This window comes from Bos mutus, chromosome 5, assembly GCF_027580195.1.
Source record: "Bos mutus isolate GX-2022 chromosome 5, NWIPB_WYAK_1.1, whole genome shotgun sequence".
NCBI classification, from domain to species: Eukaryota; Metazoa; Chordata; class Mammalia; order Artiodactyla; family Bovidae; genus Bos; species Bos mutus.
Window position 1 is genome coordinate 46,330,218 of NC_091621.1, and position 137,830 is coordinate 46,468,047.

Sequence of the window (137,830 nt, forward strand, 5' to 3'; positions counted from 1 at the left end):
TCCGCCCACCTCTGGAAGTCTCCCTTTCCAGGTAAGGAAGGGTCCCGACCGCGGCCGCCGCCAGGGACCCCTCCCAGCCCCGTCTGCCCCGGGGCTCCGCGCCCCAGCCACCCCCGCCGTCTGGCCCTGGCGCGCCGGCTTTGCTGGGCTGCAGATGGAGCCGGCCGGGCGAGCTGCGCTGAGGAATGCGCCGGGGAAGAAATCTGCTCCGACACGTTCCCCGGAGCTGCCCGGCCGAGAGTGAAGCAATCACAGGCGCCCAAGCGCCGGGCCGCCGTCTCCGCTCCAGTCGGGAGCTCGCCTCCTCCCCCTCCGCCGGGCTCCAGTCTCACGGGCGGCTCTTGGCCCCCTAAACGCGCTTCCGGCCTGAAATGGGGGGTGGGGTGGGCCTTGGGTGCCTTGGAATCTAAAACCATTAGAACAAAAACACTCAAGCCACCGAGTCAATTGGAGGAGAAAATAAGAACCCCAAGCATTTTCTTGGCCTGAATTTCCAAGAACATTTAGACACTAGACAGGTGTTTTGTCGCTGTTGCTGTTTTTAAAATACGGGTCTAATTTGCCAGGGTCTACAGAAATGTAGATTTTTAATTTTTAAAAGTTTTCTCTTTTTTTCTTGATTTAAGAATTTCACCACGAATTTCCTGATTGTTGAAGGAGCAAGGGAACTGAAATCTCTGGAGAGCGTGTGGGGAAAAAGGGTGTTCGCATCCCTCTCCTGGGATATAAAATTCTTTGCCTGTCTGTGGGGCTCATATCCTGTGTGTGTATGCGCACTACCAATTCCGCCAAACGTCGGGGAGAGAGTTACCCATGCCTTATACACAGAAAGAGGGGAGTGAGAATGAGGTTTCGGGGGAAGGCTTGTTTTGGAGGAATCTGAGGTCCAGGCCCAGGCTGGGAACCCCTCCGCATTGTCTGGCTATGTATTCGGTGGGGGATTGGAATTCACTGGTGTTCTGTTCCCTCTCCAATTGAGACTATCTCTGAACAAGAGAGAATCCCGCAACACCCACCCCCCACTCCCCAGAGGAAAATACCAGTTCCAGGGTTCTCAAAATCACATCAGGAGCTTTGGATTCAGCGCAATGCTGAGAAATCAGGATTCAGCGAATCCAGATCTTGAGTCTGCTCTAATTATATATAAGCAGAGCTCAGTGGGAGAGGGTTGACTGGCTCCGTTCTGATGCTCGCAGGGGTCCTGGGGGCCCAGAACAGCCATATATGTTTCCTCCTACTACCCAGAGGGCCCGTCATGGCTCTCTGTGGGGACCCAAGGACATTTTCATTGGGAAGACCTGAAGACCTCCTGAGGGTGGGCCTGAAATTCCTCTGCATCCGGGATTGGGGAAAGAGCAGACAGTTAAAAAAAAATACTGGATGATGTTACAAAGTATAGCAAATAATATTCTTGTAAATATTCTGAGATGACTTAGTATAATACAACTGACCAAGGTGGGACCCACACTAGACACTCAGTTTCTGACTGCCAGAAGATTTAAGGATGATGGAATTTTAATGTACAGTATCATGCATTACCTACTCTGCATTAACTATATTTTTATATATGATTTATGTTATTAACTACATAATATGAAACACATAATAACACTTTCTAGAAGATAAGCACCTCACATGTAGGTGTGCAATAATGTGTTGTGGAGATATGACCCTTTAATTTCCCATCTCACCCAGATGGGAAGATCCTTGGGAGGTGGGGATTTAGCAGGAATTCCTGGAGCATGGGTAGCTGGTAGCCAGCAGACCATGCTAAGGGGCTGAAGGGCAGAGGGGCCGATGCCCACCAGCCCCACTGTGGGCAGAGCAATGGGCGGCTGGTTTAGTGTGAAGAGGGGATGAGAAGGAGCTGCTCTGGCATTGCTGTGTCTGTATGCGGAGTGAGTGAGAGACTGGAGGAGGAGCTCAGAAATAAATCTGAGCAAAATAAAACACCTTAAAGATTCCCAGAAAAGAAAAGAAAAAAAAAAAACCTGCTAAAAGTAAGCACTTTTTGATCACAGCCTCCTAGGGAAAAATATCTTTAACATAAAAAAATCATACAACCCAACTGAGGTTTAACACACTTGAAAATTATGGCATGAAAATGGATATAAAACCAAATATGTCTCAACAGCTATGTGCTCACACACTCCCAGTGTGGAAATAGAAACCAGCTGGTGTATCTCAGTACAGAGGTACACACAAAAGGTAGATGAATAAGAAATTATCTTCAGACACCCTCCATCTTTCTACCCACACAGAGCCCTTTTAGAAGTAGTGAGATTGCCAGATAACTCTGTCTATGCAATTGTGGTTTGTTCGGCAGCATCTCAGCATAAACAGTACTGTCTCTCTTCAGTGCCTCTGGCTCTGAGAAACCTCATCTGTGGCAGTCTAGGCTGGTGTGGAAGACGAAGGCAATTGTTCAGAAAGATCCAGATAATTAGGGCCAAGATGAGTTGCGGCTTCTTCCTTCACCTAATTATATAGACCCTTGCTTTATCGCTCTTTTTTTCCTTCCTATAGTGAGGGTAGACAATTTTTAATTTTGACAGAGATTCCGAGAGAGGAGGTGGGTGTGGTGGGGAGACAGGGAGACAGAGACAAATAGGATGAGGGGAAGAGAATAATAGAAATAATGGGCTCTTTGGGTCATACTGAAAATCTCTGTTGATAAGCCATTGGATTTTGGTTGAGAAGAGTGGCTAGGATTTCTAGCAGAACTAGGTCCTCTTTGGAGCCCAGAGCCCTGTTGTGGGAGAGAGTGGGCAAGATCTAGTGGGTGGTAGAAACGTGTACACAGGACCCCAAGAGAGAGCTATGGCTAAGCATCGATCTGATTTTTTATTTGCTCCTCAAAAGTGTCCGTTGGGTTCCCAGGTATGAAGTAGGGTGTGTGTACGTGTGTGTGTGCCTGCATGCCTGCGCATGCTCTGAAGGGAGACTACTATGGAAAGGTTGATTGTAAAATTAATCACCAAGTCCTCTACTTACTTTAGGTAGCATAGACACAACTCAGGGCCGAAATTTCCAGATGTCTCCATATCTGTAGATCCCACTTCCTTTCCGAACAAGACAGAAGACAATGAAAGGGGGCTTCTTTGAGAAGGCAAGGCTGAAGGTATTTCCCCAGCTGCCCAAAATAACTGGCAGTTTGGTCTGATCCAGGGAAAGCTTGGCCAGATCAACCCTTGGCATACTGTAGAAAAAAATAGCCAATTTAGACCAGTTATATGCTTTTCAAAAACTGATTCTTTTAGGGTTTGTTGATTAAACCTCATGGGAAATTTATAGTTGGGGTTTAGGAGAGCCCAAATCAGGTAGATAACTGTGAGTTTTCTCAGAAAATGATGTTTGACAAATCAGGGACAATTATCTGGTTAAGTCAGGAACACAAACCCACTTCTATCCCATTTGTTCTCCAGGGAAAAGGAGGTATTTTAAAGCTAAATTGTACCAGGTGGTCTGTTTCCATTTTAGAACTTACTGTGTCATTATGTTGAGCCCAAAAATCTGGTTTTAAAACCCGGCTCTGCCACTTGAGTTTTTTTAACCTGTTCTGAGGCTCAGATTCCTTATCTTGTAAAATGGGTTTAATAAAATAAGCCTTAAAAAGATGTTCCAAGGATTAAAAAATAATCTCATATTATCACTACTTACCTTCTGTGTTTTACTCTTGTTCCAGATTCATCGATTTCTCAAATCATAGTTACATTTGTAAGAGCAAAACATATTTGAGAACGGAGAGTTTTTTTTTAATTATCTTGTGCAAAAAAAAAAATCCTTTTTAACATAAAGGATCTGCTTTGCTAAAGTGAAGTTGTTTTGTTTTTCAGATTTTTAAAAAAATTTAGCCTGTTCCTACATAGGCAGAGGAAAATGACAAGTCCAGCAATTTCCCATAGAAATTGTCATCCTGGAGACAGCCAGACCAGGCCATTGGAATCCCCTCTCTCCCATATTCTTTCCATGTACTTTATTTCCCCCTGCCTGTGACGGTGACCTCTTCTTTCCTGTCCTGTGTAGACAAAGATCTCTGAAAGAGAGCAGACCCAATGAGAAAGGGGATAAGGAAAGTGATTCATGAAGGGGAGGTGAGAACAGGCATTTCAGAAAGAGCTTTGTGCCCTTATTCTGGACTGTGTCTACACTTCCAAGGGGCAGTAAGAATGAAGAGGAAACCTTATTCAGACCTACTCATTAGATCCTGCAGGAAGAAGTCAGCCAATTACAGTTTTTAAAGTTGAGGGGTGAGTTATTCAGATCATCTCCCTAGTTCCTTACTTTCCTTGAAAGTGTTGCAAGGACCTTTCTGTTGACAGGGGTGAGGTTGGAGTGGAAGAGGGGCTGTAAGTGACTCACATTAGCCTTTAGTTCCTGTGACATTCTCATAGAGCAGAAAGAAATTGAACTAGCAGTGGTATGGCAAGGTATTTAGAGTTTAGGATTAGGGTTCCTGCACGGGTTGGAGAGTTTCCTTCAGCCTTGGTGGAAAGATGAGGATGGGGAACCAGATCAGAATTGCTCTGTCCTGGTGAATGGACATTTGAGGGAAGTCAGGGGAAGGGCACTGATTTCTTTTTGTAGAAAATTAATGTGAACCGCTGGTCTTAACCCAAGAGGGGCTCTCTTGGTGTGTCTCCTCTGGCCGGCACACCCTGGGGTGTGGACTCTCTACTTCTCGGGACCTGATTTCTTACATTCTCACCTGGGATGTTACTAAGTGGCTTACAGTATTGGATTCCTTAAGAGATTGACTCCCAGGCAGTCTGGCTTCACCTGGACACTTTTCTCTCTAGCTATTGGTGCTGGCCTCAGATTCCCAGCACAGAGCCAGTGACCAAAGGCAAGAGGCCCCACCTGATGGTCTGTGCCGACTGAGACAGTCTCCCTCAAGCGTACAAAAGGACACCTTCCTCTAATAATTGGGCAGAGTATAACTGACCGATTCCCAAGTGATCTAACTGCTAGGAAAGAGGAATTTTCCTGAATACTTGCAATCCTGCAGGCTAGCAGACCAGGATGGAATTTGGAGGGACTCCTCTACGGGGACAAGGATTCTAATAAGGAATGCTGTGCAGAACCAGATTGGAGGCTGAAGCAAAAAGAAAAATCAGTAGTACTGGTCCTGCATTCATTTAAAATTTCGATTTTTTGTTTATCATGAAATTTTTGATAATCATATAGGTATAATATATAAAACGTTATTTATCTTGATTTCTGAGCTTTTGGCACCCCCTCCTTTAAAGTTCGAGCCAGAGGCATTACCCCAGTGTCATCATTTCAGCCGTGGCCTTGGTAATAGCAGAGGTGCAAAGGATTTGGGGACAATCTGCCCGCCCCCTGTGAGTCCCTGTGCCTTGCACCTCTACAGCCATTTGCCAGGTCCAGCCGCGTGACTCACTTCCTGCTGCCTGCCTTCTTTCTCCCCCCAGACGTGGTCCCCCTACAGCCCGAGGTCAACAGCTACAGGCGCGGGCGCAAGAAACGAGTGCCCTACACCAAGGTGCAGCTGAAGGAGCTAGAGAAGGAGTATGCAGCCAGCAAGTTCATCACCAAAGAGAAGCGCCGGCGCATCTCAGCTACCACAAACCTCTCGGAGCGCCAGGTCACCATCTGGTTCCAGAACCGTCGGGTCAAAGAGAAGAAGGTGGTCAGCAAATCGAAAACGCCTCACCTTCACTCTACCTGACTGCCCACCGGCCCCTGCCCCGTCTATTTATGTCGCCAATTTGTACCATATCCGAACTCACCAGAAGGACCCTTCTCCCGGGTGCAGACCAATATTTAACGTTAACCAGAAAGAGGAATGCAGGGAGGCAGAAAATATTAGATGGTTGGCTTTGCTGCCCTCTACTCCCCACCCCATTCTCAACCCCCACCCCTATGCAGATGGGACCTACCTGGCCTCAACAGCTTTGGAGGTGGGTCTGAGTGGACTGTGGGAGAAGGGCAGCTGGCCTGCACTCCCTCTGGCCTTCACCCCTCTCCCCTTGCCAGAAAGCAGAGTGGCAGCGAAGATCACTCCAGCCAAAGCAAAGTTGGAGAACCCTGAATGATCCCGTTCTTGCCTCATCCTTTGCCCCGGCAGGTAGACAGGCATCCCCACTGAGGGTGCCACCGGGGTGCAGGACCTGCTGAGCTCCTACTTTCAGTCCCTCTTCCTGCTCCCAACCACTTGGCACTCCTTAATTAGGCAAGATGTCCCCGTTAAGATTTTCTGTGCATATTTTAAAAGTCTCATTAATATTAATGATAAGTATTAGGGATCTGGCATCGTGATTGGAGTACAGACAGCACTTAGGTTTTCTTTTTTCTTATCTGTTTCAACAAAAGCTGGAATTGGCCGAGGACCACCTATCCCCTCTCCTACTTCCGGCAAGGAAGTGAGTTTCTCTGGAGCCACCAGTGCCCCCACAGCCTCCTCTGTTCTGCTCCTGAGTCCCATCTGAAAATCCAGGGAAGACAGAAACTCCCACCACGCTGCTAAATATGTCTTCTCTATCTCTCTGTCTCTCTATGGTGAGGCTGAGATTAGGGCAGGCACGGGGGCAGAACTTTTCTCGTAAGGAAAGGACAGACTTCTCTTCCAAGAGGGTGCCAAGTGGGTGCCCCAGCAGATTCCCTCTCCAGTCACTTCTCCATCAAGGCAATAGCTGAGAAGGCCTCACACTTTCACTTTTACTCATTGTCCAGAGGAGAGCCGTTTTCTTCCAGGAGGCCAAAATAATCGCAAGTAGCCAGCTAATTAGACCCGACTGACATTTCCCTCCTCAAAAGCCAGCTCAGTGCTGGGGAGGTGTTGGGGCTCGCCTTCTCCTTTCCCACTGGCACATTACAAAACAGTGTTCTTTTGAAATGTTCATCAGAAATAGGTTGTTTTTTTTTTTAAGTTGTGTATCTGTATATAGTATTGTGGTGTCTAAATGACAATGTACTGAATGCAAAAAGAAAAAAGAACCCACAAACCTGTTTTTAAAATAAAATCTTTTTTTTTTTGCCTTAATTTTATTGCTTGGATTATTTCTGAAACTCCTATCCACTGGCTCTATGGGGGAGGCTCTGTTGCCCTGACACAGCCAGGGTTGGCCAGGGCAAGAGTACTGACATCACACTGGGCTAGGTACATCCCAAACTCATATTTCGCTTTACTTGAGTTTTTTAAGTTAGTCATTCAAATTGTTGATAGTGTCTAGACAGGAGAAAACTCTTTACCATCCTGATGCCCCCAAACAAGTGAGAAGGTTTCAGAGAGAAGGATGTGATCAGTGACTAAAAAGGCCTGGCAGCAAGTAAGTGAGTTCACTTCAGTTAGTAGGGCTCAGATCTGGATCCTGGGGCTGAGAAAATGGCCATCCCATCTGGGAGCTGGATGCTCCGGTGGTGGTGGCAGCAATTGGGCTCTAATCTTAGGTTCTGGAGGCCATTGTGCCCCAGAGGGTCCCAAATCCTTGCCAACAGTTCAGAGCTGGAAATAGGAAGTGGTCCCCTTAGCCAATCCTGGTGGGGGGCGGCATGCAAGCTCAGCATTCCCAAGCTGCTGTCTTTTCTTCCCCACCGACCTGTGCAAGAGGTCAGGACCCAAGGATGCTGTGGTCCCCAAGTTTCTATTCTCTATTCTGCTTCTATTCTCCAGCTTAGCTTTCTTGGGAACCTCAGTCTTCAAGGCAATCAGTAGCTGTGTAGACTCTGCCACTAATTTGTTTTCACTGTCGTGTCCATCTGCGCCCATCTTCCTATCCGGCTGAGTTAATGAGAGCATTAAGTTGTCAGATTAAGAGATTTTTAAAAAGCAATATAGCCTAAAACAATGTTATCTCTGATTAAATCTTTACTGCAACAACTTTTATTTATATATGATATTATTCCTCTCCTGAGATACAGAAAGACTGGAGGCATTGGATTGGAATTCAGAGTGCTCCAATTTCTCTTTGCCTGATGGCTGAAGGTCTTCAAGTTTATTTAAATAAATGTTTGGTGGGGGGTGTGATACACACACATGCACACACAGCACACACACTGAATCTGAGAGACTAAGACAGACTGAAGAATTCACCCTCTGTGGAGCCTCTGCTACTGATGTGGCTGCCGATCCTGTTCTCTCCATCTCAACCCTGGATTAACTAACCAAAGAATCCCAGGCTGAGCAGTACAGATTTAGGAGTTGCAAATCGATGAATCTCCCAGGAATAACGTTCATTCTTAATTCCATCTCCCCTTTCTCTCCCCACTCACCACTCTTAACCTCTCTCCAAAACCCCTCAGACTTCCCTGAGATGTAAAGAATTGAACACTAAATGTGTGTGTTTCATCAGAAAAAGGAAGTGAGTAGACAAGAGACCTCAGGGCTTCCTTAATGGACCCACACCCCTCTTGACCTCTTTAAGGTACACTGGGTAGTCCCATGACACAGCTGTAGACACAGTGGAAACTTGGAGGCTCAGTAGGGAAAGAGAATTCTAAAGTTCTCCGAGGCTTCCTTCCACTTCTGCACACAAACCCACGTGAAGTCACATGAGCGAGCCTTCCCACACGGAGGGACCCGCTGTAAGGCCCCAGAAGGGGGCGATGGAAAAGACAGGGAAAGCTGGTGTAGGCTGGGACACCAGTGACCTGGGCAGGCACTGTGCTACTTCTGAGTCCCAGTGAGCCCCAGTGTGCCAGGGTGTTTAAGATGCCACCCATTCACTGGATTAACTATGCCTGGAGCAGTTTTGGGGATGCCTGTCCCATAAAAGTAAGCAGGTCTGAGAATGGAAACTCCTGTGTGAGACAGGTATTGTGTGAGTGTGTATTCTGGGGAGACACACATTCCCCAGAGTTGGAAAAAAAGTATGATTCATTCCCTGATTGTGTTGGTTCCTTATCTGTCCTTCCTCCAAGAGTTGGCATTCTCACTGCGGAACTCTGTGAGACATTCCTATGAAAGGGTGTGTGTGTGTGTGTGTGTGTGTGTGTGTGCACATGCCTGTGTGTGTGCCTATGTGCATCTTTGTGTGTGTGTGTGTATGGAGCCTCTGATTAGTGCAGAATTTCCCCAGCTTTTACTGCCTCTGTGTGTACATGTGTAACAATGCTGTCGGCCAGCACTCATCTCAAGGTGTAGAGTGTGTGTTTTCTTCATTCAAATTTATATAAGCTTTTCTTTCCAAGGCCAGTCTCCTAGAGTCTGTGTGAGAGTGAGGATGCAATAAATATGAAGGTGTAAGGGGATAGAAAAGGTCCGAAGGACTGTGAGCATTGCAGTGTCCTCTTCTCTGGGACTGAGGTTCCTGCTATCTTTCTTATAACCCAGTGGCATCGCCTGCTCCCTATGACTCTGTGGCCAGGGCTGGGGGACCTGGGAGAGCCAGAGCTTCACAGGACTCTCGTTCTGGACATCACTCTACCAGGCTGCCAGGGAGGACTCATTTAGAGCTTTTCCTGATTTGGGGGAGAAAACCCCTTCTCCACCCATCTCTTAGTCTTCAGATCTAGGGCCAGCACAAGTGGCCTTTTGGCCAGTAGTCAGTCTCACAGCCAGGAACCCACCTGAGGATGCAAGGCCAGCAGTTCTTGGGAGACTCCTCCATGGCTGTCTCCAGACCAGACGCTTTTCCACAGGCGGCTTGTCGGCAGGGCTGTGTGGGTGTAGGTGGGGGCAGCCCCTGGGACACTCTCCATCTCTCCAAGGATTGAAGCTGGGGACCCTGTAGCAGCCCCCTCTGTTCTGTTCTGAAGAGACCCCACACACCAAGATTTACTTGAGTCTGACTTGGATGGTGTCGGAAGCCCGGTCCTCAAAAAACTCCCAAGCCCTGGATCAGGCAGATGTGTATCCAGACCTGCGCTGGTGGAAGATGGAGGGGCCCCGGGGAGCCAGGAGCTTCTGGGAGGAGGAGGAGGGGGCCATAGCCTTTTCGCAACCAACCAGGCTCTTCCTCTTTTAGCCTTGACCGTGACTAGGTCTTTCTGACCTTGACATCGCAGGAAGCACTGGGAAGGGGGGGAGGGTGGAAAAGGCCTTGATCTTCCCGTGGCCAGAGAAGGAGAGGGCCACTCGTCCCCTCGACGCGCCATCCCCCTTCCCGCCAGAGGCCGCCGCCTCTGTTTACACACAGAGGTGTCGTCTGCAGTCTAGACAGGGGCGCTAATAACGCCCATAAAAGGCGGCCTCTCCAGAGATGCTCTGCAACTCGGCTCCCGCGCGCCTACCGCTGGCCGAAGCCTCCGCCTCCTCCGCCCCGCCCTCCTCAGATACCTCGGCGGGGCTTGCGGGCCGCCTTGGGGAGGGGGGGCGGGGATCCAGAGGGTTCCTGGAGGCTGAGATCCCCTGCCCCGCACCCTTCTGAACCTCTTCAGTCTCCAAAGGTAAGTGGGCCCCCGTTCCCGTTCTTCCAGCCCAGCCAGCCTTGGGGTTAGCAGCGCATCCTCCTACCCCCTCTGGCCTATCAGGCCGGTTGCCCGCACGCAATCCGCCTGTGCCCAAGACCATCTCCTCCCCCGCCCGGAACTGGAGGCTTGGTTTGGGAAGCAGTTGGGTAGCTGGGCAGAGCAGAGCCCAAGCAGATCTCAGCCCTTCCCCTGAGCAGGACTGGCCAGAGGCCATGGTCAGAGGGAGCGGCTGGTTGTGTGACAGAGGGCACTCTAGGTAGTCCTCACCCCATGCTGAACTTCGAGGTCCACGGAGACCCTGGCCCTGGGCTCCGCTTACGTTGCCGGCGGCTTGTAGGTGTGGTGTTGAGGAGAGGGTGCTTTTTTTTTTTTTTTTAAACTTGGTCCCCACACCTTTCCTGACACTCAGTAATTCACTAGGTGGAGGAGATCCTCTGCTGGCGGAGGGAGAAAATGTCAGAGCCGCGAAACTAGTTAACTATTCGCGCGCTGAAAAGACAGTGAAAATGAGGGAAGAAGGTTCAGGTGAGGAGTGGAGAGATGGTCTCCCAGATGTTCCCGCCTGGGACCCCTCCCCATCCCTTCCCCATTTCCTGAGTGGCAATCGGGCTGGGATCTTGTGGTGGGAGGGGGCTCAAGGGAGCTACAGAAGACTTGGAGGAGGTAAGGGCGCTGCTGACCCCGGACCGTTTGTGTGAGCCTGAAAACCTGACTGGGCCCCCTCATCCAAGTTTCCTCTCACATCCTGCTCCTCCAGACTGCAGAGCCCTGGAAGACAGCACAGGGGGAGGGACCTTCCAATCTTCTTGAGTCGCATAAGGGGGCCTGGGAGACAGGGGGCTCTGACCCCTGGCTAAGCTGGCGAAGCAGAAGAAAGAGGAGTCTGAGCCCACTACCACCACCCATCAATCTTGTCTGAACCCGACAATATCTTGTCCCAAGCCCAAGATGCCCCAAAAGGACGACCTAGAGAGAGCTAAGAGGTCGGGCTGGGGTGCAGACCTTCCCCACCCGCCGCTTCTCATTTCCCCTCTCTGGGCCAGCCCAGCTCCTGCTCACCTCCCTTCGGGACCCAAGGCCCTGCCTTATTTGCATACGCAGCAGAACCGCTTTGTGCAAACTAGGCAGTGACCTTGAACTGGGCCGCCTTGGCCTCTCGACTGGGGAGAAGGCAGCACCGCACGGAATAATTCCGACCTCGGGTTGGCAGGGGAGCCGGACCATGGCAGGCAGCTCACAGTCACTCCGCGGTGGCCTAAGCCACTCGCAGCCGCTCTGCCTCTGTCACCAGATCTGGCAGAGATTTTGTAATAACTCCTTTCGCCCTGCTCGGCGGTGGCGGGGACTCGAGGAACCGCGCAGAATCGGCGAAGATGCCGAGGCTTAGATAGAGCCAGGTGGGGAGAGGCCGCGGGGCATCCCGCTGGTGAATACGAAGAAGCACAAGGGCTGCCGGGGGTCTTCAAGGAAGTGCTTGGACCACATTCTGGTCTTCAGTTTTAATTAACCCCTGAGTTAATGAAAGGGGGGGGGGATGGTTGAGCCAGGCTAGCTGCAGCAGGAACCTGTGGTCCAGCGGCCAACAGGCAGCCCACCTCTTCTTGTGATTTTATGAATGTGTGTTAGAGTGGGCGCACAGATCGCTCCGCGCGTCCGGAGCCTGGCTCTTGCCATTATAGCTTTTCTTGTAGGCTGGCAAGTGCCGGCGGATTAAACCCGGCTGGAAGCGGCTGTCCAGCGCCTCGGGCTGTCCTACGAATTATTCTCACCAAGTCCGGGTCGGCTCCTGGCGAGCAGCTTTCCCCGAGGCTGGATTTAGCTTCGACCCGAACCTCCCGCCGGCCCCGGGGACCCAGGCTGGAAGCTGTCTCTGCAGCTTTTTAATTCGAGCGGGGTTAAGGAATGGGCGTCTGAGCTGCGTGTGCGGCGGGGAGCCGTAAAGGCGTACAGATCCGAGGCTTCCACGAGGAGGCTGGGCGCCTAGATTGCCTGGGTCTTTGCCGGGGTCCTAACAACCCTGTAATAACCCTAGTAATCCTCGAGGAGTAGGGTACAGGGGATGTGAATTTTGCTGATGGTCCTAGGCAGCTCTTGCCTAGAGGAAACAGAGTCGGCTGCACGCAAGGAAGGGGGTTTGTGTGTGTGCAAGTCCAGGGTCCGAAACCTGGGGGAAATAGTGGCTTTTTTTTTTTTTTTTTGGATGGGACCAAATCGGACTGGGAGAAACTGCATGTCTGGAAGAAGGAAGTCCTCACTCCATCCTCATTTCCGCGGCGTTTCATCTGCCGCCCTGTGGCCGCTGCTCTGCGTGCTCAGCTGCCTGGCCCGGAGGACAGCGAGCAGAGTTCCGGGCTTGAGATTTTCGAGCTAGGGAGGGGTGGGGAGAGCCTAAGACCTTTCTCCTTGCACCCCCCCCCCTTCTAGGAGACTGGAGTCATCTGGGAAGGGAAAAGAGAATGGGGAGAAGCCTCCACCCCATCAAGGACTAGTGATTATCCCGCAAAGCTCAGATCGGCGTCCCCCACACCAACAATAGCGGCTGAGCGCGAGGCCTGGAGGCCTGGATACCTCGCCGCCGGCGCTATGTTCTGATTGAAAACAGCAACAATATTAAAGTCACACCCTGTTTATCTTTATGACTCAAAATAACCCGCAAATAAATTTAATTAAATATTCAGTAACGCTTATTAATGCATCTTGAAAAAGAGGGCATAAATAAGATATTGGAGATGCTGTGATGTGGAATTCGCAGCTGAGGGATGCTCCTCTGTGCAGTCGCACAGCCCCTTAATCAACTAGGCACAAAAAGGCCAGTTCAATTCTGCTCGCTCCTTGCTTCCCCCACTGTCGCGGTTCTGACTGGAGGTGACTGCGCGGGGCTGACATCCCACCGCTTGACCTCGGTTCCGGCAAGTGGGCCCAGCGTGGGGTGGGCTCCTGGGGGCAGAAGGGACCTGGCCAGGCCGCCCAGCTGGCCAGGGCGGGGAAAAGGAAGCGGGGTGAGAGCGGAGGGTACCGAGCTAAGAGCTGCGAGCTGTGCCCGGCAGGGAGACGCCCGCGCGGACACATTTCTGTCGGAGTGAGCAGCTATGGTTTGGGATATGAAATTGCTCGAGAAGCTCTGAAATTCAAAGAATCTGCATTCTCTCTGCCGTGTCCTGCAGAAGAGAGAAAAAGAGGGAGATGAGAATCTTCTGCTTAGGTCTGCTTTTGTGGCTTCTGCTCATTTTCAGATATTTAATTTTCACCCACGTGGGTTTCTTTCTCCCATATTCTGTCGTCTCTCTAGTTTTCTCTAAATCTGGTGTATTCTCATATTTAGACTTTTGCCGGACTATTGATCCCACCTGGTATTACTTAAAGTGGTGCTTTGAGCTTTGGCTCAAAAGAACCCAAAATAATAGCATAGAAATCCGAGTATTCTGTCTACTAGACCCCAATAGAATACACCTTGTTTCGAAGGGAAGGTTTGTTTCCCTTTTCATTTTAATCTGCTTGACTGTGTGTTTTTGGACTTGGTTGAAGTTAGATCGTAGCTTCCAGATGTCCATTAATTTTGCCAATGGTCTGCATTAGGTTCTCAGCCTTCTGCAAAAAGAGCTGTTGGGGTTAGCACCATACATATAATTTTAAATCCCAAGAAGATAATTCTCTGGTGTTCCTTCCCTCACTCCCAGCACACCTACTGGACTGGGCATTGTTATCTGTGGTCCCAGCAGTAGGCTGGGCTCGTTCTGGGGTGTGAATGTTTCCTCCACAGTGGGAATCAGGGGCCTCTCCGGCCAACCAAGCCCTGCTGGGAGCCCAGAGTCTCTTGCTGCAAAGACTCCAAGAGGACAGCACCCCCCCCCCGAAGCCCCTCTGACCCACAGAAGTCATGGGGCAGAGTAGTTCAGCCCCCCGGGTTTTCAAGAGCAGATGGGGAAGTCCTCATTGAGCTGGGAGCGCCCTTATTCCACTTCCTCCATCTCTCTTCTGTTATTCTTCCTCTAACAGTGAATGAAGATGTGAGGCTGGGTGGCTCCCAGGTGGAGAGTGGGGAAGACCTGGCATTAGTAATCCTCCCTGAGCGCCTCCTGGGGGAGAGGACCCCACGTGTCTCCCCAAATTCCTGAGGAGAAAGAGCCGGGGAAAAGAAGCTGGCAGCGACAGGGCTGGAAGAGACAGCTGCAGGGAAACCTGTCTTTACCCCCACTTCGCCTCTACTGTAAATAAACCCCGAGCCAAAGGGCTCATCCGTCTCCTTAAACAGCCAGTAAACTTTATATGACACAATATCTAATAGTAATTTATTGGGGATATATTGTAAATTCCAACGGTTTTAGTTAATAAAGGAGCTAATTAAAGAGGGACGGGCTGTGCTCTGGCCAGCTGCTGGCCAGAAGATAATACATGGAGGGGGGAGGTGTCTTGTTCAGGGTGCAGAAGCGTGTATGTGAGGGTATTTTTGGTGTGGCTCTTTTCCTCTTGCCCCGTGTCGGGCGATTACCTCGATCTCTGCGTTAGGTTTTATATGATTTTTTTAAAAACCAGAAACCAGCGAATAAATCTGACCCCGCGATTCGTTCACTCTCACCCCCCTCTACTGGGGAAGGGGGAAGTTGGAGTTGGTGCAGGGTGGGGGGATTCTCTGTCCCCACCCATCCCCCTGGCGGCGGCGCCCACGTGAGCCGGACGGCCAATGGGTGGCCGGTGCAGGTTTAACTATGTTTAATGTCAGATAGCAATAAAGTAGAAGCTGCCTGTCGGGCCCCGCGGAAATGGGCGAGCATAATCTCCTGAATCCCGGGTTTGTGGGGCCGCTGGTGAACATCCACACGGGAGACACCTTCTACTTTCCCAACTTTCGCGCGTCCGGGGCGCAGCTGCCCGGGCTGCCTTCGCTGTCCTACCCGCGCCGCGACAACGTGTGCTCGCTGCCCTGGCCGTCGGCGGAGCCGTGCAATGGCTACCCGCAGCCCTACCTCGGCAGCCCGGTGTCTCTCAACCCTCCTTTTGGCCGCACGTGCGAGCTGGCGCGCGTGGAGGACAGCAAGGGTTACTACCGCGAGCCGTGCGCCGAGGGCGGCGGGGGCCTGAAGCGTGAGGAGCGCGGGCGCGATCCCGGCCCAGGAGTCGGGCCCGGGGCAGCGCTGCTGCCGCTGGAGCCGTCGGGGCCGCCAGCGCTCGGTTTCAAGTACGACTACGCGGCAGGCGGCGGCGGTGGCGACGGCGGCGCGGGACCCCCGCACGACCCGCCCTCGTGCCAGTCGCTGGAATCCGACTCCAGTTCGTCCCTGCTCAATGAGGGCAACAAGGGCGCCGGCGCGGGCGACCCCGGAAGCTTGGTATCGCCTTTAAACCCCGGCGGCGGGCTCGCGGCCAGCGGTAAGGACCTCGGCCCACTCCGGACGGGACGTCTCACTCGGGCGGGCAGTGTAGGACTGAGCTAGGGCCGCCTAGGGTGACAGACTGTGTGGTGAGAAAGCGCTTCTTTAAAAAAAAAAAGAGTTGAGGGGGAGGCCTATAAACATGTAAATATCCCCATAAAAGAACTAGAGAGATTCCCTTTTTGCTTGGCTTGCAGCCGAGGGGGCAGGGAGCTCCGGAGACCGGGGATTCTGACAGACTTTTCCAGGCCTGGGGGCTGGGGACCCAGAGCATGATCCCTGCCTGCCCAGGGTCTCTCTTTCCACCTTCCCACAGGGCCCCATTCCCTCCTTTTTTTTTTTTTTTTTAAGAAAGGCCAGTGGATATGGTTTACTCTTGTCACTAGCTCATGTCTGTTCTAACTGATCAGGGACTCCATTCTGGAGGATGTGAGAGGAAGGGGCCAAGATATCCTGGAGAAAAAGAGGTTTGAGGAGAAGTGAGAGGATAAGAATCTAGAAGGTTCTGGGATGCGGCACTGAGAAGTAGGGTTGGGGAGGCCAGGAGAAAAGAGTGAAAGGGGAAGAAGAGATTGATGAAGGCTGAGGACTTGATGGGGATGGGAATCTTTGCAAAACAGGAGAGGAAGAGCCTGGCGTGGGTTGTTAGGCCAAGGTGAAAGGGGCTTGGGAAGGACCGAGGGTACGGGGCTTGTCATCTCTTGGTCCTCTGGTCAACCCTGCTGGTTCGTCTCCACCCAGGAGCGCCCTGGTACCCGATCCACAGCCGCTCACGGAAGAAGCGCAAGCCCTATTCAAAGTTGCAGCTGGCGGAGCTGGAGGGCGAGTTTCTGGTGAACGAGTTCATCACACGGCAGCGCCGGAGGGAACTCTCAGACCGCTTGAATCTTAGTGACCAGCAGGTCAAGATCTGGTTTCAGAACCGCAGAATGAAAAAGAAAAGACTTCTGTTGAGGGAGCAAGCTCTCTCCTTCTTTTAGGGGGCCAAGACACGGGTGCCAGCCCCAGACTGAGCCTGTCTCTGGCGGACAGCAACAGGGGGTGCTGCCTGGGACACAGTCCCCGCTTAGAACGCCAGGCGTCTCTTGCAGGTCCTCCCCGGACATCCTCTTATCTCTTTTGTTCGCGGTTCCCTCCCACACACCCCCAGCAGACCCTGCCAAGTCCCAGAGACAAGGGAAGAACCCAGCCAGGGAGAGAAGAAGCCCACAGCTGCAGGTAGGGGGTAGGGGAAGGGAAGGCTGAGGCCCTGGGGAGGGGCTAGTTTGACCCCGGGGACTGGGGCTTTGGGCCTCCGGCTGAGGATCTGGAGGCAAGGTGACTAAGACACCCCCTCCCATCATTTTCCTTCCATGGTCTTTGGTCAGTTTGCCTGCAGGAATAGGCCAGGGTGGGGACAGTGGGACCAGTGCTCTCAGAGCTTGCAGTTGTTGGGTTAGGACTGGCCAAGAGGAGGGAGCGAGAGTGGAGTATCAGCAGAGATTGGGGATAGGGTCAGGGTGGCTCTGGGAGGGCAGGAGGAAGTGGGGAAACATAGGAGGAAGTGTGGTTTGAGAGAACAGAATGGTCAGCAGTGCCCAAGTCTGCTGGGGCCTGGGTCCTCCAGGCCTGGACGCCAAGCAGGCAAAGGCACGAGAAGGCATGAGCATTTTGTTGAGCCGGCTGTTGGATGGGGCGATCATCAGCCTTAGGTCCCCTTTAGAGCAGGCTACCCGAACGCACCAACCGTGCTCCTGGTCCTCAGCCCCCTGCACCGAGGCCCCTGCGCCCATTCGCTGACAGGTGTACTGCCATCCACTCTCCCTGCCGTCCAGGCGGCTGCGGACCGGAAGCTGCAAGAGGGGAACTGAGAGCTGAGCAGACGCAGTCTCAGGTTCAGTAGCCACCCCAGGGACCCCCACCTGGCTCTTTGGGAAACCCGGGAGGCTGTAAAAGAAGGAGCTGCGAAGCGCAGCACTGATTGGCCCAGAGAGTTTCTGGCAGCCGCAGCAGATCCTCTCTTCCTGCTGGCGTTCACGGTCACGGCCAGCCGGAGGCTGGACCAGGATAATTTACGAGGCGGGAGGAGAATCCGCCCCTAAAAGGGGCTACTGGCCGCAGAGGGCCCCCGCTCAGCCCGGGTTTCCCAGGCTGGTGACAATGAAGGAGGTGGGCGCTGCAGCCCCCCACCCAACTCCTTTCTCTCTTGCCCACCCCTCACTCCACCGGCTCCCCAATGTTCGCCTTTTGTCTGAAGATCCGGTGCCTCCGCCCCCAGGCCGAGAAGCCTGGATTAGGAGGACCAGAGGAGAGGGAAGGGCACATCCCCCAAACCCACTGTAGGCCAGAGAGTGGCTTCACCCGCCCAGAGCCTTTTCATAGCCCCCTTCCGCCGCGGCGCACCCCCATCTGGGTAGATGCCAGGCTGGCTTCGGAAAGAGAAGCAGTGAGGGAGTTGGCCTGCCTTCTTGCACTCATTTTTATTCCTCTTGGTGAGAGTCCCTCATCTTCCCATCTGCTGACCCAGCCTTGCCAGGAGGCAGAGAATGAGAAGCGGGGTGGGGTGGGGGGAAATGATGGGAGTTAAACCCAGCCTGGATGGTGTGAAACTGGGCTGCTTGCTTGGAGTTCTTCCCACCTGGGGAGAGTCTCTCCTTCCACATCCTGGAAAGCCAATCCACAGGGCCCCGCACTCTCCCACCAGCTTCAAGGCCCTGCACAAGATTGTACAGAGGCATGAACAAACAGGCACAGCTGCCCAGTACACCATTGGGCCTCCACCATTCTCCTGACTGTATTTGCAAGCGGGCAGACTCAAAACCCCAAATTCAGCCCTGCAGAGTAGCCTGTACAATCACATACCCCCATCCCCCACTGGGCACCTGACACATTTCCCCACCAACAGTAACCTATGTACAAATTCGCAAAAAATCACTAGGCTTCCAGCTGTCTTCGCACTCCTCTGTGGGCTGGACCTGGGTGTGAGGCACTCCCCTCTTTGCCAGGTCACCTATCTACCCCTTCATTGAGCCCCTCCTGTGACCTCTTGGCCTCTGGGGTGCTGGGTTTGAGCTCCACCACTCCAGCCTGACTCTTACAGCTTAATAGAGAAGAGATACCAGAATGCTCCAACAGAGGTGGGGGAACAAAGATATGCAATATTCTCTTCCTGTCGCTTTAAACTTGACTTTTGTGAGCGTCTGTTACTCTGTGTCCTCGTCTGTGTCTGTTGCTGGTACCTAGAGTGACCCTTGTGGGTATATGCCCTTTCTCCCTCTTTCCCCAGCTCTCTGTAGTGTGCCCTCCTATGCGGATGTCTGTCTCTAGCACGTTTTCCCTTTATATTGTCCTTGTACAGAGTTGCTTCATCATATTAATAATAATTAAAACATGATGGTATGATGATGTGATTTTTTGAGAGAAAAAAATTTAAACTGGCTCCCTACACATGGTCTCCACTGCCCAGAAAGAATGAGATCCCCAACCTCCTAGCTGTTCACCCACTTTATTTTCTCCAGCTCAGATGAATAATAAAAATAATAAACCTACAATAATGAAGAGCCGGTTGCATGGGCAACAAAAATATACAATCAACCAAGATCTGTTGATGAGCTGCCATCTCCAGTCCCAAGCAATTACTAGCAGAAAGAAAATTGAGGGATGGTAGATGAGTGGGGAGGAGAGGGATATCTGAGGAGTCACAGGGTTGTACAAATCATGTGGACAGCCTGGGAGAGGCTGACACTACCTGTGGGACCACAGAAACAAAGTCTGAGCTGCAGGAACTCCAAGAAGTGAAGCCAGGGTAGGAGATGGGATGGTGAGAGTGCCATGGGGTATAGGGCAGAGGCTGGTGGGTCCACACGTCTAGCTCTGTGGATTCACTGTGAGAGCACATCTGGTGCACTGTCAGATGACTGGACAGGGTACTAAAGACTGCTTGAAGCCGGTGATATAGGCTCCATCCCTGTCAGCCGTGGTCCCCTTCAGGTCATGCTAGAGAGGGGCTCGGGTCTGGGCCAGAGTCTAGTCCCAGCTGGGCCCATGATCCTCTGCACCTCCACCTCATTCCTTCCTTATGGATGATGGGACACCCTCCCTCTGCCTCCAGCACCCATGAGCCTCTGGTCCCCGTTTCCCTTTCTTACAGCCAGGCTCCAGTCACGAGTCTTCTCCACATTACCCCTCCACCCTCCTGGGCCTGCTCCAGAATGGCAGGAGCCCCATAGAGTTCAGCCTCCTGAGCCAGGCCTCCTGCCCTGAAATCTTTCTTTCTCTTTCTCTCCTCCTTTTTTTACTCCTGCAACTAGAAAAAGTACCAAATTCAGACCAAATCCCATCCTCCCTTTGCCCCAATCCCCTGCTGAGTGTGCATCTGAGGGGTTCAGGCAGGAAGGAGATCCCAAACTTTGGGGGTATTCATATAAAGGGCCCACAGAGTTCAGGGGAGGGTGGGGGCTGGATAGCGTCTGGAAGCCTTGAGGTGGGTGGGGGGAGGGACTGGATTGCTGCCCTTAGGTCTAAATAAAGGCTGGGGGAGAGGGTCCTAAATCCCAAAGAGACTACCCTCATCTATACAGGAAATTAACAGAGAAAGCATTTCTGGCTAAACAGGAAAGAAGGAAGGTCAGGAATAACTGACCTTCACCTTATTCCCTTGATTTATTCCCAGAGACAGTGCAGATCTGAGAGAAAAGGTTCCTTGTTGGGTGTTGTCTATGCAGGCCCCGGAGACTTAATAACTGGGGAAGCTGTCAGGGAAGAAAAAACACTATAACCTCTTCCCAATGGCTAAATAACAAGTCCTTGGCTCTCCTGGACAAACAGAAGGTCATGGTTGGAGCCACAGCCTAAATAACCCAGGGTGCAGTTGAGCTCTGTATCTGGGCAAAGACTGCATCTATTTTGCAATTGTTTGTCTGGTTTAAGCCCTCAAACTACAATTTACTCCACTGATTTAAGACAAAGCATCCTGTGTCTGTAATTGGGTCTTGAGGGACAGGAAAAGGGGAGCGTTATCTGGATAACTCCGGTAAAAAATAATTTCACTGTTGTGTATGTGTAAGCTTATACCATTCAAATAAGTTGTGTATTTGGCCCTGATTATCACCCAGTTCTACACCTTGCGCTGAGTAGACGCAGCTAGAGTATTTTAAGCCACTATCGAACGGACGGAAGATGGGCCGGCAGCCCTGGTTCTGCGGATGCTAATGCAGCCGGAAACCCGGCGCGATCGATGGCACAGACCCAGAGCCAAGCCGGGACCGCCGGCCTCATCTTCGAACAAAACAAACCCCCAGGACCTTGTGTTCCGGACCGGCCAGAGCTTCCGCCCATCCTCCCCGCCATTACCCGGAAAGTAGGAGAGGATTGTAGGCCCCCGACCCGTGTGGGAAACGCATACCGGAGCCCCCAGCCCTCTCTGCGCGGCGGGGACACGGAGGCGCCGAAGGTTCCAGCGTAATTAAGCGTGAGGTGGGCTGCAGGCTGAGGACCTCACCGCCGCGTATACGCCGAGTGTTTGGCCCGACCGGCAGCCCTACGGTGTCTGCCTCCGTCAAGAAGGAGCTGCCGATTTTCCGCGGGGAAGTGTGCGTCCCGGGCCCGCCGCCACCGAACGCCCCGTACCACCGCAGCCCGGCGCCGAGCTAGCGATCGCCGCTCCAATCCCCGAGACAAAGACCCGCCGGCCGCTGGTGGCCGACACGGGCGCCTGGCCGCTCGCTCCCCGCCCCGCGTCCGGAGCGCTCCGTGCCCCGGCCCGGCGGACAGGGCTCCGGGACCTCGGTCCAGTTCCCCGAGCGCCTGACCCGACCTTGGATCCTGGGCGCCCGAGATCCCAAGGAGAGGAAATACGGCGCCCCTCCCAGCCCCGGCCCCGCCGCCCCATGTAGCTGCCAGCCCAACCAACAGCGCCAGTCGCCGCCCGAGGGCCGCCGGCCCCCGCGAATGACGGGATGACCCCTGCTGGCCGGACCCGCGGAGACCGCCAAGACCCGGACCCGCCCAGCTGATCAGCCCCGAGCCCCAGCCCGGGGACACGCTCCGGGGGTTTGTGGGTGACCTCAAAGAGCAGCCTGAGTCCCAGACGCTGCCAGGCTGCGGGAACGAGGCCTTTCTCCCAAGTGTCCTCCCTCTGCTGGGCACGCGGCGTCCGCACAGAGGCGGCCGGCCCTCCTGCCGGGCTCCTCACCGCCGGCGGATCTGCCTCAGGCTCCTAAATAAAGCCTGTGCTGCCCCGCCGGAGCCTGGCACCCGAGGCTTGGAAGAGATCAAACACAGAGAACCTTTAGGCAGTGCGACCAGCCTGTTGCCTGGGGGTGACTTCTCCTCTCTGAGCGTGAGTCGCTTCGTGGATACTCCGAGACAAGCCTTTGGTTTATCAATTTTCATGATCTGGAGTGGAGAACTTCAAGGACCGGACTGTGCGGATGGAACTCACTGGCAGTTCCTGCTAGAAAAGCTCCCTGTGAAAGATAGTCCACATTCGGAGCAGGGAAAAGATGTTCCACAAAATGTACGCCTGGACATACTGCCCATATAACCAACATATTGAAACAGTCTAAAATGCACAGAGATCTATATTACATGTACATTCTGGCAATGGAAAATATATATCTCTAGAAAATATACAAACGTAGGCACTCATCTATTGTATGGGAAAGCAACCTCCTGAAAAAAGATTACATATAGCATGTATATCCATCATATATAAAAATTCATTTACATGTATAAACAGTACACTTGCACAGGGACAGTACAGTCCTGCACCTATTTAGATACATGAGTATATACACTCTAAAAGCCATATAAAATCAGTACATGGACAATGCATCCAGATAATAATTATAATATTAGATATTAATAGTATTATGTCTTATTATTAATATATCCACATTTTAAAGCTTCATGGAAAATATATCATGTTATTATATATATACAAAATGCATACCAACTCAGTACATGAAAAATATATTCTGTGAATTACATTTGCATACATGTTGTATGTGTACCAAATACCTTGAAGTACATACTTTGGGTTCACATAGTATTGTATTTATAGTACACATTTCTCTGCCAACATTAAAAACAGTATCAGGAGGAAGCCCAAACATTAGCAATGACATTCCCCATCAGCAGAAGTTCTTTTCTATCCTTCCATACTTTCTATTATTTCTGTCTTTTCAACCCCCCCTCTATATCTACATGGATTATTTATATCGGTGGTCTCCTGTCTCTAACTGTTGCCTCTCTTGTTTGAGGTCAGGGTCTATATTTTGAGCCCTAAGTCCTGTTTGCAGCAGGGTCTAACTGCACAGTCATGCCTGCATGGAATTAGCATTGTCTAATTACTTTACCCCTTCTATCTTAGCATTTGTTCTTCTGGACCTACTTTAAATATCCAGTTACTCTGGGTTGCCAGTTAGGGAAGTGCAGCAGCCAGGAGAGGTGTGTAACAGGCAGGTTCTGAGTGTGTGCTGGGCATACAAGGGCTCCTTGAAGGGTGAGAATTGTTTAACTTTTTTAAAATTTACTTTCAAAATTCAAGTCTAGGAAGCAGTATGAAGTAAAGACCGGACCTTGTCTTCTATGGTCCTCTATAATTCCATAGCAGCCCCACTCTGCCCGGCCAACCAGGAAGAGGACTCTGGCCTGCACAGCTCCTGGACTCCAGTTTCCAACCTCAATCTTGGCTAGGTCTATCCAAGCAACTGGGAAATTTTATCCCATAACCCAAGTTTTTCTCAACAAAACCCACTCCCAATGCTTTTCCAGAGGCAGTGATAACTTAAAGCATTTTGGGGGGCTGAGCAAATTCTGATTTGATCCCCTAAAAATTAGGTCCACTTGGGTCCTTCTTTAGTAGCTAAAAATCCGGGACTATCTGACACATGCCTATGGAAAAATTCTTTGACAGACAATACACTCACACCCAGCAGATACTGTTTTTGAGTCAATGGGTTCCTGTAGATGCGGCCATATTTTACTGTCCAAAGGAATCAATTAATTAGTGCCTCACCACTCCTCACACCCTCCGCTGCTTGGCTGAGCCTGCCTGAGCCTCGGAGATAGATGTAGGTGGCCAGCTCGAAGGTCTTGTTAACAAGCCTCGTCATAAAGATGGAGATGATAAGAAGAGCAAGGAAGCCCTGGTGGCCATGAGGGGCACTTCGAGGGCCCAGCCCAAGGGTGTGTGGGGCAGCAGCAGGTCGGAGCCAGAGCGATGTAGGAGCCAGAGCGATGTAGGACCGAGGATCGAGGTGACCCGAGACTGAGATCACCAAGGATCCAGTGTATCCAGTGTTTTTCCCTTCTAGGGTTGAAACGCTGTGACTCGAATAAGTCCCTCTCCCCTCCCCCGTTCTTGAGTTTTCCCTTTTTAAAATCAAGCCTCAAGTTTTTAAAAATTAGAAAAAAATAAAGATACATAAACCTCTGTCCATGAGAGCCTGTCTTGCCCTCCACCACGTTTGTTCAGGAACCTGCCGCTTTCTCCTTTCCCCGCATTTCTCTGCGTAGTCCTTTTTCATCTCCGTCTGGCGCTCTCTTCCCTCCTTAGGCTCGCTCTCTGGCTTCAAGCTTGCTTTTTCTACCAAGTTGATACTGGCTCAGGCCCCAATGAGCTTGTAAAAATAATATTACAGATACCCCTGCTTATCTCTCAGCAGAGTAAACACCCCTAGATAAGCCCAAAGGAAAACAAAAACAAACAAACAAACAAAAACAGCAACAAAACATTCCCCTCCCCCCAAAAGGATGTAATTGCTGGTTTGGGTTGCAGCACTTAATTCTCTTTATTCTCACCAATGTGGATACTGAACAGAGAGATACTGATATTAGTAGGCAGGGGGGAATTAATGTTAGTTTTACAGTCATCTATTAGGAGCAGAGAGCGATCTGAATCTACTTTAAAGGGACCAAAAGGGGGGGGGGGTGGAGAGAGAGAGAGAAAGGGAGGGGGAAGGGAGAAATATGACTGAAGGCAAACAAGATCTTTGCCTGAAGAAACAATGTAATACTAGACAGAACTATAAAGTCTAGGAATGTAAGAATGCAGGCTCTCTCAGCTTCCCCCTTTTGGAATTCCGTCCCTTGCACTTCCTGCTGAAATCTCAACCTGACTACCCAGCAGTATTCAAGGAAGGATTCATGCAATTATCCGGATAATTGTAGGGGGTGAGAGAAAGCATTTCCTTTTGATGGTCTGATCCTCTCTGGTGTCTGTGCAGAGGAGGAGGAGAGGGGGGTGTAAGGGGAAAAGGAGGTGGTAGGGTCTCCCAATATGACCCATCCCCTACAAGACGGCTACTCCTAAACCACGGAGGTCCTTGGCAAGCTTACAGATTCTGAAACATACTCAAGAATGGACAGAGTCTCACTTTCATTTTTCAGCATATTTCCTTGGCTTTACTTTGTCTGCATAAACCTGCCTCATCCAGTATTGTAATTATCACAAGTAAGCGAATAATAGATAATTATAGGGGTGTCCATAATATCATTTATTTTATAGCCACACAAGATATGATTAGAGTTAATGTTGGAGGCTTTGTTGGAGCCTGGGAGGCAACAAGAAGCAAAGCAGAAAGGCCTGAATAATCTATCTCTTTTCTATTTTTATGTGTGGGAATATCCAAATCCCTATTTCTCTAAATTCCCTCCCCAAATGCCTTAAGTGAAATATCTAGGATTTTACAGGCTGAAAGCTCAGAGAAAGGTAAACAGCAATTTACTCCTTAAACATTTCCCTAAGTCTCAAGAGCAGAGGTCTCTGCTCTCCCTATAACCGCCCCCCCCAAACAAGAGCTTCACCCTCAGTTCAAGACCCCTAGGGTCACAGACCTGGCAGGTGAGGCCAGTGAAAGGAAGACAGTCTTCCAAGTTCATTGCCATCTTCAGGTGGGCACTGGGCCCAGAATGAAGCCCCTTTGATCCCAAACTCGCCTTCTTTCCTGGTCCTTCTTCCTCAGGGATACCTGGATGGGGCAGAAGCCAGGCGAGGGCCATGGAGGTCAGTTGGGGTGGGGATGGGAGAGTATTGAAAATATTATTTCCTGTTTCTGAGATTCAAAAGATCAGGAAAGAAGAGAGAATGAGATTGCATCAGAGAGGCTAGGAAAGAGAATCAAGGGAAGCCATGAAACCAGAGGCAAGAATCAAAAGAATGAGTCAAAGGAAAGGGGGGTGGGGGAGAAAGAAGAACAGCAGGGAGGGGAAAGGAAGGAAGAAAGTAAAAAACAAAGGGCAGGAAAAGGGGAAGAAAGGGAGAGGAGGGGGAAGGAGGAAGTGAGGGGTGGGGGGGAGAAAAGGAGAGACATTTGACAGAGAAAGAAAGGAAGCAGGGAGGCAACGGCCAGGGTCGCCTGGGCGCTGCCTGGCTGCCTGCAGAGGTCTGGGTGGGCGGGGGGCGCCATGACAAAGTGAAGGTCAAGTTAGCATCGTACCTTATAAGGAAGGCGTCGGTCCTCCATTTCAGCCTTTCTTTCTGCCAGGACGTGGCCGTGGCATTTCTGGTCTTGTAAACACTGGAGTCTTAGGGGCCTTAAAAAAAAAATAAAGACCCCCCTCCTTCCTTTATTGGGGGTGAGCTCGGCCGGCTGGGGGAAGCAGTGGACAGAAGTCAACTAATGATGACTCCGGGAAACTTTTCTCTCCTTTTCTCTCTGGCTCCGCTCCCGCCAGCTGGGGCCCCCTCCCCCTCCCTCCGTCCCTCCCTCCCTCCCTCTCCCCACCCCAGTGCCTCTTTTTCTCTCGGTATCTCTCCGTCTTCCGTATCTCTCGCCACCGTCTGTAACTCTGGGCTCCGTCTCTCCACTCCCTCTTCCCAATACTGCAGACTTCTAAATCCCTTTCATGCTACCGCGAAGCGGAATGGGACGGAGAACTGGAGAGAAAATTAGCCGTCACAAAGAAAAAAAGTTCATTTACAGCTTAGATGTCTGACTATTCAGATTTCCTTCGAAAACAAGGCGGTACACTCGGTAAGGAGGAGGGGAAGTGAGGCAGCAAGAGTGGGGAGGGCTGATGAAGCAGGGGACTTGGATTTATTTATTTCTCACATCCAGAGGCGGAAAGGGGTTGGGGAGAAACGGGAAAGTGAGAGAGAGAAGCGGTTGAACCCAGCAACTAGCAAAGAAGGAGGCTGCAGCGGGGGACGGGGAGCGAAGCGCAAGAACCCGGTGGGGCGGCGGCGATCCGCGAGCGCTGAGCAGGCTGAGCCTAGGCCTTGGGTACGGAGAGACAAGGGCATTCGATGTCTGTTGGTCTGAGAGGTGGGGGCGGCGGGGTGTGAAGGCAGGGATGGAAGGAGTCAGGCAGAGACAGACGGAGTGAGGCGGCGCCGCAGCCGGCGGGCCGGAGGGAAAGCGAGTTCCGGAGCCGCCGCGGCGGCCCAGGCAGCGGGCAGCGGGCGGGCTCAGGGGAGAAAGGCGGCCAGAGAGAGGAGCCTGAAGTGGAATCCTTGGCCCGGTCCCTCCAGGGTACCAGAATAGCACTAGGAGAGGGTGGCGGGGGAGAGAGAGAGAATATGGCGTGGAGGTGTCTGTGAAGGACTCACCTCTATCTAGGACTTCTGTTTTTGCCTGCTCTGCGTCCACCTTGCCCTTTTTAGGCCTAATCATTGCTTATTACATGGGAATTCTAATAGCCAAGGGAGGGACGCCCTGATGGCGGCCTTCTGGTTAAACCTGATGCCCCACAATCCCTTCTGGTTGTCACCTACACCCTTCTTAACTGAAAAATCAGCGTCTAGGATCAGCCCCCTCCCACTTGGCCTACCTGGTTGAGGGCACCTAAGGGCTCTCTGGAACCTGAAGTGGGGCCTGGGGTCCAGGTGGGAGCAGCCAGGAGCAGTGAGGGTGGTCAGGAAGCTCCCAGGCCTCCGCCTCCGGCAGCCCTCCCACCCTGTGTTCTGATAATGAAAAACAAAGGGGGAGGATTTGATTATTTCTGCTGGTGTTAAAGGAGCCTGGCTTTCAAAAACAGCCTCTGACCCTGAGCTCTAAGGTGATAAGTGTCTCTCCTATGGACATTTAATCTGGGCAGGCCTCCTACTGCCTGGGCTCTGGGGGCTGAGGGGGTGGCCAGGGTAAGGACATTTGAAGCCAGGAAGCCCCAGGGAAGGAGCGGCAGGCCCTCTCTGGCACTCTCTAGAGTTCTGTGTAGAGTACTTTTAAAGGACCAATTGGACTGGGGAAGCCCTTTCTGAGGTTTCCCTCAGCCCGGGGAAAGGGAGCCCTAGGAAGGGAGGGAGTTTATTAGGAGCTGGGACTTTTCCCTAATGTGGGAAAGACAGAGATAGCCAGACCTTATCCTGCAAAAATGTATTTTGTGCCTGCCACAGAAAATTGGTAGCCACTGGGGAGACAAGGGACTGGCAGTGAGTGGAGCAGGGCCAGATGCTGTGGTGAAGGCAGAGGTTGAGGTGTGATTTCGGGTGGGTGCAGGAATCTGAGGGAAAAGAACTGGAAAGGTATCACCCAAACCCTTTTTCTCGGAGAAGCTAAACACACACACACACACACACACACACACACAATGGGCCCCAAATTGAAAAACACCAGATGATCTGCTTCGAAGAGACATAAACAGGCCAAGCGGATGCAGGTTAATAAAACCCGCAAAATCCCAGACAGGAACACTTAAAATGCCCCAGAAACAAAGCATACCGTGACAAATTCTCACCCAACACACAAGTACATGTACCAGAATGTTCCCAGGCACAGGCAGTCCTTCCCTATTTCCAGCTCCCACCCTGGGACACTCAGGTGAACCTGCCCAGCTCCCAAGGCACATGCACATTTGCGTCCCCTGCTAAACCTACCCACCAGGAGCCCCTACTGGGCAGGGGGGCTGCACACACACCCCACATAGTCAGCCCCGAGTCTCCTGAGCCTCAATAATGCATGATCCATACCCCGAGATAAAAGTCTAGACAATAGATGGCTGTTTATGACAACAAGGCTCTCCAAGTTTGGGGCCAGGCGATAAATCTCTGGCGAATCTTCCTGTAACTCAACTTCTGGCTGTAGTGACAGAAGAACCACGGAGACCGCTGAAAGGGGAGCAGCAAAATGGGACATACTTTGAATCTAGAGCAGAAGGCGACTTCCAGGCCCGGTCAAGGGAATGCAAGCGGCCGCACTCGGCCCCCATGGCAGGTCCACAGTGTGGAAGCTTTTGGACCAGGCTTCAGAACACAGGCAAGTCAGGCTTCCTGGCTCCTGAAATCAGGGAGAAATGGCAGGGCCTGGAGGCTGGGACAGACCCTCAAACCATTCTTGCTGCAGGCAAAGGGTCTTTTTTGTGGGTGACCCAAATCTTCTTGCTACGTGTCACCTGAATTTTTTCACCCCACGCCTTCTCTCTCTCTCTCCCTTTCCTTTTTGGATTGATGGGCTGTATCCTTTTGCATTTTCTACCCAGGCGTCTGATTACAAGTAAAGAGCCACTGAAGTTGATCTCATAAAAATGCCGCGAGTTCACTTTGATCTGCGCGGACTGGGTCCGAGCCTAAGTAGGCGCTAAAGCCGGGGAATGGCGGCTTCGGCCAACCCGGCCTCCGCTCCGCCGCGAGGTCGGAGATCCTGGTGGTGGGTGGCCGGGCAGGGCAATCCTGCTTAGAAAAGGCATTTTGTGTGTGTGTGCTGCTGCAGCTGAATTTGGAGACCAAGGTCCAGTGGTTGTGACTCCGTTTCCAGACTGCTTTTAAGACATTTCCTTCATTTTAGAGCATTTGCTGAGGGGGCCAGTGAAACTGGCTCATAAAATGGGACTTTTATGGGGAGAAATGGGGTCGCGTTGCTAGCCTCCCAGGACAATCCCTCCGCGGAGGAAAGAGGGTGGGGCCGCGGGGGCTGAGGGGCTGCCCTTTTCCCTCCCCTTATCCTCTCCAGAGGCCACAGGAACCTCGGAGCAGCATGTCCTCTTAGGTGACCTGAGTTAGGACCTTGGGCTTGGGTTGAGGAGAGATGAGTATTGGGAACTGGCAGTCCCTTTCCTTTCTAGTTCCCTGGCTGGAGGTGTGAGGTGTCCAGGGATGCAGGATAAACTGCTGGGCTGAAAATCCCCAAGCACACTAAAAGGATTATTAAAATCAGTGGCATTGCTCTAACGGAGAGAGCTGTGCCCAAAAGGATGCAACCGTTGCCTGCCCGGCAGTCTCAGACCCGCGGAGGGAGTCCATGTGCTGATTGCTTATCTTTTTACTGACTCTATAGAGACTGATCTTACAGACTTGAGAGCCCTAAGGGCCCCCTTGCTCCAACCTGAGGTTTCCTCCCAGTTCTTGATCTGTGGGAGTGGGCCCCTTTCCCGACCACAATCCACTCTCTCCTGAGCCTCAGCAGGAGGTGGACAAGCTGCAAGGGGGCCCAGTACTGGGTGGGGGGTGCTGCGCTGGGATCCGAAGATACTGCCCTTCTGAAGCCGCTTCTGATGTCTGCGTGTGGAAGGGAAGGGTGCTAGTATCTGTCGCAGCCCTGGCCAGAGTACCGAGGCAGCTACCCAGACCGCAGCCGCCCGCTGGCCGCCATGCAGGCAGACAGTGCTGACTGAGGCCACCCAGAGCCTCAGTGGGGCTGGCAGGATGGCCCCGCTGAGGAGGATTTCAGGTGAAATCTGGGTCTCCAGTAGGAGAGGCTACAGGCACCCATGAGATGAGGGGAAAGCCAGCCACCTCCACTCTGAGGAGTGAGGTTGCCCAAGGCTCTTGGAAAGTGACCTGGGGTCTCACTTCAGGGAAAGCACTGATGCCCAGGGATGCAGGCCAGGGCAGGTGGCTAGCCTATGCTTCAGGGTGGCCTGGACTTAGGACTGGGCAGGGAGGCCGCTCGCCCATGCCTTGGGCACTTTTGCTCACCAATATCTTCCTGACTTCAGCCACCACGGCCTTCTCTCCTTGACCCCAGTAGCAACCTCCTGTTGTTGGGACTTTTTCTAAGCTGTTGAAAAATTAAAAGTCAGACCAAAACTAGAAAAAACATTTTTTTGAACTTTGTGCCTTACTTTTAGGGAGATGAATATTAATATTCAGAAGCCTCTGTTGGAAGATCTCACAGTTTCCTGAACATCGACTCCTTTGACATTCTTTCTTGCCTTTCTTTTTGTTTCAAGGAAATCGAGCCGCCAGCAGCTCCTTGCAGCCGCCTGGCTCACTTTTATGGTGGCCCTGGAATAAACTTTGGTGGTCAAATTCAAGTGCTCAGGCCCACAGCTGTCTCCTCACAGGAAGTGCACCCCCTCCCCACTGTCGGCCCTGCGGTGCCTTGGGGGCTTGGGCCCCACAGCGCCCTGGAGGCCAGGATGGGGGAGGAAGCACAGCCCTGGGGGAAAGTGGGGAAAGCCCGGGCTGAGACTCTGAGCCGTCATCCACACCTCTGCAAGGGATAGGGGTACCTCTCACCTCCTTCTTGCCAGTTCCTATCACTGTTTGGGGAGCATTTTGCCTCCAATAAATTCGAGTTTAATGAGGAGAGCACGAACCCCATAAAAGCCATAGCCCATAGTTCCCCATCATTATAATTAAAAACGCTGGCCCCAGTTCACCCTATAAAAAGGGGTAGAGGAAAGAGGAAAAGCAACAGATTTTTTTTTCTTGCAGCTTACTCTTTAGCAAAACTCCAGTCTAGCTCCTCTTTGCCCTTAGTTAAGATCTGGCCAGAACTAAAGGAGGGCTCGGGAAGCAGTGCCCAGCCAAGAATGGGTAAAGGGAGCCCAGAGGCCTACCCTTGGGTATGCCAGAGCCACCCCAAGAACAGGACCCATGGTCAAGGCTGTCCCAACCCAGGTGTTGCACTAAAGTAGATTTGAGGAGGCAGAAGGGTTGGGAAAGAATGACTTTGGAGGGGTTGTATTTGGAGTCAAGGTATTTTTTTTTTTTTTTTTTTGTACCTTCCCTGTCTGGTATTGGGGCCTCTGTAACTCATCAAGAAAAATCAAATACAAATAATATTTTTTAAGTGGAAACCAAGTTTAACCATGAGTTAGGGGTTAAAAGAAGGTTTGGGCCATTTCTGGCTTTTCCTAAGAGTGCATGGACTAAGTCCTTGGGGGCTTCAGTTCCTCCCTCCTCCAACCCTCGGACCCGAACAGAACAGAATAGATCATACTCTGCTGGCTCCTCTTTAGATGCACGGTTGGTTTCTGCTCGTGGGCGGTTGCTCTGGTACCCAGTCCAGAACCCATCAATAAACTGATTTTCAACTATCCAGATGTGTCCTGTGGTGCCCAGAGGGAAGGGAGGCAGGCAAGGGAGGGCAGAACCACTGAGTCCACCCCTTGGGTCACAGCCATCTAGGAGGCTGGCAGATGTGGAGGAGGGCAGGGCAGGGCTGAGAAACAGGAAAGAGGCACCCACCAAGGTCTGGCTGCAACCCCTTGGGAGGGGGGAAGTGGGGCTGGGGGTTTCCATTAGGGAGTGGTCCCTGGCCCTGGGCAGCCTGCCAGGGTCCTCAGTTCCCTTCCACTGCCCTACTGGTCTGTCCCAGAGATCTATACTGTCCACCCAAATCATTCAAGGATATCACCCCCAAACCCAGATCCCCCATCATATCCTACCTAGACCCAACACTGGGCTTCTTTACTGCGCAGAAGCTGACACTTAGCACCCAATCCAAAGGGTCCCCAACAGAGAAAGACGTAGGACTCTCATTGCAACCTTTTTCTTGGGGGTTGAAATTTAAAAAGCCACTGTGGATGCAGCTTTCTGCGCATTGATTGACAATAAAGGCAGGCATGAAATATTCACCCAGGGCCACTCTCTCATACTAAATATTTAACACAACATTAGAGAAGGTTTTTCCCAGACTTCGCCAGGCACCGGCTGGGCGGCTGGCTCACTGCTTACCACTGTTTATGACTAATCTGAGTCCCTAGCCGCCAGCAGCACAGCAAGCCAGACAAAGTTGGGACACTGGCTGGTTGCTGGGCCACCTCACCTTTGGGAAACTTCAGATACCCTTCCAAAGAGTCCCTCCAAAGGGGAAAACGAGTCTGGATACCCAGCCCGGGCTAGGAAAAGAATCGACTTCTTCAAAGTCTTGTAAACAGGCACTGACTCTCTTCGGGTTGGTGGGGTAAGAGTCCCTGAGAGTTGGGGGAAAGATTCACGTCTCTGGAGGAATCAGGCAGTGGAGAAAGAGGTCCTCATCCCCACCTCTGTCTTGGGCTGATCTCAGGGAGAAGGCAAGACCCCCCATATGTGAGAACCCTCCTCCTTCTCCCAATCCTGGGGAAAAAAAAAAGAGCAGCAGCTAGAAAAAAATACAATTACCCCCTCCTAGCCACCGCCCCCGCCCATCCCACTGCCCACCCCACCCCAACCCTCTCTCTCTCTCCTTTGCTCGCTCTGTGGAATGGAGAGGAGGGGAGTGTCAAGAGCAAAACGAATACAAATCTGCAATTGATTTTCATAATGTTTCTGCGGTGTTTGCAAACCAATCGCCTGAACGTCCCCATCTTACCTAAGAGAGAACCCCTCCTACGACTGCGAAGTGCTCCGAACTGATATATGACAATATCTACTTTGGATCACGTGCTCGGGGAGAGAGACTAAGACGGATAACGCGTCATCTCGCCTTCCCAAATTTTACCCCCTCGCTAGACTTGGTCCAAAACCTCCATCTGGAGCCGGCAGAAGAGAACGATGTTTAACTCGGTCAACCTGGGCAACTTCTGCTCGCCGTCGCGCAAGGAGAGGGGCGCCGATTTCGGCGAGCGAGGGAGCTGCGCTTCCAACCTCTATCTGCCCAGTTGCACTTACTACGTGCCTGAGTTCTCCACGGTCTCCTCCTTCCTGCCCCAGGCCCCCTCTCGTCAGATCTCCTATCCCTACCCGGCCCAAGTGCCCCCGGTCCGAGAGGTCTCCTACGGCCTGGAGCCCTCCGGCAAGTGGCACCCCCGGAACAGCTACTCCTCCTGCTATGCGGCGGCCGACGAGCTCATGCACCGGGACTGCCTGCCTCCTTCCACCGTCACCGAGATCCTCATGAAAAACGAAGGCTCCTACGGCGGCCACCACCACCCCAGCGCCCCGCACGCCGCCCCCGCCGGCTTCTACTCCTCAGTCAACAAGAACAGTGTCCTGCCCCAAGCCTTTGACCGCTTCTTCGACAACGCCTACTGCGGCGGCGGCGACCCGCCCGCCGAGCCCCCCTGCCCGGGCAAGGGTGAGGCCAAAGGGGAGCCTGAGGCGCCCCCAGCCTCGGGACTGGCGTCCCGGGCTGAGGCGGGGGCCGAGGCCGAGGCCGAAGAGGAGAACACGAATCCCAGCTCGTCCGGTTCAGCCCACTCGGCGGCCAAGGAGCCGGCCAAGGGAGCCGCCCCCAGTAGGTAGCAGCGGCCGGGAAGCAGGCGGGCAGGAGGGAGGGAGCTAGGGAGGGAGGGCGAGCGAGGGTAGGGGGGAGGCGAGGGGAGCGGGGACGGCCTCGTGTTTTGGGTCAGTCCAATTTTATGTGGAGTTTTATAAGCATTCAAAGGATTTTATTATAACCTACAAAGCCCTCTCTCCCAACGACTCGACTTTTTACGATGGAGAAGGGGTGGGGAGGGAGGGAAAAGGGCTCTTTGGAAAAGCCGGGTGAACCCCCCTCTCCGTTATCTCCTTCGGTCTGTGAAATTTTTAAAAGCGCCACCATCGCGGGCAATATTAACTTTGATCGTGAACTCAGAGGAGCATTTAAGGAAGGATGGGGAGCCCCGCGGCCGGGGTTGGGGGTGGGAGGGAGGGGAGGGGTGGAGGGGGAGAAAGGGGAGGGCAAGGGAAAGACAGGGAGAAACTCCGAGAGGGGGAGTGGTGGAAGAGAGAGGCATTGGAGCAGAGCTGGAGCCCGGGGAGTCCAGCCAGGGCCGCTCTGCTTCTTTTAAAAAAACTATTTTTTGAAATGTTCAAACTCTGTGTTGGCGGGTCCCTGAGCAGGGCTCGGAGCGACCCGAGGGTCAGCGGCGACAGGGGGTGGGGGCGAGGCGGGCTCAGGGCTCCCCTCTGCTCCAGGCCTGGGGCTTGGCGTTTCCCTGCGGCCCGCGGCCTCCGCGCCGGCCTGCCCAGGCCGCGGGGAAGGAGCGGCCCGCCGGGCGTCCCGGGGCGCCAGGGCCCCCGGAAGCGGCTCTCGGGTGTCTCTGGTGCCTGCTCTCTTGCTTCCTCCCCGCATCCCAGTGACTCTCGCCGGATCGCACTTCTTTGCGCCTGTTCTCCGCGGTCCCCCCACATTTCTGGGGGTGGGGAGTGGGGGTGGGTTTTTAGAGCCACCCGGAGGGCAGAGGAGCGCGGCTGAGCGGGCGGGGGGCCTTGGGGACGCACTTGGCCGCGGCTGGCGCGCATCTCCCGAAGACCCCGCCACAGCCACGGCCCTCGCCGGAGGGGAGGGGGCACGGGCCCCCGCGGTGGCCCGGGACGTGGGACGCGCTTGCCGCCCAGGCTGGGGGTAGCGGCTCGGCCCAGCGCCGCGCTTGCGGGAGGAGACCCGGCCGGCCTGGTGGGAGGGCTGCCCGGCGGTGGGGCCGGCTGACGGGCCCGCCGAGCGCTCCGGGGGGCTGGGGTCGCCAGGGTCTCACGTGTCTCTCTCCCCCTCTCCTCGCACTTGCCCCCTCCCCTCCCCTCCAGACGCCCCCCGCACCCGCAAGAAGCGCTGCCCTTATTCGAAATTCCAGATCCGGGAACTGGAGCGAGAGTTTTTCTTCAACGTGTATATCAACAAAGAGAAGCGGCTGCAGCTGTCTCGGATGCTGAACCTGACGGACCGACAAGTGAAAATTTGGTTTCAGAACAGAAGGATGAAAGAAAAAAAACTAAGCAGAGACCGGCTGCAGTATTTCTCGGGAAATCCTCTGCTGTAACCGCAGACTGGGCCCTTTTGAGGGGAGGGGGGAAAGGGGAAAATTATTTTATTTTATTTTTATTTTTTATTTTCTAACTCGCCTACTTTCCGCGGGTGGAAAACTGGACTGTGGCCAGGGCTGGCCCGCACTGTCGTTTCCCGCACGTCTTTCTGGACAACCTCCTTCACCTTGGTCTGACTCCATGTGGGACAGGGACAGGGCCTGGAATGGGGGATGAAGGAAAGTGTCTGACCCACGGCGAGTGGACACCGTTGGCGCCGAGGCCAAGACTCTTTATTTAAAAGAAAACACACCTCGCGACCATGTCTTGCTGCTCGAATTGGGTGGGGGAGGGGCGAGAGTAGTGGGCGCCTGAACTGAACAATCCTTGAACTAAAAGCCTTCCCTTGCCCAAGTGACAAGATCTGCTAGGACACCGGGTCTGCGAGGGGAGACTTCCCGGGCTCCCCATCCCTACCCCACCTAGCTCCATTGGTAGGGGGCAGCTAAATGTGACCCCGCCTTGCTGTGAAATTTCTGTTCCTTTGACCTGGTGTTAGGTGTGCAAACTCGTGTCCTACCTCCGTCTACGCCCAGGCCCCACCCGAGCCTAGCTGTTCTCCCCTTGAAGGTGTAGAACCCTCTTTCGAAATTTCTTAACTGGTGCATCGAGGTTTCCTAATCTTTTTCCTAGCCGCGCCCCACTTCATGAATTTATAGCTATAGTCTATGCATTTGTTACCTCGTTTTTTGTTGTTGTTGTTAAGGAAAAAAATAAAAAAGATTAGGGTGGAAGAGGCAATAGGGAGATGGGATTGGGCACCTCCCCTATGCTGGGGCCTGAATTTTTTGTAAATAAATTTCACAAGCATTTCTTTCTACCCTGAGGGGGTGTGGGTAGGACTGGCCTGGAATGAGATTGGAATCACCCATCTCCATGTGCGTGAGTGTGTGTACATGTGCAATCCCCATCCGGCTCGCTCCCTGTCCCAGAGGGATTGCTGTGACTTTTTTTTTTTTTTTTTTTGTGGCAAATAAAGATATTTCATTCTGTTCAATATTATGATTTTATTTGATCCTTTTATTAGCCCCTCTCCTCTTAAAACCCTCGGTGCTCTCCAGGCGGAGGAGGAGGCAGGCGGGCAGAGCATGTGAAGGTGAAGTAGGCCAGAGCTAGCGGGCCTGCTCCCTCCTTTCCACGGGCAGGGGCAGGAGTGTGGCAGTAGCTTCCTCCAGCTCTCAGGCTGAGGACTTTCCACCGTGAGTCTCAAAGCTGTCCTTTCTCACGTGCTGCTCAAGCCTCGTCCAAATGCCCAGCAATGCTTTCCGCTTTCCGTTTAAGCACACATTTGTTGTGGAGTTAATTGTAACCATCATCGAATTTAAATTTATAGGAATTTTCTTGGCTCCACCGCCCTCCTGCCAGATGTCTCCGTCTGTCGCAGTTAAATGTGTAGGGTCGAGGGTAGGGTTTTCGGTTTTCCTTTTTTTCTCCCCCTCAACCATGAGAAGACTGTATTGGAATTTTTATATACAGTTTCGAGGGAGGGAGGGGAGAAGGGGGAAAGCCAGCCCCCACCTTTCCTCTCTGCGCTGGTCCCCGAGGGTGAGAAGGTGGGGCTGGGCCCCTTCCCCTCAAGCACAAATGGCCAGTTCGTCCAGACACAACAAGACCCTAGACTGGGGCTGGCCACCCTGATGTTTATACGTTGGTTTCCCAGAGTAGAAAGCCCCAGAGATTCGTTTTGTAAGGGGTTGGCTTGGGGTGGGGCTCTGGGGAAGGAGGTAACCTGTGAGACCGTCGCCACACCCATCTATATTTGCTGCATGTTTCTTCTGTATAAAGATAACCACAGTCCTTTCAGCGCGTTCAGTGAGGGCACTCTGGTGGTCTCTGTTCCAAATTCGTTCTGTGGGGGCTGAGATTTGGAAGCAATTCTCTCATCTTTCCCTTCTCTTTGGAATTGTTCTGTAATTCAAAGAAAATGTTTTTTTGTCAATAACAATTCTGTTGAATGAAAGAAAAAGCACCACGACTATGGACTGACTATTGCATCTAGGTTCTCATTTTTGATGACAGAGGTATCTGAACCTCTAGTTTGTAAATGTAGGTCTTGAGATGAAATTGACAAACTGGGGTTTATACGCAGCCCCACAATCCTTTCTTGTGCTTGCACACAAATATTTAAGTTGGGATGCCTATGGGTGCACATGAAAAGGATGTTATGTGTGTGTTTTTGCCTGCAGTGTGGAGTAGAATTGACCACATGCACATCTAGAGCTCGTGTCCTCCGAGCTGTGTAAGCACTCTGGGTGTTTAGTGAATGTGAGCAGCAATGCAGCTGAGAAGCCTCTGTGTGTGTGTGTGTGTGTGAGCTTGCACGTGTTCATGCGTATGCACAGAAATAGGAGAGATTTCTCTAGGTGTGGTGTTTGTCCACCAGTAATAACAAGGGATATTGACCTGCCGGCTGTGTTTCCAATAAAATAGGAAGGAGATAACGATAACGCTATAGAAGGAACCTGTTTATAAAGCAAAATACTAATCTCCAAATGGCTCCTGATTATGAAGGAAAATATTAAAAATCCAAAGGTACCACTTTCCCTGTATTGTGAAGCTCAGAAAAGGTCCCCGGCTCTAGAAGGATTTCTGAAGGAAAACGCAGAGTGACATAGTGAAAGAAAAACAAAAGCTTCTAGGATTCAAGCCCAGGAACCTGCCAGTCCTGGGTGACCCTCTAAAAGTTAGGGGAAAAAAGAGGTCTCTGTCCCCCAAACAAACCCACCTCCGGGCCCCTGGGATGTCCAACCCCGCCCTTGCCGGTCAGGGGCACTCTGGGCTCAACCTCTTCGGGTAATCCCCTCCAGCCGCGGCGCTGCCTGGGAACAAAAGAGCCTCGTCTAGACGCCGCCATAAAGCGCCCCCCCGCGCCTCTAAACCCAGTTTCATTTCGCCCTTAACGACCCAGTCTGGCCTGTGTTAGAAAACGCTTCCGCCCTAAATAGTAAACAAACCCGCCGTGGATAGTCTCGGCTCCCCCAACACACCCCAGACCCCCATTCCATTACCCCCTTGCCTGCATTTCCCCCCTCTTCTCCTCCTGCTTTTCTCAGCTCCCAGCACCCCCAATCCCCTCCCCCCACCCCAGTAAATAAACCCGAGGCCGAGTTCAAAGTTTCCTGGAGCTAAGGAGGAATGTTGGTTGTAAAAATCCAAGTTTATAGCGCACGTGGGAGTTTACAAGGGTATTAAGTGGTGTGGGCTGAGAGAGCACTCTGGGCCCCTCCCCCTCCCACTATGGGCTTTAGGGGTGCCGGGGGAACCTGGGGGACTTGAAAAGAAAAGTGGGTTGGGGCCAGTCTTGAATTTGGGTTTCTTTGTCGCTCAGACCTGGGGTTGCTGGGGGATGGTGAGGCAAGGGAGACTTGAAAGAAGATTCACAAAGCCCCATCAAGCACCTTTGAGAGAAAACCCACAGGTTCTAGGTGTCCCAGAAGGGGCCGGTGGGGAGCTCTGCTTTGGACAAGCAAGAAGGTTACAGACCAGGTGTCTGAAAGGTGGACGGAGTTGGGGACACCCGGAACCCTTCCTCAACCAGAGAAGAAGAAACTACCTGAGGCTGATTTCTCGAGTGGGTTGAAGGCAGAGGGGTTTTTTCCTCACCAGAGCAAAAAAGAACTTTGAACTTCAAGGGAGTCAAGGGCAACACCCCTTCCCTCTCCCCGCCCCTCTCCGGAATCTACAGGGCAATTCCTTTCCGAGCAAATATTCCCTCAAGGGGGCAGCCCCTGGGGTTTCCTGGTGCCCCAGGGCTGGATAACGCTGTTTGCTGAAGGCTCCCAGCTCAGAGCCCGCCAGAACTGTGTGCACGCGACTGCACTCTTTATTATTCATATAAACCTTTGGAAAAGGCAACGCCTGGGAAGTTTTTATAACTTTGTTTGGCATAAAAGTTTTACAAGATTCCTCCTCCCTTTTTAAAAAAAAAATTAAAGTTTTGGTCTTTCCATGGAATGAAGTCTCAGGATCTCTGGGAGGGTGGGGAGACAGAGGTTCTGGGGTCCAGGGTGTGGGGGGGGTGATGTCTGGAGCTGCATCTCTAAGGCTTCTTTGTCGCTCAGACCTAAAGGCTTAAAGGTAGGGATTACTCATTCCTGAGGCCCACCTTAGACCCAGCTTTGGGGGCTGCTAGGAAAGTCTCAGCCACTCTGCTGTTGAGACACACACTAACAGACCCCCAAAGTTAGGACGATGTCAACTGGACCAGATCTTTTCCATCACATCCTCTTGTTCTCCTGTAGGCATCTCTCTCTCTCTCTCTCTCTCTCTAACACACACACACACACACACTGCGCACCCTCAACCCACTGCACAAAGTGGAGACCCATAACCTTGACTCAGACCTCCAAGTTGGCAGAGTCTCTGCACACACACACCCGCATCCCTGCCTCCTGCAAAGTCCACAAAGGGTTTGATGAAAGACAGAATTCAAAACAAGAACTGCCTGCCCAGAGGTTGCAGCGATTGCAGGACGGAGAGAAGAGGAAAGCCAGTGGGCTGCAGTCCAGGAGCGTGCAGAACAAAGGTGCCTGTGTAGAGATGTGACCTTGGGCTGCTAAGCCTGCTTGTGACTCCTTGGATCTGCCCCCCACCTGGGACTGACGGAACCCCACTCCTTCATTTCCCCTAACTCCAGCCTCGGGACATCAAGTTGACTGAAACAAGGGCTATTTTAATGTTCAGCTCTGGAAGTCACGACGAAGACGGAGTAACTTTTCCAAAACAGGCCTGGCGGATGAGGCTTCTTTGGGGTGATGGACTTGAGGGTACCTAAGCCCTGGAGCTGAGCACTTCAGGGAGCCATCGGAGTCGGTCAGGACGTGCCCCAGACTCTGCTTTTCCTTCTCTCTAATGGCGACTGCTGAGGCCTGGCTGCCAGCCGTTGACAGCCCTACACTTCGCCTTGTGAGGAGCCGAGTTAAGGCTGGAGGCGGGGGAAGGTCAACTCCAAGCTTGAGCAGCGGGGCTGGGGAGGGATGCTACGGAACCTGGTGCTCTCCCCCTCTCCGGGCGCCGGGTGCAACAGAGAAAAGTAAGAAGAGCTGGGGGAGAAAGTCAAAGGAAAGGAAAGCATTGATGAGGAAAGAAGAGTAAAGAATAAATTGTATAATAAAGAAGGAAGAGAGAAATAAGGACGACAATTAATTTAAAAAGAGAAAGAATCCGAAAAAGAGAAGGAAACAAATGGATTCCAGAGAAAAAGAAGCAAATAACGAGAAAGGAAGAAGATGGGGAAAGAAAGAAAGGGGTGGGGAGGAAGATGGAAAACAAAGATCTTCAAAAAGGAATTTAGCCGGTAAGGGAGGAGCGAGATTCTCTCTGGAGTAAGCCGGGCGACCGCAGACCTGACTCGGGCTGGAAACCCGACCTACTGGGTAACTTGGAAGCACACCATAAAGTGGGGAGCAAGTCTTCCCCCTCCCCAGACATCCTCCCATCCGTCCTCCTCCTAAAGCTTCTCTTGGATGTGTTTGCTGTCTGGTTTCAATTCAGGAGGCAAAGTTAAATAACTAGCTGGCTTCAGCGGGGCAAGAAAGCCATTGTGCTGGTTATGAGACTTCGGGATGCGGGAATCGCAGGGAGTACATTTTTGGGTAAAAGTGACTATGTGTGGCCCTGTACATACAATTAAGCGCCTAGTCAGACACGTGTCTAGGCGGTAACCTCCATAGCATCTGGGTGCAAACGTGTACAATGTCCAGATGTGAGAGCGACTCTGGTGGCTGGGCTGCCGGCGTGGCGAGGAGATCGGGGTGGATCAGAGGCCCCTCCATGCGTCCTGTCCTCGGCCTCCCACTTGCCTCTTGTACCTGTTTAAAAATCTGTTTGCAGGGTGGGGTGGGGGTGCTGGGGAGCTTCTAAGCATTCTTTTGCCTGAGATTTCTCTGCTCCCAGTTCAGCCGGGGCAGAGCCCGGTCGGTGTTAAGGAAGAAAGCAAAATTTTCCTTCAAGTTTTGAGAAGAGATTGATTTATTTGGGCCTCCAAAACAAGAGGGGAAAAAACTCTGCAGTTTTCACCACTGGTGTGATTTTGTTTTCCATTTCGCTTGAAGATATTTCAACACACACACACTGTATAATTATTTTATTATTTGATCCTAAATGGAGAGACATTTTATTTTTGTTTCACTTCACCTTTGGAATTTCCTAGATGACTTCCTTAACCTGGTGAGGAGACTCCACTAGTTTTCCCTGGAGGAATAAGGGTGCCTCTGGGGCGTTTTGAAGGCTAGAGCGGGCAAAGTAGCCGAGGTTCCTTTCTGTTCATCGAGCACTACCTTTTCCGGCTTCTGTTTCCACGTGGGGACCTCTAGCGCCCCAGCCCTCAGCCTGTCCTCTAGAACCCGCCGATCACCCTGGAATCTGTGATGAGCACTCTCCACCTCTTCCTTGGTCACAGTCCCACTGGTGGCAGGAGGCCCAGCTCCCATCCCTGGTGCCCTTTCCAGGGTCTGGGTACTGGGAAGAAGGGCGCAAGGGGCCAGGGCGCTCGGGGTGGGGGGGATTGTCAAAATATAGGTGCCGCCTGAGCCCCACTCATTGTGGCCTGAAGCCCCTGAATTTTCGCATCCCCAAGTTGAGGCAAAAAGAGGGCAATCCTGAGTCAGGCATAGACTGGGCACTTTCAGGGAAAGTTGGGTAAATGGCTTAACGGTGATTTTAGCAACACAGACTTCTCCTGGACCCCAATCCAGTTCCCTAGGGGTGCAGGCCTGAGGCTCTAGGCCCCGTGGGCTGGGCTGATGGGCGCCTGGCAGCGGTGGCAGGCGGGGTGGCCGTGGTGGCCTGAGTGCCTTTGAACGCCAGGCCTGGGCAATAGGACTGAACCGGCCTTTGCTCGATGGAGCCCGAGGGGGCAGGGCCAGGACCCACACGCGGACCCACACAGTCGCCCCCTCTCACCGTTCTGGCCCATGCATCTTCCTTCTTTTCGCCTCCATTGGGGCAGAAACCCCAGTCTGCAATAACCCAACAAGTTATTCAAGTCTGTGGCTTCGGGTACTTGTTTAACAGCTCTGGGTTTGCGTTTATCCTGCGTAATTAAAGGCAAACATTTGTCCCACCGGGGGTCCCACTTAGGCTGATGAATTTGATTTCTTTTTTCATTAATGGGCCGTGTTTATCATACTTCTAATTATTTCAACTTTAAACACTATTCGTTCTTGTGAGGAGGTGGGAGTGGAGGCGGGAAGTTCGTTCTCCCCGGGGGGATTATTTCCATGAATAATACCGAGGATTCTGAAAGCAACTCTGTCCCCACCCAGGGCTGAGGTAAGGAGTGGGTTTGGGACCGGGGTCAGGTTGGTCTGGGAGACAGGTCGCAAGGCCCAGTGAGTCTGCTTCCCTCCAGCTGGTTCCCCAGGTTAAGCCGTGGGGCTGGATGTTTATGAGAGGTTATCTGGAGTTTGTTCCCCTCATTCTGCCGCCTCCCTCGCCCCCTCCCGGGCTAGGCTCACACTCTTCCCCTTCAAGGCTCTTGAAAACCTTCCACAACCCCAGCAGATACCAGCCCGGCCTGGGCAGAGAGGGTCAGGGAATGATGTCCCGGCCCCCAGCTTCCAACACGGAGAGAAAGACCAGGAAAAGCCTGAGGTGGTCAAGCGGCCCCTGGGTGTGGGGGACAGGGCCCAGCAGACCCCAAAATGGGGAGCAAGGGCAAGGGACTGGGACGTCAAACTCTAGGGACAGGCACACCAGGCAGGAAAATAAAGGAGACGTGAAAGAGGGGGGGAGGGAACCCCCCAAAGCCATATAATTCTCAATTGCTTTGGTCTTTAATTTCATCGCCCCATAAATGAGGAAATATCAGTTCCCATACTAAATTTTTATCCTCGGCTGATAAATATGACGGGGAATTTTCGTTGGGTCCTCGTAAAAGCGAACAGTTTCGATCAAACTGGTGGGGAAAGACTTATGCAGATAATACAAACAGAGTTGCCATAAAGTCTCCGCGTTTCCCGCGGGGTGGGCGGTGGGACAAATGGCTCCTTGGATTGACTGCCGCCCCGGCCGGCCAAGTCTCATCTGGGGCCTAAGCAGGCTAACCTTGCCCGGGCCATCCCCCTGTGCCGAGCCCACTGCGACCCCTGCAAATGAAAACACGAAAGCATTTCAAATCTCCCTTGGCTGGCCGGGTCAGCAAGTCACACATTACAAACATTTTCTTCCAGTTTTTCCTGGGGTTCAGGAACCCCTGAGCCTTCTCTCTCGCCCTCTGGATGCAAGAAATCCCGGATTTCTTTCCGAAGTCGTCTTCTAGAAGCCGCCGGCTTGGGCCTCCCTAGAAGGGATCCAGTCTCCTCACTCCACGCCAGGGCGCCCGGGGCTCAGATCCCTTTCTCGGCCCGGCTCCAAACCTTTGGAAAATCGAAACCCGAGGCTCAGCACTGGGGGAAATGTGGGGCCACCGGAAAATATTCTCCACATTCCGTCTCCTGAGGAAGGGGTAGAGAGTTTAGTTCGCTTTGGGAGAAAGGCGATGAAGAAACGGAAAGAACTATTTGAAACATACCTTGTCTCTTATTTCTCGCTTTCCCTTATTACAAAAAATAAAAATAAAAAAATAAAATAACAACCATAAAAATAGTCTGGTTCCGCTCCATTCAAAAATGCCCCCAGCTCCTTGGCTCCGTAAAGGACACTTCTGTAGGTCGGGTTTCGTCGCCGCCTCTGTTGTCCCGGTTTCCCGGTTAATACGTGACTCCCCCCAAGCCGCTCGAGGCGGCCCCGAGGGTTCCCTCTTTCTCTCTGGGAATATTCCCTGTTTTCATAGGGGGCAAGGTCAACTGGAAAGCGAGGGCCGCCAGGGCTCGGAGCAAAGCAGCCGAACCGGCTCCAAGGCCAAAGCCTTCCAGCCTCTGAGTTGATAACCCCGGAGCCGCCCACCCAGCCAGGCCCAGGCCGCACTCCCTGGTCGGGGAGCCGGCGCTTTGGGTTGCCGGCTTCTTCCTCCCGCGACCCCTAAACCCCTTCGGAACCTCCCTCGCCCACGCAGCCCTAAAGCCGTCTTGACCCCTCCCTGGCCTGCCCCGGACACTGGAGATTCCCCGTCAATCCCCGCAGGGAACTGGCGACTCAACCAACTTCCGTGACAGGCGGTCCCGAGCTGAACTCCCAGCCCCAAGGAAGGAGCCCGACGAAGGAGGACGCAGGAGAGGAGAAACTTTAGTTCTGTTCGGGAGTCCTTAACTTTTTCTCTCCCTTTTTCTGTCCACAGGAGCCCTCCCCCAAACCTCACCCCACTCCCATCCCAAGGGAAGAAGTGGGGGCGGGGGCCAAGGCGAGGAAAAGAGGAGGTGAGGAGAGGGGAAGAAGTACCTGAATCGTGTCTTGACCTTTTAATTTGAATTTGACTATTTTGAGCCCTGAGTTGCCTCGCTCTCTCACTCTCTCCCGCATTTCCCCCCACCTTCTCCCGCCCCCCTCTCCCCAGGAGTTACAGGCTGGTTCCCGGGTAAGCAAACCCCATTCTCCCTAGAACCCCCGCACCCCCCTCTACCTCCCTCCTGCCCCCGTCGCCCCGGGGGCCCTTCCTTTGTTCGCGGGGAAGGGCTCCGACGCCCCTACCCCGAGGCGGCTGCTAGGTGGCGCTGTTACTCCACGCTGCACACTCCGCCTGCCGACAACTTGACCCCGCTGACGTCACGGCCGTCTGAATCATCAAGGCCATTTTCAAATCCCATTGGTCTAGCCGTCACATGGTGAGGCTCGAATGCGCGGATAATTATGGAGCTGATATTTCCCCCCCTCCCCTTCTTTTCCCTCCCGCCCCTTCAACCGCCCCCCCCTCCCGGATGGGGAAAAAAAAAGATGTCAGCTCCTCCGCTGTAGTATTGCTCCTTAAAAACCCCTCTCTCTGAAAATGACATGCCCTCGCAATGTAACTCCGAACTCGTACGGGGAGCCCTTGGCTGCGCCGGGCGGAGGAGAGCGCTATAGCCGGAGCGCAGGCATGTATATGCAATCTGGGAGTGACTTCAACTGCGGGGTGATGAGGGGCTGCGGGCTCGCACCCTCGCTCTCCAAGAGGGACGAGGGCAGCAGCCCCAACCTCGCCCTCAACACCTACCCGTCCTACCTCTCGCAGCTGGACTCCTGGGGCGACCCCAAAGCCGCCTACCGCCTGGAACAACCTGTTGGCAGGCCGCTGTCCTCCTGTTCCTACCCACCTAGTGTCAAGGAGGAGAATGTCTGCTGCATGTACAGCGCAGAGAAGCGGGCGAAAAGTGGCCCCGAGGCAGCTCTCTACTCCCACCCTCTGCAGGAGTCCTGCCTCGGGGAGCACGAGGTGCCCGTGCCCAGCTACTATCGCGCCAGCCCGAGCTACTCCGCGCTGGACAAGCCGCCCCACTGTGCCGGGGCCAACGACTTCGAAGCCCCTTTCGAGCAGCGGGCCAGTCTCAACCCGCGCGCCGAACATCTGGAGTCTCCCCAGCTCGGGGGTAAAGTGAGTTTCCCTGAGACCCCCAAGTCCGACAGCCAGACCCCCAGTCCCAATGAGATCAAGACCGAGCAGAACCTGGCAGGCCCCAAAGGCAGCCCCTTGGAGAGCGAAAAGGATCGGGCCAAAACCGCCGACTCCAGCCCAGACACCTCCGACAACGAAGCAAAAGGTAAGGCCGCCTGGGCCGTGGTCCGGCTGGGACGCTCGGGCACTGGGTTTTAGTGGCCCCGGGCGAGGGCAGGGAGAGGGTTGGGCCGAGGAGGCCCTAGACGGTCTTGGGAATGCGACCCCAGCTTGAGACTCGTGTCTGCTGAGCGCCAGGCTGGTGGCGCGTCACTTGGCTGGGGAAGGTAAGCGGCGAAGTGGAGGTGCAAGGCCGGCAGCGGCCGTGGGCGCCGAGACCGGGGAGGTGCACACCGCGGGCAGCCTGCGGGCGCCTTATGCTGCCCAAGGCGGGTGACCGCGCCTGGGTGTGTGCTGCCTTTGGTTTGCTTGTTCTAGGTTGTTGTCCTGGGGGACTGATGTCCCCCCACTCAGGTCAGAAGCTTGCAAAAAAGCTTAAAATGGCGATCTTGGGCTAGGGACTAAGGGAAGCTTGGGAGACGGGGGATTTCGCTTTACTGCGTTTTCCCAGTTGGAAATGTTTCCTGCGAAGCGCGATTTGTTGTTTGTGGGTCTGATTCCTGCGTGTGGTTTGGGCTCCTGCGGTTTTTGGCTCGGCCGGGGGCCTCGGGCCGCAGGGCTGGGGCCGGAAGAGGTGGAGGTGAAGGGCTGCCCGCTGCGTCCCTCCCTCCCCCAGATGCCTAGGCCGCCTATGGCGTTGGAACAGGGCATGTGGAATGTTGTTAAGTTTTTTATCTTCCTTTGAAAATTTTTTTCTTTTCCTTTTTTTCTAGTTGCATTTTTAAAAATGTAGTTTTCTCATTGGTTTCCAAAAACAGACTACAAATGAGTGGTTGGGAAATTTCTGTGTGCATAGTAAGCGGTTTTCTCCTGCAAGGGAGTGTAGCTTTAGTTGGATTTCATTGTGATTTTGGTTGGCGAGGGAAAGCCTAGGCAGAGTTCAAGCTCAGAGTTCAAGATTCATTTCTGCTGAAGGAGCTGGGGGCCTTCAGGACCCTTCTCTGACACCTGGAGAAAATGTAAAGGAAATGGGAGCAGTGGAGGGAGGCTGAGGCGGTTTTCCATGAAAAGTTGGAGCAAAAAGCATCAGAAAAGGCCCAACTGGCAGACGAGGTGGGGGCGGATAAACTGCTCCCCACGGCACTGGCTGCTGGAGGCTGTGTGTAAGAAGGGCTCTTTGGGTGCAGAGGCAGATGAAATAGTGAGAAGTGAGCAGACTGAGGGCGGCCTGGGTCTTGTGGCGCTTTGTATATGGATGCGGTGCACAGGCATGCCCGGCGGCGACCTGTGTCACACTCACACACGCGTGCCCTCTCATACATGCACACTCACTCTTTCAGAGGGTGAGGGCAGAGCCTCGCCCTCTTGGGTCTCCTCTGCAAATCAAAGGTGGGCCCTGGCAAGTCAGCCCATGGAGACCCTGGCCAGAAGATGGGCACGGGTGTGTTCCTGAAGGTGAGGGGGAGAGAGGCACACACACCCACGAAGCCTTAGTGGTGGCACATGTGCAGCACAGAAGTTTAATTTTATACCATCTCCCCACACCGTGGGCTTGGTTGGGGTGCAGATTTGGGGTAAGAAAAGCTGCATTCTAGCCCCACCAAAAGCAAAGTCAAGGTTAACAAGCCCACCTCCTAGCTCAAATTGCCCCCATGCCCCATAGACTCTCCTTTCTCTCCTGCCATTCCCCACACCATCTAAACCCTCCAGCCCCAACTAATCTTTCTCTGCCTTCTGCCTGTGCCCTTCTTGCCTCCATCCCCCCATTTTGGTACCTCCTCCAGGCCAGAGGCAAGCCCGCTTTGGGCCAGACTTCCCCACTTGTAATTTCTCCCCTTCCCCTAAACCCCAATTAAAAAAATCAATAGCACAGAGTTATATGTGGAGAGCCTTTGAACAATTTGGCAGGAGGCTGCAGGTGCAGAGGTGGGAGCAAAATTAAGGACATTCAAGTGTTTTAAACTAGAGCCTCAAGTTTGCATTTTTCTGGTGCCTCCTGGTTCCCCTAGGGCCCCCACCCCACTCCCCATCAAGATAAGATCCAGGAACTTGGCAGTTTCATTGGGCATAGAGGGGAATAGAGCACAGAGCCATCAGCAGAGTCCTTTGCTTGGTGTCCCTCTCGGGTCTCTGGACTCTGGGTTTTCTCCCTGGAAAAGATAGCCAAGGTCCCTTCTGCTGCCTAAGGTTCATTTCAGCGAGAATGTGTGCCAGGGGGAGAAGCTATCCATGAGGGAAAGGGAAATACATAGTATATTTAGAATATCTCCTTATATAAATAGACACACATGTGCATATCCCTGTGTGTGCATATGGGGAGGAATGTGTGTCGCTGCAGAAATGCACATGTACATGCATGCATGCATATCTGCATAGACGAGGCAGGAGATTTCCAGGAGGCTGCATTTCCTCAGGATCTCTCTCCCTTGACCTTAGGTCTCTGGCCAGGGCAGTTGTCTGAGGACCCCTCAGCATGCCCCAGAGCTGTTGCCCCTGACCTCTGCTGCCTGCACAAGCTCCCTGCCTCAGGTACTCCTGGGGAAAACAGCTAGGAGAGGAAAAGCTGGCGATGGGAGATCCAGTGGGGGAAGAGTCGCTCTGTGGCACTTGGGGTGGGAGTCAGGGCTGGGGGTCTGACTCTGGCTGCAGAGACTGGGGCAACCTCCCTGCACTGAGTTGAAAAGGGCCAAAGCTCTCTGGGAATTGCCCAGGGCAGCGGGGTGGCCTCTGTTACCCAGTCTGAGGCCTGGAAACACCTTTCCTTCTGGTTGGGGTTTTTTTTTCCCCCCCTAGAGCTGGAAGGGAACAGAGAGGAGGGAGGGTCTGGTGGGGCTTAGAGAGCCCACCAGGGTCAACAAGCTGAGGGACAGTGGGAGTACTCAGAACCTGCTAAGTCAAGGTGGACTGGGGTGATTTAAATTTAATAGACACGTTGGAGGCAAGTACCTTCTGTCTTTCTTCCCTGTAAGTTTAGACCCCAGAGAAATTCTAAAAGCCCTGAACCCAAGAGGACCCCACCAGCCAGGCCTGTGGGGCGAGAGCAGCTCCCCTGGGCTCCCTCAGCCGCCCCCACAGCAAGCTAGCTAAGGCTGCAGTGCTGCGAGGGTTTGCCTCTTCCAGGGATACTTATGCAAATAATGTTATTTTTAACAGAGGAGATAAAGGCAGAAAACACCACAGGAAATTGGCTGACAGCAAAGAGCGGAAGGAAGAAGAGGTGCCCCTATACTAAACACCAGACGCTGGAATTGGAGAAAGAATTTCTGTTCAATATGTATTTGACGCGAGAGCGCCGCCTGAGATTAGCAAGACCATTAACCTTACAGACAGACAAGTCAAAATCTGGTTTCAAAATCGCAGAATGAAACTCAAGAAAATGAACCGAGAGAATCGGATCCGGGAACTGACCTCCAATTTTAATTTCACCTGAGCTCGGGGGGCCTCCCCTCCCCCTCCCTTCTCTCCCCACCACCTTCTTTTCCCCGCCCCTCCTTCCTTTGTGCCTGGTGGTATATTTTTTTTTTCCTCCCTGAGTATAAATGCAACACGCCTGCAAAAAAGGCAAAGACCTCAGACTCTCCTTCCAAGGGACCTATGGTTCGTGCTCCGAAGATGCGTCCACCTAAAGCATGAGAAATGGGGTGCTGGGGTGTGGGGTGTGGTGTGCCCACATAGATGAGGGTGGGAGTGTGGCTGGTGTGTGTGTCAACCCCTCACTCATGCACGCACTCACACATAGCATCCTGTTCTCCAGGCAAAGTTAAGGTCGAATCCACCCGATTATAGGGGGAAAAAAATCAACCAGAGAAGGTCTGTAATCTCGCAGAGCACAGTCAGAATCAGAATCGCTTCTTCCTTGCTGCATTTCCTCCTTAGAATAATAGACGTTTTGGAAAGTTCAGCTAGTGTTTGTGTGTTTGTTGTAGCGTCCAGCGCCTCTGCCAAACCCTCTCTGTGTCTTTACCTCCCAGTCGCTCTGAGAATCTGCTTGAAGTCTCGTATTTGTACTGCTTTTTGCTTTTCTCCCATCCTCCCAGCACCCCTACATCCTCCATCCACTGCCATCTCAGAAATTCCATTCAGAGGAACAAAAAACAATTTTTAAATTAAAAATAGAACATAGAGAAGCAAAGACAGAATGCCCCTCCCCCAAATATTACCCTGTCCCTGTCTGGGAGTTGTGTTATTTAAAGATATTCTGTATGTTGTATCTTTTGCATGTAGCTTCCTTAATGGAGAAAAAAAAAAAAATCCTAATAAATTTCCAGAATCGTAATCCTCAAATGGGTGGTTTTTTTGTTTTTTAGTGTTTTTTTTTTTTTTAGCGACACCCTCCCCCCAAAGAGGCTGAGTGTGTGGATATGTGTGTTTTGTGTTCGACTCATCTCCTAGAGCCTTTCTAGAACGTCTCTTGGCGGGTTTAATGTAAGTGAGAGACCATAACGTTGATTTAAATATTATCCAGGTGACCACAATAAGTCAAGGTCATAAAACAGTAATGTCAGGACGGTCTTGGTGCGCGCGAGAGGTGGATTTTATGATCTGCAAATATAATGTGGTGCTGCAGTAAAAGATGCATTTAAAGGTGACTGGAGGAGGGAAAGAGGCAGAAAGCAAACTGCAATCTTGAGGAGCAGACGGATCCCATTGCTTGGGGTGCTGGGCCAAGCGCACCCCACCGCTGCTGGGGGGAACCCCAAGAGCCCCCCACCTATCCAAGGAGAGGAATAAACTTAACCACCGGAGGGGGATGAGGAGCTGAGCACCCCCCCCCTTCTCGACAGCAGCAGCAGAAGCGCGGGCAGTGGCAGGAGGAGGAGGCAGCGACAAGGTAAGAGAAGCGGTTTCTTGTTCTTCTCTTAGCGGCGGAGTGGGGACTAGCGGCGTCCCCAGGTGCCCAGCACGCATTGGGCAGAGCAGGGTGGAAGGTGTTCTGGGCATCTTTGCTTGCTGGGAGCCCAGGCTTGCCCTGTGGCGGCTCAAAGCGGAGGGCAGTGGCCACAAGCTCCCCCTCCCTGACCCATTGCCTTGGGGTTCGGCAGTGAAAGGGGTAAATTGGTGGTTTTTGGCTTCTTTCTTTACTCGGTCACTCATGGTCGCCTGGAGCTCGACACATGGGTCTTGATGTAGCTCAGTCTGGTCGTCTGCTGAGGGAAGGCAGAAGGAGGATGGGCTGGTGAGGGCTGGAGCTTGAAGCTTAGGTTTTCCTGCTTTCTGCTGGTTTAGATGTGAGCCTTAGCCAGGCTCTCGGTCCCCACTCGCTCTGGCTGTGGGGCTTTGCCAGGCAAGTGGCCTGATTGGAAGAGGCTTTGGAGTGGTTCGGTCACACACGGACGAAGGGAAGCCAGAGTTCAGCTGAGAGACAGAGGGGATCAGAGGAAAGCTAGGAGGAGAGCACAGCAGAGCCAGAAGGGCAAGACAGGGGACCCAGCCTGAGAGTGGAAGGACACTCCAGCTTCCCTCAGGGCCAGAGGCAGGGGGATAGCCCCACTGCGGTGCTGGGGGCGGGGCGGGGGTTTGGCGGCTTGAGGTCCCATTTCACCAGAGTCTCCCTGAGCGATTGCTTAGACCAGAAGCTGATGAGGCAGTCAGACCCCCTGCCCACCCAGCCACCCAAAGTCTACCCTCTAGTCCTTAGGGAGGTTGTGGGGGTGGAAAAGGGGACGGGGCTGAATTTCTTCCTTCCCCAACCCCCTTCCCTTCTCCTCCCGATAAATGCAAAGCTGAATCTCCCGCCCTGCTCGCTCAGCTGATCTGTGGCTTAGGTAGTTTCATGTTGTTGGGATTGAGTTTTGAACTCGGCAACAAGAAACTGCCTGAGTTACATCAGTCGGTTATCGTCGAGGGCCCCAACCCACCTATCCCGCTCCTACCCTCCCCAGTGGGACTGCTCCCCAGGCCCCCTCTTAGACAGGGCAAAATGGGTACAGACTGAGGAGGGCAAGCTGTGAGTGGGGCCACACGACAAATCTGGAGAACCCCAGTTTATCCGTCCACTCAGCCTGTCCCAATCCCCGTGCTTGAGGGAGAGGAGTTTTTCCTGCAGCTATTGTTTCCTGGGCCCAGCTGATGGAGACAGACAAAGGAGGTCTAACCAATTCCAAGGAAATTCAGGAATTTGAGTAAGAGGTGGCCTGGCGGGCCAGCTCAGCTGGGTAGCAGGGTGGGGCAGGATGATTAGAAGAGAGAAGACCACAGAAATAGAAAGGAGTCTTTGAAGGGTTAGTTTTTCCCACTTGCCACCCCCGGGGTGGGGGGCGGGAATCTGCCTCCAGTCAACTGGGGCTGGAGCTTCTTAGAAAAGTGGGGTGCGTGGGGGGTCCCAGGAGCTGGGGAACTCTGAGCGTCAGCTCAGCCACCTCCTCTTCCTCTTGTATAGCCCCATCCCCAGGAGAAGGGCATATTTAGGGTGTTAGTAGGCTAGAAGAAAGTCATCAAGTCCAAGTAGAAACCCCCCTACACACACCCTACTGGGAAACATCAGGGCAAGAATCTGGCTCTGGTCTCTCTAGCTGTTTGTTGCCCGTAGGCCTTGGTCTGTTGTGTCTGTGCCTGTCAGGCAGCTGCTTGTCTTTGCACTGTGTGGAAAGGTCTGGGTGAACCGGAGGCTGCCAGCGCCCAGCATTTCATATTGTTGGAGAGGTTGTTGGCTGATGCCAGGGGGAGGAGGGGAGGACCTGGAGTAAAGGGGCATCTGAGCAATGTGCAACTTTGCAAAGCTTCTTCCCCTCCTTGCCCCCTCTGGTTCCTCAGTTCTGGTCCTGGTTGCTAGAGAGAGGGCTCTCCGAACAGGTTTCTCTGCCTGCAGAGAAAAATGGGGAGGGTCACGGAAAATGGAGAGGTACACCCCTGCTCTCAGATTGGGAAAGAGAAAGTCAAAAGGCAAAGGACAGGTTTTTGGTTCTCTTACTTTGGAATTATTATGATTATTAAAACATAAGAAACTTTCAGACAGGGAAACAAAGTCATGTCCCTGTAACACAGTATATCCATGAAGTTTATTCACGCAGTTGTCTGCTGGGGGATATATTGAACCTTGCATGCATGTGGGTCTCTGTTTCTATATCTCTGCCTCCTCCAGGCTCTCCCAGATCCCCTGTATATATTTTTGTGCATACTCATGTATTTTTCTCTCTCTCTTATACAAAGAGATCCCATGGAGATTAGAGGAGAGAATAGTAATAGAGCCTCCGTTCTCCCCAGCTGAAATTGTCAGTCTGTCTTTCTCTCTGTCCCCCAGCCCTTTGTAAGGGAAAAAAAATCTCTTCCCTTGGAAGGAAGTGCTCAAATCGCCCTATGGCTCCCAGAGAAATGGGGAAGTTTTCAGAGAGGAAGGCCAGCTGGTGCGAGGCAGGCAAGGGCTTCCCCGGTTTGGGAGCCCTTGGCAGTCTCTGAGTTTTCAGGCTGTCAGAAGCCGGGGGCCAGCTGGAGTGAAGGGAATCCCAGGCAGGGGCGGGGTGCTCAGGAGTGCCTGGCTTTGAGACAGTGTCCCTGATGGGCCGAAATTTACCAATGAACGACTTCTGCGCTTTGGGTCTCTCAGCCCCAATTTCCATTTCAGAGCTGGTGGGCTTATAGGGGGGTGGCCACAGAGCCATGGGTCTGAGTGTCCCCCCCACAATATCCTGGGGAGAGGGGTGCATTCCCACAGGGCCAAGGTGAGGGCCAGTCTGGTGGCCAGTGTCCACCGCGGGGCCCTGGGGCCGTGGATCATGGCTAAGGCGATGGTGATTATTTATTCGCTTCGCTGGAGGGGAGTCTTCAAAAGAAACAGCGTGAAGAGGAGGGAAAAAATTATCTCTCTCGTCTGTGGATATTAAGATGGATTTTTATTTCTTAAAGGACCCTCCCCGCCGAGAGCGCATAAGCGTAAACTTAATATATGCTCTGCAGCCCAACTCCAGAAATCGCAATAAAAGTTAAAACCTCCCCTACTGGTTTTTTTTAATTATGATATGGGAAAGAGGAGCAGGATTTATAGAGCTGAACTCTCGGCGTGTAAGTGTTTAAGACTTGCGGGAGAAGGAGGAAGAGGCAAGAGCTCGCCAAGGAGAGCCTTGGTCTCTGAGATCTCTCGCCGGCTGCAGGGGTCTCCGGCTTAGGCGGCGGATCATCTGTGGCCTTCCTGGGACCTCGGCTCCCGGGCACCCTACAGCCCGGCCCACCGCCCTGCCTCGGCTGGCTCGGAGATGCGGCCCTTCTTGAGAACAGGTGAAGGGCAGCGGGACTGGGGAGAGGGGGCCGCGGGTGGGGGGGTCGGGACACTGGGCTTTGTGTGCGTCCCGTGCAGGGGAGGAGGTGTGCAGCCCCGGGCAGGGCCGCGGCCCGAGGGTGGTCAGCGGGCGCCTTGGCTCGGAAGGGTGTCCGGGCCGGGCCCCGAGAACACGGACAAGGTGGATTGTGTGAGGACTTTGGCCGCAGATGGAGCGGAGCGGGCTCCCAGGCGGAGAGGCCAGCGGCAAGGCGGGCAACCGGATGTTGAGTCTGTAGGAAGGACCTTGAGGTCTGCTTGGTGTTTGGGCTGCCGGGGCGGCGGCCCAGAGTGTGGAGCGCGCAGCGCGCGGGGCGCGGCGGCCGGCGTGGGCGAGGCAGCAGGCCAGCACACCTCTGCAGCCGCAGGGCCGGGCCCAGGACGCCTGAACTGAGGCCGACCAATGGTCAGAGCGTGAAAAATAAATGCAGTTCAGGGTCTTTCTTTCTTTTCTACATCAGAGGTCCTTTCTTTTTTGTCTCTTTCGGAGATACCTGGATTTGGTCCAGAACAGGTTGCCCGCGGGAGGGCCCCGCGAGCGGCGGCGCGCGAGGGAGGGAGAGAGGGAGGGAGGGCGAGGAAGAGGGAGGGAGGGAAGGAGGGCGGGCAGCGGCGGCTGCGGTGGCCGGGGCTTCCCTCCCCCGGCGGAGGCGGCTGCCCTGCATCTGTGGCCGTGGGGAGCCGAGGAGCAGGTAACGAAGGCGCTTCCCGAGGCGGGATTGGACCAAGCCAGAGGGACCGAGTCTTCCGGGTCTCTGCCGGACGCCCTGGAGGGGAGAGAAGGTAGGGAGATCGGCGCCCGCCCGGCCTGGCAGAGAGGCCTGGGGAATGTTGAACCTGTATTTGATTTCAGACTCACACTCATGTTGTGAGTCTGTCTGCCTCCGGAGATGCGGTTTGCCTGTCTGTATGTCTGTCCGTCTGAGACGTCCTAAACCCTAGTCTGTCCAGCCAAAGGCTGAAAAAAATCGGGAAAAATTCGTCGGAATGTGCACTTTCATTCATTGGATTCTCGGCGACTCAGTGGGGCTGGTGGCTGGGCCCCCAAGTGGGAGGGCGCTTTCCTCCTGCTTTTTGGACGCCAGAACCTCTGGTTCCCTCCGCCATGGGCTGAGTTTCCGGCTCCAGGTTCGCGGGTTGCCCTGAGGTTTGAGGCCAGACAGCTCCTAGTCTGGCAGGGAGGGCGGGGGAAGAGACTAGCGGCTCTGGCTCCTTAATTGTACTTCGGACCCGTATTGTCTCTCCTTTCGCCACCTCCGCTTCCTCAGTCTGGGATCCAAAGTCACTGCAAATTTCCTTGCGACACATACATCATACAAAGATCAGGTAACCAGGCGCCCAGGACCACGGGGGGCTCCGGGCGGAGAGCACCCCTAGCTCTGGGACCGCTCCCCCTCCAGCCACTCCCCAGGCTGGGAAACCAGATCGGGTTGGGGGAGCGGAAATAGCCCCGTTTGCTGCGGGGCGCAGTGCAGGGGGCCGGAGGGAATGCAGGCCGTGGCGTTGAGAGGGCCACGTTCACAGGCCCTGGGGGTTTCACTCCTGCTGGGCTTAGCGGCTGGACTCCTGGTGTGTAAGGATCCCGGATACCCACCTGGGGTGGGGGCAAGACGCTGGTCTCCTCGCGGCGGGCCAGGAGAATTCAGTTTCTGCTTCCAGCGCAGGCCTGAGCTAGGAGGAGTTGTGTGTGTGGGTGTGTTTTTCCCAACAAAGAGGGATCAGGAGAGAAAAGGGGGGAAAGGAGTGGGGAACCGAGGAGGGGCGGGGAGGAGGAGAGGGCAGCGGAGAGGTGAACTGAGCCCATTTCAGGGGGAGAAGGAAAACGAAAGCAAATGGAGCACGCAGGGCCTCCTCCGCGCAGGCGGGTGCTGACGAGCCGGGAGCGGGCGCCCTGCCTGCGGCTGCGGGAATGACCCGCTGGGGGACCGGGAGAAAGCCTGTTTTAAATATAATCCGAACTTGACGGTGTAGATTGAACCGGAGGGAATTTAAATCACTAAAAGGGAGGTGCAGGGCCAGGGGAGGGGATCAGTCTAACCTGTCTTTCTGTCTGTCTGTCCTGCCCACGGTGGTGCTAGCTTGATTGTGATCCCAGCTGTCCAGGTCTGAGGTGATGTAGTCAGGGTGCTCCTCCCCCTGAGGGGGCTCTCCTCTGCCCAGTGCCGTCTTTTGGGGTCAGAAGAGAGCTCTAAGAACCACAGTGAATGCACAGCTGCTAGCTAAAGCTGGAGTCCTCCCATCTCCCAACAGGGACTCCCAGTGGCCTCCAGTCCCTCGGGCTGCCCATCGGTGATAAGGAAAATTGAGGGGACTGGTGGGGGTGAGAGGGAGTCTGGGAACCTGGCAGGCGTAACTGAACCTGGGAAAACAAACCCCTCCTTCTTGGTGCTCCCACATCCTTGGTGCCCTCCAGGTCTGGATTTGGGGAGAGCCCTAGGGTCTGCTTCAGAGCTCTGACCTGCCACCCCACCTCCAAATGCAGAGGATGGGGGTACCATCCACATGTAGTTGTGGAACCCAAGGGACGGCCTGGTGGCCTGATGAACTCAGGGATTCTCAGCCTCTTCCAGCCCCCCTCCCCCAGGCTGCCTCTCTTAGCAAGGCCCAGGCAAAATGGGGTGTTGGTGGGGAGGGGGCTGTGGGTGAGGCCTGCTTCCAGATCCACAGCTGTGTCTGTGCCTGAGTGGGGAGGGTCTGAATTCATGCTCTGAAAGGAAGGCAACAATCTCCCCTCAGTTTCACAGGGAATTTGATGGCAGCAGAGAGCGTGGGCCTGGTGATCTTGGTTGCCCCACTGCTGCTGCCTCTGCTGGGTGGGCAGACTGCTCAAGAGTTGAAAAGAAGGTGATGGCCAAGCTGGGTAGGAGAGAAAGGGGCATCTGTTTACAGCCACTGTGTCTGGGGGGCTTTCCCAAATAGTCAAAGGCCATAGGAGAGGGGCTTTGGGGGGCAGCTTCCTTCTAGGAAGACTGAGGTAGGGGTAGATGGGCCCTGTCCCCTGGCGAAGACGAAAAGGAGGAGCCGGCGGGCTTGAAACCTTCTCCTTCATCCTGTCTTCTTTGCTCCTTGATTGAGAGCGTGGCTCAGCTCCCAGCTGCCTGGGTAGCTGCCTGGGCTGAGATAGGGTTCTATATCCTGGAGGCCTGGTGTCCCCACCCCAGCAGGTCGCCCGGGAGGGGCAGGAGAGGAGGCCTCTTCCTCCTTTGTGTCCGGACAGAAGTGGCCGCCGCGCCCAGAGCCAGTCCCGCGGCAAAGGCCCGGCCAGCCAGCGGGTTGCACAATGCCACGGCTGCTCGGTCAGCCCGCGCCCTGCCCCGTCCTGCCTGCCTGTCGCCGCCCTTCCTCCGACTCTCTCTGCATGCCTTCCTTTCCTTGCTCTTCCCTCTCTTTCATCCTGCCTCCCCTCTTTTCTGTCTTTCTTCCCTCTTTCTTTTATTCTAACCCGTTTTCTTCTTTCTTTCCCTCCTTCCTTCCTCCCTTTCTCTCTGGGGACCTGGCGCCGTGCTTCAGTCTTGCTGTCTCAGGCTGTCTCGGGCTCAGTCTCTCTCAGGCTCTGTCCCCTGATGTCCTCTTGGTCACAGTCTGGCCCCGGGCCCTCTGAACGCTCCGCGGCTCTGCTCAGCATTGCCAGCAGCCACCCAAGAACCAGGCAGGGTTCCCCGCCGCCAGGGCTGGGGGGGAGGTGCAGATGGCGCTGGGGATTTGGAGGAAGCCTAGGCAGGGGGACTGTAACCTGCAGTCTTTTCCTTGAACTAGTGAGGGAGAATTTTTGATTGACAGCTAACCCAGCTCCATCAAGGCCAAAGAGATATTCTGTTTCTTGCTGTAATTTGACTTTTCCAAAACCAGTCCAGTCGGGGGGCGAGGAGCGGTGAGGAGAAGATAATCAGAGCTGAGGGTGAAGAGGCTGAGGCCCCGGGTTGCCTCTCCCCAGCCGGGTACTTCTCACGTCCCCCCCATGCGTCGAAATCCCAGCCCCGCTAGACCGAAAAGGAGAGAACCCGAGAAGGGGAGGAGCAGGGACTGGGGTGGGGGCCTGGCAGGCTGGGGTCAGTGCTGCGGGCTGCAGACAGACCCTTCCCCCTCAACTTTCCTCACCCCCCTTCTCCCAAACACACACACTAGTCTCTGGAACACCTCTCTCTAGCCCTTCTCCTCCTTAGAGGAGACAGGTTGACAGAGATGCAGGAAAAAAAGCAGCCTCCGCCCCCACCCCTGGTGTTTGGTCCCCTCCTGAGGACAGGAATGGGAAAGAAGAGCAGGCATCTCCAGTCTGAGAAACCTTGTCCTTCCCTGCTGCCTCAGAGCCTGTGTCTTAGCCTCAGCTCCTGCCTGTTTCCCTTGGCGCAAACTGGACTATTCCCTGCTGACCCTGAAATTGCACCCCTCCTTCAAATTCACTCTGCCCTGACTAGAACGCCTGTGTCTCTGGGGATATCACCTGCTCTTCTCCCCCACCCCCACCAACTTCCCTGCCCCTCTCTTGCACCCACACTGAGAATTTCCTGCTTGCCTTTGCCCACCTTTGCTAAACCACCATGGGACAGTCTGATGAAAAGCAGAAGGCTGGGCAATGAATGAACCCCAAATTCAAAGAGGAGGGTAACAACCAACTTACTGAGGGGGGAGGAATCCAAGTTGTGTGATCTTCCCTGCCATCACACTGCCCCCTCCAGAATTCCTGTGTCTGACTCCAAAGAAATTGCTTTCTCCCATTCCTTCATAGCTTTTTTTCGTTCCAAAAACAGCCTACAATTTTATTTAATGAAAGACACATTTATGAACAATCAAATGATCCTCATAAAAATTTTATTGAAGGACGTAAAAACAAGCTACTTGCCCACGACCGAGGTCGCTCTCTCGCCTTGCCCGCTCTCACCCTGGCTCTCTGTAGACAGAGCCCCGGTAGTGACTTCTTTTTTGGGGGGAGGGTAGGATGTCTCAGAGATGGAGTTGAGGGCAAAAGAGGGCGAACAGGAAGACGGGATGGGGACACCCCACTGAAGTTGTGTAGATCTCTCCTCCACTTCTTCAGGCTGGCAAAGAAAGATAAAGATACAGACAATAAATTTAAAGACGTTTGCATATCTGTGCCAAAGCAAAGAGAGGACTTCTGGTGACAGAGGTGTACAAGGTCCCGAGGTCCTACCCCTCCCAGCCTTGGGCCACCTTCCCCAAGCTTCCCCTGCCCCAGATTTGGGGGGCTGAGTTGGCCAGTGGCAGAAGGACGCTCCCCTTTCCCTCCTTCCCTCCCTCCACCCCAGCTTCCCCAGTCCCCTCCCACTCTCCCTCCCTCGCTGCTGCTGCTCCAGAAAGAAATACATACATACACACTATTTAAAAACGCATTTTTAAAAGCCACGTTCCGAACTGACAATCGCTGATCTCGGCTCGCGCAGAGACTGCGGGAGCGTCGGGACCGACAGAGACGGATTACGTCAAGAAATAGTTCCTCCACCTACCTCGGCCGGCCTCTCTGCCCCTGCCAGGCTCCAGCGCCCAGCTCAGCCCCGAGGGTCCGGGAACCCTGGCTTCGGGGACTGGCATTGGCACCCCATTAAGAAATCCTCCCGGGGGTGGGGGCGGAGGCCATCTGCTTATGGGTGGACACGGGCAGGGGCTTCTGTGCTGAGATGCGAGTTGTCCTTAGGGGGCGGCGGGTCCTTGGGTCCAGAGTTGCGGACCCCCAGGAAAACGCAGGTCGCGGGGATCAGCAGAGAGAAGGGGGTGGGAGAAGGGAAAAAAAAAAAAGCCAGGAAAAAAAGCCCCTGCGCATTGATCCGCGCCGTATTTTTGGGTAAATACGATCACGTGGGGGCCGGGGAGCCAATGAGCTGCGGGGAAAAGGCTGGAAAAATAATTACCTGCCTTGATTGTTCTGTGAGCAGATAAAAAGTACATATACAGTTCATACAATAATCTTATGTATGTAAAACCCTGTTACGATGTCGGCGACGGGGCCCATCAGTAACTATTACGTGGACTCGCTCATCTCTCACGACAATGAAGACCTCCTAGCGTCCAGGTTTCCGGCCACAGGGGCTCACCCCGCCGCCGCCAGACCCAGCGGTTTGGTGCCGGACTGTAGCGATTTTCCGTCCTGTAGCTTCGCGCCCAAGCCGGCAGTGTTCAGCACGTCGTGGGCGCCCGTGCCCTCGCAGTCGTCCGTGGTCTACCACCCGTACGGCCCCCAGCCCCACCTCGGCGCCGACACGCGCTACATGCGGACTTGGCTCGAGCCGCTGTCCGGCGCCGTCTCCTTCCCCAGCTTCCCGGCCGGGGGCCGTCACTACGCCCTCAAGCCGGACGCCTACCCCGGGCGCCGCGCCGACTGCGGCCCGGGCGACGGCCGCAGCTACCCGGACTACATGTACGGCTCGCCCGGGGAGCTGCGCGACCGCGCCCCGCAGACCCTGCCCTCGCCCGAGGCTGACGCCCTCGCCGGCAGCAAGCACAAAGAGGAGAAGGCCGACCTGGACCCCAGTAAGTTGGGAGCAATTTTCCTTTACAACCCGCGCGGGAGGGGAGGGGAGGCCAGGCGGGGGGAGCGGATTACAGCCCCTCGGAGCGGCGCAGGGAGCGCGGGAGAGGGGTGAGGGCGAGGACTCAATAAAAGCGAATTACCTTGGGGAGCTTTCAGGGGCAGGAAGGTCTGAGAAGGGGGCCCAGGGAGCCAGGTTGGGAGAAGGCTGAGGGGGGCTCCTCTCCCAGGAGCTGGCTTTGATGAGACCCCCGCCCCCACACCCCCAGCCCAGGCTTTTTGGCTCAGTCACTGCTTTCGGAGAAATGCAGACAGGGCCAGGGGATAGGATGGGGGCGAGTTTCATTTTATGGTTTGGGATGAGATGGGGGAGAGATGAGGAGGACACTGGGGATAGAGAGGAAATAACCCCAAGGAGAAAAGCCACCCCTACCTCCCAGGCAGTGTGGGGGTCCTCACCCCACTAGAGATTCATAAAACAGAAGGTCCATGGGCTTCTCCCCCAGGAACCTTGGATGAGAGGTCTGAGGGCTTTCTCAGCCTGGGAACTTGGAGGGATCAGGACTTCCAGAGTTGAGGGAGAGAAGAGGGGGTCCCAGTTTCCTTAAACTTGAGAGCCCTCTTCTGAGGCTCTGCAGGAGAGAGGGGTGGGAATGGGGGTCAGGGATAAGGAGTGGGGAGAAGCATCTCCCCAGATTAGAGAATTGCACACACACACACAGACACACACACACACACACTCCAATCAGGGAAAGGGGAGCCTTCTGAGTATTGCAGAGAAAGGCAAGGGTAGGTTTTTTTTTTTTTTTTTTTGGAGGGGGACAGGTGAGAGCTGCAGGGCCAGAAAGAGGATAGAAGGGGAAACAGCAGGAGGAGGGGGTGCAGCCCCTGGGTGTGAGGAAATGTCTGGGGGAGACCCAGGAGGGGGCTGCAGGAAATCCTTTCCTGCAGCCCCATCAGGGGCCAGGGCCTAATTATACCCCTCTGAAGGCTTCCCTCCTTGCCCTCAGCTACTCCCATAAACCTGAAATTGGAGGCTTGGCTCCTGCAGAGCCTGTCCTGGGGCTGGCAGGAGGAGGGGGCACTGGAAGCCAAAGAGGGAAGCTAAGATATAGGGGGGCCTGTCCCCAAGGCCAGCAGTTCCCTGGGGAGAGGAGAAAGGCTTTTCCCATCCCAGCATCACCCTGAGAATTCGCCTCAGCAGGGTTGAATTCCGAGAGCGGAGATGGGGCGCTGGAGAGGGTAATGAGGGGCTTGGGGACTCTCAGGGTCAGGAAATAGAACTGCTGAAATTTCAGGACTTGGTCGTGGGCTGGGAGGATGGGAGGGGGCAGAGGAGGAGGGAAGTGGGGAGGGAGAGAGACCTCGCTATAAAAATAAAAAACAAGAGAGAGAAGCGTTTATGGGCCTATGAAACGGTTGGGAATTTGGACTTTTTATGAGGATATTCTCGAGTTACTACTCTTGAAGCTGAGGAGGACCAGACTGTAGAGGCTTTGATAGCTTCGATTTCCTATAGTTTTAGGTGCTGGAAACTGAGGAGGGGAAAGATAGGGAGGGGGGAGACCGCAAAAGCAGTAAGGGGGGTGGAATTCCTAAAGCAAAACGTGTCCAAATTCAGGTTCAATTATTGGGTTTGGGGAGCCTGGCTGAGCCTGAGGATGGGGTGGCAGGGGTCCTGGGCTGGAAAGGGGCTCCACTGACCCCTGCCTGTGTTTGGCCCTCCAGGCAACCCCGTGGCCAACTGGATTCACGCCCGTTCCACGAGGAAGAAGCGCTGCCCGTACACCAAGTACCAGACGCTGGAACTGGAGAAGGAGTTTCTCTTCAATATGTATTTAACCAGGGACCGTCGGTACGAGGTGGCCCGGGTTCTCAACCTCACCGAGCGGCAGGTCAAAATCTGGTTTCAGAATCGGAGGATGAAGATGAAAAAGATGAATAAAGAGAAAACCGACAAGGAGCAATCCTAAACCCTGCCCCAGCCTGCTGCCTCGCACAGCCAAGGGAAAAACAAAACAAAACAAAAAACCCACAAAATACCCCAGCCCAGGCGGGAGACAGCACTGAAAGAAAAAAGGAAAGAGCAAGATAGAGAAAAGCCAATCGGCTTATAAAGGAAAAAAAAAAGGGGAAGGGGAAAAGGAAAACTCTTGCAATTTGGGAGGGTTCAATGTTGAGAAATTGGTGTTTTAGAGTTAGTTCTACCCAGCGAGGAGGAGGAGGAGGCGGGGAGAGAAACCGCGTTCTCTTCTCCCAGCGCAACTGAAATAAATGACACACACAAATGTGATTTTTTTTTTCTCCTTTCTTCAGAGAAGCCAGTACTTGAATCGCTATATTTCTATTTTTTTTCATGTATTGTATTTGGTCCGGGCCATCACTCCCCAGGCCTGGGGTGCTCTGTGTGCAGATTTTGTACAAACACACACACGCGCACACATACAACATACACAAGTATGCTTCCCAGCCCAGGAGCGAAAAGGCGAGGGCCAGGGACCATGCCGCAGGCTGGGTCCAGCGGCACAGGCCGGCGCCTCTGGCGTGTACATAGCAGTGTCTCCTCTCATCCTCAGAGTCGGTCCTGTAACGTGCTTCTGTTTGTTATGGTAGAACAGCTCTGTGTTAATATATCGAAGTCACTTAAAAAACCAGAAACCCAACTGCATCCAGTTCTCATTATTTCTCCTCCTTGTCGCTCCCAGGCTTCTGACGTGGAGGAGGCAAGTGCTTAGATCCTTTAGGGGAGGTGGGAGCCAGGCAAGGGTCTCCCCCTACTTCGGAAGGGCAAGTGCCCGCCACTCCTCCCCAGGCAGGGTGTGATGGGGCTAAGAGGCTCCCGGGGTGTGTGGAGGCTGCTGAGGCCCGGGTGCCGCCTGTGCCTTCCCTGGCTGGCTGCCTGTGAGTCTCCTGGTAGCTCGATGGAGTCCCTGGGGGTGGGGGTATGGCATGAATGGTTTTCCTTGGCTGTAATTAATTGTAATAATTTATGAGTACATGAGATCGGAGGGAAGAGATAGGTAAAGATGAAGGTTGCGTGCTGGGTGCAGGCCGGGGCTGGATTCTTGCCTGGCTGCATCGGTGCTTTGAGGGGTGTCGGTGGGGGGGCAGGCTGCTAAGGAGGGTGTGCGGTGAAGGGTGAAGAGGAAGGCCCTGCAGGCCTCAGGGAACTGGACAGGCACTGGACATTGAGAGTGAAAGAAGATGCAGAGAGAGAGCAGGGAGAGAGAGTAGAGAGGGAAGAAAGAAAAGGGAGGAAAGAAGGGAGAGAGAAGAAAGATGGCAAAACCAATGCAATCAAGATTAGATTTAGTTTCTATTTCTCAGTGTATTCTCAGTTTCTCTCTCCATCTCCTAGTTCTCTCTTTTCTATTCAACCTATCTCTCTGGTGCTTAATTTGAATGTTGATCTGGGGGTGAAGTTTGAATGTTGATCTGGGGGTGACAGTGGTTATGCTGAGCAACCGCAGCATTTCAAGAGATCCCTAGGCTAGGACCAAAGGAAGCTGGGCAGGGATTAGCCAGAAGTGGGGTGTTCTCTGGTGGCTGTGGGACCCCAGGGGCAAAGATTTGGGGATATGTGTGTGTAACAACAGCCCAGTGGGGATGGTTGACTGCCTAGCACCCCGAGAGCCTTCCCCAGAACCAGCAGTTTTCATCTGTTAATCAGAAGCAGACTCAAGCTGCTGGGTATGCTTCAGCCCAGCGCCCCCTTTCTCGGAAATCCCCCAATCTGGAAACTATTAAACTCAGACTGCTTGAAATATAGCCCTTTAATATCTCAGGCTGCCCATTTTGGCGAGAGTGCAGGGTGTTGTTCTGAATACTTGGGGAATACCACCGTAAAAGAAAATAATTGGGGACCCCGATTCCTAAGCAGCTCCCCCCATGGCCATCACCTTACAGGATTGGTGAGGCACTTGTAGGGACCAGCCTCTTCCCATCATTTGAATCTCCTACCCGCTCCTCCTATTAAATAGTCCAGTTTCAGGGGCTGGAGGAAGGTGGGAAGAGGTGAACGTTTTGTTTTTGATAATATTTTGAGGGAGACAATCTAAAGTCGCGGTTTGGTTTCCCCAGTCGCTGAAGCACCCCTCCTCTTTCCCGCTTAAGAAGAGACCTCCCAATTCCAGAAGCGATTGTTTTCTTGGTCCTTTTGAAAGGTGCTTTGCCTGTATTTTTCTGGCTACCTTGCTCCTCCTCTGGGACCCTGGCCTCAGTTGCGCCCCGCGCGGAGGACAAGGCACCCACCCATCTCCCTCGGTCCTGACCGCGGGGACTCAAGCTTCTCTCCCGGCCCGAGCTCGGCGGTGTTTCCGGGCCTCCACCCCGCCCCTGCTCCAAGGCCCTGTCGCCTCCCCTCGTCCGTCCGTCAGCGCGGCCTGCTTCCTGCGGCCCGCCCGAGCCGGTCTGGCTCCCGGCAGGAAGGAGGGCCCTGACCAGAGCGTGGGATCCAGAGCAGGCCCACGCGGTCCAGCCCGCGGTTCAGTACCAGCTCAGCCTCCAGCCTGCAGGTCAGGATTGGATTCGATTTTTATTTATTGTCATTTGTGAACTCAAACCACAACAACACGACACACATCTGGGGAAAGAAACGAAAGCTGGGGACGAAAGAGGGGCTTGCAAACGCCCCCCTGCCCTAATCCTCCCCTCCCACCTCTCCTCTGCTCCTTTGTCAGAATCACAAAACCCTAAAGGTTGTTCCACTTGGGAAGGCAGAGGGTAGGTACATTTCCGAGGCCCCGAAATGCCACTTTTATGGCGCTGTTTGTCTCCCTGCGCTGGATTCTGAATGGGGCCGAACAAAACAGCAGCGCGGAGCTGGCTAGACGTCTGGGCTTAATTGTTTTATGGTTTAAATAAGGTGGACACTCTTTCCTTTGAAATCGGATTATAGGAATGTTTTGTCTATGGCCCACGGAGAACAGGACCTCACTGGATGGGAGGGAGAGGTGGAGAGAGCGCGCGTGAGAGAGGGCTGGGCCACAAACCAGGGGGCAAAGAGCAGGGAGAAGTCAGAGTCCCACCCCAAAGTCCTGCAGGCGGCGGCGGAATAGGCGGTACGGAGCAGGCGGCAGGGTAAGAGGAGCGAGGAGTTTAGAGTGCGCGCCACGGGAAGGCGGTCGCGGGAGCTTCGGTGCGTGTGTCTGCGTGCGCGGTGTTCCGAGGCCAGAAATGCGCCTGGTTGCGGGGAAAATCGCGGCAGTTCCTTTTGCACAGTGTCTCAATGCGGGAAGGGAGGGTGACAAAAAGAGAAAATAGTATAAAACCTTGGACAAGGTTTATTTCGAGGATTTAGACCACAAAAGAACAGCGCTCCTGAGGAGGGGGGAATCCCTTCCGGGGACCCCTCTCGTGCGCATTCATTTGGAAACTCCTTCCTCCCACCCCCCATCTTTGGGTCAAGCCTGGGGACCTGCTTGCTCTTAGCTGCTGGCTTTTTCCCGGCCGAACTGCATTGGAGCAAGTGGACGCGAGGTGGCGCTGTTGCTCAATGTTAGAGGCGGCGACTGTGCCCCGATCCGGCCTGGCCGCACTGACATTTGAGACCCGGCCCCGAGGAGCAGCAACTAAAAGGCCGGGTGCCCCGGCCCAACCCGGCCCCTCTGGCTCTGAGCAAATCAATCCTCTCACCTGCGAGGTGTAAATAAATCGCGAGTGGCGGCCGGAGATGGGCCCTCGCTCTGCCAGCAGACTCGAGAGGCTCAGAAGGGCGGGCGTTGAAAATAATCGCTTTGCGGAGGAGATAAGCACGAAGCAGGCAGCGCGTAATTAACACGAAAAGGCAGAATGACCCGGACAAACGAACATAAATCCACGATACCTAGGAGGGCGGTGCAGGCCTCGGGGCGAGGGACGGAGACGCCCCAGCAAGGATGGCTGCTTGCGGTTCCTTTATTTCCAGGTTCGAGGAGCGAAATCAACCAAATATATGTAAAAAAACAAACAATCAAATGAACTGAAGAGAGAAAAGGCGAGGGACCTTTGAAAGGGGAAATCAAGTCCAGCCGGGGCTTTGGGGACTGGTGGGCTCTCAAAGCAGGCGATGCATGCAGCACACTCTGGACAGTTGCATTCCAAGACACAAAGGCCTGGAAGGATAGCTCTATGGCAGGATTTTCGCTGGCCCATAAAATGTTGAGATATCCCCCCACCCCCTAAAAGATAAGGCGCAGGCCCCAAAGCGGATATGGCCTGCCCAGCCTCTGCTTTCCAGGAGGGAAAAGGAAAGTATTTATGACAGTCCCCAGTGACCTAGAAGCTGGGAGTCCAGAGTCTGTCAGTTTAGTACCCACAGAGCAGGCTCAGAGAAGGCAGAGGCTGAACCAAGGCTGCATCGTGCTCTGGTAGTGGAGGATATCTTGGTCATGTCCCCCACTGCCCTGGACCCTGCAGCGCTGGCATGGCCCTCTGAACCTCCCCTCCTGTGGCTCCAGGGTCAGAGATATTGGTGTGGTGTCACAGAGTTGGAGCGGTCCCCACCTCACTCAGATGGGGGTGGATTCTTCCAAATTCAGAGTATCCTGATCTCTTGCTGGGGCCCCAGTGGTTCTCCTTTGGGAATGTGGCTGAGAGTGACTATTTCCCCAGCAATTATTTAGATTCAAAAGGGGGAGACTCATTTTCTCTGCATCGTCCTCCCCTGCGCTTTCATTTCTTCCTTCATCCCTAGAGCTGGGCTCCGGATGGATAGTGAAGAAAAAGATCTGATTTTCTAACTGCCTCTTTCCTCATCCAACCCTGAAACTTCAGAATGTGGAAAGAAATTAGGTAGCCTTTTTTTTTTTTTTTTAAATGATGCAAAGAGCGAAAGATGCATGTGTGTTTATCAGGTCTTATTTTCACATATGTCTGGGTGTGCACGAGTGTGCACAGTCTCTGTGAAGTGTCAGGGGTGCTTTCTGATAATTGAGTGTGTGTGCATTTGATGTTGTTCGTGGTGGAAGAGAGCATATACAACATGTGTGGATCCTGAGCATGGCCCCGCATTGCCCTCACATACTGTGGAGAGGGAGAACCAGAAAAATCATTCTTCTTCATTCACCTGCACAGAGCACACGTGTCCACAGCTCTCTTTCTCCCTTTTCTCTCTGTCTGTGTTCAGTCCATGTAACTGTACATGTTTATGGCCAGAGAAGGGTGCTGATGGGATAAGGGTCTTTTATCCATTAGCATTAACTTGAATTTACCCAGTCTTGGGGATGGGGGAAACCCCCCAGAGAAGTGTGGGTAAATATTTAAAGAGTGTCTGTTGACAGTTCCCATCCACATCCTGGCCTGGGCAGCCTGCCTGGGGAAGTTGGGGAGGGGGGATGCGGTGAAGCCAGGAGGCCAAACTGGCATTTCCTATGGGGTTAGGGTATGTGGGGACAAGTAAGAGGCCTGCTTTAGAGGCCTCCAACCCAGATACAGGGGGTCTTCTAAGAAGCAACCTCCTGGATCAGCCCAGCCAGAAGCCAGAGAACCACAGCTGCCCTCTCCCTCTGTTCCCACCAGCCGTTTTGCTCTCAGAGCCTCCAGCAAGCTCGTGGCCATTGCCCGGGCTTCCTGCCTGAGGCATGAGCTGGTGTCTGAAGGGGCAGTGCAGCCCTGACTGGGTATGTGGAGTATCCTTGCCTCTGGCCCTCTCCACTACCCACAGCCAGCTGACAAGGGATCTTAAGAATCTAGGGGGGACAGGGCAACTGGATAGGGGCAAGAGGGTTCTGATGGCTGACGTGTCTGGGGATAAGATGCACTTTTCCTCCTAAAGTCCCCAGACTTAAGGACCCCCTGGGGAACCCACCTTTGGTTGTTAGGGGACCGCTCTCTCTGGTTGGCATTCAGCCCCCTCGGGGGTCTTATACCTGTTGAGGTAACCTGAGTTGACCTGCTGTCTCAGGTACCTCTCTCTCTGAGAGGAAGGAAAAGAGAAGGGAGGAGAGGCACCTTCAAATCTGAATGCGCACCTTGGAAAAGCTGGCCCCAGCCATTAGCTGGGACTGGCTCACCACCACCCCCCACATACCACACCCCCATCCCTCCCCCTTCCTCCCCTCCCCTTCTTCCAGGTCCCCCCAGCCCTGAACCCCTCTACCCCCCGCCCGCCATCCCTCCCTTCCTTCTCTCTCTCTCTCTCTCCCTCTCTCTCTCCCTCTCTCTCTCTCCCTCTCGCCTGTCTTCATGTCGTGGATTGATGAACGCGAATCGCGTGTAAGCGCCGCCACCGCCGGGAGTCTGAGGAATTCGCCTGGGCTGTTAAAGGAAAGAGCTAAGTGCGAGAGCGCGAGCTCTACCTACCGACAGTGAAGAGAGCCGCCGCCGCCGCCGCCGCCCGCTTGCCCGCCGCCGCCCGCGCCCAGCCCGGGAGCTGCGCCGCCCCGCCGGCCGCCGGCACCCAGGCGCCCCCCACCTGCCCAGCCCGGCCCGCCGCCCCGGGGAGCCGGCCGGCCTGGGGATCGCTCCCGGGGGGAGGGCAGTTTCGGGGGTCCCGGGCGGGGGAGTCGGGAGCCAGAGGGGAGGGGGCGGCGGGTTTTCATGTGCCCAGCATGAGCTCCTACTTCGTCAACCCCCTGTTCTCCAAGTACAAAGGCGGCGAGTCCCTGGAGCCGGCCTATTACGACTGCCGCTTCCCGCAGAGCGTGGGCCGGAGCCATGCGCTGGTGTACGGGCCCGGCGGCTCGGCGCCCGGCTTCCAGCACGCCTCGCACCACGTCCAAGACTTCTTCCACCACGGCACCTCGGGCATCTCCAACTCGGGCTACCAGCAGAACCCGTGCTCGCTGAGCTGCCACGGAGACGCCTCCAAATTCTATGGCTACGAGGCGCTCCCCAGACAGTCCCTTTATGGGGCTCAGCAAGAGGCGAGCGTGGTGCAATATCCCGACTGTAAATCCTCCGCCAACACTAACAGTAGCGAAGGACAAGGCCACTTAAATCAAAACTCGTCTCCCAGCCTCATGTTTCCATGGATGAGACCCCACGGTGAGAAGCCTTTTCTCTTTCCCCCTTAGTCTCCCGCGCTCCGGGGTCTTCCCCCCTCCCTCGCCTCCTTTTTGTCTGCCCTCGCTCTCCCTCCTGGCTTGGGGCTCTCTCGGGCCCCACCCCCGGGCCTGAGTGGGTTTCTGGAGGTTGGGAGGTTCAGCTGGGGGTGGGGCACCGGGTTTGTCTGGGAGATTTGGGGGATTGGGGTAAAAGTGGGGGAAAAGGTGGTATCTGGGTGCAAAGGGTTAAAAAAACGTTTTCTCCACCTCTGTCAGTCAGTCTGTCTCTCTCTCTCCCCTCCTCTTTCTCTGTCTGTCTCTTTCTCTCACCGTCTCTAGTCAAAGTTGGGGAGGTGGCTGGGAAGGAGCGGGGGACCCAGAGGTTATCAGCCTTTGGAACAAGCCAGTGTCTCCATAAGGCAGAGAGCCCCAGTCCAGGACAGTGGCCAGGCTGTCTTGGGATGAAGACCCCTGCTTCCCTCCCCTGGCTGGGTCAGGGGGTGGCAGGACCCCAAGGACAGGTGATCTGCCTCTCTGGGGTACCCACCACCTCCTCTCAGAGAACTAGCCTTAGGGCCACTACCCCAACTTTGCTCTACTTCCCTCAGTTGGAGAGAAGAGAGGGAGTCAGAGAGAAGGGGAAAAAAAAAAAAAGAGTCCTGAAAAGGAGGGAGGCCATGTAGGTTAGAGGGCTCTGACGTCCAGAAGACCCTGGGGGAAGCCAAGCTGCCCCCCATCAAAGGCTTGTGGGGTCTTCCTGAGACCCTCAGGGCAGCTCAGGTCATGAGCCCCTCCAAGGGTGGCCCCTCATCGCCCAATTTCGAAGTAAAAGGGGAAGCTAGAAAGCGACAAGTTCCAGCAAGGATGGCCCGTGATTTATTTGCTGATCTCTAGTTAGCAATCAGGCCAAGCAGTGATACATTCCAGGAGATCAATTATTTTTCCTCCTTGCAAGGCATAAGGCAGAGAGATCTGAAGAGGGGCAGTGAGCAGAGCCTCACTTCTTCACCCCCAGCCCTTTTGCCTTCCTTTTGGAAAGGGACTCTGTCCCCAGCCCTTCTCACCCAATGCCCCTCTGCACTTGTAAACAAAGCTGCAGGGCCAGTTTCCTGGAACTGCAGGCCTGGGGGGACTCTGCAGTGCTCCCTTGGCCTCTTCCAGCCCCGGCTTTCCAGACAGATCCTAGTCCCTGCCCCCACCCCTACCCTACCTCCCAAGGTGAAGCTAAACCAAAACAAACCCCCCAAACTTTCCTGCCCTTGCCTGCTCTGCCTTTTATGCAGGAGGGAGGGGAACTGGGGAAACCAGAGGGGGGGATTTCAGGGGAGGAAGAGTGACAGGGGAAAGCCAAGCCCCTACCCAAACATAACCAGACTGGGCTTCTGTTCTGTCCAGCTCCGGGGCGGCGCAGCGGAAGGCAAACTTACAGCCGGTATCAGACCTTGGAACTAGAAAAGGAGTTTCTCTTTAATCCTTATTTGACACGAAAGCGTCGGATTGAAGTCTCTCATGCCCTGGGACTGACTGAGAGACAAGTGAAGATCTGGTTCCAGAACCGAAGGATGAAGTGGAAAAAGGAGAACAACAAGGATAAACTGCCCGGAGCCCGAGATGAGGAGAAGGTGGAGGAAGAAGGAAACGAGGAAGAGGAGAAAGAAGAGGAGGAAAAGGAAGAAAACAAGGACTGAGCAAAAAAAGAGAGACATCCCCCCCCCCTCCTTTAGCAACTCCCTTGAAGTTTCATTTTATGGTAGCAGATAAATTGAGAAGTTTACGACTGTCATTTGCTTTTATAGAGAATAGAATGACACTCACAACTCTAACTACCTGTCAGATACTTGCAGCTCTGGTTTTATTACGTTTGGACTTCCCCCCACCTTTATTTGTTTGGGGGCTGGAGGGGGGATACTGAGACACAGCGAAAAGTTCCGAGTTTCTGTCTCAGTCGTTGCCCCAACACACACACTTCTCCCTACCCCCACCCTTCCTAGTCTTGCCTGGATTTTAAGGTCTGAGACCTGGCCCCCTTTCCCCTTCTCCCGGCCCCTTCTTGCCACACTGCCACCTCCCTGCTTCTCTGGTATTTATTTTAGAGGGGAGCCCCCTCAAAATATGGAAGAAGACTCGTGGCTTTGTTTTCATGCTAGGATTAATGTCTTAGATTGACTTTTTTCCCCAAAGGACAGAAAAAGTGAAGGAAGGAAGGAAAAGAAAGGGAAGATATTCAAAGACATTTTAAAAATGATAGCAAGGAATATCCCCTCTCCCTCCCTGGGAGTCCCCACTTAGACCCCCTTGACTTTCTCTAGGAACCTGATGGAAACCTGAAGGAGACGAGGTCTCCCCTTCCCTCCTCCCTTTTCACGGGGTAGAAAGGCGCCTGCCTGCAGTTGCCGCTCAGATCCTACCTAGCCATCCCTTGGTCACTCGGGCCCATGCCTTCCTCCCCTTCAGCTGTCTAATTCCTGTTGTTGGGCCCAGCTTCCTCTGAGCTGCACTGGTATAAGCGCTCAGAAATCGCCATAATCATGAAAATAATAATAATACTGATAATAATCATAGTAAATCTTTAACATACTACCTAAAGGGAACCTGCAATAATCTTGAAAAAATAAAAAAGAGAAATTAAAAAATCCTAATACAGGAGAAAAAAAGAGAAAAAATTTAAAATAAAAAAAAAGAAAGAAACCTCCAACGTATTTTATCACTACCTATAGGAAGAAATCCTGCTTTGAGAGTATTTGTAATGCGGTTTTGTTGTCGTTTGTTGCTGCTTATTTCACTAAGAAAAACCCAACAACTGAGACTGCCTAGCCCTCCGGTCCTGTGCGCTTTTATTGTGCTTCTAACCCCAGTAGAGTAGAACTAAATTGCACTGAATGTATAGTTAACTGTCTTGAATCCTCTGTTTATGCAATGTGCTCGAAAGGAAAACAACGTTAAAAATATATCTATAATAATAATTTTTGGTCATTCGTCTTTATGTCCAGCTATGAATGTAGATTTTGTGTCCCGGCAGCAGCTCTGTTTCTGGTCGAAGTACTTTGTATTGTATACGTGAGTCATAATAAAAAAATGGAGAAAAAATATTTGAAGCTGTAATGACTGACTCGATTTTTCCCCATCGTACCCCATTTTCTACCCCTCCCCTCCTTACCCTTTTTCAATATTCTAGTAAAGGTTTCCTCCACTGATCTGACTTGGGGTTGGGGAGCACTCACATGGAGAGGAGTGGAGGAGCTGAGAGGGCTGGCTGGGCTGGGAGGGCAGGTGAAAGTGGGGAGGTGAACAGGAGGAGGAGGAAGCAGAGCAGAATGCCCTTGGGAGAACATTGGCTCCAAACAAAGTGGGTTGGTAGATGCCAGGGTCCCAATGGGAAGAAAGCATCTTCTCCTCCACTCATCCATCTTCTTCCTCCTGGCCCTGGGCTGAGCCCAGATCAAAAATCTGCCCCCACTCCCATGCCCCTCCAGGAACTAGGCCTTTTTCAACCAGGGGCTGGGGCTAAGGATGAGGAAATGTGATTCCTTCTGATCTCTCATGGTCAACCCTTAGTACTCAGCACCCAGCACTAGAAAGCAAACAGGGTGGGAAGGATGTGAGGCTTGAGGCAGTCTGGAGGACTTGGTTGGAAGAAGCCTGAGAGTGGGGGATAAGGGAGCTTAAGCCTAGGGGAGAGGAGAGAAGGGAAAGGTGGAGGGACTGGCAAGGCAAGCAGCCTGAGTCCACTGTCTGAAATTCAAATTCAGCCAGCACAGAGCCATCACTGTCACCCAGCCGCTTGCACTTACTCCAGCCTCTGTTCTGGCTGTATCAAGCCCTCTCAGCTTCACCTTGGCAATTGGGCAGCCTGCCCTGCCCTTATAATTCAGATCATTGGCTTGGGTGGGGGTGGGCCCACTGAGTGATCAGTCCCACACTCCAACCACAGCCGGGTAAGGACAGTCTTCACTGGACTCCCCATTCCCCAAAATAAAGGGTTGAAGGCTAAGGGACTCAGGAGGCAAGAGGTCTCTCGGTCTTCCCTGGAGAGTCCTAGACAGAGAAATCTGTTTATGCCAGCAAGATTCTGGTCAAATAATACCAAATTCCAGAGATACAAGCCGTCTGATTCAGTCAAGAGATGGGACGAGGGGAGGGGATGGGATCTTCTGGTCTTAAAAACCCAGACCCCCAAAGACTGAAATATTTTTGAGGTCAGACCTCTCTATCTCTTACTCCCTTCACTCTCTCAGTCTCTGTTCTCCCGTTCAATGATTTCCCCAGACTTACGCCCAGTAAGTCGACTCTAGTTTTGTGTAATTTCACCCGCGTCTGAGTCCCTGGCTCCCACGCAAAGTGGTCTTGAATACAGGATTGGATCAGGCGTCGTTAATAGGGGAGTCCTGCGGCCCGAGAGAGGCTACGGATTGGAAGCGCAGGCTGCGGGCAGGCAGTCGGGAACAGCTTTGAACAGCTCTGGGGTAAATCTTTCGGAACCTGGGGTCCCAGCTGACAGCCGCCGGGCCAGCCAGGTAACCCCGTTTGCTGCGGGGAAACACCGGCTGCCCGCCGGGGAGGCCCGAACAGAGAGCATTTCGCTCTGACCTCAGGCCTTCCCACGGGGCGTCCAGACTCCGAGGGCCGGCGAGGGTCGTTTCATTTTGAAATGTGGAATTATGCTTGCTATTAATAAAAAATCGCTGGCCCAGTAGCCATTGACCTTACACTAAATGCCTTCGAAGAACCTCACCGAATTTTCCCCACACCCAATGCCCCATTCAACCCCGGCCGTGCGCAGCAATGCCCGTGGCCCCAAGCCCGGCGTCGGAGGGCGGGGTGCGTCTGGCGCCCAGCATCGCTTGAGATGCGAGGCAACGGGTGGGCCAGACCCAGAGATCTCCAGCCGCCCTCTCTTACAGCACCCGCTCCCCCCAGCCCGTGGTGCCCACCGCCTCTGTTTTCTCGTTTGGAGAGAAAAGGAGGCAAAACCCGTTTTATGGGAGAACTTAATTGCGAGCGGGGACGCGCTCTCTTTAGAAACGCGTCCTCCCAAATACTCCCGCCGTCCCATTACCGGAATGGGGACCATTCGGCAACAGCAGCTAGGACTTTCTCCCATTCTTTACTTTTTTATTAGCCAATCAAAGTGGCTTCCGAAAGCTATTTGTGATTTGTGAAAAATAGTGTCTTTCAAAATGCTGAGTGGAAGCATCTCGCTCATTTCGCCTTGAATTTATTATTCTAATCTCAACCGTAGAGACAGGATAATGCAGCTATTAAGTTGGGGGGCAAATTCGTTTCTCAGGATTTAAAAACAAAAAAGAAAAAAAAAAAACACTCGGCATTATCTCTCCCTCCCCACTTCGTTGTAGAGGCCAAGGGAATTGCGGGCCTGTAGGGGATCTGGGGGAGGAGGATGAGGGAGGTAATAAGTGCCCTAAAAAGCTCCTTGGGGTACCCTAGGATGGGAGAGTGGATTGGCCTCCCCAGCCTCAGCTTCCCCAAATGAGATGCCCCAGCGGCTGTGTGCTGGAGAAAGTCACCCCGTGCCAGTTAAAGCGAACTGTGAGACAGGTTGTGCCACAGACTAGAAGTAAAATTTCCGGTGAACTGCCCGCAGAGCTGTCCCATTCTCCCCGAGGCCCATTGTGAAAAGCTGGGCCACTGCTTCCTTGTCGTAATTTTTAACTACCTGTTATAAAATTTATGGGTGGGTTTGTAAAAGAAACGAGGTCCCTGCATCCGGCTGAGGGAACTGCTTCACTTACTGTAGAGGAAGTTTGGGGAGGGGATGAGGGGACCCCCTGTTGGTTGGGGTGGGGCACCCAGCCGTGGAAGTCCCCATGCCAACATGACTCTGGAACCAAGAGAAGAGCTTTGGGCCTTCAAATCTCCAGCTTGTTGGGGAGAGTGGCTGGGTGGTGACTGGTGGCAAATAGTCTCTATGGGGGAATTTATTCTGGGCTCCCTCACATTGGATTCATTGCCAAAATCAGGGGTCTGGAGTCTCCCGTGCTCTGGTGTTTAGCATGGAAGGTAGAATTTAAGGAAAGAATAGATTCTTTTTTCAGGGCCTGCAAGGTGTGTCCTAGTTGCCCAGACATTGGAATTTTTCTGAAAAAGGCAGATGGGTTTGGGCCACCTGACCAGACAGAAAAAGGCTTCCTATGACCATGCACCCAAAGGAAAAAGAACTGGGAAGTAAGATCGATCATAGGCCTTAATTTTATATTTAATTCTAAAAAGATTAGGAGGAAGCTGCTATCTGAACCTAGGAACTGAGGAGACCTGACATCCTTAGGAGACCTAGGGATGGTCTTGGGGGGTGGGGGGATAGGAATGTCACTTTTCCGGAGAAAAGAATCTGGGTACGAGGGGCGCTTTGGGAGTTCTGCAGGCTGCTCCCCATTCTCGTCCGCCACGCCCCCCCCTCCTCCCCAAGCTGCCTCCGCAGGCCTAAACCCTCTCCGCTCTTCAGACCACGGCCAGGTCAGTCTTGGTTATGAGGCTTCCAGCCGCCTCCCCGTCCTGTTCCCATCTGGGGTGGAGTGGGGGCTTCCCCTACGCCCCAGTGGGAAGGATGTTGTTCTCTTTCTAGAAAAAAATGACTGGGGTAGGCTGAGCATCCCTTCTCAGTCCCTTCATGCCGCCGGGGCTGCCGTCACTGCCCCAATGCCACAAATCTTTGCAAAGCTGTGGTTCCCCCAGAGCCAACCTTAATACCCCATTTATTAAGGAAAATATGTAAAATTCGGCATGGCAGAGGGAGGCAGCCGACTCAGCGCCAGAATCCTTCCTTGTCTCCTGTCAGGTCCCCCCTTCGCCCTTCCGCGCTAGCCAGGAGCAACCCGGCCCGTGGGGAGTGGGCGGTGGGTGGGGGTGGGGTGGGGGGTCGGGGGATGCTCCCTCTCCGAGAGAATTGGGTAAACATGGCGACCGCGGCGCCCATTTGCACACGCTACACAAATGCATCGCATTCCCGGTTGTTTGCAGAAAATTTACAGCTGAGTAATAAAAGTTTACGATCGACTCACAAGTTGGATTGGCCACAAGAAGTCATGTGGATTCCATCCATGAACGTGAACTTTTTATTGTGGTTTGTCCGTTCGGAGCGCTCCGCAGAACAGTCCTCCCTGTAAGAGCCTAACCATTGCCAGGGAAACCTGCGCTGGGCGCTCCCTTCATTACTAGTATTTTTTTTTTTATTAATCTGATTAATAATTATTTTCTCCCCTCATTTAATTTTCTTCCTCCCAGCTGGAGTTGCCGGAAGCTGGGAGCACCTGAGAGGGGGGTGGGGGGAGAGGCTGGAGTAGAGGGCACCCCTCTCTCCCTTCCCGACCCTCTAGCCCCCCAAGGGGCAGGAGGAATGCGGGAACAGGAGTTGAGATAGGGAGCTGCAGATGCCTCCGCCCCTCCCCTCTCCTAAGCTCTCCCTCCTGCCCCCTTCTTGCATCTCTCCTTAATTTTATTTGGCTTTTTTAATTATTGGGACTATTCTTTTTTATTTTAAATTTCTATAAAGTATATATATATACATATATATGTATGTGGAGCTGAGACAGGCTCGGCAGCGGCACAGAATGAGCAAAGACGAGAAAGAGAGTGGGAGAGAGAGGCAGAGAGAGAGAGGGAGAGGGAGAGTGACAGCAGCGCCCGGTAAGTGTTTCCTTATTGGTTCAAATATGTAACTAATGGTCCGTAGCTGGGTGGCGGTTTCAAGATAAGGACAGCAGCGGCTTGTCTTGGTTAGAAAGGAGAGGGGGCGAGAGGGTGGGCGCGTGGCAATTATGGGAAGGAAAAGTGGGGGTGGGGGAGAAATTGGGTTAAACTGGAATATGGTAGTGGGGGAAGTATGTTGTCTTTATGTCACTGTACGCTGAAGTTGGGGGTCGGGGGGCCAGAGGACTGCGTGGGGCTCAAGGCCGGGGTCTAGTGCGCAGACCTTGTCCTTACCTGTTATAGATCTGCGGCCTTTTGGCTAACGGGACTGGGACAGAGAGGGCTCGGGAGCTCAAAATCCAGGGCAGAAGAGAGAACCTGTAAGCTGTAACCAATGCCCTCCGAGCAGAGTCAGCCCCCCAACCCCCAAACAAACTTTCCAGTGCCCCCTCCCTGCTCCGCAGCCCCCTCCCTCCCGGAGAGCGCGACCGCTAGACCTCACACATGCGCAGTGCGGGCCCAGGGCCTGGCCGCGGAGCAGGAAGAGAGCGCAGCTAGGCGGGCGGCGGGGCCTGTTAATTGGCAATTAGGGGGGAGGCTGGTGGCTGGTGCGCGTCAGCGGAGGGGAGAGCGTCTGCCCACCCCCTGCTTCCACCCCCACTCGAGCGGATGGAAAGATGGGAGGTGCTCTGCACTGCGGATGGATGGGTGGGGGTGGGGGACTCCGTACTCAAAAGCCATCTTGTGCTTGGAGAATGGGGGCCAATCTGCTTTTTCTCCCCCCATCCCCGGCCCGGCGTTCTCCACCCCCAACCGCGGCCACCCCACCCAGGATACCAACTGGACTGCTTCACCGGCGTAGCCTGGCTGCTCTGGGCTGTGATCTGCCCTGTCTGGGGCGGAGGTGGGAATTGAAGAGGCCCTAGAATGGGTGGGGACAGTGACCAGGCCTCGCCGGCAGGGCCTCCTGAATGAGCAGAGGTAGTGAGGTCTCAATGCACGGCTGGGGCACGACTGACTTACGGGGTCGGGACTCAGAATTGGGCGGCCCGGAGGGTCCTGGGCGCTGGGGATCTTCCTAATAATTGGTGCTAATGGCGTGTTGTATAGTCTTAACCCAACACATATGGTTTCATAACACAGTGGCTTAATTTCTTCCAAATGTACGTGGCCCTGAATGTGTTGCAGCTTGATATATGACCCCGCCCTGCTCCCTGGCCTGGGTCCGAGGCGGCCCCTATATGTGTGAGCTTCTGTTTATAAAGGGCAACGCACACACACTCGCTTACACACCCAAGGCAGACACACCCCAGAGCTGGGGGAGGGGAGGGTGCATACTTCTAGAGAGAGATCCGAGAGTCTGGGGGCCAGAGTCCCCTTCAGCCCGAGCCAGGAGCACGCCCCCCATCCTCTCCCAAACGCGCGACTGGGCTTCTGCGCCAAGCCCGAGTGGGGGAGGGGACCACTCCTCGATTTCCTGTTTAAACCCAGACTAGTCGCCTGGGGGGTAGGGGGGGGGGATAACCTGTTTTATCAAATTTTTAAAAATATAGTTCGACTGCATTCAAATCAAACCCCTTGGGCCCGAGTTGACGGTGAATCTTCCCTCCCCTCCCCCCACAATCCCCTTCCCTTCCTCTCTTGCCCCCCCAAAATTCCCCTTTCGCAGCCGACATAAAGGCCTGGGAGGTATTCTCCCGGGGGAAGAAATGGCATTTTCTCTCCCCCTTCCCCCCCGCCCCCCCCCGCAATAGGACTTGTGTGTGTCGGCAGAGGCGTCTGCCGAGGGGCTAATTTCGCGTTCCTTGTTTACGATCGAGAAAAGCGCTTGGCTCTCCCCAAATGGGCCCAGCCCGCCGCCCGCTCCGGCTGCCGCGCGCTCTTTCGCCGCCCCGGCGCGGCCCTGGGGCTGACGCCCCGGGGAGCCAGGCCGCGGCCGCTCAGACCCCGAGTCCGTGCGACCTGCAAAGGGCGAGGGGAGTACCGTGGGCCAGTGGAGGGGCCCCGGAGGCCTGAAAATGGGAGCTTTTCTCCTGGCGTATTCTGGGAACCGCCGATCGGTGAGGCCTCTATTTCTCTTTCGCTGTATTTTGTCTGCCCCCGCCCCAGCAGATGGCCGCACTGACTGGGGGAGGGGGACAAGTCTTTGTTCACCGCCCCCCCCCCAGGACAACAGTTTCCGGAGAAGGCCACTCGGGCCAGTGGGGTTCACCTGGAATACTAGAGGGGGCCCCCTCCCTTTGGAGGGGTGGGCCTGGGCTAGGCTGGGGTATCACCTTCGGCCTACAGGGATCTAACCGAAAGAAAGTGGTTAGTGAGATTTCACAGTGGTAGGGTTGGTGGTTGTCGGGTTAGTAGCACCATCCTGAAATGTCCTTATATATTATTTTTATACATTGATTTTCTGTCCCTTGTTGGCTATGGTCCTGCAGGCTCCCACTCATTTCACCCCTAGACTCTCCTCAGGACCCAGAGGGATGCAGAGACAGTCTAGCCGCAGTGACTGGCCCTAGTTTTCCATTTTCTAGTCTGGCCAGGGGAAAAACCCAGCCCCAAACGCCAGCCCCTTCCTTCCCTCCTTACTTTCAATTTTCCTTCCTTTCTTTCTCTCCCTCGATGGCACTCAAACAGAAGCACAAAAGGGGCCACCCGTGGCAACCCTCACCCTCCTTGCAGGCCAAATTCCCTGTGGACAAGGTCCTAAGAGCAGGAGGACACTCCTGTGATTATCTAATAATAGCCAGAGCAGCTGAGAATAGAATCGGGCTCAAGGACTCTGCACACCCAGAGCTAAGGCTGTGCAGAAGCCCTGAATCCATGGGTCAGGGTCTGGTGACACTCCCTTGAGCCCAGGGCCCCCAGCAGTCTCCACTGAGTCCACTCTTTGGGTACCTCAGGCCTGTCCCTTACGGGGCTTTGTCAGTCCTGCCACGGGCTGTATTTCACGCGCCAGCTCCTAGCTAAGGAGAAATGGGCAGAGCAAACCCTTTCTCCCCCTGGTCTGACAGTTGTGATCCCCACGAAGAATGCGACCTTGTTTGGAGAAGGCGGCCTTGTTGGGTTGGCTGTTATGTTCCGAAACCAGGCTTGGTAGCTTTATACGTTTATTAGATAGAGGCTCAAATGTACGGGCGCAGACTTCTGCACGAATATATACAGACTCATGTTTCCTCAGTGGTTAATTGTGTATTACCATGCCTATATGCGCTCAAACACCATTTTATGTGCGTGCGAAATTTTGTTAGCCCTCACTAGATGGGCTTAGGCTCAAGGAGGCACTGGGTGCCCTCTGTGCGTGCTCTGCTGAAAATGTGTTCGTGCTGGAATCGGAGTATGCGGGTATCAGTAACCAAGAGATGCCACAAAGGTTTTCTTAGACCTTATTGCCTTCGCTGTCCAAGCAGCTGGGCTGGGGAAAGATTGACTTCCTTCTGCTTCCTCTCCACACCTCCCTGCAGACTTCCCCAACTCAGGATTGTTTGAGCAGGCGAGCCCAGTTGTGCTGAAAGTGAGTTCGGTGGGAAACTTTGGTCGGTGAGGCATGCCTGTGAGCAGTTTTGAGCAGTCGCTGGGCCCTGGTGTTCGAAGCCTCACTGAGGCGGCAGAGAAGATTGGAGTGGTTAATAAGGTGGCCTCTGGGCAATGATCTGGGGCGGCTGTGGACGGACTAAGGTGCCTGGAGAGGCCGCTGGAGAAAGCCAGCCAGACGGATGAGGGTGCGGTGAATGCCTATCTCCCCACTCCTGCTCGCTCTGGTTGCTGACGGGGTCTCAGCTTTGCCTGTGTCATATGTGGAGCCGACTAGGGGATCTCAAAGTTCCCCAGAAACCTAGATCTGGTTACTGGTGGAACTTTATTTTAATCATGTCTGCTACCCAAGCCGTAGAGATAGCTGAAGCTTGGTCTGACTGCCAGTGGGCCTAGAGCACTGAGTGTGAGCCAGGGCTGAGAATTAACCAGCCTTCTTTCTCCCTTCTGGGGCCAAGGAAAGACAGAGGCTGGGGTATAAATGTCCATTAAAACCCCCAGGAAAGAAAGTAAGGATGGGAGAGGAGCTGGCGGGGGTTTAACTCCACTCCCTAGGTGATCAGGTTCCTCCCCAGAATCTCCTGTCCAGACTTGCCGCGGGTGCGAGGCGTGCAGCTCTTTCCCATCTTCTCTCGCACCAAGGGCAGCCTTGAGCTTTTAGGCCTTGGCGGCCCCGAGTGCCAGGATGACATTACCCCCAAAGTGTGCCCCTCATCACGGCCCACGGCCTCTGCCACGGCGCTGCAGCCGCCCCTGTTTATTGTGTCTGTGAGTTGTTTACTTGTTTTGTCTGCTGCCACCCTGCGTCAGAAACCCGCCAAACAGCAAACTCACCCAGGAGAACAAAGTGCGGCGCTATCCTGAACTCCCTCCCCTTTCCGGCACCCCGCTCCCGCCATTCCCACCTCCCTCGCTCTCCCTTTCCGAGGGGAGGAAGCAGAAATCGTCCTAAAATAGGGCAGCTGTTTATAGGGTCGGGGGAATTATGGAGATACCATAAACCTCCGGGTGTCCTGGTGGTGGAGAGACAGAACAGCCCTCCCCTGGCCTCCAGCTTTTTTTCCTTTCCCCTGGCAACTGCTCGGTTAAGGGGGCCACACTCCTTGAGAAAGCCGAATCCCCCTCACCCCACTCCTTTCTGCAGGAGTTTTCCCTGAGACACAGGTTGTTGGGTTTTAAATCAGGCTAATGTTGGCGGATTCATAAAGCTAGATAAAGCATGTCGCTCTCCCCATCACCCTCCCTTCTCCTCAGCCCCCCAAAATAGCAGTGAATTTAAGCAAATCCTACAAAATTAAATTGCCCCTTCACTAAAGATCCTATAAATCTCCAATCTCGCCAGGTGTAGAGTCGGAGAGGCCGCTGTTCGCCTCTAATTTTGCTCCTGGCTATCAAATCTGAAAGAGTATTATCGAAGTAAGTAATATTCTCTCATTTCTGAAATTAATTCCCCCCTCCCCATCTCTCTCCCTCTTTTCGCCAGCACAGATTAAATGGTTCTTTCATATCTGCAAACAATAAAGGATCAAATTATTTATAGGGAAATGAGGACAGTGTTTCTTGTTGGCTTATTGTTCCAGAACTTTAATAATATTTTATTTTCAAGTGGGAAAACTTAGACCAGGGGAAGAAGAAGGAGACAGGTGGGGGGAGAGGAAGTGAGGGGAGGCAGGGAACCCACACACAAAACTCCTGCTGTATGTAGTAACTTTTATGACATTTACAATTTCCTCATGACAACTCACTGTGACATCATAAATGCCGCGTTCTTGTTCTTGAATTTTACAATTCTCAAAACTTCCAAAATGGATCCAAGCAGTACTCTGCATGGAGGGATATAAGAAAAGCCAGAAAATTGGGGATCCTTTGTTTTCATTCTGGAGGCCAAAAAATATTCTGAGTGTTCTGGATTTTAATTTTCCCTCCTGGGCCAAACAGGACTATTTGCTTTCCCTCCCTGAAATGTCACTCAGGATCTGAATTCCCTCCCCATTCCCAATGGGGATGAGACACTATGTCTGAAGGCTTTCTGTATGCCCCCTCCTCAGTTGATACTCAGCTGCTTGGGACAGAGGTGGGAGGCTTGGGGGCCAGGCCCCTAAAGCCAGAAATGATTTCTTCCAAAGGGGGCCCAAATGGGCTCAGGGTTGAGTGCGATGGGATAGAGATGTTGAAGACCTACTGTACTTCTTAACCTTCAGCCAGAGAAGCCAAACAAATTCCGTTGTGGGAGTGTGTGTCTGCTGATGGTAGTAGCATTAAGTGGAGTGGTGGTAAAGAAAGGTCAGGCAGAAATCTGGAAAGAGAGGGAGAGAAGAGAAAATATGATGTGAGTTAGCTGAGCCCCTCCAGGTACCTTTCTTCTCTGTTTAATTGCAAATAAAGCAAAAGCAGCTTGGGTAGCCTCTCAACCTCTCAGCTCAAAAGCCCAGGCCTCTGAGGTGTTTGGGGCAGTTCTCAGGAGCTTGACATGCCCCATCTGGCCTTTTCCTCTATCCCGCCTCCCTGCTGCCCCCCAACTCCATTCAGCTGGCCAGCCTGGGCCCTGTCCCCAGAATATCAGCACCCCCAAATGGGATCCATTTCCGGGCTGGGTGTGTCAAATTTCACTTTTCTCCAAGTGTCTCCATGCCTCAACTTTGAAAGGAGAAAGAGCATTCTTTTTTGCAGTACAACACATGTGTGGAGAGGTATGAGCTCAGACAGTTTCCCCACTGGATCTTTGAGAAGCTGGGGGCTCCTTGGGTCAGCTATGCTGGGGTATCCCCAAGCAGACCCAGTTCCCTGCGTTCAGGTTCTCTGACGGACTAGGAAACTCTTTGCAAGCCTTTTACTCTGCATTCTGTGGAGATCAAAGGATCTCTTACACAAAACACTAGGCATTTGGAGTAGGATTTATTTTTTTAATTTTTAAATAAAAAAAATCCTATCATAAGCCAGTCGGGCCAACTGAGCAATCACTCTAGAACAGCAAAGCCTTAACCAAACAGTGCTATTGTGAGGTGAGCTGAACAATTATTGAAACTCAGCTTTCTCTGCAAGAGGGATTTCAGCCCTCGCCCAGTGGCACAAAAGGGGCCAGTGGGGCAACCGCTCCTCTCCCGCCCTGGAAGTCAAGGATCCAGGGGGTGGGCTGGGCAGCTGTAGGGGCTTCCAGGCAGCCAGGCGTTCAGGCCGACTGCTGAGTCCTGCGGCTCCAGTGCCCGCGTCCCCGAGCAGCCTTCGGAGGCGCCGGGCTGCAGTTGGCGCCTGCAGCCAGGAATGGAGTGTGTATGTATCTGTGTGTGAGGCTGGGTGAGTCACAGACAGCGGCGCAGAGTTGGGGGATCTGGGGAGAGAGAGAAGACTGGGAGAACACAAACTAACCAGGACCTCTGGAGAAGACTGGCCCCAAATAAAAATTCCAGATCTCATGCCTCTCACTTCACATACTCTTCCCCTAGAATTAATTAATATATTTCCCAGAGCAGAGTGGAAAGCAAAGGCAGGCAAGGTGAACCTTTCATGAACCCACCCATGAACCTCTCCAGGGCCAGAAGCCAGACCCAGCCACCCTCTCCCCAGTTCAGAGATACACAGGCCCCCAACCCCCAGTCTGGAGCAGGATAAGGCTGGAATAGGAGCCTTAACACTTGCCCTGGGAAACCCTCCAGTGTCCAGCCTCCAATGCAACCCTTGGGGACTCCCGACCAATGACTGCCCCCCATTTAGGCTCAGGGCACCTACAATGAGTTCTCTCCTATAATTAGTGTTCATGAAAAGCATGTGTTTTGGTTGCTGAGACAGGGAGCCGCAACTTTCCCCCTTTATTCCTTTTCTGTATTTTTTGAATTCTGTTTTTGAATCCACTGATTCCAGCTCCGAAAGCGAAAATCCGTTCTTGCCGCCAACCCCCCTCCCTATTCCAGAGGCCGAAGGGGCAGAGCAAGTCGGAGACCAATGGGCCTGATGAGGGGGTGTTCTCTGATTTCTCTAGGCTTGTTTTATAGAAACAAAGAACTAGTTCTCCCCCCTCCTTCCCAGGACTTGTGCATATTTACAAGAGCTCAACTGCAGTTTTAATAAAACATCTGTTCTTGCTTCTGCTGATGAGTTTCCATAATTGTTTTCAGACAAATTTAACAGGAAAATATAAATATATTTAGAAAAACCCAAGTCCCAGCTTTCCCCCCATAGACAGTCGTTCTTTTGCCAAAAAAATAAAATGAACATGAAATGAGAAAAGGAAAATATAATCCAAGGGAGGGAAGATTCGGCTCATCTGACTTGTTCTCCCCCCTTGGAGCGAATCCTTCCAGCAAATTTCAGCTGCATAATTAAAGATCTAACTGAAGGAAAAAGGCTTCTTTCCTGAGGAACGAAAGGTGATGGGGGAAAAGTGTGTTAGAAACTAATTTTGCCGAAAGTCTTTAAGCAGTGGCAGAATTTATTTGTATTTCTGCTTCCCCTTCTCCCCTCTTCCAGCATTTCTGCCTCCCCCCACCCCCAGCAGCTGGTTCCTGTTCATTATAAATTGGCGAGACCTTTCCGTCTCTGCCCTCTGTTTAGGGATGTAATAAAACACTTAACTTTCCGGGGCTGAGACTTACATTCTGCTCCTCAGGGCGCCCACCCCCTGCGCCCACTGCCTTTAGGCCCCAAAGGGGACTCTCCCCAACTTAGGCACCCTTTTCCTCTCCACACTTGGTTTAGAAGGGGCTCAAGAAAACAAACCCAGGCATCCTTGCTGGGGAGCTGCAGCGCATGCTTCCCCAGAAGCCCCTTCTTTCTTCCAAGGTCCTTCCTTCCCCCACCTACCCATAAAAGAGATTTTAAAATACATAGAAAATCAACAGTCATTGAAAGCGAAACCTCATTAAGACATCCTATCTTCCATCATTCAATTTGTTGTACATTGCAACAATTTAATATCTTGAAGGAAATATCACTGACATGATTTATCCCTCTAGCAATCTCTCTCTGAAGGGGGGGTGGGGAGGGAATTTACTCTCTCTTCCGGCCTGTTCTTCGTGTAACACTGCTGTCCTTAGGGCAGAATTGAGACTGGGAACTCAGAGAGCGGCTACTGGTGTCCAGGGGGGCACTGACTTGTTCCTTAGTTCAGCCCCCTCAGCCTTCCTTCCATCCCCTCCCCACTTCTCTTTCCCTCTCCCTCTTGCCCTCCAGGGGGCCTGGAGCCCCAGCCAGCTGTTGGAAACCCCTGCCCAGGCATGCCATGAATTCGAGGACAGCTGGATTCTAGAGCGAAAAGCAGCTCATGCTGGTGTCTGTTTGTGTACCTGCCATGACACCCCAAAAGAGACAACTCATCTCAAAATTTCTTTCTTATTTTAAGAATCCTCCTCTACACTTCACATTCATTTCCTTGGGGAGAGGAAAGTATGGTCCAGGAGAGGGAGCCTTTATAATTATAGGGGCCTTCCCCCTGCCCTTCTAAACACCAACACATTTCTCTCCTCTCTGAAGGACTGGGGCTGTATTTTTAAAAGCCAACACAAATTGTCTCGCAGGAAGACTCTTACATCCCGTTACGAGGTTCATGTATTAACTAACATGTTGTCTCCATCAGCTCCTACATACTGTCTGCTTTTGGGTTCAAAACTTTATTTTTCCCCCCTAGCGACACTCCAGGGAAACCTTAACGTTACAGAAGATGAATAAACGAGTTTTTTTCCCAGTGTAGTCCCGTTTATGGCTTTATTGCTACCCATTGATTACTCCGCTTTGTTACACAGAAGGAAAAGATCATAAAATCCGGCGACATCCGGGTTCTTGTTATAGCCAGTTCTCCCCCTCCCCAAAATGGTGAGGGGAAAATATGATCTGCCACTGTTCCCTTCGCTTGCCCCACCACCCCCCACTTTGTCAACTCAGAGCATTTTCGGCCTATGTTACAATATCAAAAGAAGTTTGGATTAATCAGGAGGAAAAAGCCCATCTGCACACCTTCCGCTGTTTCCGTTCGCCCACTGCGGCTCCTCAGAAGCCTCGGACTCAGCTGCCTTTTCCTAACCTTCTCTTCCTTTTTCTCAGCCCCCAGGTGGGAAGAAAATGGGGGTAGGGAGTTGCTGAGAGGCCTGGCCCCACCAGGTGTGGCTGGCCCTTGGGAGAGAGCGCCCCAGGAAACCTTGGCTGGAATCTCCAAGCCCCAGAGCTCAGGTCCAGGGGCATTTCCCTTGGCAGGACAGCGTCCAAGAGGGGCAGGGGTTTCTGCCCTGGGCAGGGGCTTGAGGCTGCAAGACGCTCTGTCTCTGTGTCCATCAGAGCCCCACCAGCTTTCTCTCTTTGGCTGGATGCTATGTGAATTACCCCAACGGCCCTGGCTGGCTCCAAATCATAAATTCTCACCAACATAAACAGGAGTTGATGTGTCTAGAAAGACTCTCAGAGTTCTTTCTTCTTCCTTTCTTCCTTTTTTTCTCTCTCTCCCACCTTTTACTTCTTTCTCTTCCTTTCCTATTGTATTTTAAAATAAATTTTCCCTTTTAGGCAAAAATGCTGTAAGAGTTTCCCCCAAAAGGGGTTCCTGAGCAGGAGGAGGGAGAGGAGGGCTAGGAGAGAGAGGAAGCAGATGCATGGCTCCTTTGCACACCTCAGCTCTGCCACTGCACCCTGAAGACTCAGCATTCCCTCTTTAGACTTAGGGGTTCCCCACATGCCCCCCGCCACCCCCAACTCTCAGACATACTCTACTTCCTCTAAACACCATGTCTTATGCAATTTCTTTCCATTCTTGATTTAAAAAAAAATTATTCGGGTAAAAATAGACTGGTTTAAAGATGGGAACTCGCTCCTTGGAGTATCAAACCAGATTTCCTGTAAGATTTCTGGGGAACCCCCTGAGCTGGGAAGGAGTTCCTCCTATGGAGAAATCAAAGTGTAATTTTAGAAGAGGGCAGATATAAAAGATGAAATCAAATTGAAAATACAGAGATTTCTCCTGTGGCCACAGCACAGCAAAGTTAGCTGGGGCTGAGAGATTTCCTGGGAGTGCAACTCTCCTTTTCTGGGCCTCAAGGCCCTACTAGAGGACATTCACCCTTCCTTCACCTTCAAATCAGTTCTCTTACATATATATTTTTAAAAGAAATCCAAGTCTTACTTTCAAAGCACACACTTAGTCTCAACTAGGGAATCAACAGAAGCAGAAGCGATTTTTTTCCCCCTTCTTGACATCTGGCTTGCGATTGGCTAGGAGGGGGTCAGCTGACTTTGTCATTTTGTCTGTCCTGGATTGGAGCCGTCCCTATAACCATCTAGTTCCGAGTACAAACTGGAGACAGAAATAAATATTAAAGAAATCATAGCCCGACCAGGTAAAGGCAAAGGGATGAATTCCTACTTCACTAACCCTTCCTTATCCTGCCACCTCGCCGGGGGCCAGGACGTCCTCCCCAACGTCGCCCTCAATTCCACCGCCTATGATCCAGTGAGGCATTTCTCGACCTATGGAGCGGCCGTGGCTCAGAACCGGATCTACTCGACTCCCTTTTATTCGCCACAGGAGAATGTCGTGTTCAGTTCCAGCCGAGGGCCGTATGACTATGGATCTAATTCCTTTTACCAGGAGAAAGACATGCTCTCAAACTGCAGACAAAACACCTTAGGACATAACACACAGACCTCAATCGCTCAGGATTTTAGTTCTGAGCAGGGCAGGACTGCGCCCCAGGACCAGAAAGCCAGTATCCAGATTTACCCCTGGATGCAGCGAATGAATTCGCACAGTGGTGAGTTTTACAGCTCCGAGATATAAATTAAATAAACTGAACTGGCTTTATGACCGGCTTCCCTAGAAGAACGGGCGGAGAGAGTTTTTTATGGCCCCATAAAAACAATCACGCTCGTCTCCTCGCCGACGCCGAGACAGGGCCCCCTCTTCTGCCCCCTCTGCTCGCCTCCTGCTTGCTTGCAGGGGCCTGGCCCCCTCGGCCCCTGACGGATTGGAGGGCTCTAAGGCGAGTTGAGGGGGCAGGAACAGGGCAGGGGATGAGGGGAGGGGGTGGGGGAGCCCCCAAAGTCGAGTCAGACTGAGGAGAAGGGAGTGGGGGGAGAATGGGACAGAGAAGTGGGGAGAAGTTTCCCAGGGGCTAGGGCGCTTGGGGAGATGGGGGAGCCCAGACCTTGAGAAATGGGGCCTCATCCCCAGTGTTTTGAGATTTTTCTGAAAAATCAGCTTTTAGTTTACAGCTTCCTGCTTGGTTCTGTCCCCCCACCCCCCACACACCTTTCTTTGGGACACACCTACCAAGCGGGGAGGGGGGGGGGACTGAATGAGCTTAGGATCCTGGCTGTACCCCCAGTGGGGGTGGGGACAGCAGAGGGGAGAAGGCTGGAGCCGGAGGGGCCCGTGAGTGCTGGCCAAGTTGGGAGGGTCAGGGCTGTGCTAGGCTAGATCATCTGCAGAGGATGCCTTGCTGATTGTTTGTAGTGTGTTTTGTGCCCGGATCTCTAGGGGTCGGCTATGGAGCGGACCGGAGGCGCGGTCGCCAGATCTACTCGAGGTACCAGACGCTGGAACTGGAGAAGGAATTTCACTTCAACCGCTACCTAACGCGGCGCCGGCGCATCGAGATCGCCAACGCGCTCTGCCTGACCGAGCGACAGATCAAAATCTGGTTCCAGAACCGCCGGATGAAGTGGAAAAAAGAGTCTAATCTCACGTCCACGCTCTCAGGGGGCGGCGGAGGGGCCGCGGCTGACAGCCTGGGCGGAAAAGAGGAAAAGCGGGAAGAGACAGAAGAGGAGAAGCAGAAAGAGTGACCAGGACTGTCCCTGCCACCCCTCTTTCTCCTGCTCCCTCGCTCCCCCCAATACCCTCCTAATCACACACTCTATATTTATCACTGGCACAATTGATGTGTTTGGACTCCCTGAGACAAAATTAGGGAGTCAAATATGGACCTGAAAAGTCAACTCTGGACGCCCCCCTCCCTCACCGCACAAACTCTTTTCACCAGGCGCCTCCTCCTCCTCGCTCCCTCGCTAGCTCGTTCTCGGCTCGTCTGCAGGCCCCTTCCCCCGCCCAGGCCTTGGGGCTCGTCCCTGAACCTCGCTTTAGACTCCACAGATCTCCCTCCAAACGAGGACTTGGCCTCCCACCCCCTCGGCGCCCCCCATCCCCGCCCCCGTGCAGAAAGCTGGCTCCCGGGCCCCGGGGGCCTCTGCTCCCGGGCCTCAGGGCCCGGCCTGGCAGCCGGGGAGGGCGGGAGGCCCGAGGAGGGCGCGTCCGGGCCCCACAGCAGCCCCCAGGGCCTCCCCGCAGCCCCCGCCCGGCCCCTCTGCCCCAGCAAATGCCCAGCCCAGGCGAATTGTATTTAAAGAATCCTGGGGGTCATTATGGCATATTACAAACTGTGACCGTTTCTGTGTGAATATTTTTAGCTGTATTTGTGGTCTCTGTATTTATATTTATGTTTAGCACCGTCCGTGTTCCAATCCAATCTTAAAAAGGGAAAAAAAAGAGAGGGAAAATTACGAAAAGAAAAAAAAAGTGAGCGACGTTTGTTTAGCCAGTAGGAGAAAAAAAAACAAATTAAAAAAATTCCCTCGTGTTACCTTCCTGTATAAATCCGACCTCTGGATCCGTTCTCGAATATTTAATAAAACTGATATTATTTTTAAAAGTTTATATCGGGATTTCTGTTACTTCGCTCGCCCGCCGGCCTCAGGCTTAAAGTTGGAGCAGGCTCTGAGCGCTCCCGCGTCTGCCCGCCGCCTGCGAGCCCCCGGCCCCCTGCACGCGCCTGGCCCGGCCCGGCACCGATCCCGGCCTTGCGGTTCTCCCGGGGGTCGCACTGGGGGCTGGGAGGCCTCTCTGGGCTCCCCACGCAGAGCAACGCACTCAAACCGCAAAAAAAAAAAAAAAAAAAAGGCCGCATGGGTTTGGTTGGGGGTAGAGTGGGACCCCGGGTTGGCCGCATTGGTCTCCGGCCCCACACAGGCCTTTCTTCCTGTCTTTGGTAGTTTGGGGTCCTCGGCTTCTGAACCCCGGACCCCCAAAGGCCAGAAAGGCTGCATCATCCAGGCCCCAGGTCGCCCCCGCCCACTCCTCGGAGTAGGGAGGGAGGCGCCGGAGCTAGCAGGGCAGCCCCCGGCCCGCGCCAGGATTCTTGCGAAACGTGGCGGAGGCGGAGAGCCGAGGGGAAGAAGACCGCCGGGATCTGAGCCCTTCTGCAGGGCCTGAGCGATTCAAGGACATCTCGGAAAAGAAAGCCTGGAAACTGATCTCTCGCCTGCTCTGGGACTCCTGACGTGGCCGGGACCAAATTCCTTCTTCCTTACTTCTCCAGCCCGTCTTTTCCTTACTGTTTCTTCTCCCCTCAAACTAGGCCAGTGAAGAGCGCAGCCAGACCCTAGCCCTTCCCCAGCTCAGGCCGTCTTTCCTAAGCCCAGCCAGAGAAACCTGAGTGGATGTAGGGGGTGAGGTATTGAGGGGGTCTCCCGGAGGAAAAAAATCCGCCAGAGTTTTCCAGACCTTCCAGATCCCCGCCAGCGCCCCCTCCAGCGCCTCCACCAGCGGGGGGCGAAGGGGGGCTTCCCCTGGCAGGGGCGGAGATTTCCTGGGGAGAGACAGGCAGGAAAGAATAAGACTTGGAGCTAGGGGAGGGGGGTCGGAAAGGGGCCGAATGGCTGCCAAGGCCCTGGTCTCAGGCTGTGAAGGTAGACTAGGCGCCTGCCCTGCCCGCCCCCCACCCCTACCCTCCTGCCCCCAACCAGGTCCTTTGGGAGACCTCCAGATCGCTCAGAAATTGCTCTCCCTTGGACCTTCTGAACCCAGGTCCCTGGAAAGCCTGGTTCATAGGCCTTTTCCCCAAAGGGCACAAAACAGGCCTTTTCCTTTGCCCTGCTCATATAATATTTGTAGAAGCTTGGATTTTGCTTCTCCATGCCCTCAATGAACATATATTTTCCATTCAAAATACTTGGCATGGGTACCACACGAGGGTCATACACAGGGATGCAGAGCAGTCCTCCAGTTCATTATGTCTGATTCTTTACCTAGGCAGCTAGCCACTCACCCACCCACACACACAATTGAAAATTGCCTTGATGTCACTCTGGAGTCCCTGGGGTGATGAGAAGGCCTACCTATCTTCCCCTGGCTCCTTACCTCCAGGCTTACCCCAAAGTCCCCAGCAATCTTAGTCCCAGGAGCCCTCTATCTAGCTCTGTCCACCCAGGACCACTCCTCATGGGCATCCTGTCTACCTCTCCAGAGGCTGGGTTCATTTTCTGTCTGACAGGCACCTCCTCAGCGGTATCAGGGCTCCGGGGCCTCAAAGGAAAGGGACCTGGACCCTTGATTTAGAGAACCTGAGATAAGGCTCCTCCAGCCTGGGTTGGGGCTCTCCTACCTCAATCCCCTTCTCAGCCATTTTTGAACATTGAAACTCCCTGGGGTTGTGGAGGATGGGGCTATCCGTTATCAAAAAACGCTCTGCGCATCCTGGTGAAGGCTTATCTCCAGTTAAAATTAAATACAATTTAAAAGGCCATTTCAGGAGTTTATTGCAGCAACACCCAGCTTCTCCTCTACAGGGTAGAAAATCCTGAGAGGCCTGAAGGCCAGCCAGCGAGCCAGGATGCAATTCCTCCAAGTAGGCACCAGGTGTCGCTGTGGGCTTGTTGTCCCGGCTACCCCCCAATTCCAAGAACCATTTTTTTTTTCTCCCCCTTCTCTCCTTTTCTCTCTCTCTCACTCCCTCTCCCCCTTGGTTGGGCTTTGCCAACATATCAAGATGCGTTTCGCCGGCTTCCATCACTAACCTCCCGGAGGTCATCAAGCCAAATTTATGAGTGGCCGCTCGAGTCACGTGACTCTATTTAAGGCTCCCTTATTTGGGAAGAGCGCATAGGATAAAGAAAGAGATATCTCCACCTATAAATTGTGCACTTTGGAGAACAAAAAACCCCTCAACTTCAAAGAGTCACAAATCACCCTTAATCAAAAAGGGTGCAGAAATTTTTTTTGGGCCCTCCCCGCCATGAGCTCCTACGTAGCCAATTCATTCTATAAGCAGAGCCCCAATATCCCTGCCTATAACATGCAAACTTGTGGGAACTATGGATCGGCCTCAGAGGTGCAGGCATCCAGGTACTGCTACGGCGGATTGGACTTAAGCATCACTTTCCCACCGCCTGCGCCTTCCAACTCTCTCCACGGGGTAGACATGGCTGCCAACCCCCGGGCTCACCCCGACCGCCCCGCCTGCAGCGCCGCAGCCGCTCCGGGACACGCTCTGGGCAGAGATGAAGCGGCTCCTCTGAACCCCGGGATGTACAGTCAGAAGGCGGCTCGCCCAGCGCTGGAGGAGCGAGCTAAGAGCAGTGGGGAGATCAAAGAGGAGCAGGCGCAGACAGGGCAGCCTGCCGGACTGAGCCAGCCACCGGCCGCGCCACAGATTTACCCGTGGATGACCAAACTGCACATGAGCCACGGTAAACTTTAGGACTTCATTTTGCGCGCTCGGGTCCGCCTGGGTTTTATAGGCCATGCGGGGCAAATAAAGAAAAAAACCTGCGGCCATAAATTTTACGATCCAGGCATCAATGGCTCGTAAAACTGTCCACTAAAAGGCTTAGAGGCTGTGTGCGCCCAAATTTACGACGACATAATTGGATCATAGGAACAAAACGTGTATAAAAGGCAATATTCAATTTTTGGGGGAGAGGGAGGGAGTTAAAAAAATAGAGGGATCTGAAGGGTGAGGAGCGCGGGGCTCCAGAGCGGGGATCCCCCCGCGGTCCCTCCTCCCTCCCCTGCGGAGCCGGCTCGCCCGCCGCTTGCGGCTCCGGAGGATTCCAGCGACTCGGGAGGGGCGGGAGGGGGGTCCCCGGTGCTCGGATCTCGAGGGTGCTTATTGTTCGGTCCGAGCCTGGGTCTCCCTCTCCCCCCACCCCCAGCCCCTCCGGCTGCTGAGTGAAGGCTGCGGCGGAAAGTTTCCTGCCTGGGCGGAGGCTCCTCTCCCGGGGCCAGGCTGGGCTGGGCCGGGCCCGCCTGCGGCCCGCCGGGCCTGTCCGGCCCAGCTCGCGTCTTCTCCCTCTGGCCGCGGGTGGGGGCCTGGGGCTGGGATGGGGACGCTGGGGTGCTGCACGCTATTCACCCCTTCCTGGCTTGGGGGGTTTATATTCCAGAGACGGACGGCAAGCGGTCCCGAACCAGTTACACGCGCTACCAGACTCTGGAACTAGAAAAAGAATTCCACTTTAACCGCTACCTCACTCGCCGCAGGCGCATAGAGATCGCCAACAACTTGTGTCTCAACGAGAGACAGATCAAGATCTGGTTCCAGAACCGCAGGATGAAGTGGAAGAAAGATTCCAAAATGAAAAGCAAAGAGGCTCTCTAGAGGCATCGGGGAGGCCCGCCGAGAGCACCCCGAGCCCGCTTCGGTCCCGCGCCTTTCCCTGTCGGTTTTTCCTCTCTAGATATCTTGGGGGCAAGAACGGGGGCTGGAGCGCCGGTTCCCCACCTCAGACAAAAGCTCTTTCCCTTGGCATTGCGCATCCCTACCGACCCCAGGTTCCCGCGGGGCTGCCCGCGCCGACCGGACTCCCCTCAGTTCTGCTCAGCACCGTGGTCCGGGACAAGTTCCGCAGGGGACCCCCAGACGGCTGTGGCACAGGAGCTGGTGCTGAGCGAACCTGGCTTGGGCCGCCTCTCAGAATTCCTGCCCCAGCGTGGGCCGCCGGGGTTCAGGTGGGCCCTGCCGCCGCGGCAGGCCCCACGCCCGGACCCTGCGGCCTCGCCCTCTCCTTTGTTCGGGCTTAGGCGGGCCAGGCGGGCTGCCGGCTTGGTGAGAGCATGGTTGTGCTTGGCAAAGCCCGGCACCATCTCGGGGTGCTTCTTTGTAGCCACTCAACTCGATGCTCATTTTTTAAATGATCTGCATATGAAAGGGGGAGATGGCTGTCTGCCTAGGGCCCCCTCGGTTGCCCTATGCTCTCTAAACCTGCGCCCCCCCCAACCCCAAAACCTGGAAACCTGTCCAGCCTGCGCTCTCTGCATGTCCTCTCAGGCCCCCAGCCTCAGACCGCTAGCTAGCTCAACCATTGGGGTTCCCTGCTACTAGACCCCACAAAGGTTCTAGAGGCTCCTGGCTGCCCAGTAGTCCTTGCCACGACTTTCGGTGTCCTTCTGCCCATCGCTATTGTCAAACTATTTATTAACTCCACATCTTTCCTGAAACTATATTTTGTCATATCAAATAAAGACAAAGAGAGAACAGGACGAAAGATACAGTGGCTCCTCTCTGTTTGGGGGGCATGTATTGGGAAAAGTGTCTAAATGGGCTGCGGGGTGTTGGGGAAGGCCCACAGCCTTCAAGGGCTCCTTCAAAAGAATTTTAGGAGAGTCTAGGAGCATTGAATAGAGGCAGGTGAAACTGAGCTCCTTTCCTAACCCTGGCTCCAAGAAGAACCTCTTGGGGAAGGGGAGGGCACCCAGACCGTCTCTACTGCCTTTTCCTGTGCTGTGGCTGTCCCAAGCATTCAGGCCTCTGTACCCACTCCAACCCTGACTGGGTGAATCTGAGGCCTCTAGACTGGCCGCCGCACGCACTGCATGCCAGAGCTAATCTGCAGGGACCAGGGATCCATGGCTCTGAGGTGCTCAGACTCAGGCCCTCCTGGGCCTTTGAAGAGCTCTCTCAAGGCTAGGTGGTCTCTGAGGGGTCTCACTGGACATAGAGGAAGGGTTGAACTCTCAGTCTAGGGGCCTGTTTGGTCCCCCAGACAATGCTCAGAAAGAGCTGGTACTGCCTGGTAGAGGGGCACTGCAGGAGGAAGTGTGTGACCTTTGTTGGGGCGGGGGGAGCAGTGGGGCAACCTGCAGTTTGTACCTGCCTGGCCGGAAAAGTTCAGATTGTCTTCCCCACCTCCTAGAGCCTAGGGCTATGCAGACAATTAGCTGGGAAAGGAGCTGCGTAGACCAGTGCCTGAGTCGCGTCTGTTGGCCCGCCATCATTTATCTCAGTCTCAGAGATTTTGTGTGGAGGGGGAGGGGGAGCTAAAGAGAAGGGGGAAATGCAGAGAATTCAGGTGGTGCCTGAGGCTGGCCTAGGCCCAGAACAGCTCTGCCCCAGGCTCCTGGGATGGGATGAAGGAAAGAAGCACTTTACGGGAGAAACAAATGTGGGAAGGGTCCATAAAACTTTACTGCATTTCCTCTCCTGCCTCCCACGACGGGGTAATTTCCTGGAGCCAAGCCTAGGCCCCCCACACTGGGGGGCAGGGGCCAGTTCGGGAGCTGGGCTCCGAGGCTGTTCCAGCAGCCAAGAGGGAGAGGGAGCAGAGAGGATCTGGGGAGGGGGAAGGGGAATATTTATGATTATTAACGCTGATGCTACTTGGATTTATTATAAGGATGGACTTCTCTGCATCCTACTGCTTAAGCTGCCAGTCTGTCTTTTATTTATTTTTTTTGAAAGATCCAAAAGCCTTGCCTCACTCCTAACACACAGGAGGTCTTACACAAGTTTCTTGAACTGCACCCCTGGCTACACCCTTCGTCTTCTCAGAGCACTCACCAGGTTAGGGCACCCGTAATGTCTCTCTTCCATTAGCTCATAGCAGTCAACCCAGCCCAGCACCAATTCATCTCTCTCAAGCCCCCTTCCTCTCAAATAAAATGTGTGATTTTCTTCAGGGAGTCATTTTAATTTTTTCTCCATGCTGAGTAAAACTATTGGGCGAGCAGTGAAGCATGGAGAAGCACTGGCGTCTCCAGTGGGTAACAGTTAACTAAGAAAGAGGCCGTGGCACCCACCACCACCCACCCCAGCCTCCCTGACTGCCAGGGAACAGGCTCTGTGCTTCCTCCCCATTGGCGGCGGGGGCGGGGGTGGGGGGAGGGATGCACCACCCCAGGGGGAAAACCAGGGGTGGAGGCAGTGTGACAGACCTGCTGAGCAGGGTGCACAGATGCCTTCTCCCCACAGGGTTTGGGCCTCTTTCCCTGGAGGAGCTGGAGGACTTGGGTAGCCAGAGCCGTGCCAGCCAGTTTTCCACCCTCTGTCACAGTCTGCAGGCCTGCGCCCAGGCCCCAGCCTCTGCTTCAGCGGCATCAGCGACCATAACTTAGACAGAGGCTACAAATCTACTCCCGTGCACTGGGAGTGGTTGCAGCCCAGACCCCTGCTTTCACCGCTAGCAGAGGCCTCCGCGTTGGAGTCTGGGGTGGTTCCCCTACCAGCCAGCCTCCTAGAACGATCTTCAAGTACTAGAGTTTGGCATTGCTCTGGGGGAGTTTAATGGAGGGGCTTCTGGGTCTGACCAGAGACCACGGAGCCTGCTTCTCCACTCCACCCTGGAACCCACCCCCTCTGGCAGCGAGAAATAAGGGGAAGAAACATGACTTACCTTCCCGGGGGAGTGGGAAGAGGGGTACACGGCCCACTCTGAACAATTAGAGGATAGAGGAGGAAAAAAAAAATAGGAGGAAGAAAAATATCAACACGACCTTGAAGGCGACAGGTCCTTATGGAAATAAGTAAGTAAGTAAATAAATAAATAAGGATCCACTCCTCCCCCCCCTCCCCACCCTGCAAGGGGTGTGTGGGGGTGGGGCAAAGGAGCAGCAAAAGGGCTTTTTAGTGTAACTGAGCATTAGAGAAATACGCATGGCTTCTATGTGAATTTAGGAGTTTGAAACTTTTGGAGGTTATTTATGTGAATGGCCTGAAGGCAAGCCCGTGAGTGGCTCTTGGGGGACCACGTGATGTCATTAAACCAAGTTTTATGGTGTAGGGAGAGCTGACAAACCCACAATATATTTACATCATATATAATCTTAACTGTCCAGCCACGCAGCTGCTGGTGAGGTTTAATGCTAGGACAGAGGGCCTGGCAGTTAGAGGGGATTACGGCGCTGGGGATGATGGTGAGAGAGGTTACATCTTCGCAAATGAATCCCAGGCGAACGCTGTAAGTTAATTTTCTCTCTCTCTGACCCTTTCTCCCATTTACTTAATGTCCCCCCAACCCCGCTCCAGATAGGAGGCAGTTCCCACTCATTAAGGGGAGGGGAAGAAGGCCTCCCCAGGCCATGGTGGGAGAGAAAGAGAAGCCGCTGGGAGGTAGAAGGATGGGGGAGTTTGTCTCCTCAGACCAGCCCTCCCCACTCCCAGCCCCTTAGTTCCTCCAAATGCAAGTTAACTGGGGTAAAGAGAGACTTGGATTCTTTAGAGCTTCACTAGGTCTCCCTGACCCCCTTTCCCTTCTCAATTGGGAAGAAAGACAGCGGCAGACACAGGGATGTTTGGTGTTTGTAGGACTGTGTAAACTCTAGGCGCAAGCGCAAAGGGCCTCTGGGGCCTTTGTCCTGGGGAGGGGCCAGTTCAGCCTTGGCCAGTGGCCCAGAGACCAAGGCAGGGCGGGCAGCTGGGGAGGGGGCCAGGGAAGGAGAGTGTGAGACTACTGAGCCTGCGACCTGAAACGGCAGAAGCATTTTAAAGGTAGAGGATGGAGCCCAGGAGGTCCCCAAACATTCTTTCTTCACCACCAGACCTAAATGGGCAGCTGTCCCAGTCTCCACAGTCTGGGGGTCTTAGCCGGTCTGGGGCCAGTATGGTTTCATGCCTCCCTCTCTCCCTCTAGCTGTTGAGATCTTTCCTGGTGTCCCCAGCACTGGCCTGAGGTAAAACTAGGCCCGGGAGGCCAGGAGGCTCCTGCTGTGAGTGGAGTGTAAATGGGTGTGGGAGTGGAGGTAACATCTTTATTGAGCCTGGCCAGGGAAGTCCCTCAGCTCTGAGGAGAGAATGGCCTCTGGGGGATGGAGCCTTCAGGACCCAATATGGGTTTGCACCCTGGGGCCAGTCTCAGGCTTGGGCTCCCTTCAAGTTTCTAGGAATGTTCCTTCCTAGAGGTGTCATGGGACATGGAGGCACGTGTCCTCCACACCTTCGAGTGTGTACCCTACCTGACAACCTAGGAACTCAGGTTCTCTGAAGGGGCCAGGGATTCCGAAGCCGGGCCAAAAGGCGGGCCCTTCAAGGGTGTAGCGTCTTAAGTCCTGGGAAAGGGAAGGGGAGCAGATGGGGAGAGGGAGTGAGCCGCCTGGAGGGACTGACTGCCCTGGGGGCTAGCAGCTCTGGGTGCCTGCGGTGTGGAGAGGTGCGGTTGGATGACTGGAAGAGGACACTGCTACTGAGCCCCTGCCGCCCAAGAGACTGAGGCAGAAGCAGGCAATCAAGCAGAGGCAGGGAGCCCAGGCAGACTCTGGCAGGGTGAGGGGGGACAGAGACCCAAAGACACTGGGCACTGGGCGTCAGAGTTGGAGCCACATCCCTCAGGGGACTGTCACCTGTGTGAGGAGCACAGGCACCCTGGTGGAAAAGTCCAAAAGCCTCCCCCTGGGTCCTCAGTCCCTCACAACCCACCTGCCCCACCAGCCTCCCACACCTTTATGTTCCGGGAAAGTGGCAGGATCCCAACGGACTCCTTCCAGTGGCCCAGAGGAGAATTAACTTTCATGTTCTTTATGGGCCCTCCTCCCTTCTCCTCCTCCCCACTAGTCCAATTTGGAGAGTTTCTGGAAACTTTCCATTCAAGCAGCAGGGAGATGGGAGTTTCCCTTGGTCTATAACTTGACTTTTCCCCTCCCTCTGGCCTCCCTAGTACTTCAGGGAGCAAATCTAATGGTCTTCAATAAAGAATTTAAGCAGGGCCAAAGTTCTACACCCAGGCAAGACTCACCACCTTCCCCCACTCCTGGCGAGATCGCAGGCCTAGTTCTCTCAGCTCTGTGTAGCAGGGTGAGCGTGCTTCTGTTTAACAGACTTACATAGCATTTCTTGGAGGGTTTCTATAACTTCCTCGTCTTCTTTTCCTGTTTCTTAGGCTCAAAAGTTCCATGTAAATATCACCCCTTAATAGATCCTCCTTCCTCTCAAATAATTTGCCAGAGCGGTTTTTTTTCTTCTTCTTTTGTTTTGTAGGACTAATATAAAGGGAAGTAGTAGTACAACAGGTCTTGAAATTTTTGGTTCTCCCACCCCTCCCACACACTGGAATTTGAGGTTTCTCTAGAGTAGGGGGATGGGCAGTCCATCAGGTGCCCCAACTAACCTGGAAAGCTTTTAATTTTGTTTCTAGGTCTTTAACCCTAGAAGAGGTCAAGCAACCAATCAGAAATATGCTAAGCAGGGTCACATGGCCTCCACTAACCAATCAGCCAAAAAGGGTCTCACCCTTCCCTGCTCTCTTCTTCCTCCTCCCTCCCCACCACCCTCTTTAGTTTCTGGGTCCTCCCTGTCTATGATGTGAAGGGAATAAGTGATGCTGAGAATATTCCAACCCCTTCCCTCTGTCCCTTACCCAGCTCTCAGGAGTCTGCGGCTTTTGTCCTCTAGTTCTAACAAAGTTGTATTTCGAGGTCAATCTCAATTGTACTGGGACTGGAAGTTGTATGGGCATCCTCTGCATTACTCCATGTTCTCCTGTGTGATCCTACCCAATTCCCTGCACTTTATAGATATGCCCTTTCGATTAGGCTGTACAGTGGGTGTGGATGCAAACTCCAGCCCTGAATTCAAATTCTGTGATTATTCCCTATACACTTACCTTGCACAACTTTTCGTTTTTATTCTCTTCCGATCCTCTTGAGCACAGGTGGAGTGACTAGAAGCGATCTCTTTCAATTTTCTTCCTGGAAATGCTCCAGAAGTCACTAGCTTTATCAAAGTGCCTCTGGCATGGTTGGGGAAGGCAGCAAAAGTGGAGACTTTCTGAAAGTTGTGTTTGGTACCTTTAGTTTGTTGAGTAACTTCAAGTCTGGAAAAGGGAATCAGCACAGAAAACCAGGACCCTTGCCTCACTGCTCTCATATGAAACAGTTGATGGATTTAAGTCCCCTTCCTTTCCATTCTTTTAACAAGATATGCCACTGCTGCTGCTGCTTTATCCTGGCCAATGGCTATCAAAGGACACAGCCACTGAAGATGTGGGTTTTAGTGTTTATATTTACATGGGTCAGGTCAGAATAAGCAATGGGTGATAAACTATTTCTGAGCAAAACAGCTGATGGTGCAGACAGTGTGCGTGTATGGCAGGAGTGCATGTGTCTCCTGAACACTTGGACTGGGCCCTGAGCCAACTGACTTGCTTTTCAGGTCCAGACCCAAGCATTTCATCCCCATCCCTCAGTCTCCAGGGCTTTGTTGCAGGGTTAATTTTCCGATTGAGTTCCACCACCACCCCCCATCCCCGCAGCTGCACCCCCCCCACCCCCACCCGCACCAGCAACCTCCCCTTTCTCTGCTGATCTCCTGCCCTCTTTGAGCTGACTGAGCAGCAGGAGTTCTGATGGGTGGTGCCCCCAGACCTCCAAGCCCTCCTCTGGGGGTGTCAAGGGATAGCCCAGTTTGAGCTGGGCTTTGTCAGCATCCCCGCGGTGGTAGTTTGCTTTCTAGGTGGGGCTGATTTGGGGACAATGCCACAGGCCAGGTGGGAAGGATTAGAATGAAAAGCCAGAGGAAGGGCAGCTCTTCTCAGAAACCACTGGGCCCTCACTTCCCAAGTTACCTTCAATCCCACCATTCTATTGACTTCTTTCATGAACTAGAATTAGAGCACACAAACTTATTTTTCCCTGGTAGATGGTGTGGTAATCTTGTCTAAGACCAATCCTCACCTCTAGTGTGGATATCTCATGCTGGAGTTTCCAGATTCCATGAAACTAAGGCAAGAAGGGGGGAGGGGTGTGGCTGGCTCCTTCTAAGCAGGCACTGGGAAGAGAGCTTTTATTGCCTCAGCCCCTCCTAATATCCAGGTCAACTTTATCTGTCTCTTTGCCTCTCCCTCTCTTTGTGTAATTACTTTGGGTTGAGTTTCTCAACGGAAACATCATTGTCCAGGGCTTCAGTTCTGTGCTTTCTTTTCCTGAAGAGACAAGCACTGTTCTGAGCCTCCTCCTCAGTGGGATTGTAGACCCTGGAGCCCTTAGCTGTGGAGAAGGGAGAGAATCTGGATTCAGGACCCCCCAAGCTCGGGCTCTTTGGCTTTCTGAGATGCAATTTAAAGAAGAGGCTAGCTGTTAGAGAGCCAGGAATATCTCATCCTTTTTACTAGGTCTTTGTAAACCCGAATGGTGTACCTGTTCTAGTACTTCCCTTCACTGCTTTGATAGGGCCCCAGGAGCCCAAGGAGTCTGGACTGAGGAGCTGAAGTAGTAGAGATCTCTTTGTCCTTGAGTCCTACAGAAGAACTCTGGGGTCCATTTTCTTCTTCCACTGCTAGGAAGATCCACTGTGTGGGGAGTGGGAGGGAAACGAAATTTAGGACTTGGGAAAGTTGGGCTGTCTAGGACCTCGTTCGGCTTCTGATAACCAGGCCTTAGAAGCTACAATGAAAGGTTGACCAGGAGGCTCTGGGTATGCTGGGGAGCAAGTACAGGAAGGAGGCTACTTCTCTACAGCTGACTCAAACACAGAGAAAGCTCTGCCATGATGTGCAGCCCCATATTAGGGGGTGGGATGGTGGGCTTAATTCCCTGGGATCTCTTTAGTTCTGCATGTGTCACAGCTCTGACAGAGTTAGAGGAGGCTAGGTTCTGCCCTTGAAAGAGTCCCACTTCTCCCAGCCCCCGGCCCAGAACATCACACACCAAAGTATATGTATGTGGCCAAGTATGGTATTAAAGAGGTCAGAAGCCGAGGCGGGACACAGTAAACCAGCCTTAAACTAACTTCCCAGTCCTTGTCCTGCTCTGTTCTTCCCATCAGCCCAGCCTGAAGACCATTTGTCCTCCCCCTCCACACTCATGCCCTCAAGCCCCAAGCAACTATTGAGTTTCTTCCTTTCTGCTTCCCTGGAAAACCAAACCCCTGGAGCAGCCCCCACAGAGGGTGGCAGCCAGGCTCTTGGTGTCTTTAGTGTCCTGTTGGCCTGTTGAGTTGTAGGGGAGTTGGAAGGCAGTGTGAGACCATGAAGCCAGATCCTTATCTGATCAAATCCACTCTTCAGGATCAAACTCCAAATATCTCAGGGCTGCTTCTTTGCTCAGATAGTGGAGAAAATTATTGTCTATAAAATGCTTCTTTAAAAAGTTAATTTTCTGGCTGGAAAACCCAGCGTGTGCGTGTGTGTGTGTGTGTGTGTGTGTGTGTGAATGAAGAGAGTAAGGGTCAGGTCCCTCATTTTGGATTGTGTCTCTCCCCCTCCTCTGGGTGGAGGATGGGGATGTGGGCTGGGGCTTTATTGAGGGTGCTTTTCCTGTTGGGAGTAGTGGTGGGTCATAAAACCTAGAGGAGGTTGTTTTGATCTGGTGACCTCTCAGGAAGTAGCATTTGAGCTTTTGCTTTGTAAATCACTCTCCCCTAAACTGGCCAACTAGATTGGATTGCACTTCCCCAAGCCCACCTGGGGCCCTTCTTACTTCCCTTTCCCCAGTAAACCAAAGCAGAAAAATCAAAGCAAGTCCAGGGACCCCAGATCCTCTGCCTCCAATATGAAAAGGGCTCACTGGTGATTTGACCCCTCTAAATTCGGCATGTTCTGGGTGGTATGGCCATAGTTCTCCTTAAAATTCCAGATTTAAAAATCATACCATCTTTCATTTTCTTTTGCCCATGCAGACTTTGGTTCCCCCAACCCCTCAGTTAAAAAACAAGTAACATGGAAGGTAATCAGCTTCTGAGTCTGGTGGTAGATACAATGACTCCTGGGGGCACTACTCTCTTGTGGGGCTGCCATCTCCCTGTGATGCATTTCCTGAGCCCCAAACCCCTTCTTGACAAGGTGGGACTTTGGGTGTGTAAGAGAGAGCTCATGAAGAGAGGGGATGGGACTGAGGCATCATCTAGCATTATATGAATGGAGGAAACTCTCTGCAGTCAGTGACTGGGATTTATGTAATTAAGATGCATGCTGGGGTGTGAGTGAAAGCCCACAGCCTCCTTACTAACTGAACTCTAGCAAAAAAAAAAAAAAGCATTTTACCTAAATGGCTCCATTTTGTAATGTTAATGACCCTTTCCCTCCTAAAGACACCCCTGCTTCTCAAGGGTCCCTCTGCCAGCTTTGGGCTAGGGAGCTAAAGGGAAAAGAAGTAAAGAGGCTTCTATCTCTGTCTCAGTTCAGGCTACAAGTTAGGATGCTTTCAGGCCCAGACATCAGGGCTCCTATCCATAGCCAGAGAAATGCCCCGTATGCTGGAAATGAGGCCATAGATTATATGAATTCCCTCTTAGCACTTACTTGCACAGGCTCCAGTTTACTCTCCTTCATTTCCCTGAGAAGTCTGAGTTGGGGCATCCCAAACCCGCAACCATCAGAGAATCTCCCTCATTCCTAAGGCTCGATGCAAATACACTGCCTTTATAGAGAGCTGAGCACTTCCATAGCTGTATACGGGAAAATATATTTATAGATCACTCCGTGTATAATAGGATGTATGTTTTCCATATCTCTCTACTCCACATTTAAATGCAGATTTATAGATCTTTAGATTTATAGATCCACAGTGAACATAACAGTCCTCTGTCAGATTTCTGTGTGCACATTACCAATCTCTCTATAGTGCTGGATGTATAGGCTGGGATGTATTGGTACAGCACTCCCTAAATATCTGGATGAATATTTGGTGAGCTTTTTCTTTCCCCTTGGTTGGAAAAAGACTCTGAGTCTGTTGCTCAATCTCTATTTTGAAAAATTTATCTAGATTTATGCAAAAGCCCCAACTCATAAAATAGCTACATATTGAAGCTACATATTTGGAGATCTTTATAGTCTTTGCAGTTTTGCTGCAAACTTAAATATTTGAAAGTATGTTTAGAGATGGTTCCATAATACATGTATCTATATGTAGGGGCATAGATCTCCCTCCAGAAGGATATAAACTTAATTCATCTCTCTATCTCTGTGTCAATAAAGACATCAGGTGAGTGCCTTTATTGGGGATAGGGAACAAATATCTTTCTGGCTGTTTTGCTTATTAAAGAGAGTGATTCTGTTCCTGTCTTCAAGGTTCCCACTAAATAGAGTCCAAAGGAGTTAGCTGCCTCCTAAAAACCTGCTCTAGGGACCACAGCCCTCTCCAGGCTTTCCCTGTGACCTGAAATCCCAGCCCAATCTCCCCAACCTGCAGGACCTCCCAGAACAGCCGCTAAGAAGGGAGAGAAAAGGGAAGAGTCCTAGGACTATGCTCCTCTTGGCTCTCAGGGTGGAGAGGTTGAGGGAGGGAAGCATGAGTCTCCCCAACACAACTGGGCCTTTGAAATTTGGGGAAAGATGTTCAAGTCTCCCCCTATTTTTGGAGGGTGCCCAAATGGTGCGAGGGTCACTGCCCTACCCATAAATGCCTCCTCCCCAATTGTTCTTGGTGCCCAGGGCCCAATTAAGCGGCTGCCTCACTCCCGGCAGCCGAGCTCTTATCGGCCGGGGATTGATGCCTCCGCGGCTCCTGTATATCATTTCCAAGATTTTTTCTGTCCAACTCCTCGGCTCCTTCGGCTTCCGCGGCTTTGACTAATGATTGCTACAGATGCCAACGTCTCCAGAATCCTAATAGCCAGGCAGGCGGACTCTTATTTACCCGGCAACATTGCCGCGGGGGAAGGGGGGCTGGGGGAGCAAGGATTGGGGTGTTGCAGGTTGTGGGGGACAGGGGAGAAGGTTGTGATCAAGTTTCCCTGAACTTCTTCCCCAGTGAGAAAGACATTGCCAACTCCCTCCTCTCCCTGAGGGAAAAATAGAATCATAAAATAGGGCTAATAGTAACTCATAGTTTGCCTCGTTGGAAAAGATCAAAGAATGAACAGGACATGGGAGAATAATCAGAGAAGTGTTTATTACTTGTAAATAGATGAGATTAAGCAGGAGACCAGCAGTTTAGGAAGGAAAAAGGAGGGTTTCTTTTATTTTTTTGTCCGGAGGAGGAGAGACAGGGAAAGTCAGCCACGGTGGGAGAAGGGGCTCCTTTTTAAGTTTTCGCGTCTTCCCCGTCCTCTCCCCACCCCAAATCTGGTCTTCCCATCCGTGAAAATGCCTCCCCTTTTTCCCTTTCTTCGCCTCACCTTCGGTCACTCCGGTGTAGGGATGACCCGCGTGTTGCCGACCCCGGTGCCTCCTCCCAGAGGCCGCTCGGGTGCCCGCTGGGGCTGCCGGAGTGCTGGGGCCTCTGTCTGGGGGTGGGGAGAAAATCAGACCCAACAGCCCACTGCGGGCTGGGGGTCGCCGGTCTTGCGGTTCCACGCGGGCCGAGTGGCGGAAAGTTGCAGCCGAATCCGCTTCTCCGGCGCTTCTGGGCCGCCAGCGGGGCCAGGTCTTTGGGGGGAGAGGCTGGAGTTCCCCGCCGAGCCTGCAGCCTGGGCATTGCGCTTCCTCGGGTCTCCATCCTGACCTTCCCAGACATACACACTTCATGCCGGTGAAGAGACAAAAAAGCCGAGCGGCCCGGCTCCGAGCCCAGGCGTGGAGTGCTCACTCCAACCCGGAATATTTTTCTATCAGAGAATAATGGAGCACAAAATAATTCAGCAGAGCGGATGGGCAGGAGCGCAGTGTGGGAGCCCCGCGCGGTGGGCCGGCTGCACAGCGGGCCGCGCCGCCCAGCCCCGGAGGACCATTTCGTTGGAGTGTAGAGCGAGGCCGCAGCCCAGCCCTGACCCAGCAGCCCGAGGGCCAGTCTCTAAATGACGGCCCTTCAAGAGGACTCGGAAATGCAAAAAGGGAGCCGAAAAATTTAAACAGTCTGAAGGTAGAGGCGTCCCGGCGCGGCCAAAGCGAAAATCAATTACGTAATTAAAACGGGGAGAGGGCGAGGCCAGAGGTTGGGGGTCCCGGGTTCCGAGGAGGCGGCCAAAGTATGGGCCGAGGCGGGTGAGTGGCCCGGGGATGGGGCTCGCCCGCCACGGCCCGGAGCGCGAGGGGCTGCGGGGAGGTTTATCACAGATCGCTATTGATTCCCGCTCGTCTGGGGAGAGCAGGCTGCATGTCCTCCTCCAGGCCGGATCCTGAAACCGACCGATGGGCCTTTCCGGGCTCCCTCATTTTTTATGGGGTTGCGGCACGCAGTGAAAGACGGCTCCCCAGATCCCAGGAGTGCCCGGATCTGTCCAGGCAAGTTTGTCTGAGAGTGCAGGTGGCACCAAGACATTGCCTCCGGGTTTAAGGGGATAGAGGAAGGTGGTACCCTAGTTTCAGGCACTTACATGTTCCTCTCGGTCTGGATTCCCCCAGCCTGGGAATCCAGGCTTGCTTTTGGAATGACTCTTATCTAAGGAGGGAGGCTTGGAAGGGATGTGGGTAGGCTTATCAAGGGGAAACTTGGGCCTGAGCTAACTGGATCCCTTAGGGGTCCCAGGGACCCCAGGGAAGGAAAGGGAACAGTTTCTGGAGGAAGGAAAGAAGGCACACAGGGAGCTCTGTTTGTGAAGAAATGATGTTCTTGTTATTATTGAGGTTAATGATGGTAATGATTGGGTATGGCTGGGTCAGCCTGAAAGAAGAGCTCTCCACAGCCCTTTCTCACAGAGGCTTCTCTGGAGAAGTCACTGGCTCTCTGACCTAGCTGTAATTGGGGAGAATAAAATGAAGACCTTTCCTCCCCTGCCCTTTCCTCCCCCACTCCTTAAGAACTCCAGGAAAAAAGGGGACACCTTGTAAAATCTTCATCACCCACCCCAATAATTTCCCCTCTGCTCTCTCCAGTAAAACGCGTCATTTGGGGGCACTGGGCTTTTGCCAGGCACCCTTCTTATGAAGTTCAGCAAGCAGTTCCTGGGCCAAGTCCCTACTAATGAATTCTGTTTCTGACTCTGGAGGAGACCCAGGATTCTCTTGCCTGCTCCATGGAATTCTCCCTCCATCCTTGTCTCTGCCTTCCTTGGTCTAGGGTGCCTCAACCCATGAGTCCCTGGAAGCTCAGAGGCCAAGAACAGATTAGAGTATTTTGAGATGCCCTCATCAACCCCAAAAGGAACCCCACCTTCCTATCGGCTTCTTAATTCTGGGAGCACCAGGTCAGCTCTCTGGAAGCTACCCTAAGCCAGCCTAATTCCTAAATCTTTCAAAACCACATTTAGAGTGCTTTAAAAGTAAAAGTCCTTTTACCCACCTCTAACAGGAAAGTTCAAGTTAGAAATACTCAGCAGCGCAAGCTTCTTGCAGCACTGTCAGAATTTTTCAATAACAACAACAAAAATAAGAATTAAAGCTTTCATCAAGGGGAGAAAGGGACACCCCCACCCTAGTTTTAAAGAGGATATAATCCTGCAGCCTTGGACGAGAGTGGGGAGCAGGGGTCAGTGAGGCCAGGATGAGCAAAGAAGAGGATGGGGAACCCAACCTCTAACTAACAATTTCTCCAGCATAAAAATGAAACATCAAATTCGTTAGCCCAGGGCCTTCATTTTTCCCCTTCCACATTATAACTAGTTATTGAACTCACTGGAAGATCTAAAGGCCATTTGCGAAGAGACAAATTTCAATGGAGTTTCCCCATCAATAACCCCATGGCAGTGACCTATTGGAACAAGTCAAACACCCGAGGTGAAATGCAGGTCACTCTGTCTAACCAATATTAAAATGCGGCCACTTTTTAAAAAGCCACTTTAAATGAGATTTGAGGAAAATTGAATTCCAAGGAAGGCAAAGCAAGGAGGGGGAAATTCACGAGAGGACCCTGCTTATGGTCTCCGAACAAACAGGAGAAATTCATCTTTAATATTTTAAAGGGGGGCAAATTAACATTCCATGATTGCTTTTTTTTTTTTGAGACTATAAGCGATTCCAGGAGAAAAAAAAGGTTGAGTATTTTCTGGTGACACGTCTGGGTTATTAAAATCATTTTAGACCAATTCATTACTTTTACTGACAAGAGATTTAAGAAAAAATCAATTAAGCATTTGCATATTCTTTTGCATACATTAGCCCTGCCTGCTGGCATTAGAAGGGGACAAAACACATACATATATACAAATACACACACAGCGGGGAAAATGGGAGCCTTGCTTTATTTGGGGGTTTGCAAGTTGCTTGGAGAAAAAAAAAATGGAATGAATTACTTGATGGTATACCATCTAAAAGTCAAATTTATTTGAGGAAGAGGAAAGAGACGTGTTGCGATGTTTAATCTCTAAAACAACAACAAAAACCATATATACACGCGCGCGCACACAGTCACATCCTGTCCTTCTGAGAGTGGGGAAAGGAATGACACCTCATTTTCCCTCTCTTTGCCCGCCAAATCCTGAGTTGGCTCTCACTATTTTTCTCCCTAGGAAAATCCAGGGAGTCTGAGAGGTGAGATTTTAATGCAGCAGAGAATCAGTGGAGTCGCTGAGGTCTCTCAGCCGGCAGCTTGTTACTGGGGAGGGGAGGAATATGGGTTATCCAACGGTCAGTATGGTAATGCGGGCACAATAAGGCCTCGCACACAATGGACACATATTTTTCTTCAGCGGTGTCAGAAGGGAAGCGCTTTGTACTAAAACACGTTTCCGAAAGAGAAACCAGATCGAGATTTAGAAAGAATATGGGGGCGGATGCGGGTAGCATTCAGAGAGTGATTGTTTGGAGGCTGGCAAAAGGTGATCAGAAAAAATAAAAAAAATAAAATTGGGGCTGAGAGAGGTAGAGGGCAGAGCAGGGGTTGGAGATCCCTGGGCTGATGAGGCAGGAGGGCAAAACACAAAAGGAGATACAAGGATTCATCACGGACAAGAGCTGCTTTAGGCCGCCCCCCCTCCAACCCATTAAGCTAACGCTAAGTACAGGAGCCCTCAGAAGGGATCTTATTTCTATGCTCGCAATAATATCCAGGTGAAAATGTTTGTATGTGTGTGTCTGTGTAGCGGACTCTGGCTTGCTGTTTTCATGTGATAGGCGACTTTCTTGCTACTGAGATATAGGAGCCCAAAGAGAGTTTTTTTGGTAAATGATGTAGATACATGTGGACAAATTTGGGGAAATCTCCCAGATTTTACTTTCTGGATCCGAATGTCAAATTAGCTGTGCAAACCTGGGAAGAAAACTCCACGTATTTATGGCTGCATAAGGAGGCACTTAATACATCAATAAATATTAATAGTATGAATGCACATGGACTTGGCATTCAGTTGAAGGCATCTGAACTCTCTTGGATCTGCCTACACACACTGGCCCAAAGTGGGTTTCGTGCTCCCTTTCCCTCAACGCACCTGCAGGAGCTCAGAATCCTGGCGAGTGGGGGTGTACAATGGGCCGAGCCTTGGAAAGGACTTCCTAGCAAGCCCAAGAGGGTGAAAAGAAGGAAGAAAAGCAAGTTGAGGCGGGGGCAGGGCTGGTAGAAGGTAACAGTGAGGGCTGGGAGGAGGGGAGCCAGGTGGAGGTGAGACTATTCCTGGCCAGCATAGGGTGGGGCAGCCTGATCCAGGTGCAGGCCTAGAAGGGAGGATGGGGGTGGGGCTGGAAGGCTTTCTCCTTCAGCAACCTTTCCCCCACCCTACCTGAGCTCCTGGAGTTCTGCTTCTCCCCAGGTTGGGGGCTGGGGCTGGGTTCAGAATTTTTCTGTAGGACAGCAGTCAGCATTGGTTTCCCTTTGGCACTTCTAACAACTTGTAATTAACCCACCCCCCAGCACCAATAATAAACCAACTAAGCAGCAGCCTTCACCTTCTCAGAGTCTCAAGCTCCTCTTCCAACCAAACCAGCCAATCTTCACACGCAGAGGGTCCCAGATAAGAGTGAGCAGGAGTACTTTGGAAATTTGAGAATCGCCTCTAAGAGGTGGTCAGCCTCCAGGGAATTCCGGTTCTCTCACCCATCTAGTGGCAGCAAGTGGGCACTGACCTCTGGGCAAGAGGTTTCCAGGGACTCCCAAGCACTGGCTCTTGGTGAACCTAGGGTGAGGGTAGGGGGCTTGAACATGGCAGGAAGAAAGGTGGCCACGGGCCCAGGCAGAGGGAATCAGTCCTTTGGGGCATCTGCTGTGGCCCAGCTCTCCAACCTCAGGGTGAGCCCTAATTTGGAAGTGAGAACCCTCTCTGGCATCCCAAAGGTGGTGAGAGACAGGTTGGGAATCTCCTGCCTTCAGCCTCCCTCTCGCAACGGTTTTATTTTTTTCCCTTTCCCCTCCTCATTCCCTTAATTGCAGATGTTCTAATTAAACCCTCAAATAGTTGTTATGCCGTTTTAAAAGGTACTTATTCAAGTGTCAACCAGGCTGGGCTGGGAGGAGGCAGCGTAGGGCGGCGAATTAAAGGTAGATTGACTAATCACAGCGGCGATCATAATAATAAAATCAGAGGGGAAAAAAATCACATTACGACTTTTCGTGGAAAGGAGGGAGCAGGCAGCCAGCGGCCGCCAGCCCTGCGCCGCCGCCGACACAAAGAGTGCGGGCGATTCCGCGAGACTGATTTATGACGTTTTACAGCCCTATAAAAGCTGTAGCGACGAGGCAAGCGCTCCTACCACCGCTGGCAGATTTAGTCTAATAAATAAAACATAAACAGTTAACTTTATGTGTCACTTTTATTGTTATCAAGTAAAATATAGCCGAGCCCCGGCAAGCTATGATTTTAAACTATAATTGTTATCAAGTGCAACAAGGGGACCCAGCTCCCTCCCTGGGCTCTCCCTTCTGCCACCCCCACCAACTCTGAGTTATGGGATCAGTTAATTAGAATTGGTGGCATGACGTGGCCACCCCTAGCTGGCGGGGGGGGGGCGGGGCGGTGTCAGAAAGCAGCTCTTCTTGCCCCCTCCCTCCTCCATGGCCCTGCCACCCCACCATCAAGGCTATTCCTGTGGGTGGGTGGCAAGAGAGAGGGGAGGGCGCAGGAATGGACTGGAGACCCCCGAGTCCCGCCCAGCCTCCCCAGCTTCGTGAGCTCACCCCTCAGCTTTTGGAAGGCAGCCTGGAGCTGACCCTTGGGGATGCGTGTTTACATGTAAACACATGTGTTACATGGATACAATCCCTGGCCGGAAGCAGGCTCTACTAACGCAGGCCTTCCTCCTAGCTAGGTCTGCCCTCTGTGGGGATGGAGAAGGAAGAGCTCCCAGGGCCTTGGCTGGGCACCATCCCAGGGGACTGGCCCCTGGCAGAGTGCTCTCCTCCTTGCCCCAAGTCCTCGGGAACCGGCCTTGGAGGTAGTTGTCAGAAAGCGGCAGGCCAGGCAGAATGGAGAGCAGAAACAACTGGCAGCGGGAGAGATCCTCTGCTCCAGGCTGGGCAGGGAGGGTCAGTGGGCACTTGGGGAGGGCAAGGCTTCTGAACTATGCTTTTGCCAACCACTTCCTGTCTCTCTTCAGCGGGGGCTCAACCCCCAGACCTCCAGAAATGACGTCAGAATCATTTGCATCCCGCTGCCTCTACCTGCCTGGTCCAGCTGGGACCCTGCCTCGCCGGCCCCCTGGCCAGAGGGTTGGGTGAGTGTGTATGGAGAAGAGGGCTGGACTCTGGTCTCCTTGGATGGCGGGGTACCACAGGCTCTCCAGCCTCCTGGGCTCAGCCTGGGCCCCTCCCCATCCAACCGCCACTCCAGTCCTCATTCAACTTCCTCTTCCTGCGAAAGAGGGGCGCTGCCCCGTGACCTACACAGATTGAGACAGGATCGCCATGAATGGGGATCTCTGGAAAAGCTCGGGAGCCGAGGCCCGAGGGGTACACCGGAGGTTCAACGGGAGACTCTGGGAGGGGGCTGAATCACAGCCTCCCAACAGCCTCCCAATGCCCAGGCTTTGGAAAGGAGCTGGGGGCTTCCCATCTCCTTTGGCAGGGGAGCGTTGTCAGTCGGAGGGGTGTGTACTGGGGGCACCCCAGCCCCTGCCAGCTAACCCCACATCACCACCACCACCCCCCAGCACCACCACCACCACCACACACAAAAAAAATTGGATACATTTTGAATAAAGCGATTCGGTTCCTTATCCGGGGACTGGGTTGCTCCGTGTGATTGGCCGGCGGAGTCACATGGTGAAAGTAACTTTACAGGGTCGCTAGCTAGTAGGAGGGCTTTATGGAGCAGAAAAACGACAAAGCGAGAAAAATTATTTTCCACTCCAGAAATTAATGATCATGAGCTCGTATTTGATGGACTCTAACTACATCGATCCGAAATTTCCTCCATGCGAAGAATATTCGCAAAATAGCTACATCCCTGAACACAGTCCGGAATATTACGGCCGGACCAGGGAATCGGGATTCCAGCATCACCACCAGGAGCTGTACCCACCACCGCCTCCGCGCCCTAGCTACCCTGAGCGCCAGTATAGCTGCACCAGTCTCCAGGGGCCGGGCAATTCGCGAGGCCACGGGCCGGCCCAGGCGGGCCACCACCACCCCGAGAAATCACAGCCGCTCTGCGAGCCGGCGCCTCTCTCAGGCGCCTCCGCCTCCCCGTCCCCAGCCCCGCCAGCCTGCAGCCAGCCAGCCCCTGACCATCCCTCCAGCGCCGCCAGCAAGCAACCCATAGTCTACCCATGGATGAAAAAAATCCACGTTAGCACGGGTAGGCAACTTTGCTTTTTGCTCTCCCCCTCCCCTCTTCCCCAGCGCTCCCCACCCTCCTCGGCCCCCGCCGGCCCCGTCCTCCTTTCTCTCCTTCCCCCTCTCTCTCCAGGAGCGACTCTGGGTTAGCACAATTGAACTGGATTTACGAGCGAGAATGGGTAATTACATCCCCCATAAATTTTATGGCTTAGCTACTCTGGGCAGTCCGAGCCATGTGCTACGATCTGTTATGTATGTGTGAAAACTATGCTCGCTTTCTAAGGGCGCATAAATAATTCAGTGTCGTTACAATGAGGATTCCCCTCTTATTACACTACAAAGTCTCCAGCTCCCTTCAACTTCTTTATAACCCATTTAGCTTGATGACTTTATTTCCATCACCCCCTCCTCCTGTTCCAACAGAGCTGAGGATGGGGTGAGGGTGGGGGGCGGGGAGCCTGCTGCCTTTGAACCCCACTATTTGCTTTCCCCCCTCCCCTCAGTGAACCCCAATTATAACGGAGGGGAACCCAAGCGCTCGAGGACAGCCTACACCCGGCAGCAAGTCCTGGAATTAGAGAAAGAGTTTCATTACAATCGCTACCTGACCCGAAGGAGAAGGATCGAGATCGCCCACTCGCTGTGCCTCTCTGAGAGGCAGATCAAAATCTGGTTCCAAAACCGTCGCATGAAATGGAAGAAGGACCACCGACTTCCCAACACCAAAGTCAGGTCAGCGCCCCCGGCCGGCGCTGCACCCAGCACCCTCTCCGCAGCCACCCCGGGCACTTCTGAAGACCACTCCCAGAGCGCCACGCCGCCGGAGCAGCAACGGGCAGAGGACATTACCAGGTTATAAAACATAACTCACACCCTGCCCCTATCCCAGGCCCCCCATCCTCCCCTCACACACAAATTGACTCTTATTTATAGAATTTAATATATATATATATTTTGGTTCTTTTCTCTCTTCCTCCCACCTTCCCCCTTGTCAGTTCCAAACAGACAAAACAGATAAACAAGCCCCCTGCCCTTCTCTCCTTTCCACTGTTAAGGACCCTTTTAAGCATGTGATGTTGTCTTAGCATGGTACCTGCTGGTTTTTTGTTTTTTGTTTTTTTTTTTAAGGCCATTTTGGGGGGTTATTTATTTTTTAAGGGAAAAAAAACTGCAAAAATTATATATTGCAAGGTGTGATGGTCTGGTTTGGGTGCATTTCAGGGGAAATGAGGAAAAGAAAGAAGGAAAAAGATTTTTAAGCCAGTACTCCTCCTCCTCCTCCTTCCCCCCTCTTTCCTTAGGCCTTTTGCATTGAAAATGCACCAGGGGAGGTTAGTGAGGGGGAAGTCATTTTAAGGAGAACAAAGCTATGAAGTTCTTTTGTATTATTGTTGGGGGGAGCTGGGAGGAGAAGGGGGAAGACAGCAGACAAAGCTAAATGCATCTGGAGAGCCTCTCAGAGCTGTTCAGTTTGAGGAGCCAAAAGAAAATAAAAATGAACTTTCAGTTCAGAGAGGCAGTCTATAGGTAGAACACCCCACCCCACCCCCCATCATGGTTATTGTGTTTTTGGACTGAATTTACTTGATTATTGTAAAACTTGCAATAAAGAATTTTAGTGTCGATGTGAAATGCCCCGTGATCAATAATAAACCAGTGGATGTGAATTAGTTTTACGTCAGTGTCTGATGGTTTCTTTTTCTCCCCCTTCTCCTTCTGGCCTGGAAACATCCCACCTTCTCTCTAGAGTTGCTGAAGTTTACTCTAAGCAAATACACACATCTTAACTCTCAACTCCAGTTTCCCAAGGTCCTTAGAAGATCCAGCAATAGGTTTGGGGCAGAGGATGTCAGAAGAGGGGATGTGGAAGAGTAGGGCACTCCCTCCCTGAGTCTGTAGGGGCCAGACTCTCCTGGGGGGTCTCACTTTTCTAGAGTTAAACATGGTGCCTTCTTTGTCTCTTCCTCTCTCCTCTCTTCTCCCTTCCCTCTGGTGAGTAGGCCTGCCTAATTTGCAGATTAGAAGGCAAGTTTAGGGAGTGGGGACGAAGAAGAGTTTTCATCTTTGGGGAGTTCTTTGGGGCTGAAGGATTAGGAAGATGCCTCTCAACATGCCTGTTGTCATAAAAAGAAGAAACATTTTGAGCTGGTGATTCTAAAGCAGCAAAGTGACCTGTCAGGATGGCTTTTCTGTTTGTTTAGACTTGGAAAGAAGGGTGAAGTGGAGGCCAGAGGCCTGGGAGGCCCTCTTGCATGGGTAGGCCTCAAAGCCTGATGCCTGGAGATAATGAAGCACTCTTATTCCCTGCTCCACCCCCCCCCCCCACCAACTTTTATCATGGACCTGCTAGATGTGGAGAAAAGACACAGGGAGAGGCAGGGGGATCACCTTTCTTCCTACAACCTCCCAGGTCTCCACAGGACTTGAAGATTGAAGGAACAAGACTTCCTGCTTGTAAGAAAAAAATTTTTTAAATTGCTTCCTTGGGGGTTAAAACAAACAAAAAACTGATTTGGATTGCCTGAATGATTACTTTAAGCCAAAGTCTCCAAAGAATTCTAGTCCTGGAGACCAGGCTCTGAGCAAGGCCTGCCCGAATTTTTGCTTGTTTGTTGGGAGAAGGTAAAGGGGTAGTTGGTGAGCTTCTCCGACAGTTTATCCAAATATCAGGATGGAGGGCTGTCAGAAGTAGAAAAGAGAGGGATAAGAGATCTGGGATAAGTAGGGAAGCCATGGGTACTGCTGTCCTCTCTCCTCAAATTCTGGAGTGAAAGGCAACAGAGGAACCAAGTTATGAAAAGCTGTTTGATATGCTTTGGATTTATTTCCTCTTGAACCACTTGCTGGGTATGTGTGTGTGTGTGTGTGTGTGTGTGTGTGCTGGGGTCCTGTAGGTCTACTTTCCCCTCCCTCAATGGTGCCCTGGGGACAGCAAAACATGCTGCCTACAGTGTGAGGAAGCAGGGCCAACAATTATCTGGAGTGATTTTATGTAATCAAGTGAATTAGGGGCCAAATCTGACTGTAGCTCCCATCATCTTGATGCAATTGGCTTTGGGGCAGGAAAAGGGGGTCTAGTTGCTCTTAGGAAAAGGGAAGGTGTGAGAGGGGGACCTGGAAGTCTTTTCAATCCCTTAAGGAAGTTAAGATGGAAAGAGGGGGCAATGGAAATTAAGATTCATAATCTTTTCCTAACTTTGCTCACTTGGTTTCAGGGGAATGTATTCTTTCTCCTCCCTAAAGTGGAAGGGATGAACACAGGGGAGGGAAATTCACTGTCTTCTATATGTTAAGATGAACTTGCTAAAGGTACACACTCTTGTTCGAGAAAAGCAGTATAAAAGGATTGGGACAGTTCTTTTATTTTTCCTTCTTTAGGAGCTTCTGTTTTAAATTCCTCTTCTCACACATCCACATGTAGTCACTCTCTGTGTATCTCAGTCTGAAAAGCAGAAACATCAGACATCCATAGTTTGACAAATAAAACTAAACCCTCTTGTATTTGAGTTTTGGAAAAATTTGGCCTCTGGCCTTCCCTCCAGTGGGTTCCATTCTTTGCTCTTTCCCCAAAACTCTCCTTTGCCTTGGACCTGACCACCTGGAATGGGATCAGGCTCTCGGAAATGAGTGGGATGTCCAGAGTAGGGGGCCAACCTGAGCCCCTAGCTCTAGCTGTCTTGACCCACTGGATGCTGCTACAGCCTCACTGGGAAGCTGAGGGTCGGGGCTTTTATTGAAGTTGGATTGAATAGTGGGGAAAGCCTGGGGGAGGGTGGGGAAGACGCAGCCCAGGTTCACGGGGAGGACACAGCATTTTCTCTCCCATCGCCTTTATATTCGGCAGCGCCTCTGACCTCTCCCCCACCCCCAGCTCCAACCCTCCCAAGCCAGCCCTAGCTCAGCCCCCTGTCTCCAGACAGGATGCCACAGCTTCTGTGGGGCTGGGGATTTCTTGCCCCGAGTAATGGGAGAGGCAAGGCGCAAGAATGCCTGCTAGCGTATTGTGTGTGTCTCTCCAATGGCTAAGTAAAAAGAAGACGGGGTGAAACCGGCAACACCAATCTTCCAAGGTCCTTCTCTCCAAGCACCAGGAGATCCCCACAGGTCAAAAATCCCCTTGACATGTAAGTAGTTAGCACTCATATGCTCTGGGGGCGAGGAGCACAGCAATTTCAACTCTCTCTCTATTTGCCATTCATTTTTATTTCAAAGCCCCGTCTTGGGGGGGAAGGCGGGAAATCCAATCAGGAGCGGTGAACTTCTGCTTGGGGAAAAAATTAGAGTATCTGAGCCGAGGAGTGTACCTGGGGAACGAAGAAACTTGTCTCCCAAAGGAGAAAAAGAGTGGAGAAAGTGAGCCTGGGGGCGGGGGCGGGGGCGGGGGAAGGACTGAGGAACTTTGCATGTCTGAGGGCCTCTCACTGCCGCTTGTGTGAAGTTTCCTACAAAGTTTTCTCTGCAATCTGTGCATTAGCTTTTTTTGAGCATAGACTTGGCGGATTGCAATCCAGGGACGCCTTCCCGCTGTTAGATGTATGTATCTGTGTGTATTTGGGGGACCGCTAAGGAAGACAAACAGTTAAGGGTTTCTCCGGAGCTTGGGGCCAGGGTACCCTCTGCTAGGCACGGTTTGTCTGCTTTTCTAAGACTAGACTGATTCTGAAGGGGGTGCTATGGTGGGGAGGAGAAGCCTGCTGGGGCAATTTTACCATCTTTTTCTCAGCTTTCTGCCCAGTCCTGGGGAAGTGTGGTTCACAAAGCCACTTCTCATGGTTTTCCACAGCTTCTATCTGCACCCCACCTTTGCAGAGCTAATTTTTATGAAAATGTTCCCCTTTCAAGACATTCTTTTTAGGCTTGGAAAAAGAGATGGAGGAACCCCCAACTTCAGCGGCCATCAGCGCAGCGGGAATATTTATTACCTCTCTGGATATCATTACCTAAGAATACAATTTTATGAACTTCCTAATCTGTTAGCTTGATTTATCTGGGTGGGTAGGGGCCCAAAATAAACATTTAGGGGATTTAGTAGGAAAAAAAGTCTTTGCCTGTGACCAGTCTTTCTGATGGAACTGACCACCCCCCTTGGCATGCTTTTTCTGCATCCCATCTCACTAGCCCCAGTTTAATTTTTCTCCTGCAGCATGTGGCAGCTTTGAGTATCCAAGTTTTAGTTGCTTCTTGAGAATTAAAAAGGGTAATGTGCACTGTTTGAACCAGACACCTGGAGGGCTCTCTCAGCCGCCTTAAAATCTATGTAGTTCCCGGAACTCGGATCCCCTTTGGACTTGGGGAGCAGAGAGAAACCGAGGTCTGCTCACTGCCTCCCAGGTCCAGGAGCCTCTTCTCTGGCTTGGCTCTCCTCTACGCCTCAGGATTTTCCTGCTCTTCTCTCTGGTGTCATCTCTGTAGTTTCTTTGAACAACTGGGTCCTTCCAGAAGCCAAGCCCACAGGCCCAGCTAACTGATGAATTAGGAGGCAGGGGAGACAAGGATGGGTAGGAAGAGTCTCAGAGGATGTTTGAGGAAGAGTAGGGCCACATAGTCTAATAAACCTAAAGGGACTGTTTTAACTTCCCAGTCCCCATCAGCAATTGCCAGATTCCCTGAGATGTAGGGTCCTGTAGGATCCACTCTGCAACCGTGATGGGAATGGGTCCAGTCCAAAGAAGTGCCCCTCTACTCACTCCTTTCTGACCCTGTCTTTGCAGCATCAGAGTTTGGGAGAGGGAAGTATATTTGAACTTGGGGCGGAGAAACCCTAAATCATAGCATGTGGGAGGCTCTGCCAAACAGCTCAATCCTAGGTTCCTGCTCCCGGGGGTGCCTCTGGCTTCCCAGGAAGCTGGGCCTAAGAGAACAGGGCACAAAGCAGCTGCCTGCATTCGGGGTCCTCGCTCCCCTCCTGGCAGCGGCCAGGGTCTGGAAGAAGCCGAAATGGGACCAGCCCGACAAAGACCGCGAGAGGCCGACGGGCGGCCCGGCTTCTGCTCTGGGTTCCACGCTGCGTCTGCTGCGGGGCGCGGTGTCGCCTTCAGCTGGGTCACGACCCCCAGCTCTCACAGAGGACAATAGGGCGCAGGGCGGGGGCCGGGGGCTGCGTGGCCGGCCAAGCGGGTTCACTGAGCAGTGAACTCCGCTCCACCTCCCGGGGCTCGTCCTTCAGAGCCCAAGCTCACTTTGCTTCCCCCATTCTGCCTTCCATTTTTTGTGGAAAATGGAGCGGGCCTCTCGGTTGCTCTTCGACCCATCAACTCCCCACCACCAAATAAGGAGACTTTATTTCCTTTGGAAAGGAAAGGATAGTTTTCTCTGACTCACAAGAGCAGGAAATGGGACCCTCTCACAAGATTTTTGTGGGGACCGATGGAGAGGAGAGATCTCAGTCAGTAGTAGAAACATTTCCAAACCCTAAAGAATCCCGGGTCATCAAACCAACAGTCTCTCCTGTGTCAGAGGAATTCCAGGCCCAGAATGGGTCCACTCCGCACCTCAGCCCCAAATCCTGCGAAGAATTGCCTCCCTCCTCCCCGGCCTTTGTCTCTGAATGCCAGGTTAGGATTAGGACTCTTACAAAACGGGAGGCACCTTCTCCAGTCCCATGGACAGGGGACAGGGCTGGGTTATCCATGGGGGTGTGGGAATGAGTCACTTGGGAGATGGCCCCCAACCAGTTTGTTCTTGTTCTGAGGTGTCACCCCACTCCCATGACTGCCTGGCTCCTGTTTTGACTCTGTCCCTTTGGGCAGGAATGCAGTGTTTGTAACTTTCTACATGTGGAGTTTTTCCACTCAGCTGGAACAGACCTTGGTAATTAAGGTTACAGAACAGGGCTTGAGTTCCAGCAGGAGGAGAGAAGAGCTGGGGAGAGGAGAAAATGGAGGAGGTATGGAATATTCCCCATGGGTGTTTGTTCCTGCTTTTACCGGCCCTTCTCCACACCCCACCTCATCCCTCTGCTGCCTGACCCCACTCAGAGGGGAGACGGGGAGATTTAAGCTTCCCAGCTGGAAACCTCTCTTCTTGGACTTGGTCTTTCTGATGATTTTGAACCATTTTGGGATGTGACTGCCTCAAGTTCTATCCGTGTCTGTCTCTGCTCAGCATTTTCAAGGAAGCCTAATGTCCCTGCTGCTTTCTATGTTCCGTATTTCCTCCGGTTGGTTCTTGCTCCTCTGCCCTCTCATCCCCCAATAATCCTCTGGGACAGCCCCCAGCTCCAGTGCTCCTCCTGGAACTCCCCTCCCTTGAGAATGCAGAAGAGGAACCAAAAGGTAGGGGGTGGCAATCTGGGAGGGACATTTGAGGTTCAAAGGTTCCTGGCTGAGCTTCCAGTCCAGGTCACCTCAGGGACCAATCTGACTGCTTCAGAGTGGCCCCTGGGCCAGCAGCAAATAGAACAAGATTTTATAGCCCCAGGGCAGATGTTGGCTTAGCCATCTCACCCAGATTCCACCAAAGAGGCTCCAATCCCCACCACACCTTTGTTCTCTTTCCTTTTTCCCCTCCTCCCCCTCCTCTTCCTCCGTTTGATCCTGCCTTTCCCCCTCAAATTATTTCTTTAGATCTGGAAGCATCTGTTCCTGCCTGCCCCTCCCCCTCCCCTCTTTCCCTCCTTCCCCCTCCCTCCCTCTCTAGCAAAGAAGCCCCCAAATGAAGGGCCTCTGGCCTCTAGCCTGTTCTGTTACCTCAGAGCCCAGAGACCTTTGAGGCCAAACCTTGAGACCCCTCCCAACCCCCCGGTCCCTTTCATTTCATTCTCTGAGCTGGAGAGGGTCCTGGAATTGCACAGTTTTGAGTCTTGGCCCCCAGGGACCAGTCTCTTCTCTTACTGGGTCAGTTATCCATTAAATTCAGGCAAAAGCACTGTAGTCGAAGGGTTTGGTGCTGAATTATTTAGATTATTGCCCCAATTCTCTGCTGGGCTTTTTTTGGACTCTGGATTTTGAACATATCTTCATATTCTGACCATAGAGGGGAGATGGCCTTTTCTAATCCTCTCTACCTGGTCATTCTTTATTACCTTCCCCTGCCCCTTCCCTTGATTGCAAAGTCATTTTCTGAGCAGTTAGCATTTCCCTCAATACCCCTCAGAATTCTGTAATCTAACAGAGGAGGCCAAGGCATTGTTCATACTATACACACAGAAGGGTCTCTTTTCTCTGTCTTCCAAAAAATAAAAAAGAAGCCAAGAAATGACTGCCTCACATCCTCCTTGCCTCCACTCATATCCAGGAATATGTGGTCTCCAAAGCTTGATGGAGAGGGTGGTAAACTTAATCAAGGTGAACAATAGCTTGTCTTATCCTCTTAGTCAATCCAGTTGGATTTTAGTCTGGATAATGCCAGCCCAAGACTCTTGAACTCTGTCTGCTAGACCTGTCTGTAGCAAGAACACACCTTATATCCCAGAGTACCAGACTGGAATAATCCCAAGGTCCTTGCCCTAGTACCCACAGTTGAAAACCAGTAGAAAAGATTAAATCCTTCTCCGTCCCTTCCTTCCAGCTCTGTCTTGAGATTCAGCCCTGCTTGGGATTCTGCCCCTCTTCTCTCTTTGTAGATCGGTGGTTGGCCAAAAGCCCCAGATTCATGCTCCCGTTGCTCTGCCACTCGGTTACCATGACAATGAGAGGCAACTGAACTCCCCACCCACTCCAGGTGGTTGGATAGACCCAGACCAGCCAGGATGGTCTCTGGGGGAACCTGACCTAAGAAAGACACTGGAGATGAGAGCCTGTATTTTGTTATAGCATCTTTGCTAATTAGTCAGGATGGAAGACGGAAAACTGGGGAGAGAGTCTCTCTCTGCACTCTATAATTTCATACAGTCCTTTCTCTCTGCATACGTGTTTGCCTAGAGGTACACCATCAAAACAAGCATGAAGCAAGGACCTCAACACATTCATTTCTTCTGTTTATAAATGCATGGGAGGTGATTTTGCTGAAGGTCTGCATGTGTGTATGTGTTCGTGTGTGCGGAGAGGCTCTGAGTGATAGAGAAGAATAACGTCCCAAGTATAGCACCTGTGAAGTAGGTCTTTTAACTTATCACTGATGTTGCTGGTGACAGAGGTTTTTGCTGTCCTCTCTTCCTCATACACTGCTTTAAAAGGCCTGCCCCTTGGCCTGAAGGCCATGTGGCCTGAGGACTCAGTCTTGATCCTACATCTTGGCTCCAGAGGCCTGGGGTGGTTATATAAGAAGAAGGCAGGAGTCAGAGACATCTGGAAGATCAGATTCCTCACTTAATGCTCTCACTTACATGTCGAAGTTAAATCAAAACCACAAACATTTATCTAACCCTTCGATCTACACTATTCTGCTCATAGGCAGGGCCTGGGAAACCACCACCACCACCACCACAATAGCAGCAGCAACTGCACAGTAGCTGTCTCCTAGGGTTCTTAATTGCCTTGGGATTAAGTGGATAAATGTATGAAAAGCACTTAGATGAGTGCTTGGCATATAGTAAGGTTTCAGTAAGTGCTGCTGCTGCTGCTAAGTCGCTTCAGTAAGTGCTAGCTGTTATTATTATTAACAATAATAGGCATTTTCTTAAGTGCTTACTATGTACCAGGCAGTATGCTAAATTTATTTCATTTGAATCTTATAATAACACCGCAAGGAAGTTGTGTCCCTATTTTACACAAGGGGAAGCTGAGTGAGGCCCAAGAGGCTGATGATATACCCCACTGGCAGAACCAGGACTCCAATCAGACTTGCCTGACCCCAGAGTGGGCACTCTGAACCATTTCTCTGCTTCTGATGACCTTGGACACTGCTTTAGGCTGGGACTGAGTTTGGCAGGGAGCACTGATGAGGATGTGGGTACAGCAGCAGCCTGAGGGTGAGCAGAACCTAACCTGGGCTTTGCTACTTGCCTTGGTCTTGCCTTAGGTTCTTGTCCCTAGCAGCAACAGGCTCTGACGGTTGTTCACAAACTTTTTGGTCTTAGAACCCCTTTATACTCTTAAATATTATTAGAATCTCCAAGAGCTCTTTTTATATGGGTCATACCTATCAATATTTACCTTACTAGAAATGAAAACTGGAACTTTAAAAAAAAAGTCTTTTAAAACAATGATGATCTGTTGCACGTTGTCATAACTTTTTTAAAAAATTTTAATTGGATGTCATAACTTTTTTTGAAAAAACTATTTTGAAAAACAATTTAGTGAGAAAAATGTCATTGTTTTACATTGAAGCATATCTTTTAAATGTCTAGCTTAATAGAAAGTGATTGGATCCTCATATCTGTTTCTCCTTTCAATTTGTTATGATACAGTTTATGTTTGAAGTATATGAAGTACATAGCCTCATGCAGATATATATTGGAAAAGAAAGGAGTTCACAGAACTCTTGAAAGGATATCCAGGACCCCCAGGGATCCTTGGGCCACACTTTAAGAACCACGGATCTAACCAACTGAGACAACCAGCAGAACTCACTTCATAATAACTATATCGAACATCTTTTTTGCTCTTGATTGTTGCTTCTAACTCCAAGACTCCATCATTTCACTAGTTTGGGCTGTATTCGAATTGCGTTATCTTAGGAAATTACTCATTTTTTTCTATCCCATATTTTAAATTAGATAAATAGATTGGCATGCATGCATACAAATATTTATATGTTATACATGTTATTGGTGGATATTCATTATTTTATTTTGAATATGTAGAGTAAAATATAGATTTATGGAGAAAATAGTTTTTATGTTTAGCATAGTTTGACCTGGGCAGCTTAGCTATTCCTATCAATCTTGTTTTTCCAAAGAGGAAACTGAGCCAAAGAGGGGTGATGTGACTTGCTGAAGATGACATGCTCAGTGTGCGGTGGACAGGAGGTCAGAACTCCTGTCCTCTGACTCCAGCACCTGCGCTCACTGTGCAGGAACCCTCCCTCCGAAGACATGGCTGCATAACACGTGCATGAAGGTAGCTGGGTGCCATACACTGTTTATGGAAGTATATGTGATGGCTTTAGTTATCTGAACATATTTATGTATGAAAGGGAAAAAAATCTTGTATCCCTGGGTGTGAAGTTGCAGTTTTATTGAGAGGCACAAGGCACCAGCTTGCCAATGGTTTTCCTTCCTTACAAAACTCACTGTGTGTCTGTGCTCTTGGGCTTGATCTAATTTTAGGGACACTTACTCCTTGCAAATCCTCTGTTGGTACATTCTCACAAGGGGTATGCAGATAGCCCAGTTCTTCATATGAACACACAGAACAGGCACACCTGGAGGTAACAATCTGATCCCCTTTCTTATTTTTTACCCTGGACATCATGCACAACCTCCTGTATTTTCAAAATAAGTTATCTACAAGTGTATAACCGAGAGACGCATAGCTGTGTGAACAGAGGTGTGTATGTGTCTCTGCGGATGCAAATGTGGAACCCTTGGGTGTCCATATACTTGTCTAGGTAAGCACCACGCAAATGTACAAGCAACTGGAGCCTCAGTAATTTCATTAATCTGATAGGGATTTATTCACAAATTCTATATTTTATGACTGCATGAGGTTCATGTTTATGCACAGTCCAATGAGAAGAACCCTAGGTGGGAAGCAGGCTGTTGGAATTCTAGTCAGGGCTTTCTGCTCCCAGTTGCCTTAAACAAATCACTTACCTGGTGAGGGCCCTCCACCTCCTCATCCACATAATGGGGGGAATAATGAGAGTTTCAGCTACATCTCCAGATGGAGAGTGCAGTGGGGAAAGAATAGGAGATGTCTGTGAGAATGTGATTCTTTCATACTAGGGAAAAATCCAAAGAAAATCAAGAGAGAGTAATATAATCAAACATTCACATACCCATCACCTCACTTTAACAGGGATCAACCCATGGTCAATCTAATTTCACCTAGTTTGAGCCCAACACTTCCTCATACACTTTTAAGCAAACCCCAGACATCATATTGTTTCTTATGTGAACAATTCAATAAATATCTCTAAAAGATAAAAATCATTTTTAACAACCTAACTACAATATGATTATCATACTGACCTGAAAAATGTCAGCAATTTTTTTTAGCTTTTAAAGTGTGAGAAAGGTCTAAAAAATGTAGAGCAGCTGCCTTCCCTACGCCTCATGCTCAGGGTTGATTAATGTTAATAAGGGAAAATGAGGAAAATGGGAAGGAAAGGATGAAGTTTCCTTTTTTATTTCTCTCTTAAAATCCCAGTTCACCTCCAGAAACTCCCCTCTCCTCATTAGGGCCATTAAAAATGGACTGAGAGGGGACCGTGGAGGTCTAGATTGCTAGAGGCAGCCAGAAGGGGCCCTTGGAAGACTCTGCAGACTTCATCTTGGAAGAAAATAGTTGTTGAGCCAGAGGGAGTCTGAGCAGAGGGCCTGCCCAACCATTTCCAGCATCAGATTTCACCTTTGGCTTGCCAGGCATTTGAGAGATGTCTGAAGTCTCATTGGAGTTACTGATCTCTAAAGACATGCAGATACATGTAATAGCATCCTTATACAGAAACCCAAAAGGAGATATGCGCAGAGGCACAGGCAAATCTACCCATTCATACACAGGTCGTGTACAAACACATGCAAGCATTCAGAGACAGATGCAAATGTACAAGTAGATGTACACCCAGGTGTGTGGGAAAACACAGAGACAACCCGAACACTCAGACATATGTGAGTATGCAGGGATACAAAAACATGCAAGTCATGGAAAAAAATATACAAAAAGCCAAATACAAAAGCCCAGAGACATGCAAATGCATTTGGGGCCATTTTTACACAGGAGAAGTTAATGTGGCCAAGCCCCATTCTAGCTGGTTCCTTCCCTCTCAGCCTATAAATTTACCAAATATTGGCCAAAGCTACACTCTGAGTCACATTCATGCAAGTGTGCACCTAAGAGAAGTTGTCCCAAGGGTTTCCCATTGCTCCTGCTAGCACACGTTTTCTATCTCTCAATCCTCTCTCTCCCAGAAAGACAAAGACTAAGGGTAGCATGGCATGGTCTGTATGTGTGCATGTGTCCATATGAACATGTGTTTCTTTGTTCTAATGAGTCAGCTTGATGAGAACAGAAGGGTGCTAGCCACGTACAGACTGCAAGTCACTGCAGGCTGATGAGAGAACGTTGCTTTGCCTACTCTGTGTTGCAGCTATAGGTTAGACTGATATTTTGGGGGAATTGATTGACCCACGTGGGTATTTTGGCATCTTATAGACATGACTGAGAGTGCTTTCTTTGAGCCTGAGTGAGGCTGTCAGTTGTCTGGGTTTGATTTTTTTGAGTGAACTTACCAATCAATTCAAAGAATAACAGTGATGGAACTGAGTTGGTCAGGTGGTTGACTAGGCCTCACATGGCCACAGAGTGATTCTGAGTCAAAAACGATGGGCAGAATCTGACAGTTTAAAAACGGGATCCATCAATTAAACAGAAAGAAACCAGTGGGGCTGTTTGGCACTCATTCACCCAAACCAGTCAACTGATTAAAATGTTCTCATTTCAACCAATTTGTGCAAGATGCACCCACAGCACCTGAGGGTCAGGGAACCCAAAAGGCTTTGCATCGAAAGCTGGATGTATACCAAGATCTAAAAGAGGAAAGGGCTGTGTTCGTGGCTATACACTTGGAAGAAAAAAGTTCTGATGCAAGGCTGTGTGTGATTGCATGAGTGCTTGTATCTGGACCTGTGTCTACTTATAACTAATAACACTGGCAAGACAGTAAAAGCTGTGTATCATAACTGGTGCTTTCTTTTCATGTGGAATCACAGAATGTTAGGTATTGAAGGAACCTTTAGAGTTCATGTAGAAACTGAGACTTGGAGAGCTTTTGGTGTTTGTTTTTTTGTTTCGTTATTTATTTTTTGGCCATACCCTACAGCAGGTGGGATCTTAGTGCCCTGACCAGGGATCAAACATGCGCCACCTGCATTGGAAGTTCGGCGTCTTAACTAGTGGACCACTGGGGAAGTCCTAAGGTGTGGAGAGTTTTAAATGACTTGTCCAAGGTCACACAGTGAGTGAACAGCTGAGACACATCTAGACACCATATTTGTTAAGGCTGTCATAACAAACTACCCACAGAGTAGGTGGCTAAAACAATAGAAATTTATTTTTTTCACATTTCTGGAGGCTAGAAGTCCAAGACCAAAGTGTTGGTATGGTTGAATCCTTTAGAGGCTTCTCTCCTGATCCTTTTCACATGGTCTTGGGGTCCACCTGGTTTTTCTGTGTCCTAATCTCTTCCTTGGACATCAGCCAAGTTGAATTAAGGTCCGCCACTATGTCCTCATTTTGTCTTGATTATCTCTTTAAAGGCCCCATATCTAAATACAGTCACATTCTCCAGTACTGGGGGGTTAAGACTTCAACATAGGAATTTGGGGTGACACAAAGCCTAAAACAGACATCAAGTCCCTAGACCCCCTAGTCCAGTGCTATTGTGCCCACGTCAAACTGATAAGTGATCTGGTGAATTTTGTTCCTGAATTGATTTAATTTTGTTTGGTTCCTTAGAGATGGGAAAGTTGGTTGGGGCCAACATGAGATTTAAAAATGTATTCCGGAGCCAAAGCCCAGTGGTAAACTGAGTAAGCACTGTCTGAGGACTCTGGAATTAGACAGACCACCAAACACTGGGAAAAGGAAGTTTCCAACCAGAATCTGTGGACTAGAAGGAACCATGTGAGGTTAACTTGACCGTCTCAGGGGTGAGAATTACCTGATACGTTCAGTGAGCACAGGTGTCTAACAATGTTCATGACTGGCAAATTCTTCTTATATATCATCAGCATTCTTTGTGCTAAGTTCAACCCTCTTCCCTTGCAAAGAAAAGTGCACTTATCCCTTTGCTCTTTGCCCTGAGACCTTCAGCCCCTCTCCAGGTCTTGGGCAGCGCTAGAGAGTGGATTGAGGGGAACTGACACATACGGTGGCACAGAAACAGGGTCTTCCCCTGTTTATTAGAGAGGCCCTCTAATTTCACAGGGCTTCCCTGGTGGCTTAGACAGTAAAGAATCCACCTTTAATGCAGGAGACCCAGGTTCGATCCCTGGGTCAGGAAGATCCCCTGGAGAAGGGAATGGCTACTCACTCCAGTAGTCTTGCCTGGAGAAGTCCATGGACAGGGGAGCCTGGCAGGCTATAGTCCGTGGGGTTACAAAGAGTCAGACATGACTGAGTGACTAACACTTTCTAATTTCACAGAAATCACAGATGGGCTCCAATGGGATTGTGGAGTGTGGTGTGGGTATGATAAGGCATGTGCCAAAAAAGTGGCCATAACCAAGCAAGAAAGTCCACATTATCATGATGGTTAGTATCTCTGTTCTCTGCCATGGGAATCAAGCTCAAATTCTGGGTTTTGGAGGAAGAAATTACAAAAGTATCTAGCGGAAATGCAGAGAGCCAGGTGCAGTGTGGTATACTGGGAAGGATGGTTTGAGGATCAGAATGCTTGGGTTCTGGTCTCTGTCTGAGCCTCAGTTTCCCTTCCTTTACAATGAAGTGGTTCGATTAGGTTATCACTCAGATCCTTCCAGCTCTGAAACTCTAAGCAAAAACTAGAGGATGCTGGGGGGCAGGGAAGGAATACTCTTTGTAGCAAATCAAATGATGGACTATGTGTCTCTGTGAACCAAACCAGGCACAGAAAACTCTCCATCTTCATTCCAGAGCTGGTGGGGGTTGGAGGAGTGGGGGTGTTAGCTGTGGTGTCTCCTCATTTGACAACTCAACCTTCTGCACAGGGCCCCTGCAGACACACCATGGGGAGCCGTCTCCCTTGAGGACTCTGCCCCTGAGGGGAGGGAGGCAAAGACAAGATGGGGCAGGACAATGGGGAGGGTGTCTGGAGGATGCCAGCAGCCAGGTAAAAACAGAGATATCAGCCCACTCTCTGCTTAGCTTCAAAAATCAGAATAAAGGGATCCAATTTTATAGCTTTCATCTGAAGTTAATGGATAATGAGATGCAGGATCAGCCTTATGCAGTGATGCAGTATAAAGCCCCTGGGAAAGCTCTGTTTTCCCCCTCCCCAATTATCCCGCCACTGAAATGCCTTAAGTTCCACCGTTAGAGCACATGGTGTTAAGTGCAGTCCTCTGCACATCACATCCTTTAAAATACAAAAGCACCGCTGGGATACTTTATCAAACAAGGCTAGAACCAGAAAAGTAGTGCTTAGCGGGGATGCTCAGGGAGACGAGGGGCTCTGAAGATTAATCTCTAGATGCTTCTCAGTTTCACGTTGGCTGAGCCTTACAAGAAAGCTAGACTCTGCCTGGGGAAGTGGGAACTCAAGAACTCCACTAGAGATGAGGTGCCTCAACTCTGGCTCTATCTCCAGTCTTGGGAAAGGGTTGGACTCTAAGTGGTAAGGCTAGTCATCATGCTGAAAGAAAAAATCACAGACTGCCAATAAAGTAGAATTCAGGGAGATGGAAATTTTGAGTTATGTGCACTTGGATCTACCACTGCAGAAGCCAGTATAGAAGTTCCTCACAGGGCCGCCTCTGCACGTCCAGAGGATGTCAAACTATTAAAAAAAATTTTTTTTTTCCTTTCCCTGGTTATGTTCTTTTTTTTTTTTTAACCCAGGAGGCATGATTTGGAACTATGAAAACCTAGCAGATGGGGAAACACACAGCCAGGGTTCAAACCTGGCTAAGCGACCTTGGGCAGGTGACTTAACCTTTCTGAGACTACATTTCCTCATCAAATTCAGTATAAAGCACCTGGCATATAGTAATCCTCTATAAATGGAAGCTATTATAGTTATGAGTATTGAGAGGGCTTCAGGACACTACCCATGAATTGGAACTGAGTCATGGAATGAATAATTACCATATTCGGAACAAATCAGAAGCCCCGACCCTGATAATTCATGCATAATCTTCTCACTGCATGGAACCCAGTCTTTCCCTAACTTAATTTGACCTCTCAAAAATGGGCGATAAAAGAGGAAGAATGCATTCTGGACTCTTCTAAGCAGCCTGGAAACCTTAGGTTTAGGGCAAAGATACTCTTCCCCAGAGACAGGATGGGTGGCTGTCTTCATGATATGGTTTTAAGAAAAATTGTACACCACCCTCACACAAATCTGTATTATGCCACCTGCCATGGATCTGAAATTCCATCATCATAGCTACTTCTTTCCACCTGGGCAATGGCTCCTGCAGACCCCTACCTAAAAGCACACAATTTCCTGGGAGGATGTACATGTGCACACATTGGTTAAGGTTTCCTAATCTGGCAATCCAGCTTTTACCCCATGGGTACTGAGATGGAACTCAGGATAAGTAAGCTTTGATAGGACTGGGGATATAGAAAGGCCAGAGGCGTACAGTGGAAAGTATGGGCAGCAGAAAGACATGAGGGCCAGAAAAAGAAGAAAAGACACCCAAAGAGCTAGGGGACCTGCTAAGAAGGGCCACTATGTCACCGAGGGTTTAAAGAGGCAAAAAGTAAATGCAATTCTAACTTTTCCAGTTTGCCTTGATACTGACTTTATCTGAGTCTTGTACCCTCCACCCTGGACTGGCTTCTTTCCAGGAGCAATTGTGTACTTGGGTGGAGGGAGAGGTGGAGGGCTGCCCTCAGCGTTCCGGCTGTCTAAGCAGCAACACCCAGGATCTCAATGACTGGCCAAGCAGCTTTGTCTCTGACCAAGGCTACCATGACAGCCACGTCAGTTCTCCACCCAGGGTTGGGGCTGAGCACTGAGTAACTAGGAGTGTGCTCTGCACATTACTGGGATTCCTGGGGGCCTTTTAGAATCTGTCATCCAAAAACATGTGTCTGGTTTGTGTTTTAATTATAATCTGTGAAAAGATGAAAAAAAAAATTGTTACTCAGTCATATTTGACTCTTTGCAACCCCATGGATTGTAGTCTGTCAGTCTCCTCTGTCCATGGAATTCTCCAGGCAAGAATACTAGAATGGCTTGCCATTCCTTTCTCCAGGGGATCTTCCCAACCCAGGGATCGAACCTAGGTCTCCTGCATTGACGGCACATTCTTTACCATCTGAGCCACCAGGGAAGCCCCTGTGGCTTCTATTGCCAAAAAAGCCAATAGACATGTGGGGCCTGGCACCTCCGAGATCTGGTCTGAACAGGTCTGAAGGCCCCTGATGTTGCTATGTTTGCAGGATGGGCCGTCCTCCTACACTTGATTCAGATGTTTTGGCATCATGGCAGCACAAGTTCTCTCTTTAACCTGATCTGCCTAGAAACTGTGCAAGCAGTTTCTGCCCCCAAAAAGGGCAATCAGAGAGGTAAGAATTGGATTCCTCCCACATTATCCTAAATATCACTGTGATGTCAGGGAGACAATATTAATACTTACAACTCTTCTCCTCCCAACTTCCAACTCTCTCCTCCAACTTCTGAAACAGGAATGGAAAAGGCTGGGAACAGGAGAGAAGAATCGGGACTGGAGAGACTGTTAAGCAGGTGTAAAACACTGGGGGAGGGGTTCTGTAAACACTCCATCTCAGAGAGGGTGACTTTGTGGATGGGAGGAGGAGAGGGAGCTGAAGGGTGGTAATTAGCTTATTATTGTCTCCCCTGGGTGTTGTGAGAATTCCTTAGGAGACACTTGTAAAAAAGCAGAGGGAAGACTGTAAATACACATCTAATGATATGCTAAATAAATTATTATTGTTATTATTATGACTATTATTATAGCAATTGCAACTTGCTCCTTGCATCCAAGTTTCCACTAGAGATGGGAATTGGTCCCCTTATAGCCAGGCCTCCACTCTGCCAAGATGCCCCCAGACTCCCCCACCCTCAGGAATTACTGGAATAATTGGGCAGAGGAGACCAGGCTTCAGTTAACAGCCAGTTGCCTGGTTTCTGCAGGAGAGCAGATAAGGAGCTTGCAGAAACGTGCAAGGCCTCGGCCTGGTGCTTGTGATCCAGCAGGAAAGCAGGAAAAGGGATTTGCCTAGAAAGGCAGGGCTTGTACCTGGAGAGGAACTGACTCCCAAGCAAGGGGACTCAGAGAGGACAAGAAGCAGACAACTGGGGATGGGTCACAAAAAGAAAGGGTAAATAATATATCAATTAGGGACGCCCAACCCAGAGATCCTGGTCTTCCCAGCTCCCTATCATCCTGGCGACCGTCCACACTGTGTATTTGCCTTTGCTGGGGACAGAGCAGATTGTTTTTATCAGCTTCTCAAGGGGGTCTGGGACCCAGAAACAGCTAACAGTCATTCCAGCCCAGGTAAAGGGACCCAACCTCTCCAGGCTCAACAGTGTACAGTTGACTGCCTGGGTCTCTTGTTTCCTGCCTTTTGGCCAAAGACGGTTGTTATTTGAACCCTGCAAGTTCTGAGGTTTATAGCAAACCATCCCCACCTCCTGGCCTGAGCCTAGAGACACCGGCCCAGAGTCCAGCTTAGGCAAACATATGTAAATGTCAGCCCCTCAACTCTCTCTCTGCATTTCCGTAAAGAAAGTAGCCACAATCCATCGGTGGGCATTAGGTGTTGGAGGGTGAGGGTACAGATTGTCTGCAGAGGAAACTGTCAAAAACTGGGGGACTAGAAATGAAATTCCAGGTTTAACTTAGCCCACTTTCCAGACTTCAGTCCCTTATCCATACCCCAGGCAGATTGCCTCTAAGTGTTCTGAGAGGAAATAGAAACCAAAGCAGGGGCCTCCCTGCTCCAAGCCTTGATGGGATCCTGCAGACCTGGATCCTCACTAGATGGGGATCTCTGAACCTGACTATCTCACCCCATGCCAGTGACTGCCTGCCCCCAACTCCCAGAAGGAATTATTCTACAGGGACCGAAGCAGGGGGATTATGACAATTAAGAAATAACTATATGAAACAACCTAAATGTTACTGCAGCAGAAAATCTGAACCTTTTTAAAGTTAAAAAAATTTTTTTGATAACTTTATTTATTTATATTTTTGGCTGTGCTGGGTCTTTGTCCTTGCATAGGCTTTTCTCTGGTTGTAGCAAGTGGGGGCTACTCTCTAGTGGTGATGTGCAGGCTTCTCATTGCTGTGGCTTCTTTTGTTGCAGAGCACAGGCTCTAGGGCGTGGGGGCTTCAGTAGTCGTGGCACTTGGGCTCAGTAATTGAGGCTCCCGGGCTCTAGAGCACAGGCTTGATCATTTGTGGTGCATGGGCTTAGTTGCTCTGTGGCATGTGGAATCTTCCCAGACCAGGGATTGAACCCATGTCTCCCGCATTTGCAGGTGGATTCTTTACCACTGAGCCACCTAGTAAGCCCCATCTCAAATTTTTTTAAACATTAATTCTGATCAGTTTGGTAGCATCCACAGAGCAGGCCTGAGGCATCCGGCATTTCCTCAGCCAGGCTAACTGCCTCCAGCTGATTTATGTTTATTTCATTTGTATATTTCTTAATGGATCAGGTGGTGTTTCCTCTTTGGAACTCTCAGGCCCACTGGCAGCTCTAGCCCAACCCAGGTCTTGACTCTGGTTTAGTTTTAATATATTTGGGATTCTGGAAAATCAGGAGACTGAGGGCAGAGGGCAGAGCCTGACTTGCCCCCTCCCCTATTTCCTGGCTCCAGGTGCCTCGCTCCAGTCCCTAACCTCCCATCTTAGGGCTGGAGCTACTCTCTTGCCCTGACACTAACCACTGGCCCCAGCAGAGCTCCTGTGGCCAGTGACCATGTGATCCCCCAGCCAGGCTCCCGTCCATGCACCCAGATGCCCTAGCCTGTGGTGGCCAGTGGCTGGGAAAGGTGAGACTCCCTCTGCCAAAAGCCTTTGAATTGGTTGCCATTCAGTTTACTACAAGTACCTATTGGGCAACTCCTCTGTGCCAGGCGTCAGAGAGAGTCCATGCTCTGGAGCTCCAATCTAGTGGGTAGGGGTGTGTGGAAGCTGGTGCTTGGCTTTTAACCCCAGCTGAGGGATCTCCACTCCCTTCCAGCATCCTAAAGATCTTGGAAGCCCTGCTGGCTGCTGAAACTAAGAGCCAGGAAACTCCTTCATGCAAACCATTCAGCAAACATGCCTGCAACTCTCAGGTTTTCAAAAAATAACGAAATGAGGTTGACGGTGTCTTTTTTCCCAGGGGATGGTTGGTGCAGAAGAACTGTGGAGCCTGGGCTCAGTGGCATCTGGAAGGGGCTGCTGGGAGAGCCGTGTGGATGAGTAGAAGTGAGGGACAGAGGTTCAGTTCCATGTTCCCTCCTCATTAAGGTCATATTCTCCCCATAAAGGCTCAAGGCAGGGCTATTAGGGAGCTAAAGAGGCCCCTAAGAATCCCAATTTGGGGACCAACAGATCAGAAATGGCCCAAAGGAGGAGAATTTGGCCCAAAAGCCCAGGCCTCAGAGAAGGAGGGTGGGGAGGACCTCCCCAAACTCCTATCAGAATAGGCCCAATACTGAAAAATTCACCCCTCCATCCACCAGACTCCTCAGGAGCACAGGAGGCCCAGGCTAAAGCAAGCTTTATGGGGTCACATTACCTTGGTTTCCTGGCCGTATTACCGGAGAGCAGCAGGGACAAAAGTGTACCCCACTTCCTGCTCCATCCCTCCCAAATGTCTTCATCTCTAAAGCCTACTCCTTAGAGACCCCAAAATTAGGGTTCAAGAGAAAGGTACCAGGCATATGAGAGGGGCTGAATGGTAGCCAATCTTTGGTTCATCAAAAGCCAAACCTAAGGCCCTTCAAGATCTGTTCCCTGCCTCCATCAGTGGTGATGGTAGGATATCCTACCTCCATCTGGGTGGTAGGACAGTTCACTGCCTTCCCTTCTGTGCCACCTATGTCAGCCCGTCACAAAATTGGTTCCACTTTCAGTGGGTGCCCACTGTTTACCTCTTTCCTCCCTGACTCTCTGTGCTGAGCCCCAATGTCTCTCCTTTTGACTTCCCCTGCTCTGTTTACCCTCCTGTAACTCCATCCCTCCATAAGTAAAGAACTCCGCTAGCCGGTTTCCTAGTCGGCCAGATACAGCTGCTCTGTTGGCCCTCTGAAAACATTTCCTGAACAAGTCTCTCCCAGCCCCTGCGTATAAATATGCCTGAACAGAGATAGACTGACCTAAGCCCAAATACACACACATCATGAGATAATTACACCCTTATATACATACAGATATCTCTATAGAGTTATATTCGCAAGTGTCTATAACTCTTGCGAGATAGCAGCATGTACATATAGGACTATAATTACTTATGTCTATTTTTATAACTATGTAGTTATAAATAGATATGCCTATATATAGTGATAATAATATAGAAATATCTCCAGAGCCATATATGGCTCTAAGTGAGTGCTCTAACTACTCTATATCACAATCAATAAGTATATATCTCCTGATACATAATTCCAACGATATACATTTATCTATATAGCTGCTCAGAGCTGTAAATCTGTCAGGATATCAAATGTCCATAAAGCTGGATGGCTAGAAGAGAGTCGTATATTTTCCTATATATAAATCTGCTCTTACAACTACTGTATATGCACAAATACAATGGAAATAATTATATTTTCCTCAAGCATAAATCTGTAAACACTACCACAGCACATTTAGGTATGGTTCGAGATAGAGCAATATTTTCTAGACATCAGTCTGTCAATAGAGCCACCAGTGCCTCCAAACAGAGAGAGTTATAGTGGGAGGTATAAATAAACTCTCCAGCCGCCAAGGGATGTGTAGACCGAGATGTAAACAGGACTCTAAGCCGCCTTTCTTCTTCTTCTTCGCAAGTTTCCTGCTGAGAATACAGTGCAGAGGTGTCTGGGTGGTGCTATTTCCCCCCTAAAGAGGACTGGAGGTCGCTGGACTTTGGGAAATCAGGCAGGAGTTGGTGGGAGCAGCCCAGAAGCCCCTTCTAAGTCAGCCGACCGGTGGCTGAGAGCTTGGGCAAGTGGAGAGGCCTGGGGGAGAAAAAATGAAGCAGAGTCTGGCTTGAGTCACTGTCCCCAGTTTTAGGCCCCAAATCCTCGCATCACGGAAGCCCCCCGACCGACCGGGCATCCAAGCCGAGAGAGCCAGGAGAGCCGCGGAGGCTTGGGAGAAGAGGGCTGCAGGCCGACCCGGGGAGGCTGAGACTCAGCGGGGTCGCCTGCCGGTGCGGGCCCGCACTTCGCCCCGTCGCCCAGGGCAGCTGCCTCGGCGGGCGGCTGCCTGGAACCCAGACCTGGGCCCTCTCTGCGCGCTCCGCGCTCAGTGCTTCCACCGACCGCAGTTCTTTCCTCTTATTGTTATTTTGCCGGGTTGGTTATGGCAGTGTCCTCCACTCCGCACGGTTCTCAAATACTAGGACGCCCAAGGGTCTCTTTCGGATCTTTGTATGTCTACACTGGTTTTAAAGAAGTGACTCAGTGAAAAGTGTTTCTCCGTCTTTTCCGACCAGATGGGTCACCGGCTGTTAAAAAAGAATCCAAACCCCTTAAAAGGTTTGTGACTTAAAATTTTTTAAGTTTTCACGCCCACTTGTTATGATCATTTTATCTTATTTCTCTTTTTAAAGTTAGCTAATTTGTTTTTGTATTCCTTTTTTGATTTTCTTTCTCTTTTTTTTTTGCATACGATTATTTTTAAGAGGGGATTTCGTTAGACCCGAAACTGTGGGACGGCTTCCTCCCCCGAGAAGCGTAGGTCGCATCTCTACCCCTCTTATTTCATCCTCCCCTCAATACATAAATTCATAAGATGACCAGAAAATTGTACCTGCATAGAATGAGGCGGACGTGGACGTATCCGGGACCCTGCGCTTCTCTTCCTTTATGGAAATCCTCTCCGCTCCAAGCCCGCGAAGGAAAATTCTGCGTGCCTCAAACCCTCCTTTCTTTCTCTCTCACTGTCCCCCCTCTCTCACTCTCTTTTTTTAAGACCCCAGGAAGGCAACTTCCCTGGTCTTGCCTCGCGCTCTCCCTTCTCTCCGACAAGGCCATAAATGTTTTTCAGCGTGGATCTCTGCCCGCGGCTGGTCCTCCCAGACAACTCCAACTCGGGCACCTCGGCAGCTCACTCGCTGGGCCTGGACCCTGGCTGTGATCATCCCCTCTTCCCTTTCTGCTCCTGTAGGCCCTGACCCTATATGCTTTAATTCCTCTTTAAAACAGGGGTTCCAAAGAATCCCCAGAGCTACTAACCCTCCTCTTACGTGGGGTTCCTCCCCCATCAGACAAAGCAAAAGCCGAGAAAGAGAAACAAGAGAGAGCGGCCTGCAGGCTCGCCTTCTCCTCCTCTGGCGGAGGACCTTATCTGGGGAGGGGGTTCCCAAACCCAGCCCCACAAGGGCATAGAAAGAAGCTAACTTCCTTCCTTTCTTTCTCCCTGGGTTGCTGTGATCATGACTCCTTCTCCTGTCCCCTCCTCAAAATATCTCCTCTTGCATTTTATTGTTATCCTGCTAGGGAGGGACTGTTAACTACTGTTTTTATT

At 52.2% G+C, this 137,830-nt stretch overlaps 8 protein-coding genes and 2 long non-coding RNA genes across 22 annotated transcripts in view; 8 read left to right on the plus strand and 2 right to left on the minus strand.

Moving 5' to 3' along the window:
• Positions 1–6,942, plus strand: part of HOXC13 (homeobox C13) — a 7,679-nt gene extending 737 nt beyond the window's left edge. The window contains exons 1-2 of the mRNA XM_005902103.2: positions 1–31; positions 5,436–6,942. The exon at positions 1–31 is cut by the window's left edge and continues 737 nt beyond it. Coding sequence (XP_005902165.2) covers positions 1–31; positions 5,436–5,692 — 288 coding nt within the window. The 3' untranslated portion in view covers positions 5,693–6,942. The remainder of the gene's footprint in view (positions 32–5,435) is intronic.
• Positions 6,943–15,134: 8,192 nt separating this feature from the next.
• Positions 15,135–16,804, plus strand: HOXC12 (homeobox C12). Its single transcript, XM_070369997.1, has 2 exons — positions 15,135–15,741; positions 16,485–16,804. Exons 1-2 carry the CDS (start codon positions 15,135–15,137, stop codon positions 16,721–16,723), a joined length of 846 nt encoding a protein of 281 aa, XP_070226098.1. The 3' UTR covers positions 16,724–16,804.
• A 5,384-nt stretch (positions 16,805–22,188) lies between these two features.
• Positions 22,189–26,364, minus strand: LOC138987824 (uncharacterized). The gene is made up of 3 exons (XR_011464116.1): positions 26,165–26,364; positions 25,563–25,696; positions 22,189–24,346 (listed from the first exon to the last, which is right to left on the minus strand). It is a non-coding gene; the product is annotated as an uncharacterized lncRNA (long non-coding RNA).
• A 6,858-nt stretch (positions 26,365–33,222) lies between these two features.
• HOXC11 (homeobox C11) lies at positions 33,223–36,513 on the plus strand. Its single transcript, XM_005902101.3, has 2 exons — positions 33,223–34,045; positions 35,320–36,513. Exons 1-2 carry the CDS (start codon positions 33,364–33,366, stop codon positions 35,550–35,552), a joined length of 915 nt encoding a protein of 304 aa, XP_005902163.2. The 5' UTR covers positions 33,223–33,363; the 3' UTR covers positions 35,553–36,513.
• An 8,852-nt stretch (positions 36,514–45,365) lies between these two features.
• HOXC10 (homeobox C10) lies at positions 45,366–50,766 on the plus strand. Its single transcript, XM_005902100.2, is given in 3 exon segments — positions 45,366–46,208; positions 49,316–49,456; positions 49,459–50,766. Coding segments are annotated over 3 exon segments (1,026 nt in total). The 5' UTR covers positions 45,366–45,457; the 3' UTR covers positions 49,593–50,766.
• A 3,783-nt stretch (positions 50,767–54,549) lies between these two features.
• Positions 54,550–115,137, plus strand: LOC102273166 (homeobox protein Hox-C6). 13 transcript variants are annotated; one of them, XM_005902097.2, is made up of 4 exons: positions 76,855–77,498; positions 112,266–112,382; positions 113,020–113,464; positions 113,949–115,137. In XM_005902097.2, the coding sequence occupies exons 3-4, from the start codon at positions 113,026–113,028 to the stop codon at positions 114,302–114,304; spliced, it is 795 nt and encodes a 264-aa protein (XP_005902159.1). In that variant the 5' UTR covers positions 76,855–77,498; positions 112,266–112,382; positions 113,020–113,025; the 3' UTR covers positions 114,305–115,137. The 13 variants fall into 13 exon arrangements, with proteins under 13 accessions (XP_070226973.1, XP_005902159.1, XP_070226980.1 ...); XM_070370871.1 differs by lacking the exon at positions 76,855–77,498 and adding an exon at positions 78,993–79,561; XM_070370875.1 differs by lacking the exon at positions 76,855–77,498 and adding an exon at positions 106,535–106,725.
• HOXC9 (homeobox C9) lies at positions 60,141–63,187 on the plus strand. The gene is made up of 2 exons (XM_005902099.2): positions 60,141–60,896; positions 62,623–63,187. The coding sequence occupies exons 1-2, from the start codon at positions 60,359–60,361 to the stop codon at positions 62,865–62,867; spliced, it is 783 nt and encodes a 260-aa protein (XP_005902161.2). The 5' UTR covers positions 60,141–60,358; the 3' UTR covers positions 62,868–63,187.
• LOC138987944 (uncharacterized) lies at positions 65,615–68,807 on the minus strand. Its single transcript, XR_011464246.1, has 3 exons — positions 68,681–68,807; positions 66,719–66,787; positions 65,615–66,117 (listed from the first exon to the last, which is right to left on the minus strand). It is a non-coding gene; the product is annotated as an uncharacterized lncRNA (long non-coding RNA).
• On the plus strand, positions 69,071–72,946 carry HOXC8 (homeobox C8). Its single transcript, XM_005902098.3, has 2 exons — positions 69,071–69,858; positions 71,253–72,946. Exons 1-2 carry the CDS (start codon positions 69,423–69,425, stop codon positions 71,543–71,545), a joined length of 729 nt encoding a protein of 242 aa, XP_005902160.1. The 5' UTR covers positions 69,071–69,422; the 3' UTR covers positions 71,546–72,946.
• HOXC5 (homeobox C5) lies at positions 92,681–95,261 on the plus strand. The gene is made up of 2 exons (XM_005902095.3): positions 92,681–93,470; positions 94,167–95,261. The coding sequence occupies exons 1-2, from the start codon at positions 93,017–93,019 to the stop codon at positions 94,379–94,381; spliced, it is 669 nt and encodes a 222-aa protein (XP_005902157.1). The 5' UTR covers positions 92,681–93,016; the 3' UTR covers positions 94,382–95,261.
• Positions 115,138–137,830: the final 22,693 nt, after the last annotated feature.

What these genes read in the sequence shown, in the direction of transcription:
- HOXC12 (XM_070369997.1), top strand. Translation starts at nt 15,135, where the DNA reads ATGGGCGAGCATAATCTCCTGAATCCCGGGTTTGTGGGGCCGCTGGTG. An exon ending in CGGCGGGCTCGCGGCCAGCG is followed by an intron (nt 15,742 to 16,484) that starts GTAAGGACCTCG and finishes GTCTCCACCCAG; the next exon opens with GAGCGCCCTGGTACCCGATC.
- HOXC11 (XM_005902101.3), top strand. Translation starts at nt 33,364, where the DNA reads ATGTTTAACTCGGTCAACCTGGGCAACTTCTGCTCGCCGTCGCGCAAG. An exon ending in GGCCAAGGGAGCCGCCCCCA is followed by an intron (nt 34,046 to 35,319) that starts GTAGGTAGCAGC and finishes CCTCCCCTCCAG; the next exon opens with ACGCCCCCCGCACCCGCAAG.
- HOXC9 (XM_005902099.2), top strand. Translation starts at nt 60,359, where the DNA reads ATGTCGGCGACGGGGCCCATCAGTAACTATTACGTGGACTCGCTCATC. An exon ending in GAAGGCCGACCTGGACCCCA is followed by an intron (nt 60,897 to 62,622) that starts GTAAGTTGGGAG and finishes TTGGCCCTCCAG; the next exon opens with GCAACCCCGTGGCCAACTGG.
- HOXC8 (XM_005902098.3), top strand. Translation starts at nt 69,423, where the DNA reads ATGAGCTCCTACTTCGTCAACCCCCTGTTCTCCAAGTACAAAGGCGGC. An exon ending in TCCATGGATGAGACCCCACG is followed by an intron (nt 69,859 to 71,252) that starts GTGAGAAGCCTT and finishes TGTTCTGTCCAG; the next exon opens with CTCCGGGGCGGCGCAGCGGA.
- LOC102273166 (XM_070370871.1), top strand. Translation starts at nt 79,520, where the DNA reads ATGGGAGCTTTTCTCCTGGCGTATTCTGGGAACCGCCGATCG. An exon ending in CCCCCTGGCCAGAGGGTTGG is followed by an intron (nt 112,383 to 113,019) that starts GTGAGTGTGTAT and finishes TTTCCACTCCAG; the next exon opens with AAATTAATGATCATGAGCTC. An exon ending in AAAAATCCACGTTAGCACGG is followed by an intron (nt 113,465 to 113,948) that starts GTAGGCAACTTT and finishes CCCTCCCCTCAG; the next exon opens with TGAACCCCAATTATAACGGA.
- HOXC5 (XM_005902095.3), top strand. Translation starts at nt 93,017, where the DNA reads ATGAGCTCCTACGTAGCCAATTCATTCTATAAGCAGAGCCCCAATATC. An exon ending in CAAACTGCACATGAGCCACG is followed by an intron (nt 93,471 to 94,166) that starts GTAAACTTTAGG and finishes TTTATATTCCAG; the next exon opens with AGACGGACGGCAAGCGGTCC.